The sequence below is a fragment of the Chiloscyllium punctatum genome, chromosome 18 (assembly GCF_047496795.1).
Source record: "Chiloscyllium punctatum isolate Juve2018m chromosome 18, sChiPun1.3, whole genome shotgun sequence".
NCBI classification, from domain to species: domain Eukaryota; kingdom Metazoa; phylum Chordata; class Chondrichthyes; order Orectolobiformes; family Hemiscylliidae; genus Chiloscyllium; species Chiloscyllium punctatum.
Genome location: NC_092756.1, coordinates 42,131,995 through 42,276,173, shown reverse-complemented (window position 1 = coordinate 42,276,173; position 144,179 = coordinate 42,131,995). Strand labels below are relative to the sequence as shown.

The 144,179-nt window shown below is 43.2% G+C and overlaps 24 non-coding genes across 24 annotated transcripts; all 24 read left to right on the top strand.

Annotated features, from left to right (window-relative positions):
- Positions 1-41,029: 41,029 nt before the first annotated feature.
- Positions 41,030-41,102, top strand: trnav-uac (transfer RNA valine (anticodon UAC)). Its single transcript has one exon. It is a non-coding gene; the product is annotated as a tRNA-Val (tRNA).
- A 2,832-nt stretch (positions 41,103-43,934) lies between these two features.
- Positions 43,935-44,007, top strand: trnav-uac (transfer RNA valine (anticodon UAC)). Its single transcript has one exon. It is a non-coding gene; the product is annotated as a tRNA-Val (tRNA).
- A 5,774-nt stretch (positions 44,008-49,781) lies between these two features.
- On the top strand, positions 49,782-49,854 carry trnav-cac (transfer RNA valine (anticodon CAC)). The gene has a single exon. It is a non-coding gene; the product is annotated as a tRNA-Val (tRNA).
- A 2,861-nt stretch (positions 49,855-52,715) lies between these two features.
- Positions 52,716-52,788, top strand: trnav-cac (transfer RNA valine (anticodon CAC)). Its single transcript has one exon. It is a non-coding gene; the product is annotated as a tRNA-Val (tRNA).
- Positions 52,789-55,649: 2,861 nt separating this feature from the next.
- On the top strand, positions 55,650-55,722 carry trnav-cac (transfer RNA valine (anticodon CAC)). Its single transcript has one exon. It is a non-coding gene; the product is annotated as a tRNA-Val (tRNA).
- A 2,861-nt stretch (positions 55,723-58,583) lies between these two features.
- trnav-uac (transfer RNA valine (anticodon UAC)) lies at positions 58,584-58,656 on the top strand. Its single transcript has one exon. It is a non-coding gene; the product is annotated as a tRNA-Val (tRNA).
- Positions 58,657-61,496: 2,840 nt separating this feature from the next.
- On the top strand, positions 61,497-61,569 carry trnav-cac (transfer RNA valine (anticodon CAC)). Its single transcript has one exon. It is a non-coding gene; the product is annotated as a tRNA-Val (tRNA).
- Positions 61,570-64,430: 2,861 nt separating this feature from the next.
- On the top strand, positions 64,431-64,503 carry trnav-cac (transfer RNA valine (anticodon CAC)). Its single transcript has one exon. It is a non-coding gene; the product is annotated as a tRNA-Val (tRNA).
- A 5,806-nt stretch (positions 64,504-70,309) lies between these two features.
- On the top strand, positions 70,310-70,382 carry trnav-uac (transfer RNA valine (anticodon UAC)). The gene has a single exon. It is a non-coding gene; the product is annotated as a tRNA-Val (tRNA).
- Positions 70,383-73,222: 2,840 nt separating this feature from the next.
- trnav-cac (transfer RNA valine (anticodon CAC)) lies at positions 73,223-73,295 on the top strand. The gene has a single exon. It is a non-coding gene; the product is annotated as a tRNA-Val (tRNA).
- Positions 73,296-76,156: 2,861 nt separating this feature from the next.
- Positions 76,157-76,229, top strand: trnav-cac (transfer RNA valine (anticodon CAC)). The gene has a single exon. It is a non-coding gene; the product is annotated as a tRNA-Val (tRNA).
- Positions 76,230-79,093: 2,864 nt separating this feature from the next.
- On the top strand, positions 79,094-79,166 carry trnav-cac (transfer RNA valine (anticodon CAC)). Its single transcript has one exon. It is a non-coding gene; the product is annotated as a tRNA-Val (tRNA).
- A 2,864-nt stretch (positions 79,167-82,030) lies between these two features.
- Positions 82,031-82,103, top strand: trnav-cac (transfer RNA valine (anticodon CAC)). The gene has a single exon. It is a non-coding gene; the product is annotated as a tRNA-Val (tRNA).
- Positions 82,104-84,963: 2,860 nt separating this feature from the next.
- Positions 84,964-85,036, top strand: trnav-cac (transfer RNA valine (anticodon CAC)). The gene has a single exon. It is a non-coding gene; the product is annotated as a tRNA-Val (tRNA).
- A 2,861-nt stretch (positions 85,037-87,897) lies between these two features.
- Positions 87,898-87,970, top strand: trnav-cac (transfer RNA valine (anticodon CAC)). Its single transcript has one exon. It is a non-coding gene; the product is annotated as a tRNA-Val (tRNA).
- A 2,864-nt stretch (positions 87,971-90,834) lies between these two features.
- trnav-cac (transfer RNA valine (anticodon CAC)) lies at positions 90,835-90,907 on the top strand. Its single transcript has one exon. It is a non-coding gene; the product is annotated as a tRNA-Val (tRNA).
- Positions 90,908-93,768: 2,861 nt separating this feature from the next.
- Positions 93,769-93,841, top strand: trnav-cac (transfer RNA valine (anticodon CAC)). The gene has a single exon. It is a non-coding gene; the product is annotated as a tRNA-Val (tRNA).
- Positions 93,842-96,705: 2,864 nt separating this feature from the next.
- On the top strand, positions 96,706-96,778 carry trnav-cac (transfer RNA valine (anticodon CAC)). The gene has a single exon. It is a non-coding gene; the product is annotated as a tRNA-Val (tRNA).
- Positions 96,779-99,639: 2,861 nt separating this feature from the next.
- trnav-cac (transfer RNA valine (anticodon CAC)) lies at positions 99,640-99,712 on the top strand. The gene has a single exon. It is a non-coding gene; the product is annotated as a tRNA-Val (tRNA).
- Positions 99,713-102,573: 2,861 nt separating this feature from the next.
- trnav-cac (transfer RNA valine (anticodon CAC)) lies at positions 102,574-102,646 on the top strand. The gene has a single exon. It is a non-coding gene; the product is annotated as a tRNA-Val (tRNA).
- Positions 102,647-105,503: 2,857 nt separating this feature from the next.
- Positions 105,504-105,576, top strand: trnav-cac (transfer RNA valine (anticodon CAC)). Its single transcript has one exon. It is a non-coding gene; the product is annotated as a tRNA-Val (tRNA).
- Positions 105,577-108,437: 2,861 nt separating this feature from the next.
- trnav-cac (transfer RNA valine (anticodon CAC)) lies at positions 108,438-108,510 on the top strand. Its single transcript has one exon. It is a non-coding gene; the product is annotated as a tRNA-Val (tRNA).
- An 11,594-nt stretch (positions 108,511-120,104) lies between these two features.
- trnav-cac (transfer RNA valine (anticodon CAC)) lies at positions 120,105-120,177 on the top strand. Its single transcript has one exon. It is a non-coding gene; the product is annotated as a tRNA-Val (tRNA).
- Positions 120,178-131,692: 11,515 nt separating this feature from the next.
- trnav-cac (transfer RNA valine (anticodon CAC)) lies at positions 131,693-131,765 on the top strand. The gene has a single exon. It is a non-coding gene; the product is annotated as a tRNA-Val (tRNA).
- Positions 131,766-144,179: the final 12,414 nt, after the last annotated feature.

Genomic DNA, 144,179 nt, shown 5'->3' with positions numbered 1-144,179 from the left:
CATCATCATCAGTGGCAACCTCCAAGTGAAGCGAATCTGTTGTCTCCTGCTTTCTATTTATATCTTTCTCCTCGATGGGGTTCCTGGGGTTTGTGGTGATGTCATTTCCTGTTCGTTTTCTGAGGGGTTGATAGATGGAATCGAGATCTATGTGTTTGTTTATGGCGTTGTGGTTGGAGTGCCAGGCCTCTATGAATTCTCGGGCGTGTCTTTGATTAGCCTGTCCCAGGATAGATGTGTTGTCCCAGTCGAAATGGTGGTATTTTTAATCCGTGTGTAGGGCTACGAGGGAGAGAAGGTCGTGTCTTTTTTTGGCTAGCATGGAATTTTGTAGATGACGTTGGTTTTGTCTGTGGATTGTTCTGGTTCTTTTAAGTTTGTTAGTTTTTGTTTGAGAGTGTTGGTGGGTTTGTGTGCTACTAGGATTCCGAGGGGTCGAAGTAGTCTGGCTGTCATGTCTGAAACTTCTTTGATGTATGGTAAGGTTCTTATGGTTTCTGGCTGTGTTTGGTCTGCTTGTCGTGGTTTGTTCTTGAGGAATGTGTGGACTGTATTTTTTTAGGTATCTGTTCCTCTCGAATACATTGTAAAGGTGGTTTTCCTCTGTTTTCCGAAGTTCGTCTGTGCTGCAGTGTGTGGTGGCTCGTTGGAATACTGTTCTGACGCAGCTTCGTTTGTGTATGATGGGATGGTTACTGGTGTAGTTAAGTATTTGGTCAGCGTTTGTCGCTTTTCTGTATGCAAAGGTTTGTAGTTCTCTGTTGTCCTTTCTTTCTACTGTGTCTTTCAGGAATGCGAGTTTGTTGTCGGTTTCTTCCTCCTTGTTGAACTTTATGCCTGTGAGAGTGTTGTTGATGATGTTAAATGTCTTTACTATCTTGTTTCGTTTTGTGATGACAAAGGTGTCATCTGCGTCGCGGACCCAGATTTTGGTTTGATTGTTGCTAGGGCTGTTTGTTCGAGTCTTTGCATTACTGCTTCTGCTATGAATCCTGATAGCAGAGATCCCATGGATGGGCCATTGGGGGTTTGTTTGTCGACTATGTTGTTGAAAGTGAAGTGGGTGGTGAGGCACAGGTCCACAAACTTCATGATGTTTTCGTTGGTAATGTGATTGATGGTGGTTGGTGTGTGTGATGGTCTCTTGTAAAAGTGTGTTTCCTTTGCCAGGTCGATGTTGATGAAGGTGAACAGTGCTATTATGTCGAATGAGACCATTGCTTCCCCTTCCTCTACTTTGGTGTTTTTGATGATTTTTAGGAATTCCTGGGTGGAGTGGATGGAGTGCTGTGACTCTTCTATGAGGTATTTCAGTCTTGCGTGTAGTTCTTTGTCCAGTCTGTAAGTTGGTGTTCCGGGTAATGAGACTATGGGTCTGAGGGGGATCCTGGTTTATGGATTTTTGGTAGTCCAGTTCGACTTGGCCAACACGTTGATACTGGGACAGTCTAAACAAAGACATGCTCGAGAATTCCCGAGGCCTGGCACTCCAACAACAATGCCATAAACAAACACATCTATCAACCCCGCAGAAAACAAACCGGAAATGACATCACCACAAACCCAGGAACCCCATCCAGGAGAAAGGTATAAATAGAAAGCAAGAGACAACAGCTTCGCTTCACTTGGAGATCGCCACTGATGATGTTACCGAGCCAGGTAATGAAACGTCTGGATATCAAACCTACAGCTCAGCGAGCAAACCTACACCTTAAACCTCAAACTGAGCTACAAACCTTCACAAACCTTGCGATTTAAAGTGTCTTTATACGCATATCATTAATAGACTTTTCATTATAATACCCGTCTGGTTGAAAGAAGAAGACATCACATTTCAAGATAGATGACAACGTTACCAATTTTGTTTTGAAATTGAGATTTATTTGATCATTTTACAGAGTGAACAAGTTCATTTTAAAAAATGCAAACCACAATCTCTCACCTGGAATAAAAGTGTGATTTCAATATAAACATTGTCCTTGCTAACTCGCAGTTACTCAACATGAAAAATAGGATGTAATGTTTATTAAGCATAGATCAATTCGCACCATTATCTTACTTCGGATTGACTGCAGTATGCACATTCTAAATAAGGTTTAAGAAAGAATGAATTTTGGAAATGATGATTCGGTGGTGACTAAAAATAATATTAGCTTCTCATGATGTGGATATTCCACCAATGGCTCCAGTGGTGGAAATGTTCAGTGGGCAGTATTTCTATGATGGTATGGACGTATGTGAGCTGCCAGGGATGGGAGCTCCCACTTCATCTGGAGCAGCGTCTTTTGACGTGGACCAGGGAGCATTGTAGCATCATTCTAGGAGTTCCAACCACACCTGGAACAGCTTCCATTGACATGGAGCAGCAGGGAGCATTGACACATCCGAATGCAAGATCTAACCTTATTTGGAGCAGCTTCAGTTGGCCTGGAGCAGGGAGCTTTGGGAGATCATTCTGGGAGCTCCACTCTCACCTGGAGCAGCTTTTAATGACATGTAGCAGCAGGTAGCATTGGGACATCAGAGTGATAGATCCAACCTCAACTGGACCACTTCTATTGACATGGAGGAGGGAACATTGGGACATCAGACTGGGAGCTCCAACCTCACAAGGATCAGCGATTAATGACATTTAGCAGCTGGGCGCATTGGGACATCAGAGTGGTAGGTCTAACCTGAACTGCTCCACTTCGACTGACATGGAGCAGGGAGCATTATGACATCAGACTGGGCGCTCCAACTTCAAGTAGAACCGCTTCTATTGACATGGAGCAGCAAGGAGCATTGGAACGTCAGGTTGGGAGCTCCAACATCACCTGGATCAGCTTGCATTTACATGGAAGAGGAGGGAGGATTGGGACGTTAGGCTGGGGGAAAGGATATTCAACTATTTTAATCTAAAGTAAAATATGTTTCAACACCTCAGATGTTAATTGATTTACGAAGAATCTTTCCCGGGAAAATAATTAATTCTTTAGATAGTAAAGACAAGTCCTGAAAATATTCAACTCAGGAAAACGCATTGGTACAGAGAGAAATGGGAGTGATGTTTCATGTCTTTGTCCTTTCATTTCTGGCAGTCTCTGCACTGGATTACTTCACCGGAAGGACGTTTTCACTCATTTCCAGCAAATACGGACAGATCATTAACGTAATCTAAAGCTGAAAATTAACGGGAATATGCGATGTTATGATTAGGCTGGAGTTTACTTCAAATTTTGGTGAAAACGTAGCAAAGTCAGTTGCAATTTCCAAGATCAGCAGTGACCTCATTGATTGGCTGATCAGATTGTGAATGGTCGTTTTTTTGAGGACAATTTGAAGTGAATCAATGATGTTGATTATCTTTGTTCTTTGTTCGCCTTGTGACTGTTACTGCTATTGCTCATGTCCTTGTTAACACCACAGCTCTGCAGCGTGTAAAACCTCAGCTGTGCATCTGGCCAGTGGCACAACCATTCGGAAAGCTGGCAACGCATCAGGCGGTTGTAAGTTCAACTTTTACTTTGCGCAAGCGCATTATGGAGATTCATCACACATCCAACCTACTCATTTTTGTTATGCTGAGGTGGGTAATATTGGAAATTTTCATCTCCACGAACGAAAATTCTTTCACTGTCTTCGATCAGTTAAACATTGCCAAGAGCTATCAGAGTAAAAATCACACAGCACCAGATTGTATTGAACAGACATATTTGGAAGCACCAGTGTTCCATGCACTGTTTCTTCATCATGTGTTTGTCACCTCTTGGAATCTAAAATTTCTTTGTGTGATTATTAAATGTATCCACCCCAGTCCAACACCAACACCTCCAAGTCATGGGGACCGTCGACACCACGAACGGTCGGTTAAAGTCCAGATGATCTTCCAAAAGATCGCGCATATTGACGTACACACCAAGTTTCTGCAGAAAAACACCCACCTGATGAAGGAGCGACTCTCCAAAAGCTAGTGCTTCCAAATAAACCTGCTGGGCTCTGCCCTGATATTGTGTAATTTTTAACTTTGTCTACTCAACTCAAACACTGGCACTTCCATATCATAGACAACGTCAGTCATGTCCCACCGTTGTCAGAGAAGGCAATCTTGGAATAGCCCAATACATTGCTCATGGGTACGTTTCGTTTTCAAAACCAACGCAATCAATCGCTGCAGCTTCTATGGATAAAAAGCACAGAAAAGAAATAGCTGAGACTCAGTTTTGACAATATTTTGAAACTCTTTGGGAAGTGGAATCAGAGGAGAATGAAGGATTAACTGTCCGACTGTGCAGAGAGAGGGAAGGCACTTTTCCCTTCTTTGAAGAGCTGGGGTATTGACTGATCAAAGGCATGAAACAGATTCCTGGTAAAGCTGCGCTCTCTGCATCAGGATCAAGAAGTCCTGATTTCCTGAACGGTAATGAAACCCAGGCCACTCAGTTAAAGCGCTGAATACTAACCACTAGACCGCCAGGGATGAGGGCAGAAGCATTTGCACCGTTTCTTCATAACACAGTTTTTGGAATTATGTCACTGCAGATATGTTTCCCCATAAAAATGATTGAATTATCGAGTGTTTACAGCACAGAAATGGGTCCCTTCATCTCACTTCCCAGCACTTGATCTGTAACCTTGTAAACCCTGACGTTTCACCTGAATGCTAATTTCTCTGTAACGTTTTAATCTCGTAAAACACGATAAATGGGATTAAAATTTGAGATGGGAACTGAAGCCCATTTTTACCCATAGACCGAAGCACGCAGACACATTTCCCCAAGTGTGACACAGGCCTCGGGAGAAAACAAGCAGAAAGTAAGATTTCACCAACTTGTCTGATGTTGTCCCATTTCAGAGTTCAACACCAATGTCTGGTTACAGCAAAGAAAGGAAGTGTTCAAACCCTCCCGTCCCAGTGTTCCTTGCCCATTTGAGTGGAAGCAGCGGCTGAGTAAAAACTAACCCGGAAGACTACAGCTAAGGTATGACAGTTTGTTTTAAAATTACTTACCTTCACAGAAAGAGCGGGAGCAGCAGATGAAATGATAGCTACCAGAGGGGCAGCCGGAAAGGAAAGCAGTGAGTATACAAATCAGGAAGGCGGCTAAACCTGAGATTCTACACCGGTATATCCCCCACCCACCCTCCTTTCTAACCTCCTTAACTACACTGTTCTTTTTTAAGGTAAGGATTTTCTATTTCTTTACCAGTGACTGGTTAAAAATTTACTTTGTTTGTATATATATATATATATATATATTAATTCGTTATTAGGGAAAGACTATAGCAGAGAGGTATCAGAAAGTATTCTATCTCAAACTTGTGCAAAGTAAATAAGTAATTAATTAACTCAGCAGAGATGGCTGGGCAGGTGATGTGCTGTAGCTGTATGATGTGGGAGCTGGCTGATCCCATTGTGAATGGCAGTGACCACATCTACAGCAAGTGTTGGTTGCTGGAAGAACTCCGGATCATAGTTGCTCATCTGGAATCTGAGTTTCCAACACTGTGGCACATCCGGAAGGGGGAGAGTTACCTGGACTCTTTGTTTCAGGAGGCAGTCACACCTGGGAGATTAAGTAATTCACATTCAGCTAGTGATCAGGCTCATCTGAGTGTGACTGTATGTGAGGCAGGTAGGGGGAACCTGAGTTCAGGAGTGGAGGAGCCACAGCCCTTGGCCTTTTCCAACAGGTAAGAGATTCTTGCTCCCTGTTTGGATGAGGAAAAGGGCTCTGGACAGGATGAACCAACTGACTAAGGCACCATGGTGCAGAAGGCCATTCAAGAGGGGGGAGTTAATAGACAAGTAGTTGTTATAGGGGATTCTATAATTAGGGGGAACAGATAGTATCCTTTGCAAGCCGGATCGGGAGTCTCGCAAGGTGTGTTGCCTGCCCGGTGCCAGGGTGCAGGACATCACCAATCGGCTTAAAAGGATATTGGAGCGGGAGGGGGAGGATCCAGTTGTTGTGGTCCACGTTGGTTCTAACAATATAGTCATGACTAGGGTGGAGGACCTGTTTGGGGATTACGAAGCACTGGGCAGGAAATTGAAGCACAGGTCCTCAAGGTTCATAATCTCCGGTTTTTTGCCCGAGCCATGTGCCAATTGGCATTGGGACAAGAACATTAGGCAAGTAAACGCGTGGCTAAGGGATTTGTGTTGGAAATAGGGATTCCACTTCATGGGGCATTGGGATCAGTTTTGGAACGGGGGGGGTTCTGTACCGTTGGGACGGTTTCCACCTGAACCGATCAGGTACCAATGTTCTAGCGAAGAGGATAAATAGGGTGGTCAGTAGGACTTTAAACTTCTGAGTTGGGGGGAAGGGAAAATGAAAGCGACAGGGAGTATGGCATTAAATGGAAAGATCAGCAGCAGGACAGCATGTGTCCAGGTGGATTTAAAATTGAGGCAGACTGGGAATGCAGAAAAGAGCAAGGATAACTTAGGACATCATATGACTTCCAATATCTCTAATGATAAGAAAGTTAGCATTCAGGCACTTTACCTGAATGCTCGTAGCATTCATAACAAAGCAGATGAACTAATGGCACAGATCATAGTGAATGATTATGATTTGGTAGCCATCAGACAGACTTGGTTACAGGGGGGTCAGGCCTGGCAGTTAAACCTCCAATAATTTTCAACTTATCGAAAAGAGAGGGAGGTCGGCAGAGGGGGTGGGGTTTCCTTGTTAGTTAAGAACAAAATTAAATCTATGGCACTGAATGACATAGCGTCAGATGATGTGTGGTCTGTGTGGGTGGAATTGAGGAACCACAAAGGCAAAAAGACAGAATTGGAGTTGTGTACAGACCTCCTAACAGTGGTCAGGACCAGGGACGCAACATGTACCGGGAAATAGAGAAGGCATGTCAGAAAGGCAAGGTCACGGTGATCATGGGAGACTTCAATATGCAGGTGGACTGGGTAAATAATGTCAGTGGATCCAAAAAAAGGGAATTCATGAAATGCTTACAGGATGGCATTTTGGAACAGCTTGTCATGGAGCCCACAAGGGAGCAGGCTATTCTGGACCTAGTGCTTTGCAATGAACCAGACTTTATAAAAGATCTGAAAGTAAGGGAACCCTAAGGAAGCAGCGATCATAATATGGTAGAGTTCAGTCTGCAGTTTGAAACAGAGAAGGCAAAATCGGATGTGATGGTGTTACAATTCAGTAAAGGCAATTATGAGGGCATGAGAGAGGAACTGACAAAAATAGACTGGAAGTAGAGGCTAGCGGGGAAGACAGTAGAGCAAAAATGACAGGAGTTTGTGGGTATAATTGAGGACTCTACAGACGTTCATCCCCAAGAAAAGAAAGATTATCCGTGGAGGGATTAGACAGCCATGGCTGACAAAGGAAGTCAGGAAATGTACTAAAGAAAAGGAGATCCTATAAAGTGGCCAAGAGCACTGGGAAATCAGAAGATTGGGAAGGCTACAAAAACAAACAGGATAACAAAGAGAGAAATAAGGAAGGAGAGGATCAAATATGAAGGTAGGCTAGCCAGTAATATTAGAAATGATAGTAAAAGTTTCTTTCAATACATAAGAAACAAACGACAGGCACAAGTAGACTTTGGGTCACTTCAAACTGATGCTGGAAGCCTAGTGATGGGAGAAAAGGAAATAGCAGGAGAACTTAACAAATACTTTGCGTCAGTTTTCACAGTGGAAGACATGAGTAATATCCCAACAATTAAAGGAGGTCAGGGGACTGAGTTGAGTATGGTTGCCATTACAAAAGAGAGAGTGCGAGAAAAGCTAAAAAGTCTTAGAATTGATAAATCTTCTGGCCCCAATGGGATACATCCGAGAGTTCTGAGAGTGGTGGCTGAGGAAATAGCGGAGGCATTGGCTGAGATCTTTCAAGAGTTACTGGAGTCAGGGAAAGTCCCGGATGATTGGAAGATCGCTGTTGTCACCCCTTGTTCAAGAAACGATCAAGACAAAAGATGGAAAATTATAGGCCAATTAGCCTAACCTTGGTTGTTGGTAAAATTCTAGAATACATCATTATTGATGAGGTTTCTAAATTCTGAGAGCAGAGTCTGATTAGAATAAGTCAACATTGGTTTAGTAAGGGGACGTCATGCCTGACAAACCTGTTGGAATTCTTTGAAGAGGTGACAAGTAGGTTAGATCCGGGAAAACCAGTGGATGTCGTCTATCTAGACTTCCAAAAGGCCTTTGATAAGGCGACAAACGGGAACCTGCTGAACAAGGTGAGGGCTCATGGTGTTGAGAGGAGCTACTGGGATAGATTGAGGATTGGCTGTCTGACAGAAGGCAGACAGTTGGGCTAAAAGGTTCTTTTTTGGAATGGCAGCTGGTGACGAGTGGTGTCCCGCAGGGTTCAGTGTTGGGGCCACAGCCGTTCGCATTATATATTAATGATCTCGATGAAGGGATTGGGGGCATTCTAGCGAAGTTTGCAGATGATGCGAAGTTAGGTGGACAGGCAGGTTTTACTGAGGAGAAGTGGGGAGGCTACAGAATACTCTAGACAGTTTGGGAGAGTGGTTCAGTAAATGGCTGATGGAATTCAACGTGAACAAATGCGAGGTCTTGCACTTTGGCAAAAAGAATAAAAACATAGATTACTTTCTAAACGGTGAGAAAATTCGTAAAGCCAATGTACAAAGGGATCTGGGAGCGCAAGTCGAGGATTCTCTGAAAGTCAACATGCAGGTTGAGTCCGTGATTAAGAAAGCGAATGCAATGTTGTCACTTATCTCAAGAGGTTTGGAATATAAAAGCACCGTTGTGCTACTGAGACTTTATAAAGCTCTGGTTAGGCCTCATTTGGAGTACTGTGTCCAGTTTTGGTCCCCACACCTCAGGAAGGACAGAATGGCACTGGAACGTGTCCAGCGGAGATTCACAGTGATGATCCCTGGAATGGTTGGTCGAAATGAGGAATGGCTGAGGATCCTGGGATTGTATTTATTGGAGTTTAGAAGATTAAGGGGAGACTTAATAGAGACGTACAAGATAATGCAGGGTTGGAAAGGGTGGACGCTTGAAAGTGTTTCCCTTAGGCGAGGAGACTAGGACCCGTGGACACAGCCTTAAAATTAGAAGGGGTAAATTCAGAACAGAAATGTGGAGACATTTCTTCAGCCAGAGATTGGTGGGCCTGGAATTCATTGCCGCAGAGTGCAGTGGAGGCCAGGACGCTAAATGTCTTCAAGGCAGAGATTGATAGATTCTTGATGTCTCGAGGAATTAAGGGTTACGGGGAGAATGCTAGTAAGTGGAGTTGAAATGCCCATCAGCCATCATTGAATGGCAGTTTGGAAGCGATGGGCCGAATGGCCTTACTTCCACTCCAATGTCTTATGGGCTTATGGTCTTATGGCCCATTGTTTCCCCATTGCTCTGTAGTTTATACTGCCTTCCCTCGTTCTTGCTGCCAAACTTGATCACTGCTCACGCCCGCTATTTCCTGTCCTGCCAAACGGTTTGTCTCAAGTTCTTGGAATGAAAAACAGGAATGGCCTATTTCAAGCACTTTTCTAGTTTACAAGGACAGTATTATCACCACTGAGCACGCACATTGCCAGCTCAGAGAGAAGGTCTCGTTCTTTAGAAACTGAAATGCAAAGATGATTGGATGGCCTCAGTATTGTAAACCAACCAACAAGACCGGAATCGGGCCGAGGGGATCACGCACAGAAGGATTGGAGAATAGAATGGCGAATCTCATGGTGTCCAGGGTGATGTTAACATAAATCTTCCCTGGTAGTATAGTGATGAGGATTCAGTGATTTTACTGTCATGTCTTCTTAAAGGTTAACGTTTACAGTAATCAATATGAAATACTGCCTGATATTTCGAAGCAGAATGATGTGCAGCAGACAGAATAGTTTCCCTGCATGACCTAATAAGAGAGCTCAGAAGAGCCAGAAGGAGACATTAGAAGTTGTTGGCGGATCGGATCAGGGTTAACCCCAAGACTTTCCACAGGTATGTCAGGAATAAAAGAATGACGAGATTTAAATTAGGGCCAATCAAGAATAATAGTAGAAAGTTGTGTGTGGAGTCAGCGGAGACATGGGAAACACTAAATAAATATTTTTTGACTGTGCACTATAGAAAATGCAATTGTTGGCGACGAAGATACAGAGATACTTGCATCTAGACTCGAAGAGATTGAGGTACACAAGGAAGAGGTATTAGAAATACTGCAGAGTGTGAAAATAGACAAGTCCTCTGGGCCGGATGGGATCTATCCTAGGATCCTCTGAGAAGCAAAGGAATAGATCGCCGAGCCTGTGCCATTGATCTAGAAATCATCATTGTCTACAGGAATAGTGCCTGAGGACTGGAGGATAGCAAATGTGGTTCCCTTGTTCAAGAAGGGTAGTAGAGATAACCCTGGTAATTACTGACCAGTGAGTCTCACTTCAGTTGTTGGTTAAGTGTTGGAAAAGGTTCGAAGAGATAGGATTTATAATCATCTAGAAAAGAATAATCTGATCAGGGACAGTCAGCACGGTTTTGTAAAGGGTAGGTCGTGCCTCACGTATCTTATGAGGTTTTTGACAAAGTGACCAAACAGGTGGATGAGAGTAATCCGGTTGATGTGCTGTATATGGATTTCAGCAAGGTGTTCGATAAGGTTCCCCCAGTAGGCTATTATACAAAATGCAGAGGAATGGGATTGTGGGAGACATAGCAGTTTGAATCAGTAATTGGCTCGCTGAAAAAAAAAGTGTTGCAGTTGATGCAATATGTTCATCTTGGTGTCCAGTTACTAGCAGCATTCCGCAAGGGTCGATGTTGGGTGCACTGCTATTCCTCATTTTAACAAATAACCTGGATGAGGGCTTAGAAGGGTGGGTTAGTAAATTTGCGGACAACACTACGGTCGGTGGAGTTGTGGATAGTGACGAAGGATGTAGCCGGTTGCAGAGAGACATAGATAAGCTGCAGTTCTGGGCTGAGAGGTGGCAAATGGAGTTTAATGTGGACAAGTGTGAGGTGATTCATTTTGGCCGGAGTAATCGGAATGCAGAGTTCTGGACTGATGGTAAGATTCTTGGGAGTGCAGATGAGCAGAGAGATCTCGGTATCCATATACACAGATCCCTGAAAGTTGCCACCCAGATTGACAGGGTTGTTAAGAAGGAAAACAGTGTTTTGGCCTTTATTAATAGAGGGATTGAGTTCTCGAATCAGAAGGTTATGCTGCAGCTGTAAGGCCACATTTGGAGTATTGCGAACAGTTCTGGTCACCGCATTATAAGAAGGATGTTGACGCTTTGGAAAGGGTGCAGAGGGGATTTTCCAGCATGTTGCCTGGTATGGAAGGAATGAATTACGAGGAAAGACTGAGGGCCTTGAGGCTGTACTCGTTGGAGAGAAGACTGAGAGGTGACTTAATAGAGACATACAAGATAATCAGAGGTTTAGATAGGATGGACAAGGAGAGTCTTTTTCCAAGTATGGGGACGGTAAACACGAGGGTCACAACTTTAAAGTGAGGGGAGATAGGTATAAGACAGATGTCAGAGGTAGCTTCTTTACTCAGAGAGTAGTTAGGTATTGGAATGCTTTGCCTGTCACGGTGGTAGATTCACCAAGTTTAAGTGCATTTAAGTCGTCATTGGAGAGGCATATGGACGTACATGGAATAGTGGAGATGGGATGGGCTTCTGATTAGTATGACACGGCGGCGCAACATTGAGGGCCGAAGGGCCTGTACTGCGCTGTAATGTTCTATGTTCTATATGCTACAGTTCCACATCAGCAATGTCATCTGCAATTGCCTGACGATCAATTTGTTTAAAACAAGAACGGAGGGGGCGTCAGGAAAACGGAAGGGGAATAGTGGTTTGTGAGAGTTAACTACATGCCTCGTGGAGCCAGGTTCAATGTAGATAATGAATATCGGTTTTCCTGTTTATCTTGGTATACTGATCACTGCAGATCAGTTACCCAATATCGTCTGCCCTTTGTGTATTGTTCTTTTTACATTTCACATCGGTCAGTGCTCTGGGGGACCACGCTTTTTTAAATTTGGCACATTTTACTGAGATCGGTTTTGCAGCTTCATATTGAGGCCAACAGGTTTAGGAACAGATAGACACCATTCAGACCATCAAGTCTACTCCGCTATTGAATGATTTCATATCTGATCTGATAAACTTGAACTGCACTTTCTTGCCTTTCGCCATAACGCTTGATATCTTTGCAGTTTGAAGATCTGCGGATCTCAGCCTCATTACACCTAATGACACTTCCTCAAAAGCCTTCTGCGACAAGAAAGTCCACTGATCCAGAACTGTCTGAGAGAATAAATGCTTTTTCGTCTCTATTTTAATTGTGAGATCGGCATTCTAATACGAAGTTAAAAATCGCACAACACCATGTCATAGTCCAACAGGTTTAATAGAAGCAATAGCGTTTGGAGAGCTGCTCCTTCATCAGGTGGCTGTGGAGATACAGAATATATAGCGAAAGGTTACAGTGTAATGTCACTGAAATTATACATTGGAAAAATACCTTGATTGCTTGTTAAGTCTTCCATCTGTTAGAATGACTATGTTAAGTTCATTTCTTTCTTATGTAAATCGGAAAACTTTATTTTAACAGTTACGTTCTCAGGTGGACTTTACCAATTAGTGTCATCACAGATAATATGTTGAAGGTGTTAGTCCCTGTATGCTGCGTACATGCCATAATATTTAGACTGATGCTAATCTAAAAAAAAAACAACATCGCAGGCAAGAATGCCCTTAAGACATGGTACATTGGCAAAGCTGAGCACAGGCGATAACAACGGAATGGGCGCTGCACATCAATCAACAGACAGGTGTGCCCCTTCCCAGTTGGAGAGCACTTCAGTGATCCAGGACTTTCGATCTCGGATCTTCAGGTGACAATCCTCCAAGGCGGTCTTCGGAACAGGCAGCAGCTAAAAGTGCCCCCACAGAGACTGATAGCTAAATTCGGTACCCATGGTCATTGGGTTCATGTCACAGTACAGGTGATCCCATTGCCCTATCTACAAACAGAGACCCTCCTCCACACACACACACACACATATTTACGTCTGTGGGGTGAATTTGTACTTGCAGATTTCCATTGTACTTTGCTGAAAAACTGCATGAATCCATGTAAGACTCTGTTAACTCATTTTTATAAATTAGAATCATTCTAAACATTATGGAACAGAGAGCAGCACAGGGGGGTCAGACACCAGTTGTTAAAATTCACCTGAGAATGAAACTTTAAAATAAAAAAGTTTTGCACTTTACATATGAAGGAAGTGAAGCTAACATGGATATTCTAACAGATCGGCCACTTAGCAAACAATCACGGTATTTTTCAATGTACAATTTCAGTTACATCACACTGGTAAACAGATGCTATAAATTCTGTGACTTACAACTGTGGACTCCACAATCACCTGATGAATGAGCAGTGGTCCGAAAGCTAGTACTTCCAATTAAACCTGTTGAAATATAACCTGGGGTTGTATGATATTCAAATTTGCATACCCCAGTCGACAACCGGCATCTCCAAGTCATTCGATACGAAGTGCTCTGGCAACAGAACCAAACTTTCTGCATCCAACTTATTAAATCCTTGAAAATACCTTTATGTTTCAATAAGGATCATTTTGTAGTACTGAGTCTGAGCAGGCAAAGGCAACTGATTTCAGCGTTTCTTCCCATTTGATTTCATCTCCGATATGAAATTCTCACTGACTCTGACAGAACTGTTACCTTTGCTGTTTTGTAATGTCAGGAACTCATGTTCAATTTAAGATTTCCATAAGGAACAACAATTTTTTTTCCCTGACTGGAAATCAACATTGGGAAATAGCAGTGAGACAGCTGCATTTCAGCACGTTCGCACCAAGGACGACATGTGCAATGCTTGGAACTTTTCTTGATGACTTTGTTTTTGCCTATTTTGTTCAGGTGAAAAATGACAGTTTTTGAGTTTTTAAAAACATGGCCAATGGTACTTCAGCCTATTGCATCATGATCAGTTATCAAACATCTGGCTTGGAAACACAGTTTCCAGACGTGAATCGTCGCCTGGTGTGTTCTAACATTGCAAGTCTTAGTTAAATTGTTATTCAATTTCTTAAGGGCTTGAGTGGAACAAAAAACATCTCTGTGAACTAACAGTTCTGAGGAGCAATTTGTCAGTTTTCCTCATGATGCTGCGGAAAATGTTTCTGCGCAGACATCTAAATTGATTTACCCTGTTTCTTCCTCAGCTTCCTGGTAATGTTAAAGTTCGATGAATAAAACCTGGAATGAACGCCTGATCTCAGGAATAGTGGACATGTCTTTATTTTCCGGCAATCCCATTCATGAATGTCGCTGAAACAGGAGATGCTACCGTCTTTACCCAATCCTGCCTACTTGTGTCTCCAGGACCTGAACAAAACAGCTGACCCTTAATCCGAGAATGACGACCGTGTGGGAAAGCAGGCCATTCGGCCGTTCCAGTCGGCACCATCTCTCTGAAGAACATCCTAGCAGACCCACACTCCATAACTATTCCGTTCCCCTTCATTTCCCATGGCTGACCCCAGTAACCTTCACACCTTCAGACTGTGGGAGGAAACTCACTCAAGCAAAGAGAGAATGTGCAAACTGCACACAGTCACACGAGACTGGGATCGAATCCATGTCTTCTGTGCAGCGAGGCAGCAGCGAATCAGGAAGAACAACAAATGCTGTCCTGACCAGCGACATCCACACCCTGTAGGTTTATCAGAAAGAATAAAAACATATTCACAACATGGACAACGGGACTTGCGTCTGCATGGACATGATTTGAACCAATCGTTCATCCTGGGTATATACAAGGCACCGATATCACAGAGAAACCAGGGCAATACGGGATTCAATTACCTGCTGAAGTGGAAAATCATCTACTCAGTCAAACTGGGGACATACTATTCAACAATCCCGCGTGTGGGAAGGGCTCAATGAGCAGAAGAACCTCCAGAGTAACCAGCAAGATTACATATCCCAGAAGGAGATCAACTAAACTGTCAACGCTGCTGTTAATTCGAACCAGCTGCCAGTTTCATAGCGTCAAAGTCATAGACTCAAACAGCATGAAAACAGGCCTTTTACTCCTACCAGTTCATACTGAACATAATGCCAAACTAAACGAGTCGCATCTGACGGCTCTTGTAACTGCTGAGGATTAATAATGCTCTTGATATTATTGCTGCATTGTTAATATGAATGTCCAGATATAACTCTGAACACGGGTTCAAACCCTGGCATGGCAGATGCTGGAATTTTATTTAAATAAATACCTAGAGTCTAATGATGATGTTGAATCAGTAGATCTGATTCATTAATGCCTGATAGGGAAGGAAACTGCCATACCTATCTGGTCTGGCTGGGATGTGACTCCAGATCCATAATATCGTGGTTGATTCTGAACTTCGCTCTGGGCAATAAATTATGTACTAGGCATGAATGAATAGATTTTGTTAATTCCACTGATACTTCCCAATTCATTTATCGATCCAAATATCCTGTAAATATTGTAAATGTACTTTCATTCATCACTGCCTCAGGAAGTGAATTGCACACATAAACCATCCTCTGTTTAAAAAAAGCCTCTCATGTCTTATTTTAAATCCCTCCTTTCACTTTAAACATTTGTCCTCTCGTCTTAAAGTCCTCCTCCTTGGAGAAAAGACAGTTACAGTTAACTCGAGCCGAACTCTCAACAATGTATAAATTTCTATCAGGTCGCCTTTCAAACTCCAGTGCTCGAGTGAAAATATTCTCAGCTGATCCAGCCTTTCGTTATAACACAAACCTTCCCCACTAGCCATACGCTGGTATACCTGTTCTAAACCTACTCCAGCGGAATAATTTCCTTGCTATTACTGGGCGACAAGAACTGGACACAGTATTCCAGAAGACGCATCACCCAATGTCCTATTCAACTTCAACATAACGGATCAACTCCTACACTCAAAGGACTGAACCACGAAGGCAAGATGACATTTTTTAAAACCATTCTGTCTATATATGAAGCAAACTAAAATGAATTATGTACTTGCATTCCTGGCTTCCGTGTTCCACAACACGATGCAACGCCCGATCATTAATTGTATAAGCCCTTCTAATATTTGATGTAGCAAAATGCTGTGCCTTCCATTTATCCAGATTGAACTTCATGTGACATTTTCAGCCCAAAGACGCAATGGATTAAGATCCTTCTGGAATCTTAGATCACCTTCTTTGCAGTCTCCAATTCTGCTGTCCTCTGCAAGCTTATGAACCATGGCTTCTATGAGTTCTATTGTTTACTCATATAGGTCAACGATTTTTAATTATTTGTCGTGGCCATCATTTAGCTGTTTGCAAATAAGGCAACAATTAGTCATGTCGTTAACCATGAGGAAGAAAGCCGTAGACTGCAGGGAGATTGGAAACAATTGGCAAGAAAATGTGCTGAAAGGAATTCAATCCAGTGAAGTGGGTGATAATGAATTTGAGGACGCACAATGAGAAAAGTGTGAATATCGAGTGGTTTAAGGTAATAAAAGAGATATTGGAGTAGACATTCACGAATGTTTGAAAGTGATTGGACAAGGGATAAAGTGGTCTCGATGGGTTGGAGATACTTTCTGGTCTTGACCGCAGGTGGGAATGAAAGAGCAGGGAAATGATGCTGGAACTTCAGCAACTGCCTATTCAAGATCAATAGACAGGGGAATCAGATGGACGGAAGTGCGTACTGCAGGTGCTGGAAATCAGAATCAAGATTAGAGTGGTGCTGAGGAAGCACAGCAGGTCAGGCAGCATCCGAGCAGCAGAAAAAAAATAACGTTTCGCGCAAACGCCCTTCATCAGGAATAAAGCTGTGAGCCTCGAGGGTGGAGAGATAAACCGGAGTACTGGGTCTGGGAAGAATTTAGCTGAGAGTGCAAGAGGTGCACAGAGATGGGGTTAAAGGTGATAGGTCGGAGAAGAGGGTGGAGCGGATAGGTGGAAAGGGAGATAGACAGGTGGGGCAGGTCAGTAGGATGGTGCCAAGTTAGAAAGTTGGAACTCGGATAAGGTGGCCGTGGGGAGATGAGGAAACTGGTGAAGACCACGTTGATGCCCTGGGGTTGAGGGTCCCAAGGTGGAAGATCTGGCGTCTGGTGGTGAGGGAATGGCGGTGGAGAAAACCAAGGAACTGCATGTCCTTGGGAGAGTCGGAGGGGGAGGGTGTGGTAATTGATGTTTTTGGTCATGGGGGTTTGGAGTTGAATGTTGCGGGTGCCCTGGAAATGTTCTCTGAAGCGCTTTCCGAGAATGTGTCTGTTGGCCCCAATGTAGAGGAGACCGCATCGCCGGCAACAGATGCAATAAATGACATGTGTGGAAATGCACATGCACATTTGATGGATGTGGAAGGCTCATTGGAGCCTTGGAAGGATGTGAGAGGGAAGATGTGGGTGCAGGTTTTGCAATTCCTGTGTAGTGGCAGGGGAAGGTGCCGCGAGGGGAGGTTGGGTCATTGGAGGGCGAGGAATTGACGAGGTAGTCATGGAGGAAACAGTCTTTGTGAAAAGTGGATAGGGGTGGGGAGGGAAATATAAATTTCCCTGTCACTGCTGGAATTGCAAAACCTGCACCCACATCTACCTCCTCACCTCTGTCCAAGGCTCTAATGGAGGCTTCCACATCCATCAAAGTTTCTCCTGCACTTCCACACATGTAATTTCTTGCATACGTTCCTCCCGATGCGGTCTCCTCTGAGTTGGAGAGAGGAGATGTGTTCTCACACAACACTTCAGAGGATATCTGCAGGATACCCACAAGAATCGACCCAGTGCCCCTTGGCGAAACATTTCATCTACCCCTCCCACTCTCCCGAGGACATGCAGGTCCTGGGCCTCCTGTATCGCCACTGCCTCACGACGCGATGCCTGGAGGAAGAAAACCTCATCATTCGCCTCGGGACTCTTCAACCCCAAGGCATCAATTTGGACTTCACCTGTTGCCTTATTTCCCCTCCCCCGACCTTACACCAGTTCCCACCTTCCAGCTCAACACCGTCCGCCTGACTTGTCCCATCTGTGCATCTTCATTCCCACCTATCCACTCCGCCTACTTCTCTGACATTTCATGTTCACCCCCCGCCTGCATCCACTTACAGCAGTCTCAGCTACCTTCTCCCCAGCCCCACACCCTTCCCATTTATCTCACCATCCCATGTACTCCCAGTCTCATTCCTGATGAAGGGCTTTTGCCTGAAACGTCCATTTTTCCTGCTCCTCAGATGCTGCCAGACCTGCTGTGCTTCTCCAACACCACTCTAATCTGGAGGGGAGTCAGTTGATTGAGAGGGTTTTCGGGTATTTTCTATTGTTGACCACAGGCTGTGGATGATAGCAGAACTTTAGCAACCACCAGTTTAGGGAACAACTAAAGGACTGAGCACAAGTCTGGTCACCGCATAAATCAACATTTTTCTTAAATTTCTCCGATAAAAGATGGAAGGCTGAAGTATGCAACTTTGCCCATCAAGACCGTTTCACCAATGAGTTTCTCACTGATTCCTTTCCAAGTCAGGGTGCTATGGGCCTTGGAGGGTAACTTGAAAATGGTGGCGTTTCGTTGCATCTTCTAATCTTGTCCTTATAGTCAGTACAACTGTTGAGCTTTGAAGGTTGTCAAAAATGCCCGAATGACTTACTCCAGTGCATCTTATAGTTGGTGCACTCTGCTGCAATTGCGCCTTGGTGGTGGGGGGAATGAATATTGCAGGTGTTGAAGAGGATACACTCAAGTGACTGCATTGTCGTGGACGGTGTCCAGTTCCTTAAGTGTTATTGAAGTTATACCCATCTAGGCAAATGGAGAGAGTTATATTCCACGTCTCATTTGTAGGATTCACGGAACAATGAGTTGAGTTTATAATCAAAAAATGTCTCAAGAACAAGTTGTTGTTGTCAAAGTGTTTATGTAGCCAGTTTCGATAAGATTTTCCCCCGAAATTATAGCTCTATGGACGATTACACGGGGTAATTTGTTTACAGTAAAGTTATTGAATGTCAATGAGATATGATTAGATTCTCATTTGTCAGAGTGATACTTACTCTATTTCGTCCTTTTGTGGACAAATCTGATTCCAGTGGCTGTCTAATTTCAAGATACAATTCCCGTCTGTGCTTGAAATTTCAACCGTTTCTTCACATAAATGTCTCCACCTGCCTAAACAATATGTAGGGTCGCTGCAGGGGACAGCAGAGATTAAAGAACATGTTGTCAACACTGGAGAAAATGGAGCTTCGTGGAATGATTGGTCAGGATGGGTTTATTCTCCTTGAAACAAAGGAGACGGAGGAGAGCTCTATAATGACATAGTAACATTTATAAACGTTCAATATTCATGGGATCTTGACAGGGTAGATACGGGCAGGTGGTTCACCCTCTGATATGAGGAGCACCAGAGGACATGAACTCAGAATTAGATGTTGCCTATTTAATTCAGAAATGAGGAGTAATTTCTTTGGTCAGGGGCCAGTGGATCCGTTGAACTCCTTGCCGAAATTGTTGTTGAGGCTGAGTTGTTGTGTACTTTCAAACTGTGCCAGACAGATGTTTAACCAGAAAGATGATGAAGCTTTGTCGAGGCAATGCTGGAGAATGGAGTTGACGATTATCAGATCAGCCATGAGTTCGTTGAATGGTGGAGCAGACTTGATGGGCTGAATGGCCGATTTCCAATCCTACATCATTTGGTCTAACGCCCTATTTTATTGATATCTTTAGAATTCTGAGGGATGGGATGAAGTGATAGAAAAGGTTTCTCAAACAGATCAGACAGATCAGGAACTTAGCTCATAAGTTCATGATCAAGAAATGTGCTGTGGCCTGGATACAACAAATGGCACTGGGCACACCGCAGATGGGTATGTGCAAATGTTGTGATTGCTGAAGAAAATTGGTGGATCTAATATTGTTGCCAACTTGGTGATCACGCTGGATGATGGATCGCGGTATGATTCACACTGCAAAAGGTTGTGAAAGAATGAAACATTCGTTTCATTGGAAAGATTTTCTGCGGTTTCAATTCAATTGACTGTTTAAAATACTGATCAGAACTTTGTGTGGAGTATTACATTAAAATTCACAATCCCACTGGATAAACTATTGCACCCGATCTCTCCTTATTTGGTCCCCTATCATTCGATGTAAATTCATAGAAAGTCAAGCTGGAATGAAAGGAGGAAAGAAGCGTTGCCCTCCTTTTCATTATCCCAATGTAACATACAACAGAAACAAATTGCTTTACTTCGACTTTGATGAGGTCCCGATTTATCACAAATCTCCGGTGCAATGAAGGACAAAAGCAAGATTCTCCCTCCAAAGTATCCTAAAGATGCGAGGCACAAAGGGAAACCACAGCTGCGTTTCATAGAAGTAACAGCCAGAGAAGGGTTCAAATCCACACATGCGCAATGGAAGAGAACCCATCGCCTGAACCCCTGGGAGACTTCAGCCCACTGTAAAGGGGCTCAAATGTGACCCCGTCAAGATTACATATGGTGCTCCTAGGCGGTAAGAAATTACCTGAGCGGAATCGAATCCACACCATTATCTTTCTGCTTTCGACGGAATAATAATACCTGCAAAATCCAAGAGATTCACCATGTCCTTGGAAGGAATACCTTGTCCTTGATTTATTCCGAGTCGGAACTGTCTCAGAACGAACCAGCAAACATGAAATTCCAGTCACATTCACACGCACATTTAGTCTTGACGCATAATTTCTTCTGACAGTTTCTCTCTCACGTGAGGAAGTATGCAAGGAGAGAGAAGTGAAGGTGATGTTTTAGCTTGATGGGCTTTCTCATATGGCTGAACCTGAACTGGGTAAAATTCCCAGAATGCAGTTTTGTTCGTTTCGTTTTATTAATGTTGCTGCAACTTCACTCTGTTCATTCCAATGATCAGAAGTGAATTGGATTTATATGATTGGAACGCTCAATGTTGTGTTCAATTTTGTTCGGAATTTATTTCAGCTTAAAGAAAATACTGATGAGAAAAACAGAAGGTTAAACTACAAAACAAGATGCCAGTTTTGATGCTCAGTTACTTTGGTAGATTTCAGTGGGTATCAAATGAACCCAACATCATGGCGATCGTCCTCCCACCTTTAAGGCATGGGGTTAAAGCAGGAAATCGATCTCAAAGAGACTGGTCACTTCCTATTCATTATGAAATAGCTTGCCTTGACAATATGCCAAATCTGCTCAGTTCCATTTATAAAGCTTCATATCGAATTTAAATAGAAATCTTTCTCAACTCTGAGGTTTTTTGCTGAATCTTACTCAGCTGCAGACGTTTCTGATATTTCTTTGCATCTGAAGTCGTCCAAATTAGATACTGTTTCCTCGCACCTTCTACCCCCCACACCCCACTTTTACACTTTTACCTGGCTGCAGGCTGTCTCTCTCCTGGTGAAACTCATTGTTTGTGTGTCTCTAAATGTGCCTTTCCAAATATTTTGGAAACGGATTCTCAGAGTGACAGAAATTCTGCTCCCATCATTTATTTGTCCTACATCGATGGTTTTGAAAGCCTGACATTCAGAAATATATGAACTTGAAAGAGTGAATTTTCCATATGTTGACTCTGTCCAAACCTCAATTACGCTGGAAAAATTCCATTCGGTTTTCCTTGGTTCAGGGTCAAATTTTCCAAAACACAAATAAATAAAACTCCATCCCCAATAAACGCCGTCAGCATCGTCTCTAATGTCTTAGCGACCCAGTAAACGCTGGCAGTGTCCTCGCTGATAGAATCACAGATTTCCGACAATGCAGAAAGTGCAGTTCAGTAATCAGATCGGTAGGGAAACTCTGAACAGCATCTCAATAAGACCTAGCTCCCATCTCTATCCCCGCAGGCCTCTGGCTTGTGATTTCAAATATACCTGCTGGAATAAAACCTGGCATCGTGTGACTGCTGAACTTATCACTGCGTTACCCATGGCTAACTCACTTAACTTACTGAATTCACTCCCTGGACACATCAGCGCAATTTAACAGGCCAACCCACCTAACCTACAGACTTAAGAGCAGTGCGAACCACTGAATAAATGTACCATCACATTGAACACTATCTGTATCATGTGTAATGGCTTTTCACATTGGCAGCTCTGCCGAGTGAAAGCAAGCTGCGCCCACAAACCCGAATTCAATGCATCCAAACGCGGTTCTACGCTTTACAACCTCAGTAGTTCTGCTGGAAATGTTTCTGCACTCAGATCTGAATGGGTTTATTCTGTTTTCTACCTCAGATTCCTGCTTCAAATAAACATATCAGTTAGGAGCAACTCTATTTCATGGTTTTCATTGCAACACAAACACAATGTGCAGTTGGCTGAAGTTACGTGTTTGCACTTTCACTGACACTCTCTCTCCCCAGGAGCTGCAGTCCTTCCCCACGCTGATTCAGACAGCACTGTCCTTCCTGTGACATGTCCCATCGAGAATGGAAAGCCAGGCATGAATAACCTTCACTGGGGAACAGAGCGACAGGCTTAAAACATTCACGATGCCCCCAGCGGAGAATTGAGCCCTGTGACAGGAGGGGACACTAACCACGATACTGTAGAGGATTTCAACATCGAAGTAGACTTTTCAGCCTGTTGTGGCCGCACTTGTCCAACACAACTGCTTGAAGACCTGAATCAAGTTCCATCGTTTAGCCCATAATCTTATATGTTTTGGCATCACAAATTAACATCTCAATTCTTTTAAAGGTTAGAATGATTTCCGCCTCTCTGACCCTTTCCACAAATCTACTCAAACCTTTCTGCCTTTTCCCAACATCTCTTGGCCCCGGTGTTCGATCCCTCCATCAATAACAAAGGCTTCTTTCGGTCAATCCTCTCCATATTCCTCAGTATTTATTACATCTCAGTCATGTCTTCTCCAATCTCCTCTGCTCGGCGACAAACAACCCCAATCTGTCCAATCTCTCCTACAACTGAAACTCTTCAGCCCAGACAATATCCCAGTGAATCTCTCCTGCAACTTTCCCAGTGCGATCACATCGATGCAGTACTCTGAATTGCAGAACTGCACACTGTAATCTCGCTCGGGCCGAATGAACTTTTTTTTCTATTCTGTTACAGTATGAGGGCGTCGCTGGCTCGGCAGTATTGATTGCTATCCCTAATTGCACAGCGGGTAGTTGAGACTCAACCATCTTGTAGTGAGTCTTGAGTTACATGGAGGCCCGAGCAGGTCAGAATGGCAGTTTCATTCCTTAAATGACATCAGATTGTTTTGTTTTATTTTCAACAATTGAACATGGATATATAGGGGTTATTAGATTCATAATTCCCGATATTTATTGAATCCCAATTCTACCACCTAGCATGGTCAGAGTCAAATCCAGGTCCGTGGTGTCTGAATTAACAGTTCAGTGTTCAGTGGTAATAGCGCTTGGCCATTGCAGAAAAGTAGTGAAACTGATCTTATCCAATTAAGTCGCTTTTCCCCGAAACTGTTCTGTGCCATTTTCCTGAGCTGGACTCCCCACCCCCCCCCACCCCCCAATAATATCTGGTCTCTATCAGTAAAAGCTGCTACATAACACGGAGATGTGAGCGATCAGAGCTTGAAGGAAAAAAAAATCACCTTGGAGAAAATCAAAACTTTCAAACAACTGATTCCTTTGTGATTCACAAAAGCCTGGGACACATAGAGCAATTACTGCCTTGACTCGGATCCGAGCCGAGGTTGCTGTGGCCACAACGCAGCAGACGAACCACTATACGATCACGGCAAACCACAGATGAACACGCAAAACGCTCATAATAAGCAAAGTATCATAAGAAATATTAGGCAGAGCAACAAATACACAATATCAGTGCTGAGCGAACAGTGGCAGATATGTGGGAACTCAGAATGGGCTGACCGTTTAACATCGGTTCCCCCAGTGGCTGTGGTGATTCCATCATTAATGTGTTGAAGGCTGAGACAAATAGATTTCTCCAAAACATCAAATACTCCGGGGACAGTGCAGCTTTTGTTACCTGCACATCCACCAATATCATTTATTGAATCAGTTGCTCCCGGTGCAGTCTCCTGTACATTGGGGAGACTGGGCGCCTCCTACCAGAGCGCTTTATGGAACATTTCTGGGAGAACCGCACCAATCAACCATACCACCCCGTGGCCCAACATTTCAACTCTCCCTCCAACTCTGCCCAAGACATGGAGGTCCTGGGTCTCCTTCACAGCCGCTCCTTCACCACCAGACACCTGGAAGAAGAACGCCTCATCTTCCGCCTCGGAACACTTCAACCCCAGGGCATCAATGTGGACTTCAACAGTTTCCTCCTTTCCCCTTCCCTCACCTCACCCCATTTCCAAACTTCCAGCTCAGCACTGTCCCCATGACTTGTCCTGACTTGTTCTACCTGCTTATCTTCTATTCCACCTATCCATTCCACCCTCCCTCCCGACCTATCACCTTCATCCCCTCCCCCACTTAACTATTGTACTCTATGCTACTTTTTCCCCACCCCCACCCTCCTCTCACTTATCTATCCACTCTTCAGGCTCTCTGCCTGTATTCTTGTGGAAGAGCTTTTGCCCGAAACGGTGATTTTACTACTCCTCGGATGCTGCCTGAACTGCTGTGCTCTTCCAGCACCACTAATCCAGAATCTGGTTTCCAGCATCTGCAGTCATTGATTTGACCAAGCTTTTGTTGAAATGTATACTTCAATAACAATGCAGTTTAACATCGGCTACTTCTCGAGTTTCCCGACACAAGGCAGTAACCAGTGCTGCCACATAGTCCCAGTTCCTAGCCCCAGAATCAGAGGGACTGAGTGGCGCAGTCGCGAATAACCAACTTGAAATCGAGATGGGAATGAGGTCGCAGAGATACTCGATGGCTCAAGTGACGCAACCGGAGAATGTACGGTATTTCTATGATGGTTTAGAGGTGCAAGCAATTCCGAGGTTGGGAGTCCTTCTGGTCAAAGGCGGGGTAGAAGGGAACATTTGTTCCCGTTTATAATAACAGCAATCTACAGTGCATCTTGCTGAGACAGCTGAGTGCCACAGCTGGAGCGTGGGCAGCTGGTTTGAAGTTTAATTTTGCCTCATTATCACCCAATTCCCTGGAATGAATTGCTTTCACCATTTTTATTTCAAATTGTTTGATATCTCCCTGCAGTCTGCGGCTTTCTTCCTCATGGTTAATGGTATGGCTAACTGTTGTATGATTTGCACACTGCAAAATCACGGCCACTCCAAGTAAATATGAATCATTGATCTATATGAGAAAACAGTGGAACTCAGAGCAGGCATGCAGCGTAGGTTTGCAGTCGACGCCAGAATTGTAGACAGTGAGGAAGATTATCTAAGTTTCAAAAGGATCTTAATCCAATGAGTCGTTGGACTGAAAAATGTAACATTGAGTTCAATCTGGATAAATGGAAGGTATTGCATTTTGGTACAACAAAAAGAGTATGGCTTTGCCTATGTTGGAGAACAGGAAAGCTCGGTGTGCAGGTACATAATTCCTTGTAATTTGCATTACCAACAGACAAGATGGCTCAAAGGCATTTAACATACTTCCCTTCATTGCTCAGTCCTTTGTGTATAGGAGTTGGGACGTTATGTTGAAGTTTTGCAGGACATTGATGAGGCCTCTTCTGGAATATTATGTCCAGTTCTGGTCGCCCAGTTGTAGGAATGATATTATTCAGCTGGTGTAGGTTCACAAAAGGTATACATGCTTGTTGCCTGTGGAAGGTTTGAGTTCTAATGAAAGGCTGGATAGGCTGAGACTATTTTCAGATTCGAGATCGGGGTGCTGGAAAACCACATCAGGTAAGGCAGTATCCCAGGAGCAGGAGAATCATTTTTTTTCGCGCAAGTGTCCTTCACCAGGCTCTTCCCCGAAACGTCAATTCTCCTGCTCCTCAAATGCTGCCTGATCGGCTGTGCTTTCTCAGCACAACACTCTTGACTCTGATCTCTCATCTGCAGTTCTCACTTTCTCCTAGTTGACAGTGTTTTCACTCTAGGTTAGGGTTTTGAGCGGCGACCTGACAGAAGTTTATGAATTATTGAGAGGGAAGTTTAGCGTTAACGATAGCTGCCTTTTCCCAGGAGGGGGATTTCAAGACGAGAGGGCATATGTTTAAATTGAAAAGAGAGATTGAAAAGAGAGGAAGTGATGGATGAGGGTATGTTTGCAACATTTAATGGACAATTAATTCCAAATATGAATGGGAAAGTGGGATTTTTAAAATAAATTTCTTCATGCCTTGTGCAGTTGTTATTTCCCAGAGGGCATTTAAGAGTCAACCACGGTATTATCCATCTGGAGTCTCCTGTGGGACAGAGCAGATGAATATGGCAGGATGCTTCCCGAACTGGCATGAGTGAATCAGATGGGATTTTCCACACAACTGATTCAGGTCACCACGAGACTCTTCATCTCCAGGTGCTTATTGAATTCAAACTCCATTATCTGTCATGCCAGGACCTGAACCCCTTGTCCCCAAAATATTGCCTGGGTTTTGGATTAACAACACAGTAATAAAACTACAAGGGTATTATCACCACTCCGCGGGTACAGGAGAAGGCAGACGGGAATGGGTTCGTTTGGCAATATGCTCAGCATGGATCGGTTAGACTGACAGGCCTGTTTTTATGCGGTATGACTCTGACTGACACTATGGACCAGGCAGCTGGTTGGGATTAACAGCAGCATTGACAGCATAACCGAACACCTGATGGGATATGTCATCCTGCTGAAGTCTCCGGAGGTTGTTTTGCTCAGTCATCCCTTCCCACACGCGGGACGGGTGAACGGTCTCACCCCAGTGTTCCTGATTTAATGAGTTTCCATTTCTGCGGTTAATTGATTCCCTTCCAACAGATCCCACATTGCCCTGCTTTCTCTGTGGTATCAGTGTCCTTTGTTCCACACAGGGTGAATGATCGTTTCAAATTGTGTCCACACAGATACAAACATTTCATGTTGTGAATGTCTTTTCATTCTTCCTCATTCACCTACCGGGTGTGAGTATGACTGGCCTGAACAATATTTATTCTTCGCCCCTCGTTCGTTGCTGTCTGGCTTCAACACAAACCCGGGTTGTGATCCCAGCCTCGGGTGTCTGTCTGTGGGCACTCTACACATTCTCTATATGTTTGCGCTTTTATTTCTCCCTCAGACCAAAGATGTACCAGTTACAGGGATCAACAATGCGAAATGCAGGCTTATGGGACAGAGAATACCCTGGGGTCTGGTGGGATGCGCTTCTGATGTACCGTGTGGACTGGAGGACCGATTAGACTGCTTCCCCACACTGTGGAGATTCTTGAATTAAGGGTCAGCTCATGTTTTTCTGGTCCTGGAGTCTCTCGTGGGCATGACTGGGTGAAGATGGTTAAATCCCCTGCATAAGGGTCATGAATGAATGGGATTGCAGTAAATTAAAGTCATGATCTCTGCTCCTGAGGTCAGGCTTGTATTTCATGATTTATTCGTCGAACGTAAACATCACCGTTTCCATGTCCCAACCCCCAAGGATGACTAGTTTAAAATATCACCCCAACACCACCTTCTCCAGGTTGAAGTCTTGACTGTGTGGAAGAAGCTGATACTGAGCTGATGCGAGCAAATGTAGCTGCCACCGCCAGTGTCGGAAACACAGATCTAAACAGCAAAATCATCTTTTAAACCCACCACTGCAAAGTTCAGGGCTCAACACTCTCCACTTGTGCCATTCAGCTGTCTTAGAAAGATGAACCGGAAATCGCTATGATAGTATAAACGGAGCAGGAGCACACTCAACCGAGGAATTTCTTGCGCCCCTATACCATCACAGAAGGACAGGGCGCTCACCTATTTCATCACAGGAGTCAGAGAATAACTCCGTGCATACATTCCCATCCCCATTTCTGGTTCGGTCTGGGCGGCTGTGCCGATGTTAAGCTAAAATGCTATTGAAGCATACATTTCAACAATATCCTGTACTGTCCCCCGAGTCCTTGATGTTTTGTCGAAATCGATCAATCTCATCTTTCAACATTCTCATTCAAGGGATCTCCACAGCCTCTGAGGACATCAAACTGAAAGATTCCGCTGATTCTCAGTTCCCACATGTCTGTCACTGTTCCCTGGGTACTGATATTGAACATGTGCTGTTCTTCCGAACATTTCCTCTGCTAGTATACTTATTGCTGCTTGCAAGCATCCTGTTCTGTGGTTACTGTGATCGTGGTTGTCGGTATTTTGAATTGTGACCACAGCAACCTCGATTTGAAACCAAATCACGGCACTTAGTATTCTCTCCGTTGTCCTTTTTTTGACAAATGCTAAGAAATTAATCGTTTTACCTTCAAATTCCGCTCTCTTACATCTCTGCCTTGCATTTATCAGGATTCAAACACACCCGTTGTCGGAGACTCCTCTCCTTCCCACGATCATTAAACCTCATTTCCATCCCTCCCCCCATTTCTCTGAGGCAATGCACAATCTATCACTCTCTTTCACATTCATACTGTTCTGTCTGTGCTGCTGCTGCGGTCACTGTTGTTGGGTGAACGTGCCCCAATCCCACCATCGGGACCTTCAAACAAGTCGATCCATTTGGATACCGCGGTTGTGAAATCAATCCCCATGTAGCAACATTTACTGACATAGGCCAGAGACAATTGGAGCGTCAGGCTCAAGGAAAATACGCAGGGCAGTTTGGGTGCAAAGACATTTTATTGGAAAAGATCAGCTTTTGTGGCTTTCTGCGTTGGTCTTGTGGTAATTTCATAGGACTGATAATCCAGAGACTGAGGTAATAGTCTGGGTACTCGGGCTTGAATCCCACCATGCCATGATTGTCAAATTTGGATTCAAAAAATATCTGCAAGTAAGAATCTCATGATACTATAGATCCATTGACAATTGTTCAAAAAAAATCTGTTCCACTGATGTCATTTCGGGATGGAATTTGCTATCCTTACTTGGTTTGGGCTGCATGTGACTTCAGACACATAGCAATATGGTTGAGTCTCAACTGCCCTCTGGGCAATTCGGAATGGCTAATAAATTCTGCTTCGCCAGAATCGGCATCATTCGAATCCAGAAATTTTAAAACAAATGCTTATTAGACTCTAGCAAGAGTGTTGTGTGCAGTTTTGCAAGTCACATTACAGCAGGGATGTGATCACACTGAGAAAATTGCAGGAGATATTTCCCGGGATACTGTTTGGGCTGAAGAGTTTCAGTTGTGAAGAAAGACAGGACAGAGTGGAGTGTTTGTCGCAGCGTAAAGGAGATGTAGTGGAGACATAATTGAGTTAGGGTATGGACAGGGTTGACTGAACGAGTTTCCCATTGATGGAGGGATCGATTAGCAGGGGCCAGAGACTTAAGGAGAAAGGCAGAATTGTTTGAGAAGATGTGCGAAAAAGCTTTATTAGCCAGTGGGTGGTTGGAATTTGGAATACACTGTCTGCATTTTTCAGAGCGGCAGAAACCCTTAGAACCTGAATAAATATTCAGATTTGAACTTGTGATACCAAGACATATAAGGCTGTGGGATAAACATTGTGAAATGGGATTAAGTTCGTTAGGCAGTTGTTTTTGACAAGTGTCACCACAATTGGTTGAAGGCCCTCCTTTGACACTCTTGTTCTCGGTAGTATGGTTCGTGTCCACGCCTGTCACAGGGCTCAATTCTCCACTGGGGACAGTGTAAATGTTTAAAAACTGTCACTCCATTTCCAAGTGCGGGTATTGATATTTGTCCTTCCATTCTCGATGGGACATGTCACAGGAAGGACAGTGCTGCCTGAATCAAGTGAGGAATAACAGCAGCTCTCAGGGAGGCAGATTGTCAGTGAAAGCGCAAACACGTGACTTCTGAAAACTGCACCTTGTTACGGTGTTGGAATGAAAAACATTCGGCAGACTTGCTCCGAATTGAAGTGTTTATTGAAAGCAGAAAAGTGAGGAAGAAATAGCGTAAAAGCATTCAAATATGACTGCATAAACATTTCGCGCAGCAAAAATCAGATTGTAAAGCACGGAGTAGCGTTTCGATACATTGAATTTGGGTTGATTTGCTTTGATGAGGCTGAGTTACCAGGGTATAAAGCGATTAAAAATGATTCAGGTTTTGCTCACTATGATGGAACATTGGCTCAGTAATTCGCATTGCTGTTCGTTCTGAGGGTTATGTTCATTGACCAAGTTAAATTGCCCTCTCGTGTGCAGGGATGGAATTAAGTAAATTAAGTGAATTAGCTTGGGTAATGCGGGGACAATGTCAGAAGTCACAGGACGCCAGGTTATAGCCCAACAGCTTTATTTGACATCATAATGGGGAGAGTTGCCCCTCTTCTGGTGAATTGTAAGGGAATGGGGAGGAGAGATAGGTCTTGCAGAGATGCTCTTCAGAGAGTCGACACCGGCTCGATTGACTGAAATGCTCTTTCTGAGGTGGAGGATTCTGTGATTTTCTCGGAGAGGGTAATGACGGTATTTACTGGGGTGTAAATCCATTAGAAACGATGCTGACGGGGTGTACTGAGGATGAGATTTTATTCACGTATTGTCTTCGAAAATTTAGAACAGTTCTCCCTGAACCAAGAAAGACTTAGTTGGGTTTTTTTTCAGGTTATGAAATGTTTATACAGAGTCAGTCGGTGAAAAATTCCCTCTTTGAAGTAAGTAAACATCGAGACGCTAGACATTCAAAACCTTTGATAAAACCTTTGAAGGACAAAGAAATGAGGAGAACAGAATCGCTGTCGCTCCGAGAATCTGTTTTTCAAAATATTTGGAAAGGCACATTTGGTGACATACAAGGAATAAATTTCACAAGGAGGGAGACAGCGTGTGGCTTGGTAAAGGTGTAGGGGTGCGATGTTGTCGGTCGGAAGTTTCGGGGGAACAATGTCTAAGTGGGTTGACTTTAAATGTAAAGAAATTTCGTGAACGTGTGCAGCTGAATAAAATTCGGTTTCAAAAACTCTGGATGTTTTAAGATTTGGCATAATATTCTACCTGAAGCATTGTAAATAGATCTGAGTGGATTTTTCTCGTTGTGAAGGAATGATATTACATAATAATAAGAAGTGACCAGTTGCTTGGAGATCGAATTCCAGCTTTAATCATATGCGTTAAAGATGTGAGGAGAAGCACCCTGATATTTGGTCCATTTTATACTCGGTGAAATCTTCCAAAGCAACGAGCAACAAAACTGGTGGGTTTTCTTTTGCATTTTAACACTCTGATTTTCTAAGCAATATTTTCCTTAAGCTGAAATATAGTCGGAGCAAATTTGAATACAATATTAATCGTTACAATGAGATTTATCTAATTCACTTCTGATTATTACAATGAACATTGTGAGGTTGCAGCAAAATTAAAATGAAACGAACAAAACAGCGTTTCTTGCAATTTAATCCAATTCAGGCTCAGCCATGTCAGAAAGGCCATTGAGCAACAACATCGCCTTTATTTCCCTCTCCATGGCGCCTTCTTCACGTGAGGGAGAAAGTGACTGAAGAAATTATGAGTCAAATATAGGTATGAATATGACGGAAAATTCTTGTTCTCTGTTTCATTCTGACACAGTTCTGACTCAGAATGTATCAATGACAGCTATTCATTCTGTCGTGCATGGCTATTTATTGGAATTTGCTATTATTATAATTCTGGTGCATACAGAAACACAATGGCGTGGATACGATTCCGCTCAGCAAATTTCTCATCCTTTACTTTCACCACATGTGTCCTGATGAGGTGACATGTCACCGCTCTACAAAATGTGCTGCGAAGACTGAACGATTATGGTGTTGGGTTATTACACCGCTGTGCTCCACATTCACGAGTTCGAGTTACACTCTGGTCCCTAACATCACAAACCACTCCCGCAGTTTTTATTGGCACCTCACACGTCTGGTATACACTGGATAGAGAATCTTGTTCTTGCCCTTCACTGCACGGGAGATTCACAATAATCGACACCACATTAAAGTCGAAATGCAGAGTGAGAGAAGTCATTCTATTCAATTGTAGATTAACTTGGTGTCATGAGAAAGAACGCATTTTTCTTTCCGCCCCATATTCCATCTTGTCTTTCTATTAATTTGCATCGAAATAATGAGGAGCACAAGTTTATCCAGTGGGGTTGCACATGAGTATCTTAACCTAACACTTCACACAATGATCTGATCAGTAAGTCAAACAGTGACTCGGAATTGGAACCGCAGAAAAATTCTCCAATGAAACGAACCTTTCATTCTTTCACAAATTTCTGCTGTGTGTGAATCATACAACGAACCATCATCCAGCGTTATCACTGACTTGCCAATTGTATAAGGTCAATCAACGTTCTTCAGCATTCACTGCTTCTGTACACAGCCACCTGTGCGGTGCCCAGTGTCATTTGTTATACCCAGGTCACAGTACATTTCGTCTTCCTGAGTTTATGAACTTTTTCCTGATCTGTCTGATCTCTTTAATAAACGTTTTCTATCACTTCATCCCATCCCCCCACAATTCTGAACTTATGAATAAAATAATGAGTTAGACAAAATGTTAAAAAAGTGGGAGTTTGCCACTCAGCCCATGGAGTCTGCCCCAACATTCAACGAACTCATGGTTGATCTGATAATCTTAAACTCCTTTCTGCTCACTTTCCAAGAAAAAATTTCATTATATTTCTGATTAACTATCTGGCACAGTTTAAAAACACCCAACAACACTGATGGCACAGAATTTTTGGCCACTGAGCAAAGAGATGACTTCTCATTTCTGAATTAGATGGACACTATCTAATTCTGAGATTATGTCCTCTGGTGCTCTCCTCACAGCATGGGGCAAACCACCTGCCTGAATCTACCCTGTCAAGATTCCACGAATATTGAACGTTTATGATTGGTGTTACATAATGAGAGAGTACCCCTCCACCTCCATTGTGTCGAGGAGAATAGACCCAGCCTAACCAATCATTCCATGAAGGTCCATTTTATACAGAGTTGGCAACATCCTCGTAAATCACTGCTGTCCCCTGCAGCGTCCTTACTTATTATAAAGACAGGTGGAGAAATTTCGGTGATGAAATGGGCTGAAATTTCAGGCGCAGACGGGAATTGGAACTCAAAATCAGAAAGTGATTGGAATCGGATTGATCCACAGAAGGACCAAATACAGCGATGATAACTCTGACAAATGAGAATCTAATCATATTCGATTGACATTCAAAGGCTTCATTGTAACTGAAGTTCTCCGTGTAATCCGCCTGGGAGCGAGTATTTAGGAGAAATGGAACCTGATCACGCATATAAGAAGTTGACGACAAAAACATGTCCGTCGGTCAACTTTGTTTGATTATTAACTCAACTCTTATCTCCGTGAAGCCTACATCGTCCGCAACGCACAAATTAGATGTTGAACAGAACTCTCTCCATTTGCCTAGGTGAGTGCAGCTTCAATATCACTGAAGGAACTGGACACCCTCCACGACAATGCAGTCACTTAACTGTACATTGCTCAACGTCTGAATATTTATTCCCTTAACTGCTCAGGCACAATTTCAGCAGAGTGCACCACATAGAAGATTCACTGGAGTAAGTCAACCAGGCTTTGTTGACAGAATCTTCAAAGCTCAAAGACTGTACCGACCATAAGGACAAAGTTGAAGATGCACTGAAACGTCACCATTTATGAATTACCCTCCAAGGCACATACCAGCATGACTTGGAGAGGAAGCAGTGATAAATTCATTGAGTGGTGAAGCGGTCTTGATGGCAAAAGAGTTATACTCGAGCCCTTCACATTTTATTTTAAAATGTTGAAAAATGTTGATTATCGCATTGACCAGACTTGTGCTCATTCCTTTAGTTGTTTCCGAAACTGGCGTTTGCTAAAAATCGAATATCATTTTCAGACTGAGGTCAACAAAGAGTCTCTCGTACTACTGATCTCCCTGTTCAACAATCTTCAGAGATCTGTGAATATCTACTCCAAAATCTCTTTGTTCCTGTACACCGCTCAGAATCCTCACTGTTATTGTTTCAATTCTCCAAATTCCTTACCACGTATTGGTCTGGATTCAAATCCATTCGTCGTTTTTCCATTCCACCTGATTGATACATCACTGCAATCCCTGATATTATTCATCACAGTCACCGACACGACCAATTGTTGCATCGTCTGTAAACATCTAAAAGTGACTCCGACAACTAAGTTTGAATTATTGATCTACATCAGGAAACAGTGGTACTCCACTGGAAACAGGCATCCAAGCATGGTTCATTGCTGGATGGGATGAACACCTGCAATAACAACAGAATCGGGCCTTTGCTATCATTCGTAAACCTGAAGGCAACTCTGCAGGATGGTTTCCTGACTGATTCCTTCTCACATAGGGGAGTGGTGAATGACCTGTCCACATTCTGACTGAGGAAGTGAGTTTACATTTCAGCGGGTAATTGAATCCCTTCCTGCAGACCCAGCCCCCATGGACCTGACTTCATGGAGGCGTCGGTATCCTTGTGTCTATATAGTTTGGATAATCAGCTGAATTTGAGACCACGCTGAGACGATTCCCAATTTTCCCCATCATCCATGCATCTTTTATATCCTTCCTTATTCTCCCACGGAGTGTGGCCATCATAGTCTGAACAACAGTTGTTTTTCATCCTTAAATCTCCTTGAACTGATCCAGAAGGAATTTATGGGTAAATCGTACTATTGTTGATCTGAAGTTATATGTTGGCAAGTCTCGTTAAGGACAGCAGATTCCCCTTTTGAAGGGTCATGACTGCAAAGTCTTTCAGCAAAGTAAAACTTTTTTGTCACTCGTCCTCTGAGCGGGTTTATATTCCAGATTTTATTCATCGAATCTAATTACCAGTAGCTGCCATGCTCCAGTCTCCAAGTGTTGCTGGCCCAAATATTGCCATTACCTTTGCAGATGAAACGAAGATTGGTGGAGTAGCAGAAAGCATAGGGGACTGTCAAAGAATGAAGGAGAATATAGATAGGGCAATTGAGCGGAGAAGTGGCAGATGGAGTTGTATCCAGACAAATGTGAGTTGATGCATTTTGGGAAGTCTTATTCTAGAGCCAAGTATACAGTAAACAGAAGAGTCTTGGGTAAAATTGCTGAGAAGGTTAATGTGGGAGTTCAGGTTCTTTGTACCTGAAGGTGGCTGCACAGGTGCATCGAGTGGACAAGAAGGCATATGGCATGCTTGCTTTCATCGGTCCAGGCATTGAGTGTAAGAGCTGGAAGGTCATGCTAAAATTGTACAAGATTTTGGTTCAACCACACTTAGAATGCTGTGTACAGTTCTGGTTGCCAAATTACCAAAAACGACGTGGACGTTTAGGAGAGGGTGCAGAGAAGAATAATGAGGATGTTGCCTGGTATGGAAGATGCTAGCTCTGAAGAAAGGTTGAGTAGGTTACGTTTGTTTTCATTAGAAAAAACGAGATTGAGGGGGACCTGATTGACGTCTTCAAAATCATGAAGGGTATAGACAGTGTGGATAGAGATAAGCTTTTTCCCAAGGTGAGGGATTCAATAATGAGAGGTCACACGTTCAAGGTGAAAGTTGAAAAATTTAAGACAGATAGTCATTGGAAGTATTTTACACCGAGGGTGATAGGTGCCTAGAACGTGTTGCCAGCAGATGTAGTAGAGGCAAGCACTGTAGATTCATTTCAGGTGCGCCTGGACAGATGCATAAGTAGGAAGTGTGCAGAGGTATACAGATGCTTTGGAATTGGGTGATAGGTTTAGACAATGGATTTGGATCAGCTCAGGCTTCGACATCCAAAGGGCGTGTTCCTGGGCTGTAAATTTTCTCTGTTATTTTTTCTTCTTTGTTCACAACTCTGTCAACTTCATGCTACATTACTGCATTTCAGAGAATGATATTCTCAATTCTAATTATTACAGAGGGAATGAGAATATGACATGTGGCTGTGTCGGAATGAAAGTGATTTACGCTGGTCTGGAGTTTTTACTGGGAGCAAGACGCTGATGCGGAGACGATGTGATCAAAAACAGCTTACTGTCAACGTAACAAAACAGCGCATTGTTCAGGAAAATTTCAGAGAATGCTTTCAATTAACCGACCTCTCGCTGAAGGCTCCAGCACGCTTCAGCTGAGCCAATCTGTCGTGCGGGTTAATGCTGGTGTTGTATCCTAATACAACAATTATGCTCTTCGTCCCCGCCTTTGAACAGGAGCACTCCCAACTTTGGCATTTCTTGCGCCTCTGTGCCGTCATAGAAGAACCATGTGATCACCTTCAAGCCAATCAATCCATTTCGATACTATGGTTGTGAGATCAATTCTCATGTAACAGCTTTTACCACATGGACCAGAGATTATTAGAAAACCAGGCTCTGGAAAAGGACACAGGGCAGCACTGAGGAAAAGAAAATTTATTCGAAAATACTTCTGTCTGTGGAATTCTACATCATTTATTTCACTTGCTCATTCAGCTCTGTCTTGTCTATTGTGTGCAGTTCTGCAATTCGCATTATAGAACGGATATGATAGCACTGGAAATGATGCAGGAGAGATTTACCAGGATATTGTCTGGGTAGAAGAGTTTCAGTTGTGAAGAGAAATTGGACAGGCTGGAATTGTTTTTCTTAGACTCGAAGAGATTGAGAGGAAACATCATTGAAATGCATAAAATAATCAGGAATATGGATGGCATAGACTGAACTCAATGTTTCTCTTTGATGGTGAGATCGATCACGGGAGGTGGGGAAGGGTGGCATAGATTTAAGGATAGAAGAGGAAAGATTTGAGTGAATGTGCAGACAAATGTCTTGAAACAGCCGTGGGTTGAAATCTGGAACTCAGTGCATGCAAAGGTTGCAGAGGCAGAAATCCGCATAACTTTCAGAAGTTTTCAGATGTGAATTTGTGATGCCAACACGTACAAGGCAATAGGCCAAGTAATTTTAAAAAGTGTTCCGATAGTTAAGCGAATGTTAATTTCCAGTATTAGCAAATAGGCTTATTTTTGCATAGAAATCCTGGGTAGTACCACGCCTGTCACTGCGTGAGGTCGGGTTCAATTTGCTTCCAGGACAGGCGCTTTCATATTGGGAGGGCTAAGTGGGTAGAACTGCGCCATTCAGCGTCAGAACCCCGCCTTCGATTCAAGTCTTGTGTGACTGACTGTGTGGAATTTACACACTCCTGCTCTCTCTCTCTCCCGTGTGAGATTCCTCTGGCTGCTCCGATTGCTTCCCACAATGCAAATGTGTGCAATTCAGGCGAATGGCAAATGGCAAACAAAATCTGAATGGACTGTAAGTGCTGTAAATAAGAGACAAAATCAGAATTGCGGCTCGGGGAAAACAGATTGCTGAAATTCACTTTTTATGGCCCATTCTTATTATGTTCTTTCTTTGTCTCTTTGCAGCATTGTCTGGGAAGTGGTGGTGCACTCAGGCTCCAGTCTGTTTGAAAGAGTAGTTTGGAATTGCCCTGTTGTTAGTTGTGTGATTACTTTATGGTTCATGCCCCCCGACACTCTCACATTTAGCATTCATGCTCGCTGTCTCTGAAAATGCATTTGGTTTTCCAGTTTTGTTTGTGTTCCGTGTTAAATGCTTTCTGTTTTGCGATTCGCTCAATACATTACGAATTAACAGGGTTTCTGAGGTAACTTCCAGCTGCAAAAATCCTCAACTGAGAATCTGGGAAACTTTCACGGAGTATGGTCAGTCGGAGCAAAAGTAAGGAAGTCGTTCGTTTCTGCAGTGTTTCACAATGCTACGTTTCCCGTGAGCAGTCGAACAGACTAAATGATTTTGCCAGACTGCGACGGTAAGCTCCGCAAAAACGTAATTCTTTAAAGCAGGTGTAAGCAACACAACGTTATTGGGGTACACCGTGTGGAAACAGATACTTCGGTGTATCTCGTCCATGCTCACCACATAGTCAAAATTAAACAAGTCCCATTAAACAACGAGCTAACGGAAACAGAAAGGTGAAAGGTTGAATTGCTTCAACTTTCAGTGCTGGATGCCACTGAGCTGCAGCGCGGGTGACTGCGGCTTGTTTCTGTAGTGTAGTGGTCATCACGTTCGCCTTACCCGCGAAAGGTCCCCAGTTCAAAACTGGGCAAAGACTGTCTTGCTCTTCAACTGCAGCCTTTGACATCGACAAAAACGGAGCTTTCTTGCTTGCTTTCCCACGTGCAAACCTGCCTTCGAGTTTGTTTGAATAAATCTTCTCTCGTAGTGCAATGCAATTCCATTTAATTACTGTGCAAAGCATTGTAAAGTTTTTCTCCAACCTGGTTCTGATCATATGCCATTCTGTTTGAGAGTGTAGTTACCCCCTTCTGATCCTTCCACGAAAAGCATTACCGCATTCGCATTCCTTGCGCAGGCGGCCCGGTTCAAAGACAGAGAAGAAGCTGATGTGCTGGTGTCACAGTGCACCACGGATTCCTCAACTAGTCTGTCTGTCAAATGTATCCCAAAGTCGTCTCTGAAAGACCTCATTTGGAAGGTGTCTGTCGTTATTCAACGTGCGAGAATTGGTACCAGAGGTCCTGAATCATGTTTTGGAGCAGTTCGCACGTCAGTGGCTCATTCAATCAGCAACAGCAATGAAAGAAATTACACTCTCAGAGGAACCTCTGGACCTGTGCTTTCATAGCGTCGCTAGTATAAAGGTGCGCCCCGAGATCTAAGCCGCGTTGGAACTGAAACGGAGGAATCGACAGAGAGGCTACAGAATGACATCGCATCCATTTGGTTTTCTTTAAATCACTGACGAGCAGGAAAATGTAAACGGGGAGGGCGAGTGGGGAAGTGAGGCAGTTGCAGCTCTGGAGAACGTCCGTCTTTGTGATTCACTCAGCAACCAGAGACGTGACGGTGACTCAGGCGTGAGAGCTCTTCACATCGTGAACAAAAAGCAATCAAGGGCAGTTAGCACCTCTTCCGGAGTGGGGGTGGGGTGAGGTAATTACCTTTTGACTTCTGTTACGATGTTCAGAAACTGCCTTTTGGATTGAGGTGAACAGAAACTGCATTTCTAAAAAGCACCACGGAACTTGTTAAACTTTATTGAGTCGCTTTTTCTCATCGATCCCCACACAGGTTTCCAACTCAGTTGGTATCGATGAGGCTCATGTCCAGGTGTGAAAATCTCTGCAGCAAATTGCACGGTTAAGGTAAAAGGCAAGGAAAGTGACATCTCGAACCGGCCCCGAGGTCAGACCTTCCTCACAATGTAATCTGTCGTTCTCGGATTGTAATGCTACCTCCGGTTTTAGGGTGGAACATTCTTTGGGAACCTTATTCTGCAAAATAGACACAGTGACTGAAACTATGCTGCACGGTATGATTTGGGACACGGCCTGCTCAGCTTTGTGCATTTTCCCTGTAGTCCGGTGTGTATCATGTTCCGTGTAACCGTGAAAGTTGTCCTGTTTCGAACAATGGGTGAAATCATTGAGCAAAGCAAGAATCGAAACTGCAGTAATGTCAAGTAGCTCATGGTAATTTGACCCAATCATAACCGATCATATATTCTCACGCACTCACAGATACATTTGTTTCTGAATCCAGTCTGAGAAGATAGACTCAGCTTACCAGTGATTTTTGTCTGGATTGATGGGCTATCGTTAACTGCTGAGAAATTGATATTGTAGACGCGCACATCCCAGCAGCTGTGCGAGTCGGAGAGGGATCATGGAACCTTTTTCACTTGAGTTTACATCTGTTGTTATGCAGGAAAACAATTGGAAGTGCAAGAAAATGGACTCGCGGGCGTGTTGCTAGTGTGGCCGAGCGGTCTAAAGCGCTGAATTAAGGCTCCAGTCTCGACAGAAGCGTGGGTTCGAATCCCACCGCTGCCAGTTCTGCTGAACAGCTCCAACGGAGCTGCTGGTTTAAATGCTGTTTCAATCCCTGCCTCATCTCTGTTTAAATGAGTTTGCTTCCCGAGAAATTGACTGCGGTGTGGTAAAGTGCCGAATTTTCGACAGTCTCTGTGCTGTCATGATCGTGTTCGCTTCCCGCGCGGAAAATCGCCAGCAGCTCTACTGTTGCTTTCTGTTCCAGGCAAGTTGAGCTTTTCCTGGAACCGAATGGAGACAGTTATTTCATCGTTGTTGCGAAACAGACTCCTCCGGTGACTCGACTCTTCGTTATTTGGTTTTCTGGCCAATGAGAAAATCGTTCCAATGTATTTCGATGTCATATGTTATTGAATTTCTCCCACTTCCTTCATTTCCGTCCTGCAGTCATCGGAAGGGAAAGGTAATCTAATCGAGACTGTGATTGGTGAAATTCACTTTTTATGGCCCATTCTTATTATGTTCTTTCTTTGTCTCTTTGCAGCATTGTCTGGGAAGTGGTGGTGCACTCAGGCTCCAGTCTGTTTGAAAGAGTAGTTTGGAATTGCCCTGTTGTTAGTTGTGTGATTACTTTATGGTTCATGCCCCCCGACACTCTCACATTTAGCATTCATGCTCGCTGTGTCTGAAAATGCATTTGGTTTTCCAGTTTTGTTTGTGTTCCGTGTTAAATGCTTTCTGTTTTGCGATTCTCTCAATACATTACGAATTAACAGGGTTTCTGAGATAACTTCCAGCTGCAAAAATCCTCAACTGAGAATCTGGGAAACTTTCACGGAGTATGGTCAGTCGGAGCAAAAGTAAGGAAGTCGTTCGTTTCTGCAGTGTTTCACAATGCTACCTTTCCCGTGAGCCGTCGAACAGACTAAATGATTTTGCCACAGACTGCGACGGTAAGCTCCGGAAAAACGTAATTCTTTAAAGCAGGTGTAAGCAACACAACGTTACCGGGTTACACCGCGTGGAAACAGATACTTCGGTGTATCTCGTCCATGCTCACCACATAGCCAAATTTAAACAAGTCCCATGAAACAACGAGTTAACGGAAACAGAAAGGTGAAAGGTACAATGGCTTCAACTTTCAGTGTTGGATGCCACTGAGCTGCAGCGGCTGCGGCTGCGACCGCGGCTTGTTTCTGTAGTGTAGTGGTCATCACGTTCGCCTTACACGCGAAAGGTCCCCAGTTCGAAACTGGGCAGAAACTGCTTTGCTCTTCAACTGCAGCCTTTGACATCGACAAGAACGGAGCTTTCTTGCTTGCTTTCCCATGTGCAAACCTGCCTTCGAGTTTGCTTGAATAAATCTTCTCTCGTCGGGCAATGCAATGCAATTCCATTTAATTACTGTGCAAAGCATTGTAAAGTTTTTCTCCAACATGGTTCTGATCATATGCCATTCTGTTTGAGAGTGTAGTTACCCCCTTCTGATCCTTCCACGAAAAGCATTACCGCATTCGCATTCCTTGCGCAGGCGGCCCGGTTCAAAGACAGAGAAGAAGCTGATGTGCTGGTGTCAACTAGTCTGTCTGTCAAATGTATCCCAAAGTCGTCTCTGAAAGACCTCATTTGGAAGGTGTCTGTCGTTATTCAACGTGCGAGAATTGGCACCAGAGGTCCTGAATCATGTTTTGGAGCAGTTCACACGTTGGTGGCTCATTCAATCAGCAACAGCAATGAAAGAAATTACACTCTCAGAGGAACATCTGGACCTGTGCTTTCATAGCGTCGCTAGTATTAAGGTGCGCCCCGAGATCTAAGCCACGTTGGAACTGAAACGGAGGAATCGACAGAGAGGCTTCAGAATGACATCGCATCCATTTGGTTTTCTTTAAATCACTGACGAGCAGGAAAATGTAAACGGGGAAGGCGAGTGGGGAAGTGAGGCAGTTGCAGCTCTGGAGAAAGTCCTTCTTTGTGATTCACTCAGCAACCAGAGACGTGACGGTGACTCAGGCGTGAGAGCTCTTCACATCATGAACAAACAGCAATCAAGGGCAGTTAGCACCTCTTCCGGACTGGGGGTGGGGTGAGGTAATTACCTTTTGACTTCTGTTACTATGTTCAGAAACTGCCTTTTGGATTGAGGTGAACAGAAACTGCATTTCTAAAAAGCACCATGGAACTTGTTAAAATTTATTGAGTCGCTTTTTTCTCATCGATTCCCACACAGGTTTCCAACTCAGTTGGTATCCATGAGGCTCATGTCCAGGTGTGATAATCTCTGCAGCAAATTGCACGGTTAAGGTAAAAGGCAAGGAAAGTGGCATCTCGAACCGGCCCCGAGGTCAGACCTTCCTTACAATGTAATCTGTCGTTCTCGGATTGTAATACTACCTCCGGTTTTAGGATGGAACATTCTTTGGGAACCTTATTCTGCAAAACAGACACAGTGCCTGAAACTATGCTGCACGGTATGATTTGGGAAACGGCCTGCTCAGCTTTGTGCATTTTCCCTGTAGTCCGGTGTGTTTCATGTTCCGTGTAAACGTGTAAGTTGTCCTGTTTCGAGCAATGGGTGAAATCATTTAGCAAAGCAAGAATCGAAATTGCAGTAATGTCAAGTAGCTCATGGTAATTTGACCCAATCATAACCGATCATATATTCTCACGCACTCACAGATACATTTGTTTCTGAATCCAGTCTGAGAAGATAGACTCAGCTTACCAGTGATTTTTGTCTGGATTGATGGGCTATCGTTAACTGCTGAGAAATTGATATTGTAGACGGGCACATCCCAGCAGCTGTGCGAGTCGGAGAGGGATCATGGAACCTTTTTCACTTGAGTTTACATCTGTTGTTATGCAGGAAAACAATTGGAAGTGCAAGAAAATGGACACGCGCGCGTGTTGCTAGTGTGGCCGAGCGGTCTAAGGCACTGGATTAAGGCTCCCGTCACGCCCGAGGGGTGAGTTCGAATCCCATCGCTGCCGTTTCTGCGGAGCTGCTGGTTTAAATGCTGTTTCATTCCCCTGCTGCATTTCTGTTTGAAACAGAAGCAAAATGAGTTTGCTTCCCGGGGAATTTCCTGCGGTGTGGGAAAGTGCCGAATTTTCCAAAGTGTCTGTGCTGTCATGATCGTGTTCGCCTCCCGCGCGGAAAATCGCCAGCGGCTCCACTGTTGCTTTCTGTTCCAGGCAAGTTGAGCTTTTACTGGAACCGAATGGAGACTGTTGTTGCGAAACAGAGTCCTACGGTGACTCGACTCGTCGTTTTCTGGCCAATGAGAAAATCGTTCCAATGTATTTCGATGTCATATGTTATTGAATTTCTCCCACTTCCTCCTTTTCCGTCCTGGAGTCATCGGAAGGGAAAGGTAATCTAATCGAGACTGTGATTGGTGAAATTCACTTTTTATGGCCCATTCTTATTATGTTCTTTCTTTGTCTCTTTGCAGCATTGTCTGGGAAGTGGTGGTGCACTCAGGCTCCAGTCTGTTTGAAAGAGTAGTTTGGAATTGCCCTGTTGTTAGTTGTGTGATTACTTTATGGTTCATGCCCCCCGACACTCTCACATTTGGCATTCATGCTCGCTGTGTCTGAAAATGCATTTGGTTTTCCAGTTTTGTTTGTGTTCCGTGTTAAATGCTTTCTGTTTTGCGATTCTCTCAATACATTACGAATTAACAGGGTTTCTGAGATAACTTCCAGCTGCAAAAATCCTCAACTGAGAATCTGGGAAACTTTCACGGAGTATGGTCAGTCGGAGCAAAAGTAAGGAAGTCGTTCGTTTCTGCAGTGTTTCACAATGCTACCTTTCCCGGGAGCCGTCGAACAGACTAAATGATTTTGCCACAGACTGCGACGGTAAGCTCCGGAAAAACGTAATTCTTTAAAGCAGGTGTAAGCAACACAACGTTACCGGGTTACACCGCGTGGAAACAGATACTTCGGTGTATCTCGTCCATGCTCACCACATAGCCAAATTTAAACAAGTCCCATGAAACAACGAGTTAACGGAAACAGAAAGGTGAAAGGTACAATGGCTTCAACTTTCTGTGTTGGATGCCACTGAGCTGCAGCGGCTGCGACCGCGGCTTGTTTCTGTAGTGTAGTGGTCATCACGTTCGCCTTACACGCGAAAGGTCCCCAGTTCGAAACTGGGCAGAAACTGCTTTGCTCTTCAACTGCAGCCTTTGACATCGACAAGAACGGAGCTTTCTTGCTTGCTTTCCCATGTGCAAACCTGCCTTCGAGTTTGCTTGAATAAATCTTCTCTCGTCGGGCAATGCAATGCAATTCCATTTAATTACTGTGCAAAGCATTGTAAAGTTTTTCTCCAACATGGTTCTGATCATATGCCATTCTGTTTGAGAGTGTAGTTACCCCCTTCTGATCCTTCCACGAAAAGCATTACCGCATTCGCATTCCTTGCGCAGGCGGCCCGGTTCAAAGACAGAGAAGAAGCTGATGTGCTGGTGTCAACTAGTCTGTCTGTCAAATGTATCCCAAAGTCGTCTCTGAAAGACCTCATTTGGAAGGTGTCTGTCGTTATTCAACGTGCGAGAATTGGCACCAGAGGTCCTGAATCATGTTTTGGAGCAGTTCACACGTTGGTGGCTCATTCAATCAACAACAGCAATGAAAGAAATTACACTCTCAGAGGAACATCTGGACCTGTGCTTTCATAGCGTCGCTAGTATTAAGGTGCGCCCCGAGATCTAAGCCACGTTGGAACTGAAACGGAGGAATCGACAGAGAGGCTACAGAATGACATCGCATCCATTTGGTTTTCTTTAAATCACTGACGAGCAGGAAAATGTAAACGGGGAAGGCGAGTGGGGAAGTGAGGCAGTTGCAGCTCTGGAGAAAGTCCTTCTTTGTGATTCACTCAGCAACCAGAGACGTGACGGTGACTCAGGCGTGAGAGCTCTTCACATCATGAACAAACAGCAATCAAGGGCAGTTAGCACCTCTTCCGGAGTGGGGGTGGGGTGAGGTAATTACCTTTTGACTTCTGTTACTATGTTCAGAAACTGCCTTTTGGATTGAGGTGAACAGAAACTGCATTTCTAAAAAGCACCATGGAACTTGTTAAAATTTATTGAGTCGCTTTTTTCTCATCGATTCCCACACAGGTTTCCAACTCAGTTGGTATCCATGAGGCTCATGTCCAGGTGTGATAATCTCTGCAGCAAATTGCACGGTTAAGGTAAAAGGCAAGGAAAGTGGCATCTCGAACCGGCCCCGAGGTCAGACCTTCCTTACAATGTAATCTGTCGTTCTCGGATTGTAATACTACCTCCGGTTTTAGGATGGAACATTCTTTGGGAACCTTATTCTGCAAAACAGACACAGTGCCTGAAACTATGCTGCACGGTATGATTTGGGAAACGGCCTGCTCAGCTTTGTGCATTTTCCCTGTAGTCCGGTGTGTTTCATGTTCCGTGTAAACGTGTAAGTTGTCCTGTTTCGAGCAATGGGTGAAATCATTTAGCAAAGCAAGAATCGAAATTGCAGTAATGTCAAGTAGCTCATGGTAATTTGACCCAATCATAACCGATCATATATTCTCACGCACTCACAGATACATTTGTTTCTGAATCCAGTCTGAGAAGATAGACTCAGCTTACCAGTGATTTTTGTCTGGATTGATGGGCTATCGTTAACTGCTGAGAAATTGATATTGTAGACGGGCACATCCCAGCAGCTGTGCGAGTCGGAGAGGGATCATGGAACCTTTTTCACTTGAGTTTACATCTGTTGTTATGCAGGAAAACAATTGGAAGTGCAAGAAAATGGACTCGCGCGCGTGTTGCTAGTGTGGCCGAGCGGTCTAAGGCACTGGATTAAGGCTCCCGTCACGCCCGAGGGGTGGGTTCGAATCCCACCGCTGCCGTTTCTGCGGAGCTGCTGGTTTAAATGCTGTTTCATTCCCCTGCTGCATTTCTGTTTGAAACAGAAGCAAAATGAGTTTGCTTCCCGGGGAATTTCCTGCGGTGTGGGAAAGTGCCGAATTTTCCAAAGTGTCTGTGCTGTCATGATCGTGTTCGCCTCCCGCGCGGAAAATCGCCAGCGGCTCCACTGTTGCTTTCTGTTCCAGGCAAGTTGAGCTTTTACTGGAACCGAATGGAGACTGTTGTTGCGAAACAGAGTCCTACGGTGACTCGACTCGTCGTTATTTGGTTTTCTGGCCAATGAGAAAATCGTTCCAATGTATTTCGATGTCATATGTTATTGAATTTCTCCCACTTCCTCCTTTTCCGTCCTGGAGTCATCGGAAGGGAAAGGTAATCTAATCGAGACTGTGATTGGTGAAATTCACTTTTTATGGCCCATTCTTATTATGTTCTTTCTTTGTCTCTTTGCAGCATTGTCTGGGCAGTGGTGGTGCACTCAGGCTCCAGTATGTTTGAAAGAGTAGTTTGGAATTGCCCTGTTGTTATTTGTGTGATAACTTTATGGCTCATGCCCCCGGACTGTCTCACATTTAGCATTCATGCTCGCTGTGTCTGAAAATGCATTTGGTTTTCCAGTTTTGTTTGTGTTCCGTGTTAAATGCTTTCTGTTTTGCGATTCGCTCAATACATTACGAATTAACAGGGTTTCTGAGGTAACTTCCAGCTGCAAAAATCCTCAACTGAGAATCTGGGAAACTTTCACGGAGTATGGTCATTCGGAGCAAAAGTAAGGAAGTCGTTCGTTTCTGCAGTGTTTCACAATGCTACCTTTCCCGTGAGCCGTCGAACAGACTAAATGATTTTGCCACAGACTGCGACGGTAAGCTCCGCAAAAACGTAATTCTTTAAAGCAGGTGTAAGCAACACAACGTTACCGGGTTACACCGCGTGGAAACAGATACTTCGGTGTATCTCGTCCATGCTCACCACATAGCCAAAATTAAACAAGTCCCATGAAACAACGAGTTAACGGAAACAGAAAGGCGAAAGGTAGAATGGCTTCAACTTTCTGTGTTGGATGCCACTGAGCTGCAGCGGCTGCGACCGCGGCTTGTTTCTGTAGTGTAGTGGTCATCACGTCCGCCTCACACGTGAAAGGTCCCCAGTTCGAAACCGGGCAGAAACTGCTTTGCTCTTCAACTGCAGCCTTTGACATCGACAAGAACGGAGCTTTCTTGCTTGCTTTCCCATGTGCAAACCTGCCTTCGAATTTGCTTGAATAAATCTTCTCTCGTCGTGCAATGCAATGCGATTCCATTTAATTACCGTGCAAAGCATTGTAAAGTTTTTCTCCAACATCGTTCTGATCATATGCCATTCTGTTTGAGCGTGTAGTTACCCCCTTCTGATCCTTCCACGAAAAGCATTACCGCATTCGCATTCCTTGCGCAGGCGGCCCGGTTCAAAGACAGGGAAGAAGCTGATGTGCTGGTGTCACAGTGCACCACGGATTCTTCAACTAGTCTGTCTGTCAAATGTATCCCAAAGTCGTCTCTGAAAGACCTCATTTGGAAGGTGTCTGTCGTTATTCAACGTGCGAGAATTGGCACCAGAGGTCCTGAATCATGTTTTGGAGCAGTTCACACGTTAGTGGCTCATTCAATCAGCAACAGCAATGAAAGAAATTACACTCTAAGAGGAACATCTGGACCTGTGCTTTCATAGCGTCGCTAGTATTAAGGTGCGCCCCGAGATCTAAGCCACGTTGGAACTGAAACGGAGGAATCGACAGAGAGGCTACAGAATGACATCGCATCCATTTGGTTTTCTTTAAATCACTGACGAGCAGGAAAATGTAAACGGGGAAGGCGAGTGGGGAAGTGAGGCAGTTGCAGCTCTGGAGAAAGTCCTTCTTTGTGATTCACTCAGCAACCAGAGACGTGACGGTGACTCAGGCGTGAGAGCTCTTCACATCATGAACAAACAGCAATCAAGGGCAGTTAGCACCTCTTCCGGACTGGGGGTGGGGTGAGGTAATTACCTTTTGACTTCTGTTACTATGTTCAGAAACTGCCTTTTGGATTGAGGTGAACAGAAACTGCATTTCTAAAAAGCACCATGGAACTTGTTAAAATTTATTGAGTCGCTTTTTTCTCATCGATTCCCACACAGGTTTCCAACTCAGTTGGTATCCATGAGGCTCATGTCCAGGTGTGATAATCTCTGCAGCAAATTGCACGGTTAAGGTAAAAGGCAAGGAAAGTGGCATCTCGAACCGGCCCCGAGGTCAGACCTTCCTTACAATGTAATCTGTCGTTCTCGGATTGTAATACTACCTCCGGTTTTAGGATGGAACATTCTTTGGGAACCTTATTCTGCAAAACAGACACAGTGCCTGAAACTATGCTGCACGGTATGATTTGGGAAACGGCCTGCTCAGCTTTGTGCATTTTCCCTGTAGTCCGGTGTGTTTCATGTTCCGTGTAAACGTGTAAGTTGTCCTGTTTCGAGCAATGGGTGAAATCATTTAGCAAAGCAAGAATCGAAATTGCAGTAATGTCAAGTAGCTCATGGTAATTTGACCCAATCATAACCGATCATATATTCTCACGCACTCACAGATACATTTGTTTCTGAATCCAGTCTGAGAAGATAGACTCAGCTTACCAGTGATTTTTGTCTGGATTGATGGGCTATCGTTAACTGCTGAGAAATTGATATTGTAGACGGGCACATCCCAGCAGCTGTGCGAGTCGGAGAGGGATCATGGAACCTTTTTCACTTGAGTTTACATCTGTTGTTATGCAGGAAAACAATTGGAAGTGCAAGAAAATGGACTCGCGCGCGTGTTGCTAGTGTGGCCGAGCGGTCTAAGGCACTGGATTAAGGCTCCCGTCACGCCCGAGGGGTGGGTTCGAATCCCACCGCTGCCGTTTCTGCGGAGCTGCTGGTTTAAATGCTGTTTCATTCCCCTGCTGCATTTCTGTTTGAAACAGAAGCAAAATGAGTTTGCTTCCCGGGGAATTTCCTGCGGTGTGGGAAAGTGCCGAATTTTCCAAAGTGTCTGTGCTGTCATGATCGTGTTCGCCTCCCGCGCGGAAAATCGCCAGCGGCTCCACTGTTGCTTTCTGTTCCAGGCAAGTTGAGCTTTTACTGGAACCGAATGGAGACTGTTGTTGCGAAACAGAGTCCTACGGTGACTCGACTCGTCGTTATTTGGTTTTCTGGCCAATGAGAAAATCGTTCCAATGTATTTCGATGTCATATGTTATTGAATTTCTCCCACTTCCTCCTTTTCCGTCCTGGAGTCATCGGAAGGGAAAGGTAATCTAATCGAGACTGTGATTGGTGAAATTCACTTTTTATGGCCCATTCTTATTATGTTCTTTCTTTGTCTCTTTGCAGCATTGTCTGGGCAGTGGTGGTGCACTCAGGCTCCAGTATGTTTGAAAGAGTAGTTTGGAATTGCCCTGTTGTTATTTGTGTGATAACTTTATGGCTCATGCCCCCGGACTGTCTCACATTTAGCATTCATGCTCGCTGTGTCTGAAAATGCATTTGGTTTTCCAGTTTTGTTTGTGTTCCGTGTTAAATGCTTTCTGTTTTGCGATTCGCTCAATACATTACGAATTAACAGGGTTTCTGAGGTAACTTCCAGCTGCAAAAATCCTCAACTGAGAATCTGGGAAACTTTCACGGAGTATGGTCAGTCGGAGCAAAAGTAAGGAAGTCGTTCGTTTCTGCAGTGTTTCACAATGCTACCTTTCCCGTGAGCCGTCGAACAGACTAAATGATTTTGCCACAGACTGCGACGGTAAGCTCCGCAAAAACGTAATTCTTTAAAGCAGGTGTAAGCAACACAACGTTACCGGGTTACACCGCGTGGAAACAGATACTTCGGTGTATCTCGTCCATGCTCACCACATAGCCAAAATTAAACAAGTCCCATGAAACAACGAGTTTACGGAAACAGAAAGGCGAAAGGTAGAATGGCTTCAACTTTCTGTGTTGGATGCCACTGAGCTGCAGCGGCTGCGACCGCGGCTTGTTTCTGTAGTGTAGTGGTTATCACGTTCGCCTCACGCGTGAAAGGTCCCCAGTTCGAAACTGGGCAGAAACTGCTTTGCTCTTCAACTGCAGCCTTTGACATCGACAAGAACGGAGCTTTCTTGCTTGCTTTCCCATGTGCAAACCTGCCTTCGAATTTGCTTGAATAAATCTTCTCTCGTCGTGCAATGCAATGCGATTCCATTTAATTACCGTGCAAAGCATTGTAAAGTTTTTCTCCAACATCGTTCTGATCATATGCCATTCTGTTTGAGCGTGTAGTTACCCCCTTCTGATCCTTCCACGAAAAGCATTACCGCATTCGCATTCCTTGCGCAGGCGGCCCGGTTCAAAGACAGGGAAGAAGCTGATGTGCTGGTGTCACAGTGCACCACGGATTCTTCAACTAGTCTGTCTGTCAAATGTATCCCAAAGTCGTCTCTGAAAGACCTCATTTGGAAGGTGTCTGTCGTTATTCAACGTGCGAGAATTGGCACCAGAGGTCCTGAATCATGTTTTGGAGCAGTTCACACGTTGGTGGCTCATTCAATCAGCAACAGCAATGAAAGAAATTACACTCTCAGAGGAACATCTGGACCTGTGCTTTCATAGCGTCGCTAGTATTAAGGTGCGCCCCGAGATCTAAGCCACGTTGGAACTGAAACGGAGGAATCGACAGAGAGGCTACAGAATGACATCGCATCCATTTGGTTTTCTTTAAATCACTGACGAGCAGGAAAATGTAAACGGGGAAGGCGAGTGGGGAAGTGAGGCAGTTGCAGCTCTGGAGAAAGTCCTTCTTTGTGATTCACTCAGCAACCAGAGACGTGACGGTGACTCAGGCGTGAGAGCTCTTCACATCATGAACAAACAGCAATCAAGGGCAGTTAGCACCTCTTCCGGACTGGGGGTGGGGTGAGGTAATTACCTTTTGACTTCTGTTACTATGTTCAGAAACTGCCTTTTGGATTGAGGTGAACAGAAACTGCATTTCTAAAAAGCACCATGGAACTTGTTAAAATTTATTGAGTCGCTTTTTTCTCATCGATTCCCACACAGGTTTCCAACTCAGTTGGTATCCATGAGGCTCATGTCCAGGTGTGATAATCTCTGCAGCAAATTGCACGGTTAAGGTAAAAGGCAAGGAAAGTGGCATCTCGAACCGGCCCCGAGGTCAGACCTTCCTTACAATGTAATCTGTCGTTCTCGGATTGTAATACTACCTCCGGTTTTAGGATGGAACATTCTTTGGGAACCTTATTCTGCAAAACAGACACAGTGCCTGAAACTATGCTGCACGGTATGATTTGGGAAACGGCCTGCTCAGCTTTGTGCATTTTCCCTGTAGTCCGGTGTGTTTCATGTTCCGTGTAAACGTGTAAGTTGTCCTGTTTCGAGCAATGGGTGAAATCATTTAGCAAAGCAAGAATCGAAATTGCAGTAATGTCAAGTAGCTCATGGTAATTTGACCCAATCATAACCGATCATATATTCTCACGCACTCACAGATACATTTGTTTCTGAATCCAGTCTGAGAAGATAGACTCAGCTTACCAGTGATTTTTGTCTGGATTGATGGGCTATCGTTAACTGCTGAGAAATTGATATTGTAGACGGGCACATCCCAGCAGCTGTGCGAGTCGGAGAGGGATCATGGAACCTTTTTCACTTGAGTTTACATCTGTTGTTATGCAGGAAAACAATTGGAAGTGCAAGAAAATGGACTCGCGCGCGTGTTGCTAGTGTGGCCGAGCGGTCTAAGGCACTGGATTAAGGCTCCCGTCACGCCCGAGGGGTGGGTTCGAATCCCACCGCTGCCGTTTCTGCGGAGCTGCTGGTTTAAATGCTGTTTCATTCCCCTGCTGCATTTCTGTTTGAAACAGAAGCAAAATGAGTTTGCTTCCCGGGGAATTTCCTGCGGTGTGGGAAAGTGCCGAATTTTCCAAAGTGTCTGTGCTGTCATGATCGTGTTCGCCTCCCGCGCGGAAAATCGCCAGCGGCTCCACTGTTGCTTTCTGTTCCAGGCAAGTTGAGCTTTTACTGGAACCGAATGGAGACTGTTGTTGCGAAACAGAGTCCTACGGTGACTCGACTCGTCGTTATTTGGTTTTCTGGCCAATGAGAAAATCGTTCCAATGTATTTCGATGTCATATGTTATTGAATTTCTCCCACTTCCTCCTTTTCCGTCCTGGAGTCATCGGAAGGGAAAGGTAATCTAATCGAGACTGTGATTGGTGAAATTCACTTTTTATGGCCCATTCTTATTATGTTCTTTCTTTGTCTCTTTGCAGCATTGTCTGGGCAGTGGTGGTGCACTCAGGCTCCAGTATGTTTGAAAGAGTAGTTTGGAATTGCCCTGTTGTTATTTGTGTGATAACATTATGGCTCATGCCCCCGGACTGTCTCACATTTAGCATTCATGCTCGCTGTGTCTGAAAATGCATTTGGTTTTCCAGTTTTGTTTGTGTTCCGTGTTAAATGCTTTCTGTTTTGCGATTCGCTCAATACATTACGAATTAACAGGGTTTCTGAGGTAACTTCCAGCTGCAAAAATCCTCAACTGAGAATCTGGGAAACTTTCACGGAGTATGGTCAGTCGGAGCAAAAGTAAGGAAGTCGTTCGTTTCTGCAGTGTTTCACAATGCTACCTTTCCCGTGAGCCGTCGAACAGACTAAATGATTTTGCCACAGACTGCGACGGTAAGCTCCGCAAAAACGTAATTCTTTAAAGCAGGTGTAAGCAACACAACGTTACCGGGTTACACCGCGTGGAAACAGATACTTCGGTGTATCTCGTCCATGCTCACCACATAGCCAAAATTAAACAAGTCCCATGAAACAACGAGTTTACGGAAACAGAAAGGCGAAAGGTAGAATGGCTTCAACTTTCTGTGTTGGATGCCACTGAGCTGCAGCGGCTGCGACCGCGGCTTGTTTCTGTAGTGTAGTGGTTATCACGTTCGCCTCACACGCGAAAGGTCCCCAGTTCGAAACTGGACAGAAACTGCTTTGCTCTTCAACTGCAGCCTTTGACATCGACAAGAACGGAGCTTTCTTGCTTGCATTCCCATGTGCAAACCTGCCTTCGAATTTGCTTGAATAAATCTTCTCTCGTCGTGCAATGCAATGCGATTCCATTTAATTACCGTGCAAAGCATTGTAAAGTTTTTCTCCAACATCGTTCTGATCATATGCCATTCTGTTTGAGCGTGTAGTTACCCCCTTCTGATCCTTCCACGAAAAGCATTACCGCATTCGCATTCCTTGCGCAGGCGGCCCGGTTCAAAGACAGGGAAGAAGCTGATGTGCTGGTGTCACAGTGCACCACGGATTCTTCAACTAGTCTGTCTGTCAAATGTATCCCAAAGTCGTCTCTGAAAGACCTCATTTGGAAGGTGTCTGTCGTTATTCAACGTGCGAGAATTGGCACCAGAGGTCCTGAATCATGTTTTGGAGCAGTTCACACGTTAGTGGCTCATTCAATCAGCAACAGCAATGAAAGAAATTACACTCTAAGAGGAACATCTGGACCTGTGCTTTCATAGCGTCGCTAGTATTAAGGTGCGCCCCGAGATCTAAGCCACGTTGGAACTGAAACGGAGGAATCGACAGAGAGGCTACAGAATGACATCGCATCCATTTGGTTTTCTTTAAATCACTGACGAGCAGGAAAATGTAAACGGGGAAGGCGAGTGGGGAAGTGAGGCAGTTGCAGCTCTGGAGAAAGTCCTTCTTTGTGATTCACTCAGCAACCAGAGACGTGACGGTGACTCAGGCGTGAGAGCTCTTCACATCATGAACAAACAGCAATCAAGGGCAGTTAGCACCTCTTCCGGACTGGGGGTGGGGTGAGGTAATTACCTTTTGACTTCTGTTACTATGTTCAGAAACTGCCTTTTGGATTGAGGTGAACAGAAACTGCATTTCTAAAAAGCACCATGGAACTTGTTAAAATTTATTGAGTCGCTTTTTTCTCATCGATTCCCACACAGGTTTCCAACTCAGTTGGTATCCATGAGGCTCATGTCCAGGTGTGATAATCTCTGCAGCAAATTGCACGGTTAAGGTAAAAGGCAAGGAAAGTGGCATCTCGAACCGGCCCCGAGGTCAGACCTTCCTTACAATGTAATCTGTCGTTCTCGGATTGTAATACTACCTCCGGTTTTAGGATGGAACATTCTTTGGGAACCTTATTCTGCAAAACAGACACAGTGCCTGAAACTATGCTGCACGGTATGATTTGGGAAACGGCCTGCTCAGCTTTGTGCATTTTCCCTGTAGTCCGGTGTGTTTCATGTTCCGTGTAAACGTGTAAGTTGTCCTGTTTCGAGCAATGGGTGAAATCATTTAGCAAAGCAAGAATCGAAATTGCAGTAATGTCAAGTAGCTCATGGTAATTTGACCCAATCATAACCGATCATATATTCTCACGCACTCACAGATACATTTGTTTCTGAATCCAGTCTGAGAAGATAGACTCAGCTTACCAGTGATTTTTGTCTGGATTGATGGGCTATCGTTAACTGCTGAGAAATTGATATTGTAGACGGGCACATCCCAGCAGCTGTGCGAGTCGGAGAGGGATCATGGAACCTTTTTCACTTGAGTTTACATCTGTTGTTATGCAGGAAAACAATTGGAAGTGCAAGAAAATGGACTCGCGCGCGTGTTGCTAGTGTGGCCGAGCGGTCTAAGGCACTGGATTAAGGCTCCCGTCACGCCCGAGGGGTGGGTTCGAATCCCACCGCTGCCGTTTCTGCGGAGCTGCTGGTTTAAATGCTGTTTCATTCCCCTGCTGCATTTCTGTTTGAAACAGAAGCAAAATGAGTTTGCTTCCCGGGGAATTTCCTGCGGTGTGGGAAAGTGCCGAATTTTCCAAAGTGTCTGTGCTGTCATGATCGTGTTCGCCTCCCGCGCGGAAAATCGCCAGCGGCTCCACTGTTGCTTTCTGTTCCAGGCAAGTTGAGCTTTTACTGGAACCGAATGGAGACTGTTGTTGCGAAACAGAGTCCTACGGTGACTCGACTCGTCGTTATTTGGTTTTCTGGCCAATGAGAAAATCGTTCCAATGTATTTCGATGTCATATGTTATTGAATTTCTCCCACTTCCTCCTTTTCCGTCCTGGAGTCATCGGAAGGGAAAGGTAATCTAATCGAGACTGTGATTGGTGAAATTCACTTTTTATGGCCCATTCTTATTATGTTCTTTCTTTGTCTCTTTGCAGCATTGTCTGGGCAGTGGTGGTGCACTCAGGCTCCAGTATGTTTGAAAGAGTAGTTTGGAATTGCCCTGTTGTTATTTGTGTGATAACATTATGGCTCATGCCCCCGGACTGTCTCACATTTAGCATTCATGCTCGCTGTGTCTGAAAATGCATTTGGTTTTCCAGTTTTGTTTGTGTTCCGTGTTAAATGCTTTCTGTTTTGCGATTCGCTCAATACATTACGAATTAACAGGGTTTCTGAGGTAACTTCCAGCTGCAAAAATCCTCAACTGAGAATCTGGGAAACTTTCACGGAGTATGGTCAGTCGGAGCAAAAGTAAGGAAGTCGTTCGTTTCTGCAGTGTTTCACAATGCTACCTTTCCCGTGAGCCGTCGAACAGACTAAATGATTTTGCCACAGACTGCGACGGTAAGCTCCGCAAAAACGTAATTCTTTAAAGCAGGTGTAAGCAACACAACGTTACCGGGTTACACCGCGTGGAAACAGATACTTCGGTGTATCTCGTCCATGCTCACCACATAGCCAAAATTAAACAAGTCCCATGAAACAACGAGTTTACGGAAACAGAAAGGCGAAAGGTAGAATGGCTTCAACTTTCTGTGTTGGATGCCACTGAGCTGCAGCGGCTGCGACCGCGGCTTGTTTCTGTAGTGTAGTGGTTATCACGTTCGCCTCACACGCGAAAGGTCCCCAGTTCGAAACTGGACAGAAACTGCTTTGCTCTTCAACTGCAGCCTTTGACATCGACAAGAACGGAGCTTTCTTGCTTGCATTCCCATGTGCAAACCTGCCTTCGAATTTGCTTGAATAAATCTTCTCTCGTCGTGCAATGCAATGCGATTCCATTTAATTACCGTGCAAAGCATTGTAAAGTTTTTCTCCAACATCGTTCTGATCATATGCCATTCTGTTTGAGCGTGTAGTTACCCCCTTCTGATCCTTCCACGAAAAGCATTACCGCATTCGCATTCCTTGCGCAGGCGGCCCGGTTCAAAGACAGGGAAGAAGCTGATGTGCTGGTGTCACAGTGCACCACGGATTCTTCAACTAGTCTGTCTGTCAAATGTATCCCAAAGTCGTCTCTGAAAGACCTCATTTGGAAGGTGTCTGTCGTTATTCAACGTGCGAGAATTGGCACCAGAGGTCCTGAATCATGTTTTGGAGCAGTTCACACGTTGGTGGCTCATTCAATCAGCAACAGCAATGAAAGAAATTACACTCTCAGAGGAACATCTGGACCTGTGCTTTCATAGCGTCGCTAGTATTAAGGTGCGCCCCGAGATCTAAGCCACGTTGGAACTGAAACGGAGGAATCGACAGAGAGGCTACAGAATGACATCGCATCCATTTGGTTTTCTTTAAATCACTGACGAGCAGGAAAATGTAAACGGGGAAGGCGAGTGGGGAAGTGAGGCAGTTGCAGCTCTGGAGAAAGTCCTTCTTTGTGATTCACTCAGCAACCAGAGACGTGACGGTGACTCAGGCGTGAGAGCTCTTCACATCATGAACAAACAGCAATCAAGGGCAGTTAGCACCTCTTCCGGACTGGGGGTCGGGTGAGGTAATTACCTTTTGACTTCTGTTACTATGTTCAGAAACTGCCTTTTGGATTGAGGTGAACAGAAACTGCATTTCTAAAAAGCACCATGGAACTTGTTAAAATTTATTGAGTCGCTTTTTTCTCATCGATTCCCACACAGGTTTCCAACTCAGTTGGTATCCATGAGGCTCATGTCCAGGTGTGATAATCTCTGCAGCAAATTGCACGGTTAAGGTAAAAGGCAAGGAAAGTGGCATCTCGAACCGGCCCCGAGGTCAGACCTTCCTTACAATGTAATCTGTCGTTCTCGGATTGTAATACTACCTCCGGTTTTAGGATGGAACATTCTTTGGGAACCTTATTCTGCAAAACAGACACAGTGCCTGAAACTATGCTGCACGGTATGATTTGGGAAACGGCCTGCTCAGCTTTGTGCATTTTCCCTGTAGTCCGGTGTGTTTCATGTTCCGTGTAAACGTGTAAGTTGTCCTGTTTCGAGCAATGGGTGAAATCATTTAGCAAAGCAAGAATCGAAATTGCAGTAATGTCAAGTAGCTCATGGTAATTTGACCCAATCATAACCGATCATATATTCTCACGCACTCACAGATACATTTGTTTCTGAATCCAGTCTGAGAAGATAGACTCAGCTTACCAGTGATTTTTGTCTGGATTGATGGGCTATCGTTAACTGCTGAGAAATTGATATTGTAGACGGGCACATCCCAGCAGCTGTGCGAGTCGGAGAGGGATCATGGAACCTTTTTCACTTGAGTTTACATCTGTTGTTATGCAGGAAAACAATTGGAAGTGCAAGAAAATGGACTCGCGCGCGTGTTGCTAGTGTGGCCGAGCGGTCTAAGGCACTGGATTAAGGCTCCCGTCACGCCCGAGGGGTGGGTTCGAATCCCACCGCTGCCGTTTCTGCGGAGCTGCTGGTTTAAATGCTGTTTCATTCCCCTGCTGCATTTCTGTTTGAAACAGAAGCAAAATGAGTTTGCTTCCCGGGGAATTTCCTGCGGTGTGGGAAAGTGCCGAATTTTCCAAAGTGTCTGTGCTGTCATGATCGTGTTCGCCTCCCGCGCGGAAAATCGCCAGCGGCTCCACTGTTGCTTTCTGTTCCAGGCAAGTTGAGCTTTTACTGGAACCGAATGGAGACTGTTGTTGCGAAACAGAGTCCTACGGTGACTCGACTCGTCGTTATTTGGTTTTCTGGCCAATGAGAAAATCGTTCCAATGTATTTCGATGTCATATGTTATTGAATTTCTCCCACTTCCTCCTTTTCCGTCCTGGAGTCATCGGAAGGGAAAGGTAATCTAATCGAGACTGTGATTGGTGAAATTCACTTTTTATGGCCCATTCTTATTATGTTCTTTCTTTGTCTCTTTGCAGCATTGTCTGGGAAGTGGTGGTGCACTCAGGCTCCAGTCTGTTTGAAAGAGTAGTTTGGAATTGCCCTGTTGTTAGTTGTGTGATTACTTTATGGTTCATGCCCCCCGACACTCTCACATTTGGCATTCATGCTCGCTGTGTCTGAAAATGCATTTGGTTTTCCAGTTTTGTTTGTGTTCCGTGTTAAATGCTTTCTGTTTTGCGATTCTCTCAATACATTACGAATTAACAGGGTTTCTGAGATAACTTCCAGCTGCAATAATCCTCAACTGAGAATCTGGGAAACTTTCACGGAGTATGGTCAGTCGGAGCAAAAGTAAGGAAGTCGTTCGTTTCTGCAGTGTTTCACAATGCTACCTTTCCCGGGAGCCGTCGAACAGACTAAATGATTTTGCCACAGACTGCGACGGTAAGCTCCGCAAAAACGTAATTCTTTAAAGCAGGTGTAAGCAACACAACGTTACCGGGTTACACCGCGTGGAAACAGATACTTCGGTGTATCTCGTCCATGCTCACCACATAGCCAAATTTAAACAAGTCCCATGAAACAACGAGTTAACGGAAACAGAAAGGTGAAAGGTACAATGGCTTCAACTTTCAGTGTTGGATGCCACTGAGCTGCAGCGGCTGCGACCGCGGCTTGTTTCTGTAGTGTAGTGGTCATCACGTTCGCCTTACACGCGAAAGGTCCCCAGTTCGAAACTGGGCAGAAACTGCTTTGCTCTTCAACTGCAGCCTTTGACATCGACAAGAACGGAGCTTTCTTGCTTGCTTTCCCATGTGCAAACCTGCCTTCGAGTTTACTTGAATAAATCTTCTCTCGTCGGGCAATGCAATGCAATTCCATTTAATTACTGTGCAAAGCATTGTAAAGTTTTTCTCCAACATGGTTCTGATCATATGCCATACTGTTTGAGAGTGTAGTTACCCCCTTCTGATCCTTCCACGAAAAGCATTACCGCATTCGCATTCCTTGCGCAGGCGGCCCGGTTCAAAGACAGAGAAGAAGCTGATGTGCTGGTGTCAACTAGTCTGTCTGTCAAATGTATCCCAAAGTCGTCTCTGAAAGACCTCATTTGGAAGGTGTCTGTCGTTATTCAACGTGCGAGAATTGGCACCAGAGGTCCTGAATCATGTTTTGGAGCAGTTCACACGTTGGTGGCTCATTCAATCAGCAACAGCAATGAAAGAAATTACACTCTCAGAGGAACATCTGGACCTGTGCTTTCATAGCGTCGCTAGTATTAAGGTGCGCCCCGAGATCTAAGCCACGTTGGAACTGAAACGGAGGAATCGACAGAGAGGCTACAGAATGACATCGCATCCATTTGGTTTTCTTTAAATCACTGACGAGCAGGAAAATGTAAACGGGGAAGGCGAGTGGGGAAGTGAGGCAGTTGCAGCTCTGGAGAAAGTCCTTCTTTGTGATTCACTCAGCAACCAGAGACGTGACGGTGACTCAGGCGTGAGAGCTCTTCACATCATGAACAAACAGCAATCAAGGGCAGTTAGCACCTCTTCCGGACTGGGGGTGGGGTGAGGTAATTACCTTTTGACTTCTGTTACTATGTTCAGAAACTGCCTTTTGGATTGAGGTGAACAGAAACTGCATTTCTAAAAAGCACCATGGAACTTGTTAAAATTTATTGAGTCGCTTTTTTCTCATCGATTCCCACACAGGTTTCCAACTCAGTTGGTATCCATGAGGCTCATGTCCAGGTGTGATAATCTCTGCAGCAAATTGCACGGTTAAGGTAAAAGGCAAGGAAAGTGGCATCTCGAACCGGCCCCGAGGTCAGACCTTCCTTACAATGTAATCTGTCGTTCTCGGATTGTAATACTACCTCCGGTTTTAGGATGGAACATTCTTTGGGAACCTTATTCTGCAAAACAGACACAGTGCCTGAAACTATGCTGCACGGTATGATTTGGGAAACGGCCTGCTCAGCTTTGTGCATTTTCCCTGTAGTCCGGTGTGTTTCATGTTCCGTGTAAACGTGTAAGTTGTCCTGTTTCGAGCAATGGGTGAAATCATTTAGCAAAGCAAGAATCGAAATTGCAGTAATGTCAAGTAGCTCATGGTAATTTGACCCAATCATAACCGATCATATATTCTCACGCACTCACAGATACATTTGTTTCTGAATCCAGTCTGAGAAGATAGACTCAGCTTACCAGTGATTTTTGTCTGGATTGATGGGCTATCGTTAACTGCTGAGAAATTGATATTGTAGACGGGCACATCCCAGCAGCTGTGCGAGTCGGAGAGGGATCATGGAACCTTTTTCACTTGAGTTTACATCTGTTGTTATGCAGGAAAACAATTGGAAGTGCAAGAAAATGGACTCGCGCGCGTGTTGCTAGTGTGGCCGAGCGGTCTAAGGCACTGGATTAAGGCTCCCGTCACGCCCGAGGGGTGGGTTCGAATCCCACCGCTGCCGTTTCTGCGGAGCTGCTGGTTTAAATGCTGTTTCATTCCCCTGCTGCATTTCTGTTTGAAACAGAAGCAAAATGAGTTTGCTTCCCGGGGAATTTCCTGCGGTGTGGGAAAGTGCCGAATTTTCCAAAGTGTCTGTGCTGTCATGATCGTGTTCGCCTCCCGCGCGGAAAATCGCCAGCGGCTCCACTGTTGCTTTCTGTTCCAGGCAAGTTGAGCTTTTACTGGAACCGAATGGAGACTGTTGTTGCGAAACAGAGTCCTACGGTGACTCGACTCGTCGTTATTTGGTTTTCTGGCCAATGAGAAAATCGTTCCAATGTATTTCGATGTCATATGTTATTGAATTTCTCCCACTTCCTCCTTTTCCGTCCTGGAGTCATCGGAAGGGAAAGGTAATCTAATCGAGACTGTGATTGGTGAAATTCACTTTTTATGGCCCATTCTTATTATGTTCTTTCTTTGTCTCTTTGCAGCATTGTCTGGGCAGTGGTGGTGCACTCAGGCTCCAGTATGTTTGAAAGAGTAGTTTGGAATTGCCCTGTTGTTATTTGTGTGATAACTTTATGGCTCATGCCCCCGGACTGTCTCACATTTAGCATTCATGCTCGCTGTGTCTGAAAATGCATTTGGTTTTCCAGTTTTGTTTGTGTTCCGTGTTAAATGCTTTCTGTTTTGCGATTCGCTCAATACATTACGAATTAACAGGGTTTCTGAGGTAACTTCCAGCTGCAAAAATCCTCAACTGAGAATCTGGGAAACTTTCACGGAGTATGGTCAGTCGGAGCAAAAGTAAGGAAGTCGTTCGTTTCTGCAGTGTTTCACAATGCTACCTTTCCCGTGAGCCGTCGAACAGACTAAATGATTTTGCCACAGACTGCGACGGTAAGCTCCGCAAAAACGTAATTCTTTAAAGCAGGTGTAAGCAACACAACGTTACCGGGTTACACCGCGTGGAAACAGATACTTCGGTGTATCTCGTCCATGCTCACCACATAGCCAAAATTAAACAAGTCCCATGAAACAACGAGTTAACGGAAACAGAAAGGCGAAAGGTAGAATGGCTTCAACTTTCTGTGTTGGATGCCACTGAGCTGCAGCGGCTGCGACCGCGGCTTGTTTCTGTAGTGTAGTGGTTATCACGTTCGCCTCACACGTGAAAGGTCCCCAGTTCGAAACTGGGCAGAAACTGCTTTGCTCTTCAACTGCAGCCTTTGACATCGACAAGAACGGAGCTTTCTTGCTTGCTTTCCCATGTGCAAACCTGCCTTCGAATTTGCTTGAATAAATCTTCTCTCGTCGTGCAATGCAATGCGATTCCATTTAATTACCGTGCAAAGCATTGTAAAGTTTTTCTCCAACATCGTTCTGATCATATGCCATTCTGTTTGAGCGTGTAGTTACCCCCTTCTGATCCTTCCACGAAAAGCATTACCGCATTCGCATTCCTTGCGCAGGCGGCCCGGTTCAAAGACAGGGAAGAAGCTGATGTGCTGGTGTCACAGTGCACCACGGATTCTTCAACTAGTCTGTCTGTCAAATGTATCCCAAAGTCGTCTCTGAAAGACCTCATTTGGAAGGTGTCTGTCGTTATTCAACGTGCGAGAATTGGCACCAGAGGTCCTGAATCATGTTTTGGAGCAGTTCACACGTTGGTGGCTCATTCAATCAGCAACAGCAATGAAAGAAATTACACTCTCAGAGGAACATCTGGACCTGTGCTTTCATAGCGTCGCTAGTATTAAGGTGCGCCCCGAGATCTAAGCCACGTTGGAACTGAAACGGAGGAATCGACAGAGAGGCTACAGAATGACATCGCATCCATTTGGTTTTCTTTAAATCACTGACGAGCAGGAAAATGTAAACGGGGAAGGCGAGTGGGGAAGTGAGGCAGTTGCAGCTCTGGAGAAAGTCCTTCTTTGTGATTCACTCAGCAACCAGAGACGTGACGGTGACTCAGGCGTGAGAGCTCTTCACATCATGAACAAACAGCAATCAAGGGCAGTTAGCACCTCTTCCGGAGTGGGGGTGGGGTGAGGTAATTACCTTTTGACTTCTGTTACTATGTTCAGAAACTGCCTTTTGGATTGAGGTGAACAGAAACTGCATTTCTAAAAAGCACCATGGAACTTGTTAAAATTTATTGAGTCGCTTTTTTCTCATCGATTCCCACACAGGTTTCCAACTCAGTTGGTATCCATGAGGCTCATGTCCAGGTGTGATAATCTCTGCAGCAAATTGCACGGTTAAGGTAAAAGGCAAGGAAAGTGGCATCTCGAACCGGCCCCGAGGTCAGACCTTCCTTACAATGTAATCTGTCGTTCTCGGATTGTAATACTACCTCCGGTTTTAGGATGGAACATTCTTTGGGAACCTTATTCTGCAAAACAGACACAGTGCCTGAAACTATGCTGCACGGTATGATTTGGGAAACGGCCTGCTCAGCTTTGTGCATTTTCCCTGTAGTCCGGTGTGTTTCATGTTCCGTGTAAACGTGTAAGTTGTCCTGTTTCGAGCAATGGGTGAAATCATTTAGCAAAGCAAGAATCGAAATTGCAGTAATGTCAAGTAGCTCATGGTAATTTGACCCAATCATAACCGATCATATATTCTCACGCACTCACAGATACATTTGTTTCTGAATCCAGTCTGAGAAGATAGACTCAGCTTACCAGTGATTTTTGTCTGGATTGATGGGCTATCGTTAACTGCTGAGAAATTGATATTGTAGACGGGCACATCCCAGCAGCTGTGCGAGTCGGAGAGGGATCATGGAACCTTTTTCACTTGAGTTTACATCTGTTGTTATGCAGGAAAACAATTGGAAGTGCAAGAAAATGGACTCGCGCGCGTGTTGCTAGTGTGGCCGAGCGGTCTAAGGCACTGGATTAAGGCTCCCATCACGCCCGAGGGGTGGGTTCGAATCCCACCGCTGCCGTTTCTGCGGAGCTGCTGGTTTAAATGCTGTTTCATTCCCCTGCTGCATTTCTGTTTGAAACAGAAGCAAAATGAGTTTGCTTCCCGGGGAATTTCCTGCGGTGTGGGAAAGTGCCGAATTTTCCAAAGTGTCTGTGCTGTCATGATCGTGTTCGCCTCCCGCGCGGAAAATCGCCAGCGGCTCCACTGTTGCTTTCTGTTCCAGGCAAGTTGAGCTTTTACTGGAACCGAATGGAGACTGTTGTTGCGAAACAGAGTCCTACGGTGACTCGACTCGTCGTTATTTGGTTTTCTGGCCAATGAGAAAATCGTTCCAATGTATTTCGATGTCATATGTTATTGAATTTCTCCCACTTCCTCCTTTTCCGTCCTGGAGTCATCGGAAGGGAAAGGTAATCTAATCGAGACTGTGATTGGTGAAATTCACTTTTTATGGCCCATTCTTATTATGTTCTTTCTTTGTCTCTTTGCAGCATTGTCTGGGCAGTGGTGGTGCACTCAGGCTCCAGTATGTTTGAAAGAGTAGTTTGGAATTGCCCTGTTGTTATTTGTGTGATAACTTTATGGCTCATGCCCCCGGACTGTCTCACATTTAGCATTCATGCTCGCTGTGTCTGAAAATGCATTTGGTTTTCCAGTTTTGTTTGTGTTCCGTGTTAAATGCTTTCTGTTTTGCGATTCGCTCAATACATTACGAATTAACAGGGTTTCTGAGGTAACTTCCAGCTGCAAAAATCCTCAACTGAGAATCTGGGAAACTTTCACGGAGTATGGTCAGTCGGAGCAAAAGTAAGGAAGTCGTTCGTTTCTGCAGTGTTTCACAATGCTACCTTTCCCGTGAGCCGTCGAACAGACTAAATGATTTTGCCACAGACTGCGACGGTAAGCTCCGCAAAAACGTAATTCTTTAAAGCAGGTGTAAGCAACACAACGTTACCGGGTTACACCGCGTGGAAACAGATACTTCGGTGTATCTCGTCCATGCTCACCACATAGCCAAAATTAAACAAGTCCCATGAAACAACGAGTTTACGGAAACAGAAAGGCGAAAGGTAGAATGGCTTCAACTTTCTGTGTTGGATGCCACTGAGCTGCAGCAGCTGCGACCGCGGCTTGTTTCTGTAGTGTAGTGGTTATCACGTTCGCCTCACACGTGAAAGGTCCCCAGTTCGAAACTGGGCAGAAACTGCTTTGCTCTTCAACTGCAGCCTTTGACATCGACAAGAACGGAGCTTTCTTGCTTGCTTTCCCATGTGCAAACCTGCCTTCGAATTTGCTTGAATAAATCTTCTCTCGTCGTGCAATGCAATGCGATTCCATTTAATTACCGTGCAAAGCATTGTAAAGTTTTTCTCCAACATCGTTCTGATCATATGCCATTCTGTTTGAGCGTGTAGTTACCCCCTTCTGATCCTTCCACGAAAAGCATTACCGCATTCGCATTCCTTGCGCAGGCGGCCCGGTTCAAAGACAGGGAAGAAGCTGATGTGCTGGTGTCACAGTGCACCACGGATTCTTCAACTAGTCTGTCTGTCAAATGTATCCCAAAGTCGTCTCTGAAAGACCTCATTTGGAAGGTGTCTGTCGTTATTCAACGTGCGAGAATTGGCACCAGAGGTCCTGAATCATGTTTTGGAGCAGTTCACACGTTGGTGGCTCATTCAATCAGCAACAGCAATGAAAGAAATTACACTCTCAGAGGAACATCTGGACCTGTGCTTTCATAGCGTCGCTAGTATTAAGGTGCGCCCCGAGATCTAAGCCACGTTGGAACTGAAACGGAGGAATCGACAGAGAGGCTACAGAATGACATCGCATCCATTTGGTTTTCTTTAAATCACTGACGAGCAGGAAAATGTAAACGGGGAAGGCGAGTGGGGAAGTGAGGCAGTTGCAGCTCTGGAGAAAGTCCTTCTTTGTGATTCACTCAGCAACCAGAGACGTGACGGTGACTCAGGCGTGAGAGCTCTTCACATCATGAACAAACAGCAATCAAGGGCAGTTAGCACCTCTTCCGGACTGGGGGTCGGGTGAGGTAATTACCTTTTGACTTCTGTTACTATGTTCAGAAACTGCCTTTTGGATTGAGGTGAACAGAAACTGCATTTCTAAAAAGCACCATGGAACTTGTTAAAATTTATTGAGTCGCTTTTTTCTCATCGATTCCCACACAGGTTTCCAACTCAGTTGGTATCCATGAGGCTCATGTCCAGGTGTGATAATCTCTGCAGCAAATTGCACGGTTAAGGTAAAAGGCAAGGAAAGTGGCATCTCGAACCGGCCCCGAGGTCAGACCTTCCTTACAATGTAATCTGTCGTTCTCGGATTGTAATACTACCTCCGGTTTTAGGATGGAACATTCTTTGGGAACCTTATTCTGCAAAACAGACACAGTGCCTGAAACTATGCTGCACGGTATGATTTGGGAAACGGCCTGCTCAGCTTTGTGCATTTTCCCTGTAGTCCGGTGTGTTTCATGTTCCGTGTAAACGTGTAAGTTGTCCTGTTTCGAGCAATGGGTGAAATCATTTAGCAAAGCAAGAATCGAAATTGCAGTAATGTCAAGTAGCTCATGGTAATTTGACCCAATCATAACCGATCATATATTCTCACGCACTCACAGATACATTTGTTTCTGAATCCAGTCTGAGAAGATAGACTCAGCTTACCAGTGATTTTTGTCTGGATTGATGGGCTATCGTTAACTGCTGAGAAATTGATATTGTAGACGGGCACATCCCAGCAGCTGTGCGAGTCGGAGAGGGATCATGGAACCTTTTTCACTTGAGTTTACATCTGTTGTTATGCAGGAAAACAATTGGAAGTGCAAGAAAATGGACTCGCGCGCGTGTTGCTAGTGTGGCCGAGCGGTCTAAGGCGCTGGATTAAGGCTCCCGTCTCGCCCGAGGGGTGGGTTCGAATCCCACCGCTGCCGTTTCTGCGGAGCTGCTGGTTTAAATGCTGTTTCATTCCCCTGCTGCGTTTCTGTTTGAAACAGAAGCAAAATGAGTTTGCTTCCCGGGGAATTTCCTGCGGTGTGGGAAAGTGCCGAATTTTCCAAAGTGTCTGTGCTGTCATGATCGTGTTCGCCTCCCGCGCGGAAAATCGCCAGCGGCTCCACTGTTGCTTTCTGTTCCAGGCAAGTTGAGCTTTTACTGGAACCGAATGGAGACTGTTGTTGCGAAACAGAGTCCTACGGTGACTCGACTCGTCGTTATTTGGTTTTCTGGCCAATGAGAAAATCGTTCCAATGTATTTCGATGTCATATGTTATTGAATTTCTCCCACTTCCTCCCTTTCCGTCCTGGAGTCATCGGAAGGGAAAGGTAATCTAATCGAGACTGTGATTGGTGAAATTCACTTTTTATGGCCCATTCTTATTATGTTCTTTCTTTGTCTCTTTGCAGCATTGTCTGGGCAGTGGTGGTGCACTCAGGCTCCAGTATGTTTGAAAGAGTAGTTTGGAATTGCCCTGTTGTTATTTGTGTGATTACTTTATGGCTCATGCCCCCGGACTGTCTCACATTTAGCATTCATGCTCGCTGTGTCTGAAAATGCATTTGGTTTTCCAGTTTTGTTTGTGTTCCGTGTTAAATGCTTTCTGTTTTGCGATTCGCTCAATACATTACGAATTAACAGGGTTTCTGAGGTAACTTCCAGCTGCAAAAATCCTCAACTGAGAATCTGGGAAACTTTCACGGAGTATGGTCAGTCGGAGCAAAAGTAAGGAAGTCGTTCGTTTCTGCAGTGTTTCACAATGCTACCTTTCCCGTGAGCCGTCGAACAGACTAAATGATTTTGCCACAGACTGCGACGGTAAGCTCCGCAAAAACGTAATTCTTTAAAGCAGGTGTAAGCAACACAACGTTACCGGGTTACACCGCGTGGAAACAGATACTTCGGTGTATCTCGTCCATGCTCACCACATAGCCAAAATTAAACAAGTCCCATGAAACAACGAGTTAACGGAAACAGAAAGGCGAAAGGTAGAATGGCTTCAACTTTCTGTGTTGGATGCCACTGAGCTGCAGCGGCTGCGACCGCGGCTTGTTTCTGTAGTGTAGTGGTCATCACGTCCGCCTCACACGTGAAAGGTCCCCAGTTTGAAACCGGGCAGAAACTGCTTTGCTCTTCAACTGCAGCCTTTGACATCGACAAGAACGGAGCTTTCTTGCTTGCTTTCCCATGTGCAAACCTGCCTTCGAATTTGCTTCAATAAATCTTCTCTCGTCGTGCAATGCAATGCGATTCCATTTAATTACCGTGCAAAGCATTGTAAAGTTTTTCTCCAACATCGTTCTGATCATATGCCATTCTGTTTGAGCGTGTAGTTACCCCCTTCTGATCCTTCCACGAAAAGCATTACCGCATTCGCATTCCTTGCGCAGGCGGCCCGGTTCAAAGACAGGGAAGAAGCTGATGTGCTGGTGTCACAGTGCACCACGGATTCTTCAACTAGTCTGTCTGTCAAATGTATCCCAAAGTCGTCTCTGAAAGACCTCATTTGGAAGGTGTCTGTCGTTATTCAACGTGCGAGAATTGGCACCAGAGGTCCTGAATCATGTTTTGGAGCAGTTCACACGTTAGTGGCTCATTCAATCAGCAACAGCAATGAAAGAAATTACACTCTAAGAGGAACATCTGGACCTGTGCTTTCATAGCGTCGCTAGTATTAAGGTGCGCCCCGAGATCTAAGCCACGTTGGAACTGAAACGGAGGAATCGACAGAGAGGCTACAGAATGACATCGCATCCATTTGGTTTTCTTTAAATCACTGACGAGCAGGAAAATGTAAACGGGGAGGGCGAGTGGGGAAGTGAGGCAGTTGCAGCTCTGGAGAACGTCCGTCTTTGTGATTCACTCAGCAACCAGAGACGTGACGGTGACTCAGGCGTGAGAGCTCTTCACATCGTGAACAAAAAGCAATCAAGGGCAGTTAGCACCTCTTCCGGAGTGGGGGTGGGGTGAGGTAATTACCTTTTGACTTCTGTTACTATGTTCAGAAACTGCCTTTTGGATTGAGGTGAACAGAAACTGCATTTCTAAAAAGCACCACGGAACTTGTTAAACTTTATTGAGTCGCTTTTTCTCATCGATCCCCACACAGGTTTCCAACTCAGTTGGTATCGATGAGGCTCATGTCCAGGTGTGAAAATCTCTGCAGCAAATTGCACGGTTAAGGTAAAAGGCAAGGAAAGTGACATCTCGAACCGGCCCCGAGGTCAGACCTTCCTCACAATGTAATCTGTCGTTCTCGGATTGTAATGCTACCTCCGGTTTTAGGGTGGAACATTCTTTGGGAACCTTATTCTGCAAAATAGACACAGTGACTGAAACTATGCTGCACGGTATGATTTGGGACACGGCCTGCTCAGCTTTGTGCATTTTCCCTGTAGTCCGGTGTGTATCATGTTCCGTGTAACCGTGAAAGTTGTCCTGTTTCGAACAATGGGTGAAATCATTGAGCAAAGCAAGAATCGAAACTGCAGTAATGTCAAGTAGCTCATGGTAATTTGACCCAATCATAACCGATCATATATTCTCACGCACTCACAGATACATTTGTTTCTGAATCCAGTCTGAGAAGATAGACTCAGCTTACCAGTGATTTTTGTCTGGATTGATGGGCTATCGTTAACTGCTGAGAAATTGATATTGTAGACGCGCACATCCCAGCAGCTGTGCGAGTCGGAGAGGGATCATGGAACCTTTTTCACTTGAGTTTACATCTGTTGTTATGCAGGAAAACAATTGGAAGTGCAAGAAAATGGACTCGCGGGCGTGTTGCTAGTGTGGCCGAGCGGTCTAAAGCGCTGAATTAAGGCTCCAGTCTCGACAGAAGTTTGGGTTCGAATCCCACCGCTGCCAGTTCTGCTGAACAGCTCCAACGGAGCAGCTGGTTTAAATGCTGTTTCAATCCCTGCCTCATCTCTTTTTAAATGAGTTTGCTTCCCGAGAAATTGACTGCGGTGTGGGAAAGTGCCGAATTTTCGAAAGTCTCTGTGCTGTCATGATCGTGTTCGCTTCCCGCGCGGAAAATCGCCAGCAGCTCTACTGTTGCTTTCTGTTCCAGGCAAGTTGAGCTTCTCCTGGAACCGAATGGAGACAGTTATTTCATCGTTGTTGCGAAACAGACTCCTCCGGTGACTCGACTCTTCGTTATTTGGTTTTCTGGCCAATGAGAAAATCGTTCCAATGTATTTCGATGTCATATGTTATTGAATTTCTCCCACTTCCTTCATTTCCGTCCTGCAGTCATCGGAAGGGAAAGGTAATCTAATCGAGACTGTGATTGGTGAAATTCACTTTTTATGGCCCATTCTTATTATGTTCTTTCTTTGTCTCTTTGCAGCATTGTCTGGGAAGTGGTGGTGCACTCAGGCTCCAGTCTGTTTGAAAGAGTAGTTTGGAATTGCCCTGTTGTTAGTTGTGTGATTACTTTATGGTTCATGCCCCCCGACACTCTCACATTTAGCATTCATGCTCGCTGTGTCTGAAAATGCATTTGGTTTTCCAGTTTTGTTTGTGTTCCGTGTTAAATGCTTTCTGTTTTGCGATTCTCTCAATACATTACGAATTAACAGGGTTTCTGAGATAACTTCCAGCTGCAAAAATCCTCAACTGAGAATCTGGGAAACTTTCACGGAGTATGGTCAGTCGGAGCAAAAGTAAGGAAGTCGTTCGTTTCTGCAGTGTTTCACAATGCTACCTTTCCCGGGAGCCGTCGAACAGACTAAATGATTTTGCCACAGACTGCGACGGTAAGCTCCGGAAAAACGTAATTCTTTAAAGCAGGTGTAAGCAACACAACGTTACCGGGTTACACCGCGTGGAAACAGATACTTCGGTGTATCTCGTCCATGCTCACCACATAGCCAAATTTAAACAAGTCCCATGAAACAACGAGTTAACGGAAACAGAAAGGTGAAAGGTACAATGGCTTCAACTTTCAGTGTTGGATGCCACTGAGCTGCAGCGGCTGCGACCGCGGCTTGTTTCTGTAGTGTAGTGGTCATCACGTTCGCCTTACACGCGAAAGGTCCCCAGTTCGAAACTGGGCAGAAACTGCTTTGCTCTTCAACTGCAGCCTTTGACATCGACAAGAACGGAGCTTTCTTGCTTGCTTTCCCATGTGCAAACCTGCCTTCGAGTTTGCTTGAATAAATCTTCTCTCGTCGGGCAATGCAATGCAATTCCATTTAATTACTGTGCAAAGCATTGTAAAGTTTTTCTCCAACATGGTTCTGATCATATGCCATTCTGTTTGAGAGTGTAGTTACCCCCTTCTGATCCTTCCACGAAAAGCATTACCGCATTCGCATTCCTTGCGCAGGCGGCCCGGTTCAAAGACAGAGAAGAAGCTGATGTGCTGGTGTCAACTAGTCTGTCTGTCAAATGTATCCCAAAGTCGTCTCTGAAAGACCTCATTTGGAAGGTGTCTGTCGTTATTCAACGTGCGAGAATTGGCACCAGAGGTCCTGAATCATGTTTTGGAGCAGTTCACACGTTGGTGGCTCATTCAATCAGCAACAGCAATGAAAGAAATTACACTCTCAGAGGAACATCTGGACCTGTGCTTTCATAGCGTCGCTAGTATTAAGGTGCGCCCCGAGATCTAAGCCACGTTGGAACTGAAACGGAGGAATCGACAGAGAGGCTACAGAATGACATCGCATCCATTTGGTTTTCTTTAAATCACTGACGAGCAGGAAAATGTAAACGGGGAAGGCGAGTGGGGAAGTGAGGCAGTTGCAGCTCTGGAGAAAGTCCTTCTTTGTGATTCACTCAGCAACCAGAGACGTGACGGTGACTCAGGCGTGAGAGCTCTTCACATCATGAACAAACAGCAATCAAGGGCAGTTAGCACCTCTTCCGGACTGGGGGTGGGGTGAGGTAATTACCTTTTGACTTCTGTTACTATGTTCAGAAACTGCCTTTTGGATTGAGGTGAACAGAAACTGCATTTCTAAAAAGCACCATGGAACTTGTTAAAATTTATTGAGTCGCTTTTTTCTCATCGATTCCCACACAGGTTTCCAACTCAGTTGGTATCCATGAGGCTCATGTCCAGGTGTGATAATCTCTGCAGCAAATTGCACGGTTAAGGTAAAAGGCAAGGAAAGTGGCATCTCGAACCGGCCCCGAGGTCAGACCTTCCTTACAATGTAATCTGTCGTTCTCGGATTGTAATACTACCTCCGGTTTTAGGATGGAACATTCTTTGGGAACCTTATTCTGCAAAACAGACACAGTGCCTGAAACTATGCTGCACGGTATGATTTGGGAAACGGCCTGCTCAGCTTTGTGCATTTTCCCTGTAGTCCGGTGTGTTTCATGTTCCGTGTAAACGTGTAAGTTGTCCTGTTTCGAGCAATGGGTGAAATCATTTAGCAAAGCAAGAATCGAAATTGCAGTAATGTCAAGTAGCTCATGGTAATTTGACCCAATCATAACCGATCATATATTCTCACGCACTCACAGATACATTTGTTTCTGAATCCAGTCTGAGAAGATAGACTCAGCTTACCAGTGATTTTTGTCTGGATTGATGGGCTATCGTTAACTGCTGAGAAATTGATATTGTAGACGGGCACATCCCAGCAGCTGTGCGAGTCGGAGAGGGATCATGGAACCTTTTTCACTTGAGTTTACATCTGTTGTTATGCAGGAAAACAATTGGAAGTGCAAGAAAATGGACTCGCGCGCGTGTTGCTAGTGTGGCCGAGCGGTCTAAGGCGCTGGATTAAGGCTCCCGTCACGCCCGAGGGGTGGGTTCGAATCCCACCGCTGCCGTTTCTGCGGAGCTGCTGGTTTAAATGCTGTTTCATTCCCCTGCTGCATTTCTGTTTGAAACAGAAGCAAAATGAGTTTGCTTCCCGGGGAATTTCCTGCGGTGTGGGAAAGTGCCGAATTTTCCAAAGTGTCTGTGCTGTCATGATCGTGTTCGCCTCCCGCGCGGAAAATCGCCAGCGGCTCCACTGTTGCTTTCTGTTCCAGGCAAGTTGAGCTTTTACTGGAACCGAATGGAGACTGTTGTTGCGAAACAGAGTCCTACGGTGACTCGACTCGTCGTTATTTGGTTTTCTGGCCAATGAGAAAATCGTTCCAATGTATTTCGATGTCATATGTTATTGAATTTCTCCCACTTCCTCCTTTTCCGTCCTGGAGTCATCGGAAGGGAAAGGTAATCTAATCGAGACTGTGATTGGTGAAATTCACTTTTTATGGCCCATTCTTATTATGTTCTTTCTTTGTCTCTTTGCAGCATTGTCTGGGCAGTGGTGGTGCACTCAGGCTCCAGTATGTTTGAAAGAGTAGTTTGGAATTGCCCTGTTGTTATTTGTGTGATAACTTTATGGCTCATGCCCCCGGACTGTCTCACATTTAGCATTCATGCTCGCTGTGTCTGAAAATGCATTTGGTTTTCCAGTTTTGTTTGTGTTCCGTGTTAAATGCTTTCTGTTTTGCGATTCGCTCAATACATTACGAATTAACAGGGTTTCTGAGGTAACTTCCAGCTGCAAAAATCCTCAACTGAGAATCTGGGAAACTTTCACGGAGTATGGTCAGTCGGAGCAAAAGTAAGGAAGTCGTTCGTTTCTGCAGTGTTTCACAATGCTACCTTTCCCGTGAGCCGTCGAACAGACTAAATGATTTTGCCACAGACTGCGACGGTAAGCTCCGCAAAAACGTAATTCTTTAAAGCAGGTGTAAGCAACACAACGTTACCGGGTTACACCGCGTGGAAACAGATACTTCGGTGTATCTCGTCCATGCTCACCACATAGCCAAAATTAAACAAGTCCCATGAAACAACGAGTTAACGGAAACAGAAAGGCGAAAGGTAGAATGGCTTCAACTTTCTGTGTTGGATGCCACTGAGCTGCAGCGGCTGCGACCGCGGCTTGTTTCTGTAGTGTAGTGGTCATCACGTTCGCCTCACACGCGAAAGGTCCCCAGTTCGAAACTGGGCAGAAACTGCTTTGCTCTTCAACTGCAGCCTTTGACATCGACAAGAACGGAACTTTCTTGCTTGCTTTCCCATGTGCAAACCTGCCTTCGAATTTGCTTCAATAAATCTTCTCTCGTCGTGCAATGCAATGCGATTCCATTTAATTACCGTGCAAAGCATTGTAAAGTTTTTCTCCAACATCGTTCTGATCATATGCCATTCTGTTTGAGCGTGTAGTTACCCCCTTCTGATCCTTCCACGAAAAGCATTACCGCATTCGCATTCCTTGCGCAGGCGGCCCGGTTCAAAGACAGGGAAGAAGCTGATGTGCTGGTGTCACAGTGCACCACGGATTCTTCAACTAGTCTGTCTGTCAAATGTATCCCAAAGTCGTCTCTGAAAGACCTCATTTGGAAGGTGTCTGTCGTTATTCAACGTGCGAGAATTGGCACCAGAGGTCCTGAATCATGTTTTGGAGCAGTTCACACGTTAGTGGCTCATTCAATCAGCAACAGCAATGAAAGAAATTACACTCTCAGAGGAACATCTGGACCTGTGCTTTCATAGCGTCGCTAGTATTAAGGTGCGCCCCGAGATCTAAGCCACGTTGGAACTGAAACGGAGGAATCGACAGAGAGGCTACAGAATGACATCGCATCCATTTGGTTTTCTTTAAATCACTGACGAGCAGGAAAATGTAAACGGGGAAGGCGAGTGGGGAAGTGAGGCAGTTGCAGCTCTGGAGAAAGTCCTTCTTTGTGATTCACTCAGCAACCAGAGACGTGACGGTGACTCAGGCGTGAGAGCTCTTCACATCATGAACAAACAGCAATCAAGGGCAGTTAGCACCTCTTCCGGACTGGGGGTGGGGTGAGGTAATTACCTTTTGACTTCTGTTACTATGTTCAGAAACTGCCTTTTGGATTGAGGTGAACAGAAACTGCATTTCTAAAAAGCACCATGGAACTTGTTAAAATTTATTGAGTCGCTTTTTTCTCATCGATTCCCACACAGGTTTCCAACTCAGTTGGTATCCATGAGGCTCATGTCCAGGTGTGATAATCTCTGCAGCAAATTGCACGGTTAAGGTAAAAGGCAAGGAAAGTGGCATCTCGAACCTGCCCCGAGGTCAGACCTTCCTTACAATGTAATCTGTCGTTCTCGGATTGTAATACTACCTCCGGTTTTAGGATGGAACATTCTTTGGGAACCTTATTCTGCAAAACAGACACAGTGCCTGAAACTATGCTGCACGGTATGATTTGGGAAACGGCCTGCTCAGCTTTGTGCATTTTCCCTGTAGTCCGGTGTGTTTCATGTTCCGTGTAAACGTGTAAGTTGTCCTGTTTCGAGCAATGGGTGAAATCATTTAGCAAAGCAAGAATCGAAATTGCAGTAATGTCAAGTAGCTCATGGTAATTTGACCCAATCATAACCGATCATATATTCTCACGCACTCACAGATACATTTGTTTCTGAATCCAGTCTGAGAAGATAGACTCAGCTTACCAGTGATTTTTGTCTGGATTGATGGGCTATCGTTAACTGCTGAGAAATTGATATTGTAGACGGGCACATCCCAGCAGCTGTGCGAGTCGGAGAGGGATCATGGAACCTTTTTCACTTGAGTTTACATCTGTTGTTATGCAGGAAAACAATTGGAAGTGCAAGAAAATGGACGCGCGCGCGTGTTGCTAGTGTGGCCGAGCGGTCTAAGGCGCTGGATTAAGGCTCCCGTCTCGCCCGAGGGGTGGGTTCGAATCCCACCGCTGCCGTTTCTGCGGAGCTGCTGGTTTAAATGCTGTTTCATTCCCCTGCTCCGTTTCTGTTTGAAACAGAAGCAAAATGATTATGCTTCCCGGGGAATTTCCTGCGGTGTGGGAAAGTGCCGAATTTTCCAAAGTGTCTGTGCTGTCATGATCGTGTTCGCCTCCCGCGCGGAAAATCGCCAGCGGCTCCACTGTTGCTTTCTGTTCCAGGCAAGTTGAGCTTTTACTGGAACCGAATGGAGACTGTTGTTGCGAAACAGAGTCCTACGGTGACTCGACTCGTCGTTATTTGGTTTTCTGGCCAATGAGAAAATCGTTCCAATGTATTTCGATGTCATATGTTATTGAATTTCTCCCACTTCCTCCTTTTCCGTCCTGGAGTCATCGGAAGGGAAAGGTAATCTAATCGAGACTGTGATTGGTGAAATTCACTTTTTATGGCCCATTCTTATTATGTTCTTTCTTTGTCTCTTTGCAGCATTGTCTGGGCAGTGGTGGTGCACTCAGGCTCCAGTATGTTTGAAAGAGTAGTTTGGAATTGCCCTGTTGTTATTTGTGTGATAACTTTATGGCTCATGCCCCCGGACTGTCTCACATTTAGCATTCATGCTCGCTGTGTCTGAAAATGCATTTGGTTTTCCAGTTTTGTTTGTGTTCCGTGTTAAATGCTTTCTGTTTTGCGATTCGCTCAATACATTACGAATTAACAGGGTTTCTGAGGTAACTTCCAGCTGCAAAAATCCTCAACTGAGAATCTGGGAAACTTTCACGGAGTATGGTCAGTCGGAGCAAAAGTAAGGAAGTCGTTCGTTTCTGCAGTGTTTCACAATGCTACCTTTCCCGTGAGCCGTCGAACAGACTAAATGATTTTGCCACAGACTGCGACGGTAAGCTCCGCAAAAACGTAATTCTTTAAAGCAGGTGTAAGCAACACAACGTTACCGGGTTACACCGCGTGGAAACAGATACTTCGGTGTATCTCGTCCATGCTCACCACATAGCCAAAATTAAACAAGTCCCATGAAACAACGAGTTAACGGAAACAGAAAGGCGAAAGGTAGAATGGCTTCAACTTTCTGTGTTGGATGCCACTGAGCTGCAGCGGCTGCGACCGCGGCTTGTTTCTGTAGTGTAGTGGTCATCACGTTCGCCTCACACGCGAAAGGTCCCCAGTTCGAAACTGGGCAGAAACTGCTTTGCTCTTCAACTGCAGCCTTTGACATCGACAAGAACGGAGCTTTCTTGCTTGCTTTCCCATGTGCAAACCTGCCTTCGAATTTGCTTCAATAAATCTTCTCTCGTCGTGCAATGCAATGCGATTCCATTTAATTACCGTGCAAAGCATTGTAAAGTTTTTCTCCAACATCGTTCTGATCATATGCCATTCTGTTTGAGCGTGTAGTTACCCCCTTCTGATCCTTCCACGAAAAGCATTACCGCATTCGCATTCCTTGCGCAGGCGGCCCGGTTCAAAGACAGGGAAGAAGCTGATGTGCTGGTGTCACAGTGCACCACGGATTCTTCAACTAGTCTGTCTGTCAAATGTATCCCAAAGTCGTCTCTGAAAGAGCTCATTTGGAAGGTGTCTGTCGTTATTCAACGTGCGAGAATTGGCACCAGAGGTCCTGAATCATGTTTTGGAGCAGTTCACACGTTAGTGGCTCATTCAATCAGCAACAGCAATGAAAGAAATTACACTCTCAGAGGAACATCTGGACCTGTGCTTTCATAGCGTCGCTAGTATTAAGGTGCGCCCCGAGATCTAAGCCACGTTGGAACTGAAACGGAGGAATCGACAGAGAGGCTACAGAATGACATCGCATCCATTTGGTTTTCTTTAAATCACTGACGAGCAGGAAAATGTAAACGGGGAAGGCGAGTGGGGAAGTGAGGCAGTTGCAGCTCTGGAGAAAGTCCTTCTTTGTGATTCACTCAGCAACCAGAGACGTGACGGTGACTCAGGCGTGAGAGCTCTTCACATCATGAACAAACAGCAATCAAGGGCAGTTAGCACCTCTTCCGGACTGGGGGTGGGGTGAGGTAATTACCTTTTGACTTCTGTTACTATGTTCAGAAACTGCCTTTTGGATTGAGGTGAACAGAAACTGCATTTCTAAAAAGCACCGTGGAACTTGTTAAAATTTATTGAGTCGCTTTTTTCTCATCGATTCCCACACAGGTTTCCAACTCAGTTGGTATCCATGAGGCTCATGTCCAGGTGTGATAATCTCTGCAGCAAATTGCACGGTTAAGGTAAAAGGCAAGGAAAGTGACATCTCGAACCGGCCCCGAGGTCAGACCTTCCTTACAATGTAATCTGTCGTTCTCGGATTGTAATACTACCTCCGGTTTTAGGATGGAACATTCTTTGGGAACCTTATTCTGCAAAACAGACACAGTGCCTGAAACTATGCTGCACGGTATGATTTGGGAAACGGCCTGCTCAGCTTTGTGCATTTTCCCTGTAGTCCGGTGTGTTTCATGTTCCGTGTAAACGTGTAAGTTGTCCTGTTTCGAGCAATGGGTGAAATCATTTAGCAAAGCAAGAATCGAAATTGCAGTAATGTCAAGTAGCTCATGGTAATTTGACCCAATCATAACCGATCATATATTCTCACGCACTCACAGATACATTTGTTTCTGAATCCAGTCTGAGAAGATAGACTCAGCTTACCAGTGATTTTTGTCTGGATTGATGGGCTATCGTTAACTGCTGAGAAATTGATATTGTAGACGGGCACATCCCAGCAGCTGTGCGAGTCGGAGAGGGATCATGATGGAACCTTTTTCACTTGAGTTTACATCTGTTGTTATGCAGGAAAACAATTGGAAGTGCAAGAAAATGGACGCGCGCGCGTTTTGCTAGTGTGGCCGAGCGGTCTAAGGCGCTGGATTAAGGCTCCCGTCTCGCCCGAGGGGTGGGTTCGAATCCCACCGCTGCCGTTTCTGCGGAGCTGCTGGTTTAAATGCTGTTTCATTCCCCTGCTGCATTTCTGTTTGAAACAGAAGCAAAATGAGTTTGCTTCCCGGGGAATTTCCTGCGGTGTGGGAAAGTGCCGAATTTTCCAAAGTGTCTGTGCTGTCATGATCGTGTTCGCCTCCCGCGCGGAAAATCGCCAGCGGCTCCACTGTTGCTTTCTGTTCCAGGCAAGTTGAGCTTTTACTGGAACCGAATGGAGACTGTTGTTGCGAAACAGAGTCCTACGGTGACTCGACTCGTCGTTATTTGGTTTTCTGGCCAATGAGAAAATCGTTCCAATGTATTTCGATGTCATATGTTATTGAATTTCTCCCACTTCCTCCTTTTCCGTCCTGGAGTCATCGGAAGGGAAAGGTAATCTAATCGAGACTGTGATTGGTGAAATTCACTTTTTATGGCCCATTCTTATTATGTTCTTTCTTTGTCTCTTTGCAGCATTGTCTGGGCAGTGGTGGTGCACTCAGGCTCCAGTATGTTTGAAAGAGTAGTTTGGAATTGCCCTGTTGTTATTTGTGTGATAACTTTATGGCTCATGCCCCCGGACTGTCTCACATTTAGCATTCATGCTCGCTGTGTCTGAAAATGCATTTGGTTTTCCAGTTTTGTTTGTGTTCCGTGTTAAATGCTTTCTGTTTTGCGATTCGCTCAATACATTACGAATTAACAGGGTTTCTGAGGTAACTTCCAGCTGCAAAAATCCTCAACTGAGAATCTGGGAAACTTTCACGGAGTATGGTCAGTCGGAGCAAAAGTAAGGAAGTCGTTCGTTTCTGCAGTGTTTCACAATGCTACCTTTCCCGTGAGCCGTCGAACAGACTAAATGATTTTGCCACAGACTGCGACGGTAAGCTCCGCAAAAACGTAATTCTTTAAAGCAGGTGTAAGCAACACAACGTTACCGGGTTACACCGCGTGGAAACAGATACTTCGGTGTATCTCATCCATGCTCACCACATAGCCAAAATTAAACAAGTCCCATGAAACAACGAGTTAACGGAAACAGAAAGGTGAAAGGTAGAATGGCTTCAACTTTCTGTGTTGGATGCCACTGAGCTGCAGCGGCTGCGACCGCGGCTTGTTTCTGTAGTGTAGTGGTCATCGCGTTCGCCTCACACGCGAAAGGTCCCCAGTTCGAAACTGGGCAGAAACTGCTTTGCTCTTCAACTGCAGCCTTTGACATCGACAAGAACGGAGCTTTCTTGCTTGCTTTCCCATGTGCAAACCTGCCTTCGAATTTGCTTCAATAAATCTTCTCTCGTCGTGCAATGCAATGCGATTCCATTTAATTACCGTGCAAAGCATTGTAAAGTTTTTCTCCAACATCGTTCTGATCATATGCCATTCTGTTTGAGCGTGTAGTTACCCCCTTCTGATCCTTCCACGAAAAGCATTACCGCATTCGCATTCCTTGCGCAGGCGGCCCGGTTCAAAGACAGGGAAGAAGCTGATGTGCTGGTGTCACAGTGCACCACGGATTCCTCAACTAGTCTGTCTGTCAAATGTATCCCAAAGTCGTCTCTGAAAGACCTCATTTGGAAGGTGTCTGTCGTTATTCAACGTGCGAGAATTGGCACCAGAGGTCCTGAATCATGTTTTGGAGCAGTTCACACGTTAGTGGCTCATTCAATCAGCAACAGCAATGAAAGAAATTACACTCTCAGAGGAACATCTGGACCTGTGCTTTCATAGCGTCGCTAGTATTAAGGTGCGCCCCGAGATCTAAGCCACGTTGGAACTGAAACGGAGGAATCGACAGAGAGGCTACAGAATGACATCGCATCCATTTGGTTTTCTTTAAATCACTGACGAGCAGGAAAATGTAAACGGGGAAGGCGAGTGGGGAAGTGAGGCAGTTGCAGCTCTGGAGAAAGTCCTTCTTTGTGATTCACTCAGCAACCAGAGACGTGACGGTGACTCGGGCGTGAGAGCTCTTCACATCATGAACAAACAGCAATCAAGGGCAGTTAGCACCTCTTCCGGACTGGGGGTGGGGTGAGGTAATTACCTTTTGACTTCTGTTACTATGTTCAGAAACTGCCTTTTGGATTGAGGTGAACAGAAACTGCATTTCTAAAAAGCACCATGGAACTTGTTAAAATTTATTGAGTCGCTTTTTTCTCATCGATTCCCACACAGGTTTCCAACTCAGTTGGTATCCATGAGGCTCATGTCCAGGTGTGATAATCTCTGCAGCAAATTGCACGGTTAAGGTAAAAGGCAAGGAAAGTGACATCTCGAACCGGCCCCGAGGTCAGACCTTCCTTACAATGTAATCTGTCGTTCTCGGATTGTAATACTACCTCCGGTTTTAGGCTGGAACATTCTTTGGGAACCTTATTCTGCAAAACAGACACAGTGCCTGAAACTATGCTGCACGGTATGATTTGGGAAACGGCCTGCTCAGCTTTGTGCATTTTCCCTGTAGTCCGGTGTGTTTCATGTTCCGTGTAAACGTGTAAGTTGTCCTGTTTCGAGCAATGGGTGAAATCATTTAGCAAAGCAAGAATCGAAATTGCAGTAATGTCAAGTAGCTCATGGTAATTTGACCCAATCATAACCGATCATATATTCTCACGCACTCACAGATACATTTGTTTCTGAATCCAGTCTGAGAAGATAGACTCAGCTTACCAGTGATTTTTGTCTGGATTGATGGGCTATCGTTAACTGCTGAGAAATTGATATTGTAGACGGGCACATCCCAGCAGCTGTGCGAGTCGGAGAGGGATCATGATGGAACCTTTTTCACTTGAGTTTACATCTGTTGTTATGCAGGAAAACAATTGGAAGTGCAAGAAAATGGACGCGCGCGCGTTTTGCTAGTGTGGCCGAGCGGTCTAAGGCGCTGGATTAAGGCTCCCGTCTCGCCCGAGGGGTGGGTTCGAATCCCACCGCTGCCGTTTCTGCGGAGCTGCTGGTTTAAATGCTGTTTCATTCCCCTGCTGCATTTCTGTTTGAAACAGAAGCAAAATGAGTTTGCTTCCCGGGGAATTTCCTGCGGTGTGGGAAAGTGCCGAATTTTCCAAAGTGTCTGTGCTGTCATGATCGTGTTCGCCTCCCGCGCGGAAAATCGCCAGCGGCTCCACTGTTGCTTTCTGTTCCAGGCAAGTTGAGCTTTTACTGGAACCGAATGGAGACTGTTGTTGCGAAACAGAGTCCTACGGTGACTCGACTCGTCGTTATTTGATTTTCTGGCCAATGAGAAAATCGTTCCAATGTATTTCGATGTCATATGTTATTGAATTTCTCCCACTTCCTCCTTTTCCGTCCTGGAGTCATCGGAAGGGAAAGGTAATCTAATCGAGACTGTGATTGGTGAAATTCACTTTTTATGGCCCATTCTAATTATGTTCTTTCTTTGTCTCTTTGCAGCATTGTCTGGGCAGTGGTGGTGCACTCAGGCTCCAGTATGTTTGAAAGAGTAGTTTGGAATTGCCCTGTTGTTATTTGTGTGATAACTTTATGGCTCATGCCCCCGGACTGTCTCACATTTAGCATTCATGCTCGCTGTGTCTGAAAATGCATTTGGTTTTCCAGTTTTGTTTGTGTTCCGTGTTAAATGCTTTCTGTTTTGCGATTCGCTCAATACATTACGAATTAACAGGGTTTCTGAGGTAACTTCCAGCTGCAAAAATCCTCAACTGAGAATCTGGGAAACTTTCACGGAGTATGGTCAGTCGGAGCAAAAGTAAGGAAGTCGTTCGTTTCTGCAGTGTTTCACAATGCTACCTTTCCCGTGAGCCGTCGAACAGACTAAATGATTTTGCCACAGACTGCGACGGTAAGCTCCGCAAAAACGTAATTCTTTAAAGCAGGTGTAAGCAACACAACGTTACCGGGTTACACCGCGTGGAAACAGATACTTCGGTGTATCTCGTCCATGCTCACCACATAGCCAAAATTAAACAAGTCCCATGAAACAACGAGTTAACGGAAACAGAAAGGCGAAAGGTAGAATGGCTTCAACTTTCTGTGTAGGATGCCACTGAGCTGCAGCGGCTGCGACCGCGGCTTGTTTCTGTAGTGTAGTGGTCATCACGTTCGCCTCACACGCGAAAGGTCCCCAGTTCGAAACTGGGCAGAAACTGCTTTGCTCTTCAACTGCAGCCTTTGACATCGACAAGAACGGAGCTTTCTTGCTTGCTTTCCCATGTGCAAACCTGCCTTCGAATTTGCTTGAATAAATCTTCTGTCGTCGTGCAATGCAATGCGATTCCATTTAATTACTGTGCAAAGCATTGTAAAGTTTTTCTCCAACATCGTTCTGATCATATGCCATTCTGTTTGAGAGTGTAGTTACCCCCTTCTGATCCTTCCACGAAAAGCATTACCGCATTCGCATTCCTTGCGCAGGCGGCCCGGTTCAAAGACAGGGAAGAAGCTGATGTGCTGGTGTCACAGTGCACCACGGATTCTTCAACTAGTCTGTCTGTCAAATGTATCCCAAAGTCGTCTCTGAAAGAGCTCATTTGGAAGGTGTCTGTCGTTATTCAACGTGCGAGAATTGGCACCAGAGGTCCTGAATCATGTTTTGGAGCAGTTCACACGTTAGTGTCTCATTCAATCAGCAACAGCAATGAAAGAAATTACACTCTCAGAGGAACATCTGGACCTGTGCTTTCATAGCGTCGCTAGTATGAAGGTGCGCCCCGAGATCTAAGCCACGTTGGAACTGAAACGGAGGAATCGACAGAGAGGCTACAGAATGACATCGCATCCATTTGGTTTTCTTTAAATCACTGACGAGCAGGAAAATGTAAACGGGAAAGGCGAGTGGGGAAGTGAGGCAGTTGCAGCTCTGGAGAAAGTCCTTCTTTGTGATTCACTCAGCAACCAGAGACGTGACGGTGACTCAGGCGTGAGAGCTCTTCACATCATGAACAAACAGCAATCAAGGGCAGTTAGCACCTCTTCCGGACTGGGGGTGGGGTGAGGTAATTACCTTTTGACTTCTGTTACTATGTTCAGAAACTGCCTTTTGGATTGAGGTGAACAGAAACTGCATTTCTAAAAAGCACCATGGAACTTGTTAAAATTTATTGAGTCGCTTTTTTCTCATCGATTCCCACACAGGTTTCCAACTCAGTTGGTATCCATGAGGCTCATGTCCAGGTGTGATAATCTCTGCAGCAAATTGCACGGTTAAGGTAAAAGGCAAGGAAAGTGGCATCTCGAACCGGCCCCGAGGTCAGACCTTCCTTACAATGTAATCTGTCGTTCTCGGATTGTAATACTACCTCCGGTTTTAGGATGGAACATTCTTTGGGAACCTTATTCTGCAAAACAGACACAGTGCCTGAAACTATGCTGCACGGTATGATTTGGGAAACGGCCTGCTCAGCTTTGTGCATTTTCCCTGTAGTCCGGTGTGTTTCATGTTCCGTGTAAACGTGTAAGTTGTCCTGTTTCGAGCAATGGGTGAAATCATTTAGCAAAGCAAGAATCGAAATTGCAGTAATGTCAAGTAGCTCATGGTAATTTGACCCAATCATAACCGATCATATATTCTCACGCACTCACAGATACATTTGTTTCTGAATCCAGTCTGAGAAGATAGACTCAGCTTACCAGTGATTTTTGTCTGGATTGATGGGCTATCGTTAACTGCTGAGAAATTGATATTGTAGACGGGCACATCCCAGCAGCTGTGCGAGTCGGAGAGGGATCATGGAACCTTTTTCACTTGAGTTTACATCTGTTGTTATGCAGGAAAACAATTGGAAGTGCAAGAAAATGGACTCGCGCGCGTGTTGCTAGTGTGGCCGAGCGGTCTAAGGCGCTGGATTAAGGCTCCCGTCTCGCCCGAGGGGTGGGTTCGAATCCCACCGCTGCCGTTTCTGCGGAGCTGCTGGTTTAAATGCTGTTTCATTCCCCTGCTGCATTTCTGTTTGAAACAGAAGCAAAATGAGTTTGCTTCCCGGGGTATTTCCTGCGGTGTGGGAAAGTGCCGAATTTTCCAAAGTGTCTGTGCTTTCATGATCGTGTTCGCCTCCCGCGCGGAAAATCGCCAGCGGCTCCACTGTTGCTTTCTGTTCCAGGCAAGTTGAGCTTTTTTGGAACCGAATGGAGACTGTTGTTGCGAAACAGAGTCCTACGGTGACTCGACTCGTCGTTATTTGGTTTTCTGGCCAATGAGAAAATCGTTCCAATGTATTTCGATGTCATATGTTATTGAATTTCTCCCACTTCCTCCTTTTCCGTCCTGGAGTCATCGGAAGGGAAAGGTAATCTAATCGAGACTGTGATTGGTGAAATTCACTTTTTATGGCCCATTCTTATTATGTTCTTTCTTTGTCTCTTTGCAGCATTGTCTGGGCAGTGGTGGTGCACTCAGGCTCCAGTATGTTTGAAAGAGTAGTTTGGAATTGCCCTGTTGTTATTTGTGTGATAACTTTATGGCTCATGCCCCCGGACTGTCTCACATTTAGCATTCATGCTCGCTGTGTCTGAAAATGCATTTGGTTTTCCAGTTTTGTTTGTGTTCCGTGTTAAATGCTTTCTGTTTTGCGATTCGCTCAATACATTACGAATTAACAGGGTTTCTGAGGTAACTTCCAGCTGCAAAAATCCTCAACTGAGAATCTGGGAAACTTTCACGGAGTATGGTCAGTCGGAGCAAAAGTAAGGAAGTCGTTCGTTTCTGCAGTGTTTCACAATGCTACCTTTCCCGTGAGCCGTCGAACAGACTAAATGATTTTGCCACAGACTGCGACGGTAAGCTCCGCAAAAACGTAATTCTTTAAAGCAGGTGTAAGCAACACAACGTTACCGGGTTACACCGCGTGGAAACAGATACTTCGGTGTATCTCGTCCATGCTCACCACATAGCCAAAATTAAACAAGTCCCATGAAACAACGAGTTAACGGAAACAGAAAGGCGAAAGGTAGAATGGCTTCAACTTTCTGTGTTGGATGCCACTGAGCTGCAGCGGCTGCGACCGCGGCTTGTTTCTGTAGTGTAGTGGTCATCACGTTCGCCTCACACGCGAAAGGTCCCCAGTTCGAAACTGGGCAGAAACTGCTTTGCTCTTCAACTGCAGCCTTTGACATCGACAAGAACGGAGCTTTCTTGCTTGCTTTCCCATGTGCAAACCTGCCTTCGAATTTGCTTCAATAAATCTTCTCTCGTCGTGCAATGCAATGCGATTCCATTTAATTACCGTGCAAAGCATTGTAAAGTTTTTCTCCAACATCGTTCTGATCATATGCCATTCTGTTTGAGCGTGTAGTTACCCCCTTCTGATCCTTCCACGAAAAGCATTACCGCATTCGCATTCCTTGCGCAGGCGGCCCGGTTCAAAGACAGGGAAGAAGCTGATGTGCTGGTGTCACAGTGCACCACGGATTCTTCAACTAGTCTGTCTGTCAAATGTATCCCAAAGTCGTCTCTGAAAGACCTCATTTGGAAGGTGTCTGTCGTTATTCAACGTGCGAGAATTGGCACCAGAGGTCCTGAATCATGTTTTGGAGCAGTTCACACGTTAGTGGCTCATTCAATCAGCAACAGCAATGAAAGAAATTACACTCTCAGCGGAACATCTGGACCTGTGCTTTCATAGCGTCGCTAGTATTAAGGTGCGCCCCGAGATCTAAGCCACGTTGGAACTGAAACGGAGGAATCGACAGAGAGGCTACAGAATGACATCGCATCCATTTGGTTTTCTTTAAATCACTGACGAGCAGGAAAATGTAAACGGGGAAGGCGAGTGGGGAAGTGAGGCAGTTGCAGCTCTGGAGAAAGTCCTTCTTTGTGATTCACTCAGCAACCAGAGACGTGACGGTGACTCAGGCGTGAGAGCTCTTCACATCATGAACAAACAGCAATCAAGGGCAGTTAGCACCTCTTCCGGACTGGGGGTGGGGTGAGGTAATTACCTTTTGACTTCTGTTACTATGTTCAGAAACTGCCTTTTGGATTGAGGTGAACAGAAACTGCATTTCTAAAAAGCACCATGGAACTTGTTAAAATTTATTGAGTCGCTTTTTTCTCATCGATTCCCACACAGGTTTCCAACTCAGTTGGTATCCATGAGGCTCATGTCCAGGTGTGATAATCTCTGCAGCAAATTGCACGGTTAAGGTAAAAGGCAAGGAAAGTGGCATCTCGAACCGGCCCCGAGGTCAGACCTTCCTTACAATGTAATCTGTCGTTCTCGGATTGTAATACTACCTCCGGTTTTAGGATGGAACATTCTTTGGGAACCTTATTCTGCAAAACAGACACAGTGCCTGAAACTATGCTGCACGGTATGATTTGGGAAACGGCCTGCTCAGCTTTGTGCATTTTCCCTGTAGTCCGGTGTGTTTCATGTTCCGTGTAAACGTGTAAGTTGTCCTGTTTCGAGCAATGGGTGAAATCATTTAGCAAAGCAAGAATCGAAATTGCAGTAATGTCAAGTAGCTCATGGTAATTTGACCCAATCATAACCGATCATATATTCTCACGCACTCACAGATACATTTGTTTCTGAATCCAGTCTGAGAAGATAGACTCAGCTTACCAGTGATTTTTGTCTGGATTGATGGGCTATCGTTAACTGCTGAGAAATTGATATTGTAGACGGGCACATCCCAGCAGCTGTGCGAGTCGGAGAGGGATCATGGAACCTTTTTCACTTGAGTTTACATCTGTTGTTATGCAGGAAAACAATTGGAAGTGCAAGAAAATGGACTCGCGCGCGTGTTGCTAGTGTGGCCGAGCGGTCTAAGGCGCTGGATTAAGGCTCCCGTCTCGCCCGAGGGGTGGGTTCGAATCCCACCGCTGCCGTTTCTGCGGAGCTGCTGGTTTAAATGCTGTTTCATTCCCCTGCTGCATTTCTGTTTGAAACAGAAGCAAAATGAGTTTGCTTCCCGGGGTATTTCCTGCGGTGTGGGAAAGTGCCGAATTTTCCAAAGTGTCTGTGCTGTCATGATCGTGTTCGCCTCCCGCGCGGAAAATCGCCAGCGGCTCCACTGTTGCTTTCTGTTCCAGGCAAGTTGAGCTTTTACTGGAACCGAATGGAGACTGTTGTTGCGAAACAGAGTCCTACGGTGACTCGACTCGTCGTTATTTGGTTTTCTGGCCAATGAGAAAATCGTTCCAATGTATTTCGATGTCATATGTTATTGAATTTCTCCCACTTCCTCCTTTTCCGTCCTGGAGTCATCGGAAGGGAAAGGTAATCTAATCGAGACTGTGATTGGTGAAATTCACTTTTTATGGCCCATTCTTATTATGTTCTTTCTTTGTCTCTTTGCAGCATTGTCTGGGCAGTGGTGGTGCACTCAGGCTCCAGTATGTTTGAAAGAGTAGTTTGGAATTGCCCTGTTGTTATTTGTGTGATAACTTTATGGCTCATGCCCCCGGACTGTCTCACATTTAGCATTCATGCTCGCTGTGTCTGAAAATGCATTTGGTTTTCCAGTTTTGTTTGTGTTCCGTGTTAAATGCTTTCTGTTTTGCGATTCGCTCAATACATTACGAATTAACAGGGTTTCTGAGGTAACTTCCAGCTGCAAAAATCCTCAACTGAGAATCTGGGAAACTTTCACGGAGTATGGTCAGTCGGAGCAAAAGTAAGGAAGTCGTTCGTTTCTGCAGTGTTTCACAATGCTACCTTTCCCGTGAGCCGTCGAACAGACTAAATGATTTTGCCACAGACTGCGACGGTAAGCTCCGCAAAAACGTAATTCTTTAAAGCAGGTGTAAGCAACACAACGTTACCGGGTTACACCGCGTGGAAACAGATACTTCGGTGTATCTCGTCCATGCTCACCACATAGCCAAAATTAAACAAGTCCCATGAAACAACGAGTTAACGGAAACAGAAAGGCGAAAGGTAGAATGGCTTCAACTTTCTGTGTTGGATGCCACTGAGCTGCAGCGGCTGCGACCGCGGCTTGTTTCTGTAGTGTAGTGGTCATCACGTTCGCCTCACACGCGAAAGGTCCCCAGTTCGAAACTGGGCAGAAACTGCTTTGCTCTTCAACTGCAGCCTTTGACATCGACAAGAACGGAGCTTTCTTGCTTGCTTTCCCATGTGCAAACCTGCCTTCGATTTTGCTTCAATAAATCTTCTCTCGTCGTGCAATGCAATGCGATTCCATTTAATTACCGTGCAAAGCATTGTAAAGTTTTTCTCCAACATCGTTCTGATCATATGCCATTCTGTTTGAGCGTGTAGTTACCCCCTTCTGATCCTTCCACGAAAAGCATTACCGCATTCGCATTCCTTGCGCAGGCGGCCCGGTTCAAAGACAGGGAAGAAGCTGATGTGCTGGTGTCACAGTGCACCACGGATTCTTCAACTAGTCTGTCTGTCAAATGTATCCCAAAGTCGTCTCTGAAAGACCTCATTTGGAAGGTGTCTGTCGTTATTCAACGTGCGAGAATTGGCACCAGAGGTCCTGAATCATGTTTTGGAGCAGTTCACACGTTAGTGGCTCATTCAATCAGCAACAGCAATGAAAGAAATTACACTCTCAGAGGAACATCTGGACCTGTGCTTTCATAGCGTCGCTAGTATTAAGGTGCGCCCCGAGATCTAAGCCACGTTGGAACTGAAACGGAGGAATCGACAGAGAGGCTACAGAATGACATCGCATCCATTTGGTTTTCTTTAAATCACTGACGAGCAGGAAAATGTAAACGGGGAAGGCGAGTGGGGAAGTGAGGCAGTTGCAGCTCTGGAGAAAGTCCTTCTTTGTGATTCACTCAGCAACCAGAGACGTGACGGTGACTCAGGCGTGAGAGCTCTTCACATCATGAACAAACAGCAATCAAGGGCAGTTAGCACCTCTTCCGGACTGGGGGTGGGGTGAGGTAATTACCTTTTGACTTCTGTTACTATGTTCAGAAACTGCCTTTTGGATTGAGGTGAACAGAAACTGCATTTCTAAAAAGCACCATGGAACTTGTTAAAATTTATTGAGTCGCTTTTTTCTCATCGATTCCCACACAGGTTTCCAACTCAGTTGGTATCCATGAGGCTCATGTCCAGGTGTGATAATCTCTGCAGCAAATTGCACGGTTAAGGTAAAAGGCAAGGAAAGTGGCATCTCGAACCGGCCCCGAGGTCAGACCTTCCTTACAATGTAATCTGTCGTTCTCGGATTGTAATACTACCTCCGGTTTTAGGATGGAACATTCTTTGGGAACCTTATTCTGCAAAACAGACACAGTGCCTGAAACTATGCTGCACGGTATGATTTGGGAAACGGCCTGCTCAGCTTTGTGCATTTTCCCTGTAGTCCGGTGTGTTTCATGTTCCGTGTAAACGTGTAAGTTGTCCTGTTTCGAGCAATGGGTGAAATCATTTAGCAAAGCAAGAATCGAAATTGCAGTAATGTCAAGTAGCTCATGGTAATTTGACCCAATCATAACCGATCATATATTCTCACGCACTCACAGTTACATTTGTTTCTGAATCCAGTCTGAGAAGATAGACTCAGCTTACCAGTGATTTTTGTCTGGATTGATGGGCTATCGTTAACTGCTGAGAAATTGATATTGTAGACGGGCACATCCCAGCAGCTGTGCGAGTCGGAGAGGGATCATGATGGAACCTTTTTCACTTGAGTTTACATCTGTTGTTATGCAGGAAAACAATTGGAAGTGCAAGAAAATGGACGCGCGCGCGTTTTGCTAGTGTGGCCGAGCGGTCTAAGGCGCTGGATTAAGGCTCCCGTCTCGCCCGAGGGGTGGGTTCGAATCCCACCGCTGCCGTTTCTGCGGAGCTGCTGGTTTAAATGCTGTTTCATTCCCCTGCTGCATTTCTGTTTGAAACAGAAGCAAAATGAGTTTGCTTCCCGGGGAATTTCCTGCGGTGTGGGAAAGTGCCGAATTTTCCTAAGTGTCTGTGCTGTCATGATCGTGTTCGCCTCCCGCGCGGAAAATCGCCAGCGGCTCCACTGTTGCTTTCTGTTCCAGGCAAGTTGAGCTTTTACTGGAACCGAATGGAGACTGTTGTTGCGAAACAGAGTCCTACGGTGACTCGACTCGTCGTTATTTGGTTTTCTGGCCAATGAGAAAATCGTTCCAATGTATTTCGATGTCATATGTTATTGAATTTCTCCCACTTCCTCCTTTTCCGTCCTGGAGTCATCGGAAGGGAAAGGTAATCTAATCGAGACTGTGATTGGTGAAATTCACTTTTTATGGCCCATTCTTATTATGTTCTTTCTTTGTCTCTTTGCAGCATTGTCTGGGCAGTGGTGGTGCACTCAGGCTCCAGTATGTTTGAAAGAGTAGTTTGGAATTGCCCTGTTGTTATTTGTGTGATAACTTTATGGCTCATGCCCCCGGACTGTCTCACATTTAGCATTCATGCTCGCTGTGTCTGAAAATGCATTTGGTTTTCCAGTTTTGTTTGTGTTCCGTGTTAAATGCTTTCTGTTTTGCGATTCGCTCAATACATTACGAATTAACAGGGTTTCTGAGGTAACTTCCAGCTGCAAAAATCCTCAACTGAGAATCTGGGAAACTTTCACGGAGTATGGTCAGTCGGAGCAAAAGTAAGGAAGTCGTTCGTTTCTGCAGTGTTTCACAATGCTACCTTTCCCGTGAGCCGTCGAACAGACTAAATGATTTTGCCACAGACTGCGACGGTAAGCTCCGCAAAAACGTAATTCTTTAAAGCAGGTGTAAGCAACACAACGTTACCGGGTTACACCGCGTGGAAACAGATACTTCGGTGTATCTCGTCCATGCTCACCACATAGCCAAAATTAAACAAGTCCCATGAAACAACGAGTTAACGGAAACAGAAAGGCGAAAGGTAGAATGGCTTCAACTTTCTGTGTTGGATGCCACTGAGCTGCAGCGGCTGCGACCGCGGCTTGTTTCTGTAGTGTAGTGGTCATCACGTTCGCCTCACACGCGAAAGGTCCCCAGTTCGAAACTGGGCAGAAACTGCTTTGCTCTTCAACTGCAGCCTTTGACCTCGACAAGAACGGAGCTTTCTTGCTTGCTTTCCCATGTGCAAACCTGCCTTCGAATTTGCTTCAATAAATCTTCTCTCGTCGTGCAATGCAATGCGATTCCATTTAATTACCGTGCAAAGCATTGTAAAGTTTTTCTCCAACATCGTTCTGATCATATGCCATTCTGTTTGAGCGTGTAGTTACCCCCTTCTGATCCTTCCACGAAAAGCATTACCGCATTCGCATTCCTTGCGCAGGCGGCCCGGTTCAAAGACAGGGAAGAAGCTGATGTGCTGGTGTCACAGTGCACCACGGATTCTTCAACTAGTCTGTCTGTCAAATGTATCCCAAAGTCGTCTCTGAAAGACCTCATTTGGAAGGTGTCTGTCGTTATTCAACGTGCGAGAATTGGCACCAGAGGTCCTGAATCATGTTTTGGAGCAGTTCACACGTTAGTGGCTCATTCAATCAGCAACAGCAATGAAAGAAATTACACTCTCAGAGGAACATCTGGACCTGTGCTTTCATAGCGTCGCTAGTATTAAGGTGCGCCCCGAGATCTAAGCCACGTTGGAACTGAAACGGAGGAATCGACAGAGAGGCTACAGAATGACATCGCATCCATTTGGTTTTCTTTAAATCACTGACGAGCAGGAAAATGTAAACGGGGAAGGCGAGTGGGGAAGTGAGGCAGTTGCAGCTCTGGAGAAAGTCCTTCTTTGTGATTCACTCAGCAACCAGAGACGTGACGGTGACTCAGGCGTGAGAGCTCTTCACATCATGAACAAACAGCAATCAAGGGCAGTTAGCACCTCTTCCGGACTGGGGGTGGGGTGAGGTAATTACCTTTTGACTTCTGTTACTATGTTCAGAAACTGCCTTTTGGATTGAGGTGAACAGAAACTGCATTTCTAAAAAGCACCATGGAACTTGTTAAAATTTATTGAGTCGCTTTTTTCTCATCGATTCCCACACAGGTTTCCAACTCAGTTGGTATCCATGAGGCTCATGTCCAGGTGTGATAATCTCTGCAGCAAATTGCACGGTTAAGGTAAAAGGCAAGGAAAGTGACATCTCGAACCGGCCCCGAGGTCAGACCTTCCTTACAATGTAATCTGTCGTTCTCGGATTGTAATACTACCTCCGGTTTTAGGATGGAACATTCTTTGGGAACCTTATTCTGCAAAACAGACACAGTGCCTGAAACTATGCTGCACGGTATGATTTGGGAAACGGCCTGCTCAGCTTTGTGCATTTTCCCTGTAGTCCGGTGTGTTTCATGTTCCGTGTAAACGTGTAAGTTGTCCTGTTTCGAGCAATGGGTGAAATCATTTAGCAAAGCAAGAATCGAAATTGCAGTAATGTCAAGTAGCTCATGGTAATTTGACCCAATCATAACCGATCATATATTCTCACGCACTCACAGATACATTTGTTTCTGAATCCAGTCTGAGAAGATAGACTCAGCTTACCAGTGATTTTTGTCTGGATTGATGGGCTATCGTTAACTGCTGAGAAATTGATATTGTAGACGGGCACATCCCAGCAGCTGTGCGAGTCGGAGAGCGATCATGGAACCTTTTTCACTTGAGTTTACATCTGTTGTTATGCAGGAAAACAATTGGAAGTGCAAGAAAATGGACACGCGCGCGTGTTGCTAGTGTGGCCGAGCGGTCTATGGCGCTGGATTAAGGCTCCCGTCTCGCCCGAGGGGTGGGTTCGAATCCCACCGCTGCCGTTTCTGCGGAGCTGCTGGTTTAAATGCTGTTTCATTCCCCTGCTGCATTTCTGTTTGAAACAGAAGCAAAATGAGTTTGCTTCCCGGGGAATTTCCTGCGGTGTGGGAAAGTGCCGAATTTTCCAAAGTGTCTGTGCTGTCATGATCGTGTTCGCCTCCCGCGCGGAAAATCGCCAGCGGCTCCACTGTTGCTTTCTGTTCCAGGCAAGTTGAGCTTTTACTGGAACCGAATGGAGACTGTTGTTGCGAAACAGAGTCCTACGGTGACTCGACTCGTCGTTATTTGGTTTTCTGGCCAATGAGAAAATCGTTCCAATGTATTTCGATGTCATATGTTATTGAATTTCTCCCACTTCCTCCTTTTCCGTCCTGGAGTCATCGGAAGGGAAAGGTAATCTAATCGAGACTGTGATTGGTGAAATTCACTTTTTATGGCCCATTCTTATTATGTTCTTTCTTTGTCTCTTTGCAGCATTGTCTGGGCAGTGGTGGTGCACTCAGGCTCCAGTATGTTTGAAAGAGTAGTTTGGAATTGCCCTGTTGTTATTTGTGTGATAACTTTATGGCTCATGCCCCCGGACTGTCTCACATTTAGCATTCATGCTCGCTGTGTCTGAAAATGCATTTGGTTTTCCAGTTTTGTTTGTGTTCCGTGTTAAATGCTTTCTGTTTTGCGATTCGCTCAATACATTACGAATTAACAGGGTTTCTGAGGTAACTTCCAGCTGCAAAAATCCTCAACTGAGAATCTGGGAAACTTTCACGGAGTATGGTCAGTCGGAGCAAAAGTAAGGAAGTCGTTCGTTTCTGCAGTGTTTCACAATGCTACCTTTCCCGTGAGCCGTCGAACAGACTAAATGATTTTGCCACAGACTGCGACGGTAAGCTCCGCAAAAACGTAATTCTTTAAAGCAGGTGTAAGCAACACAACGTTACCGGGTTACACCGCGTGGAAACAGATACTTCGGTGTATCTCATCCATGCTCACCACATAGCCAAAATTAAACAAGTCCCATGAAACAACGAGTTAACGGAAACAGAAAGGTGAAAGGTAGAATGGCTTCAACTTTCTGTGTTGGATGCCACTGAGCTGCAGCGGCTGCGACCGCGGCTTGTTTCTGTAGTGTAGTGGTCATCACGTTCGCCTCACACGCGAAAGGTCCCCAGTTCGAAACTGGGCAGAAACTGCTTTGCTCTTCAACTGCAGCCTTTGACATCGACAAGAACGGAGCTTTCTTGCTTGCTTTCCCATGTGCAAACCTGCCTTCGAATTTGCTTCAATAAATCTTCTCTCGTCGTGCAATGCAATGCGATTCCATTTAATTACCGTGCAAAGCATTGTAAAGTTTTTCTCCAACATCGTTCTGATCATATGCCATTCTGTTTGAGCGTGTAGTTACCCCCTTCTGATCCTTCCACGAAAAGCATTACCGCATTCGCATTCCTTGCGCAGGCGGCCCGGTTCAAAGACAGGGAAGAAGCTGATGTGCTGGTGTCACAGTGCACCACGGATTCTTCAACTAGTCTGTCTGTCAAATGTATCCCAAAGTCGTCTCTGAAAGACCTCATTTGGAAGGTGTCTGTCGTTATTCAACGTGCGAGAATTGGCACCAGAGGTCCTGAATCATGTTTTGGAGCAGTTCACACGTTAGTGGCTCATTCAATCAGCAACAGCAATGAAAGAAATTACACTCTCAGAGGAACATCTGGACCTGTGCTTTCATAGCGTCGCTAGTATTAAGGTGCGCCCCGAGATCTAAGCCACGTTGGAACTGAAACGGAGGAATCGACAGAGAGGCTACAGAATGACATCGCATCCATTTGGTTTTCTTTAAATCACTGACGAGCAGGAAAATGTAAACGGGGAAGGCGAGTGGGGAAGTGAGGCAGTTGCAGCTCTGGAGAAAGTCCTTCTTTGTGATTCACTCAGCAACCAGAGACGTGACGGTGACTCAGGCGTGAGAGCTCTTCACATCATGAACAAACAGCAATCAAGGGCAGTTAGCACCTCTTCCGGACTGGGGGTGGGGTGAGGTAATTACCTTTTGACTTCTGTTACTATGTTCAGAAACTGCCTTTTGGATTGAGGTGAACAGAAACTGCATTTCTAAAAAGCACCATGGAACTTGTTAAAATTTATTGAGTCGCTTTTTTCTCATCGATTCCCACACAGGTTTCCAACTCAGTTGGTATCCATGAGGCTCATGTCCAGGTGTGATAATCTCTGCAGCAAATTGCACGGTTAAGGTAAAAGGCAAGGAAAGTGACATCTCGAACCGGCCCCGAGGTCAGACCTTCCTTACAATGTAATCTGTCGTTCTCGGATTGTAATACTACCTCCGGTTTTAGGATGGAACATTCTTTGGGAACCTTATTCTGCAAAACAGACACAGTGCCTGAAACTATGCTGCACGGTATGATTTGGGAAACGGCCTGCTCAGCTTTGTGCATTTTCCCTGTAGTCCGGTGTGTTTCATGTTCCGTGTAAACGTGTAAGTTGTCCTGTTTCGAGCAATGGGTGAAATCATTTAGCAAAGCAAGAATCGAAATTGCAGTAATGTCAAGTAGCTCATGGTAATTTGACCCAATCATAACCGATCATATATTCTCACGCACTCACAGATACATTTGTTTCTGAATCCAGTCTGAGAAGATAGACTCAGCTTACCAGTGATTTTTGTCTGGATTGATGGGCTATCGTTAACTGCTGAGAAATTGATATTGTAGACGGGCACATCCCAGCAGCTGTGCGAGTCGGAGAGGGATCATGATGGAACCTTTTTCACTTGAGTTTACATCTGTTGTTATGCAGGAAAACAATTGGAAGTGCAAGAAAATGGACGCGCGCGCGTTTTGCTAGTGTGGCCGAGCGGTCTAAGGCGCTGGATTAAGGCTCCCGTCTCGCCCGAGGGGTGGGTTCGAATCCCACCGCTGCCGTTTCTGCGGAGCTGCTGGTTTAAATGCTGTTTCATTCCCCTGCTGCATTTCTGTTTGAAACAGAAGCAAAATGAGTTTGCTTCCCGGGGAATTTCCTGCGGTGTGGGAAAGTGCCGAATTTTCCTAAGTGTCTGTGCTGTCATGATCGTGTTCGCCTCCCGCGCGGAAAATCGCCAGCGGCTCCACTGTTGCTTTCTGTTCCAGGCAAGTTGAGCTTTTACTGGAACCGAATGGAGACTGTTGTTGCGAAACAGAGTCCTACGGTGACTCGACTCGTCGTTATTTGGTTTTCTGGCCAATGAGAAAATCGTTCCAATGTATTTCGATGTCATATGTTATTGAATTTCTCCCACTTCCTCCTTTTCCGTCCTGGAGTCATCGGAAGGGAAAGGTAATCTAATCGAGACTGTGATTGGTGAAATTCACTTTTTATGGCCCATTCTTATTATGTTCTTTCTTTGTCTCTTTGCAGCATTGTCTGGGCAGTGGTGGTGCACTCAGGCTCCAGTATGTTTGAAAGAGTAGTTTGGAATTGCCCTGTTGTTATTTGTGTGATAACTTTATGGCTCATGCCCCCGGACTGTCTCACATTTAGCATTCATGCTCGCTGTGTCTGAAAATGCATTTGGTTTTCCAGTTTTGTTTGTGTTCCGTGTTAAATGCTTTCTGTTTTGCGATTCGCTCAATACATTACGAATTAACAGGGTTTCTGAGGTAACTTCCAGCTGCAAAAATCCTCAACTGAGAATCTGGGAAACTTTCACGGAGTATGGTCAGTCGGAGCAAAAGTAAGGAAGTCGTTCGTTTCTGCAGTGTTTCACAATGCTACCTTTCCCGTGAGCCGTCGAACAGACTAAATGATTTTGCCACAGACTGCGACGGTAAGCTCCGCAAAAACGTAATTCTTTAAAGCAGGTGTAAGCAACACAACGTTACCGGGTTACACCGCGTGGAAACAGATACTTCGGTGTATCTCGTCCATGCTCACCACATAGCCAAAATTAAACAAGTCCCATGAAACAACGAGTTAACGGAAACAGAAAGGCGAAAGGTAGAATGGCTTCAACTTTCTGTGTTGGATGCCACTGAGCTGCAGCGGCTGCGACCGCGGCTTGTTTCTGTAGTGTAGTGGTCGTCACGTTCGCCTCACACGCGAAAGGTCCCCAGTTCGAAACTGGGCAGAAACTGCTTTGCTCTTCAACTGCAGCCTTTGACATCGACAAGAACGGAGCTTTCTTGCTTGCTTTCCCATGTGCAAACCTGCCTTCGAATTTGCTTCAATAAATCTTCTCTCGTCGTGCAATGCAATGCGATTCCATTTAATTACTGTGCAAAGCATTGTAAAGTTTTTCTCCAACATCGTTCTGATCATATGCCATTCTGTTTGAGAGTGTAGTTACCCCCTTCTGATCCTTCCACGAAAAGCATTACCGCATTCGCATTCCTTGCGCAGGCGGCCCGGTTCAAAGACAGGGAAGAAGCTGATGTGCTGGTGTCACAGTGCACCACGGATTCTTCAACTAGTCTGTCTGTCAAATGTATCCCAAAGTCGTCTCTGAAAGACCTCATTTGGAAGGTGTCTGTCGTTATTCAACGTGCGAGAATTGGCACCAGAGGTCCTGAATCATGTTTTGGAGCAGTTCACACGTTAGTGGCTCATTCAATCAGCAACAGCAATGAAAGAAATTACACTCTCAGAGGAACATCTGGACCTGTGCTTTCATAGCGTCGCTAGTATTAAGGTGCGCCCCGAGATCTAAGCCACGTTGGAACTGAAACGGAGGAATCGACAGAGAGGCTACAGAATGACATCGCATCCATTTGGTTTTCTTTAAATCACTGACGAGCAGGAAAATGTAAACGGGGAAGGCGAGTGGGGAAGTGAGGCAGTTGCAGCTCTGGAGAAAGTCCTTCTTTGTGATTCACTCAGCAACCAGAGACGTGACGGTGACTCAGGCGTGAGAGCTCTTCACATCATGAACAAACAGCAATCAAGGGCAGTTAGCACCTCTTCCGGACTGGGGGTGGGGTGAGGTAATTACCTTTTGACTTCTGTTACTATGTTCAGAAACTGCCTTTTGGATTGAGGTGAACAGAAACTGCATTTCTAAAAAGCACCATGGAACTTGTTAAAATTTATTGAGTCGCTTTTTTCTCATCGATTCCCACACAGGTTTCCAACTCAGTTGGTATCCATGAGGCTCATGTCCAGGTGTGATAATCTCTGCAGCAAATTGCACGGTTAAGGTAAAAGGCAAGGAAAGTGACATCTCGAACCGGCCCCGAGGTCAGACCTTCCTTACAATGTAATCTGTCGTTCTCGGATTGTAATACTACCTCCGGTTTTAGGATGGAACATTCTTTGGGAACCTTATTCTGCAAAACAGACACAGTGCCTGAAACTATGCTGCACGGTATGATTTGGGAAACGGCCTGCTCAGCTTTGTGCATTTTCCCTGTAGTCCGGTGTGTTTCATGTTCCGTGTAAACGTGTAAGTTGTCCTGTTTCGAGCAATGGGTGAAATCATTTAGCAAAGCAAGAATCGAAATTGCAGTAATGTCAAGTAGCTCATGGTAATTTGACCCAATCATAACCGATCATATATTCTCACGCACTCACAGATACATTTGTTTCTGAATCCAGTCTGAGAAGATAGACTCAGCTTACCAGTGATTTTTGTCTGGATTGATGGGCTATCGTTAACTGCTGAGAAATTGATATTGTAGACGGGCACATCCCAGCAGCTGTGCGAGTCGGAGAGGGATCATGGAACCTTTTTCACTTGAGTTTACATCTGTTGTTATGCAGGAAAACAATTGGAAGTGCAAGAAAATGGACACGCGCGCGTGTTGCTAGTGTGGCCGAGCGGTCTATGGCGCTGGATTAAGGCTCCCGTCTCGCCCGAGGGGTGGGTTCGAATCCCACCGCTGCCGTTTCTGCGGAGCTGCTGGTTTAAATGCTGTTTCATTCCCCTGCGGCATTTCTGTTTGAAACAGAAGCAAAATGAGTTTGCTTCCCGGGGAATTTCCTGCGGTGTGGGAAAGTGCCGAATTTTCCAAAGTGTCTGTGCTGTCATGATCGTGTTCGCCTCCCGCGCGGAAAATCGCCAGCGGCTCCACTGTTGCTTTCTGTTCCAGGCAAGTTGAGCTTTTACTGGAACCGAATGGAGACTGTTGTTGCGAAACAGAGTCCTACGGTGACTCGACTCGTCGTTATTTGGTTTTCTGGCCAATGAGAAAATCGTTCCAATGTATTTCGATGTCATATGTTATTGAATTTCTCCCACTTCCTCCTTTTCCGTCCTGGAGTCATCGGAAGGGAAAGGTAATCTAATCGAGACTGTGATTGGTGAAATTCACTTTTTATGGCCCATTCTTATTATGTTCTTTCTTTGTCTCTTTGCAGCATTGTCTGGGCAGTGGTGGTGCACTCAGGCTCCAGTATGTTTGAAAGAGTAGTTTGGAATTGCCCTGTTGTTATTTGTGTGATAACTTTATGGCTCATGCCCCCGGACTGTCTCACATTTAGCATTCATGCTCGCTGTGTCTGAAAATGCATTTGGTTTTCCAGTTTTGTTTGTGTTCCGTGTTAAATGCTTTCTGTTTTGCGATTCGCTCAATACATTACGAATTAACAGGGTTTCTGAGGTAACTTCCAGCTGCAAAAATCCTCAACTGAGAATCTGGGAAACTTTCACGGAGTATGGTCAGTCGGAGCAAAAGTAAGGAAGTCGTTCGTTTCTGCAGTGTTTCACAATGCTACCTTTCCCGTGAGCCGTCGAACAGACTAAATGATTTTGCCACAGACTGCGACGGTAAGCTCCGCAAAAACGTAATTCTTTAAAGCAGGTGTAAGCAACACAACGTTACCGGGTTACACCGCGTGGAAACAGATACTTCGGTGTATCTCGTCCATGCTCACCACATAGCCAAAATTAAACAAGTCCCATGAAACAACGAGTTAACGGAAACAGAAAGGCGAAAGGTAGAATGGCTTCAACTTTCTGTGTTGGATGCCACTGAGCTGCAGCGGCTGCGACCGCGGCTTGTTTCTGTAGTGTAGTGGTCGTCACGTTCGCCTCACACGCGAAAGGTCCCCAGTTCGAAACTGGGCAGAAACTGCTTTGCTCTTCAACTGCAGCCTTTGACATCGACAAGAACGGAGCTTTCTTGCTTGCTTTCCCATGTGCAAACCTGCCTTCGAATTTGCTTCAATAAATCTTCTCTCGTCGTGCAATGCAATGCGATTCCATTTAATTACTGTGCAAAGCATTGTAAAGTTTTTCTCCAACATCGTTCTGATCATATGCCATTCTGTTTGAGAGTGTAGTTACCCCCTTCTGATCCTTCCACGAAAAGCATTACCGCATTCGCATTCCTTGCGCAGGCGGCCCGGTTCAAAGACAGGGAAGAAGCTGATGTGCTGGTGTCACAGTGCACCACGGATTCTTCAACTAGTCTGTCTGTCAAATGTATCCCAAAGTCGTCTCTGAAAGACCTCATTTGGAAGGTGTCTGTCGTTATTCAACGTGCGAGAATTGGCACCAGAGGTCCTGAATCATGTTTTGGAGCAGTTCACACGTTAGTGGCTCATTCAATCAGCAACAGCAATGAAAGAAATTACACTCTCAGAGGAACATCTGGACCTGTGCTTTCATAGCGTCGCTAGTATGAAGGTGCGCCCCGAGATCTAAGCCACGTTGGAACTGAAACGGAGGAATCGACAGAGAGGCTACAGAATGACATCGCATCCATTTGGTTTTCTTTAAATCACTGACGAGCAGGAAAATGTAAACGGGAAAGGCGAGTGGGGAAGTGAGGCAGTTGCAGCTCTGGAGAAAGTCCTTCTTTGTGATTCACTCAGCAACCAGAGACGTGACGGTGACTCAGGCGTGAGAGCTCTTCACATCATGAACAAACAGCAATCAAGGGCAGTTAGCACCTCTTCCGGACTGGGGGTGGGGTGAGGTAATTACCTTTTGACTTCTGTTACTATGTTCAGAAACTGCCTTTTGGATTGAGGTGAACAGAAACTGCATTTCTAAAAAGCACCATGGAACTTGTTAAAATTTATTGAGTCGCTTTTTTCTCATCGATTCCCACACAGGTTTCCAACTCAGTTGGTATCCATGAGGCTCATGTCCAGGTGTGATAATCTCTGCAGCAAATTGCACGGTTAAGGTAAAAGGCAAGGAAAGTGGCATCTCGAACCGGCCCCGAGGTCAGACCTTCCTTACAATGTAATCTGTCGTTCTCGGATTGTAATACTACCTCCGGTTTTAGGATGGAACATTCTTTGGGAACCTTATTCTGCAAAACAGACACAGTGCCTGAAACTATGCTGCACGGTATGATTTGGGAAACGGCCTGCTCAGCTTTGTGCATTTTCCCTGTAGTCCGGTGTGTTTCATGTTCCGTGTAAACGTGTAAGTTGTCCTGTTTCGAGCAATGGGTGAAATCATTTAGCAAAGCAAGAATCGAAATTGCAGTAATGTCAAGTAGCTCATGGTAATTTGACCCAATCATAACCGATCATATATTCTCACGCACTCACAGATACATTTGTTTCTGAATCCAGTCTGAGAAGATAGACTCAGCTTACCAGTGATTTTTGGCTGGATTGATGGGCTATCGTTAACTGCTGAGAAATTGATATTGTAGACGGGCACATCCCAGCAGCTGTGCGAGTCGGAGAGGGATCATGGAACCTTTTTCACTTGAGTTTACATCTGTTGTTATGCAGGAAAACAATTGGAAGTGCAAGAAAATGGACTCGCGCGCGTGTTGCTAGTGTGGCCGAGCGGTCTAAGGCACTGGATTAAGGCTCCCGTCACGCCCGAGGGGTGGGTTCGAATCCCACCGCTGCCGTTTCTGCGGAGCTGCTGGTTTAAATGCTGTTTCATTCCCCTGCTGCATTTCTGTTTGAAACAGAAGCAAAATGAGTTTGCTTCCCGGGGAATTTCCTGCGGTGTGGGAAAGTGCCGAATTTTCCAAAGTGTCTGTGCTGTCATGATCGTGTTCGCCTCCCGCGCGGAAAATCGCCAGCGGCTCCACTGTTGCTTTCTGTTCCAGGCAAGTTGAGCTTTTACTGGAACCGAATGGAGACTGTTGTTGCGAAACAGAGTCCTACGGTGACTCGACTCGTCGTTATTTGGTTTTCTGGCCAATGAGAAAATCGTTCCAATGTATTTCGATGTCATATGTTATTGAATTTCTCCCACTTCCTCCTTTTCCGTCCTGGAGTCATCGGAAGGGAAAGGTAATCTAATCGAGACTGTGATTGGTGAAATTCACTTTTTATGGCCCATTCTTATTATGTTCTTTCTTTGTCTCTTTGCAGCATTGTCTGGGCAGTGGTGGTGCACTCAGGCTCCAGTATGTTTGAAAGAGTAGTTTGGAATTGCCCTGTTGTTATTTGTGTGATAACTTTATGGCTCATGCCCCCGGACTGTCTCACATTTAGCATTCATGCTCGCTGTGTCTGAAAATGCATTTGGTTTTCCAGTTTTGTTTGTGTTCCGTGTTAAATGCTTTCTGTTTTGCGATTCGCTCAATACATTACGAATTAACAGGGTTTCTGAGGTAACTTCCAGCTGCAAAAATCCTCAACTGAGAATCTGGGAAACTTTCACGGAGTATGGTCAGTCGGAGCAAAAGTAAGGAAGTCGTTCGTTTCTGCAGTGTTTCACAATGCTACCTTTCCCGTGAGCCGTCGAACAGACTAAATGATTTTGCCACAGACTGCGACGGTAAGCTCCGCAAAAACGTAATTCTTTAAAGCAGGTGTAAGCAACACAACGTTACCGGGTTACACCGCGTGGAAACAGATACTTCGGTGTATCTCGTCCATGCTCACCACATAGCCAAAATTAAACAAGTCCCATGAAACAACGAGTTAACGGAAACAGAAAGGCGAAAGGTAGAATGGCTTCAACTTTCTGTGTTGGATGCCACTGAGCTGCAGCGGCTGCGACCGCGGCTTGTTTCTGTAGTGTAGTGGTCATCACGTTCGCCTCACACGCGAAAGGTCCCCAGTTCGAAACTGGGCAGAAACTGCTTTGCTCTTCAACTGCAGCCTTTGACATCGACAAGAACGGAGCTTTCTTGCTTGCTTTCCCATGTGCAAACCTGCCTTCGAATTTGCTTCAATAAATCTTCTCTCGTCGTGCAATGCAATGCGATTCCATTTAATTACCGTGCAAAGCATTGTAAAGTTTTTCTCCAACATCGTTCTGATCATATGCCATTCTGTTTGAGCGTGTAGTTACCCCCTTCTGATCCTTCCACGAAAAGCATTACCGCATTCGCATTCCTTGCGCAGGCGGCCCGGTTCAAAGACAGGGAAGAAGCTGATGTGCTGGTGTCACAGTGCACCACGGATTCTTCAACTAGTCTGTCTGTCAAATGTATCCCAAAGTCGTCTCTGAAAGACCTCATTTGGAAGGTGTCTGTCGTTATTCAACGTGCGAGAATTGGCACCAGAGGTCCTGAATCATGTTTTGGAGCAGTTCACACGTTAGTGGCTCATTCAATCAGCAACAGCAATGAAAGAAATTACACTCTCAGAGGAACATCTGGACCTGTGCTTTCATAGCGTCGCTAGTATTAAGGTGCGCCCCGAGATCTAAGCCACGTTGGAACTGAAACGGAGGAATCGACAGAGAGGCTACAGAATGACATCGCATCCATTTGGTTTTCTTTAAATCACTGACGAGCAGGAAAATGTAAACGGGGAAGGCGAGTGGGGAAGTGAGGCAGTTGCAGCTCTGGAGAAAGTCCTTCTTTGTGATTCACTCAGCAACCAGAGACGTGACGGTGACTCAGGCGTGAGAGCTCTTCACATCATGAACAAACAGCAATCAAGGGCAGTTAGCACCTCTTCCGGACTGGGGGTGGGGCGAGGTAATTACCTTTTGACTTCTGTTACTATGTTCAGATACTGCCTTTTGGATTGAGGTGAACAGAAACTGCATTTCTAAAAAGCACCATGGAACTTGTTAAAATTTATTGAGTCGCTTTTTTCTCATCGATTCCCACACAGGTTTCCAACTCAGTTGGTATCCATGAGGCTCATGTCCAGGTGTGATAATCTCTGCAGCAAATTGCACGGTTAAGGTAAAAGGCAAGGAAAGTGGCATCTCGAACCGGCCCCGAGGTCAGACCTTCCTTACAATGTAGTCTGTCGTTCTCGGATTGTAATACTACCTCCGGTTTTAGGATGGAACATTCTTTGGGAACCTTATTCTGCAAAACAGACACAGTGCCTGAAACTATGCTGCACGGTATGATTTGGGAAACGGCCTGCTCAGCTTTGTGCATTTTCCCTGTAGTCCGGTGTGTTTCATGTTCCGTGTAAACGTGTAAGTTGTCCTGTTTCGAGCAATGGGTGAAATCATTTAGCAAAGCAAGAATCGAAATTGCGGTAATGTCAAGTAGCTCATGGTAATTTGACCCAATCATAACCGATCATATATTCTCACGCACTCACAGATACATTTGTTTCTGAATCCAGTCTGAGAAGATAGACTCAGCTTACCAGTGATTTTTGTCTGGATTGATGAGCTATCGTTAACTGCTGAGAAATTGATATTGTAGACGGGCACATCCCAGCAGCTGTGCGAGTCAGGGATCATGGAACCTTTTTCACTTGAGTTTACATCTGTTGTTATGCAGGAAAACAATTGGAAGTGCAAGAAAATGGACTCGCGCGCGTGTTGCTAGTGTGGCCGAGCGGTCTAAGGCGCTGGATTAAGGCTCCCGTCTCGCCCGAGGGGTGGGTTCGAATCCCACCGCTGCCGTTTCTGCGGAGCTGCTGGTTTAAATGCTGTTTCATTCCCCTGCGGCATTTCTGTTTGAAACAGAAGCAAAATGAGTTTGCTTCCCGGGGAATTTCCTGCGGTGTGGGAAAGTGCCGAATTTTCCAAAGTGTCTGTGCTGTCATGATCGTGTTCGCCTCCCGCGCGGAAAATCGCCAGCGGCTCCACTGTTGCTTTCTGTTTCAGGCAAGTTGAGCTTTTACTGGAACCGAATGGAGACTGTTGTTGCGAAACAGAGTCCTACGGTGACTCGACTCGTCGTTATTTGGTTTTCTGGCCAATGAGAAAATCGTTCCAATGTATTTCGATGTCATATGTTATTGAATTTCTCCCACTTCCTCCTTTTCCGTCCTGGAGTCATCGGAAGGGAAAGGTAATCTAATCGAGACTGTGATTGGTGAAATTCACTTTTTATGGCCCATTCTTATTATGTTCTTTCTTTGTCTCTTTGCAGCATTGTCTGGGCAGTGGTGGTGCACTCAGGCTCCAGTATGTTTGAAAGAGTAGTTTGGAATTGCCCTGTTGTTATTTGTGTGATAACTTTATGGCTCATGCCCCCGGACTGTCTCACATTTAGCATTCATGCTCGCTGTGTCTGAAAATGCATTTGGTTTTCCAGTTTTGTTTGTGTTCCGTGTTAAATGCTTTCTGTTTTGCGATTCGCTCAATACATTACGAATTAACAGGGTTTCTGAGGTAACTTCCAGCTGCAAAAATCCTCAACTGAGAATCTGGGAAACTTTCACGGAGTATGGTCAGTCGGAGCAAAAGTAAGGAAGTCGTTCGTTTCTGCAGTGTTTCACAATGCTACCTTTCCCGTGAGCCGTCGAACAGACTAAATGATTTTGCCACAGACTGCGACGGTAAGCTCCGCAAAAACGTAATTCTTTAAAGCAGGTGTAAGCAACACAACGTTACCGGGTTACACCGCGTGGAAACAGATACTTCGGTGTATCTCGTCCATGCTCACCACATAGCCAAAATTAAACAAGTCCCATGAAACAACGAGTTAACGGAAACAGAAAGGCGAAAGGTAGAATGGCTTCAACTTTCTGTGTTGGATGCCACTGAGCTGCAGCGGCTGCGACCGCGGCTTGTTTCTGTAGTGTAGTGGTCATCACGTTCGCCTCACACGCGAAAGGTCCCCAGTTCGAAACTGGGCAGAAACTGCTTTGCTCTTCAACTGCAGCCTTTGACATCGACAAGAACGGAGCTTTCTTGCTTGCTTTCCCATGTGCAAACCTGCCTTCGAATTTGCTTCAATAAATCTTCTCTCGTCGTGCAATGCAATGCGATTCCATTTAATTACCGTGCAAAGCATTGTAAAGTTTTTCTCCAACATCGTTCTGATCATATGCCATTCTGTTTGAGCGTGTAGTTACCCCCTTCTGATCCTTCCACGAAAAGCATTACCGCATTCGCATTCCTTGCGCAGGCGGCCCGGTTCAAAGACAGGGAAGAAGCTGATGTGCTGGTGTCACAGTGCACCACGGATTCTTCAACTAGTCTGTCTGTCAAATGTATCCCAAAGTCGTCTCTGAAAGACCTCATTTGGAAGGTGTCTGTCGTTATTCAACGTGCGAGAATTGGCACCAGAGGTCCTGAATCATGTTTTGGAGCAGTTCACACGTTAGTGGCTCATTCAATCAGCAACAGCAATGAAAGAAATTACACTCTCAGAGGAACATCTGGACCTGTGCTTTCATAGCGTCGCTAGTATTAAGGTGCGCCCCGAGATCTAAGCCACGTTGGAACTGAAACGGAGGAATCGACAGAGAGGCTACAGAATGACATCGCATCCATTTGGTTTTCTTTAAATCACTGACGAGCAGGAAAATGTAAACGGGGAAGGCGAGTGGGGAAGTGAGGCAGTTGCAGCTCTGGAGAAAGTCCTTCTTTGTGATTCACTCAGCAACCAGAGACGTGACGGTGACTCAGGCGTGAGAGCTCTTCACATCATGAACAAACAGCAATCAAGGGCAGTTAGCACCTCTTCCGGACTGGGGGTGGGGTGAGGTAATTACCTTTTGACTTCTGTTACTATGTTCAGATACTGCCTTTTGGATTGAGGTGAACAGAAACTGCATTTCTAAAAAGCACCATGGAACTTGTTAAAATTTATTGAGTCGCTTTTTTCTCATCGATTCCCACACAGGTTTCCAACTCAGTTGGTATCCATGAGGCTCATGTCCAGGTGTGATAATCTCTGCAGCAAATTGCACGGTTAAGGTAAAAGGCAAGGAAAGTGGCATCTCGAACCGGCCCCGAGGTCAGACCTTCCTTACAATGTAGTCTGTCGTTCTCGGATTGTAATACTACCTCCGGTTTTAGGATGGAACATTCTTTGGGAACCTTATTCTGCAAAACAGACACAGTGCCTGAAACTATGCTGCACGGTATGATTTGGGAAACGGCCTGCTCAGCTTTGTGCATTTTCCCTGTAGTCCGGTGTGTTTCATGTTCCGTGTAAACGTGTAAGTTGTCCTGTTTCGAGCAATGGGTGAAATCATTTAGCAAAGCAAGAATCGAAATTGCGGTAATGTCAAGTAGCTCATGGTAATTTGACCCAATCATAACCGATCATATATTCTCACGCACTCACAGATACATTTGTTTCTGAATCCAGTCTGAGAAGATAGACTCAGCTTACCAGTGATTTTTGTCTGGATTGATGGGCTATCGTTAACTGCTGAGAAATTGATATTGTAGACGGGCACATCCCAGCAGCTGTGCGAGTCGGAGAGGGATCATGGAACCTTTTTCACTTGAGTTTCCATCTGTTGTTATGCAGGAAAACAATTGGAAGTGCAAGAAAATGGACTCGCGCGCGTGTTGCTAGTGTGGCCGAGCGGTCTAAGGCGCTGGATTAAGGCTCCCGTCTCGCCCGAGGGGTGGGTTCGAATCCCACCGCTGCCGTTTCTGCGGAGCTGCTGGTTTAAATGCTGTTTCATTCCCCTGCTGCATTTCTGTTTGAAACAGAAGCAAAATGAGTTTGCTTCCCAGGGAATTTCCTGCGGTGTGGGAAAGTGCCGAATTTTCCAAAGTGTCTGTGCTGTCATGATCGTGTTCGCCTCCCGCGCGGAAAATCGCCAGCGGCTCCACTGTTGCTTTCTGTTCCAGGCAAGTTGAGCTTTTACTGGAACCGAATGGAGACTGTTGTTGCGAAACAGAGTCCTACGGTGACTCGACTCGTCGTTATTTGGTTTTCTGGCCAATGAGAAAATCGTTCCAATGTATTTCGATGTCATATGTTATTGAATTTCTCCCACTTCCTCCTTTTCCGTCCTGGAGTCATCGGAAGGGAAAGGTAATCTAATCGAGACTGTGATTGGTGAAATTCACTTTTTATGGCCCATTCTTATTATGTTCTTTCTTTGTCTCTTTGCAGCATTGTCTGGGCAGTGGTGGTGCACTCAGGCTCCAGTATGTTTGAAAGAGTAGTTTGGAATTGCCCTGTTGTTATTTGTGTGATAACTTTATGGCTCATGCCCCCGGACTGTCTCACATTTAGCATTCATGCTCGCTGTGTCTGAAAATGCATTTGGTTTTCCAGTTTTGTTTGTGTTCCGTGTTAAATGCTTTCTGTTTTGCGATTCGCTCAATACATTACGAATTAACAGGGTTTCTGAGGTAACTTCCAGCTGCAAAAATCCTCAACTGAGAATCTGGGAAACTTTCACGGAGTATGGTCAGTCGGAGCAAAAGTAAGGAAGTCGTTCGTTTCTGCAGTGCTTCACAATGCAACCTTTCCCGTGAGCCGTCGAACAGACTAAATGATTTTGCCACAGACTGCGACGGTAAGCTCCGCAAAAACGTAATTCTTTAAAGCAGGTGTAAGCAACACAACACAACGCGGTTACACCGCGTGGAAACAGATACTTCGGTGTATCTCGTCCATGCTCACCACATAGCCAAAATTAAACAAGTCCCATGAAACAACGAGTTAACGGAAACAGAAAGGCGAAAGGTAGAATGGCTTCAACTTTCTGTGTTGGATGTCACTGAGCTGCAGCGGCTGCGACCGCGGCTTGTTTCTGTAGTGTAGTGGTCATCACGTTCGCCTCACACGCGAAAGGTCCCCAGTTCGAAACTGGGCAGAAACTGCTTTGCTCTTCAACTGCAGCCTTTGACATCGACAAGAACGGAGCTTTCTTGCTTGCTTTCCCATGTGCAAACCTGCCTTCGAATTTGCTTGAATAAATCTTCTCTCGTCGTGCAATGCAATGCGATTCCATTTAATTACTGTGCAAAGCATTGTAAAGTTTTTCTCCAACATCGTTCTGATCATATGCCATTCTGTTTGAGAGCGTAGTTACCCCCTTCTGATCCTTCCACGAAAAGCATTACCGCATTCGCATTCCTTGCGCAGGCGGCCCGGTTCAAAGACAGGGAAGAAGCTGATGTGCTGGTGTCACAGTGCACCACGGATTCTTCAACTAGTCTGTCTGTCAAATGTATCCCAAAGTCGTCTCTGAAAGACCTCATTTGGAAGGTGTCTGTCGTTATTCAACGTGCGAGAATTGGCACCAGAGGTCCTGAATCATGTTTTGGAGCAGTTCACACGTTAGTGGCTCATTCAATCAGCAACAGCAATGAAAGAAATTACACTCTCAGAGGAACATCTGGACCTGTGCTTTCATAGCGTCGCTAGTATGAAGGTGCGCCCCGAGATCTAAGCCACGTTGGAACTGAAACGGAGGAATCGACAGAGAGGCTACAGAATGACATCGCATCCATTTGCTTTTCTTTAAATCACTGACGAGCAGGAAAATGTAAACGGGGAAGGCGAGTGGGGAAGTGAGGCAGTTGCAGCTCTGGAGAAAGTCCTTCTTTGTGATTCACTCAGCAACCAGAGACGTGACGGTGACTCAGGCGTGAGAGCTCTTCACATCATGAACAAACAGCAATCAAGGGCAGTTAGCACCTCTTCCGGACTGGGGGTGGGGTGAGGTAATTACCTTTTGACTTCTGTTACTATGTTCAGAAACTGCCTTTTGGATTGAGGTGAACAGAAACTGCATTTCTAAAAAGCACCATGGAACTTGTTAAAATTTATTGAGTCGCTTTTTTCTCATCGATTCCCACACAGGTTTCCAACTCAGTTGGTATCCATGAGGCTCATGTCCAGGTGTGATAATCTCTGCAGCAAATTGCACGGTTAAGGTAAAAGGCAAGGAAAGTGGCATCTCGAACCGGCCCCGAGGTCAGACCTTCCTTACAATGTAGTCTGTCGTTCTCGGATTGTAATACTACCTCCGGTTTTAGGATGGAACATTCTTTGGGAACCTTATTCTGCAAAACAGACACAGTGCCTGAAACTATGCTGCACGGTATGATTTGGGAAACGGCCTGCTCAGCTTTGTGCATTTTCCCTGTAGTCCGGTGTGTTTCATGTTCCGTGTAAACGTGTAAGTTGTCCTGTTTCGAGCAATGGGTGAAATCATTTAGCAAAGCAAGAATCGAAATTGCGGTAATGTCAAGTAGCTCATGGTAATTTGACCCAATCATAACCGATCATATATTCTCACGCACTCACAGATACATTTGTTTCTGAATCCAGTCTGAGAAGATAGACTCAGCTTACCAGTGATTTTTGTCTGGATTGATGGGCTATCGTTAACTGCTGAGAAATTGATATTGTAGACGGGCACATCCCAGCAGCTGTGCGAGTCGGAGAGGGATCATGGAACCTTTTTCACTTGAGTTTCCATCTGTTGTTATGCAGGAAAACAATTGGAAGTGCAAGAAAATGGACTCGCGCGCGTGTTGCTAGTGTGGCCGAGCGGTCTTAGGCGCTGGATTAAGGCTACCGTCTCGCCCGAGGGGTGGGTTCGAATCTCAGCGCTGCCGTTTCTGCGGAGCTGCTGGTTTAAATGCTGTTTCATTCCCCTGCTGCATTTCTGTTTAAAACAGAAGCAAAATGAGTTTGCTTCGCGGGGAATTGACTGCGGTGTGGGAAAGTGCCGAATTTTCCAAAGTGTCTGTGCTGTCGTGATCGTGTTCGCTTCCCGCACGGAAAATCGCCAGCGGCTCCACTGTTGCTTTCTGTTCCAGGCAAGTTGAGCTTTTACTGGAACCGAATGGAGACTGTTGTTGCGAAACAGAGTCCTACGGTGACTCGACTCGTCGTTATTTGGTTTTCTGGCCAATGAGAAAATCGTTCCAATGTATTTCGATGTCATATGTTATTGAATTTCTCCCACTTCCTCCTTTTCCGTCCTGGAGTCATCGGAAGGGAAAGGTAATCTAATCGAGACTGTGATTGGTGAAATTCACTTTTTATGGCCCATTCTTATTATGTTCTTTCTTTGTCTCTTTGCAGCATTGTCTGGGCAGTGGTGGTGCACTCAGGCTCCAGTATGTTTGAAAGAGTAGTTTGGAATTGCCCTGTTGTTATTTGTGTGATGACTTTATGGCTCATGCCCCCGGACTGTCTCACATTTAGCATTCAAGAAGCTGATGTGCTGGTGTCACAGTGCACCACGGATTCCTCAACTAGTCTGCCTGTCAAATGTATCCCAAAGTCGTCTCTGAAAGACCTCATTTGGAAGGTGTCTGTCGTTATTCAACGTGCGAGAATTGGCACCAGAGGTCCTGAATCATGTTTTGGTGCAGTTCGCACGTCAGTGGCTCATTCAATCAACAACAGCAATGAAAGAAATTACACTCTCAGAGGGACCTTTGGGCTTTCACCAGAGCTGCAACTGCTTCACTTCCCCACTCGCCCTCCCCGATTACATTTTCCTGCTCGTCAGTGATTTAAAGAAAACCAAATGGATGCGATGTCGTTGTGTAGCCTCTCTGTCGATTCCTCGGTTTCAGTTCCAACATGGCTTAGATCTCGGGGCCCACCCTAACTCTAGCGACGCCACGAAAGCAACCGTGTTTCCCTCAGTGTAATAACAGGTCAATTGTTTGAAAAAAATGACCCTCCGAAGAGTAACCCACCCAAACACATTTCCCGATCATATTTCTTCAAATTTATTGCTGACTGATGCACATATCCCTGAACACAATGTGCGATTTAGCATGGCCAGCTCACCTAACCTGCACATGTGGGATTGTGGGAGGACACCACAGCAATGTCACATAGACATGGGGAGAACGTGCAAAGTCCCCACAGTCACCCGAGGACAGAATCAAACCAATGTCCCTGGCGCTGTGAGGCAGCATTGCTACCCACTGAGGTACCATGTAATCTTATGCAATAAGTAAAATCAGTGAAATATACGAGAAAAACAAGTTTCAAATGGACACTCTCCGACATTGTCAAAGCATGTCAATCTTACATTCAATACGAATCGGTGTATTGAAAACAAAAAAAGTCCCTGAAATTCATGAATTAACAATAATTAAAAATTTAATTTAATCAAAGGTCATAACAATATTTAGACGAATTGCAATTTTTAATGACAAATGTAAGTAATTAGCTGACTAATGAATAATTGGAAGTGGCATATATTTACATAATGCCTAAGAAAGCGACTTGTTTTTCCCCTTGTTACACAGCAGAATAACAGTGTGTGTGTGTGTGTGTTCGAAATGTTTGAATCAAGCTCTTTCTAACAAAATAAATGATGACTTACGATCACTTCGCCTTGTCACTTTTAAAACCACAACATTCTCAAATATTTTCCAGGAATTTACAACCAGAAGAACTAGTTAATTTCTTTTCATTGGAACCCAAAGAGAATAAGTAGCGGACACTGTGAATTAGTGAGTCAATGCAAGAATTCAACTGAAGACAACATCCCTTCTTTCCAAAATGTTCAAAACTTAAAAAATCAAAATTTATTGCCATTGTTGAATGAAAGAATAGAGATGCTAATTCTACATTTGATTTTGTTGCATGAAACATCCGTAAGTCGAATTATGATTACAAACACAATAAATGTGAGCATTGAAGTCAAATATAATTAATTGAATTCAACTATGTTTCAACAGGTAAAATAAAAATTGATATTTACAATGATTGAGAGATTGTGCACTGCAATATATTTACAGTGGTTAATATACTGTTCCGTAAATCCACATTTGCGCAATCTACTGGATTGAATAACTATTATTTTTATTCTAAATCAGCAACAATTGTATTATCAAAGTCTGTCAATGCATTCAAGAATAATGAAAAATCTCTTTTTGCAAGTGATTGGGCAATGTCTGGAAATGAACTGGAATTAATTCAGTGAAAAGTAATTACATTTTCCTGAATTTTAAGGCTGACATTACCGTGATCATTCAAATGAGCAAACATCAGATATTTGCAATGACTGGATGGGAATTCATTGGTTCCTTTGTGGGGTAGGTGACCTGAAAAATAAAGGCATTTTCATACTGTACTATTAGTACTCAGAAATAATGGATTAAATGAAAATGTGAATCTCACTATACTTGTTCAGAAGACTTTTTTTTATAAATAATTGTGCCATTATTATAATGGCAATGACTTGATAATGAATGCGCTTTTGAAGAATTAAAATGATTCAATATTTCAAAAGCACTTGTTGTGAGGGGGATATGCCAGACCAGGCGGTTGTGCGGGAGAACAAGTAGATTAGATTACATACAGTGTGGAAACAGGCCCTTCGGCCCAACAAGTCCACACCGCCCCACCGAAGCATAACCCACCCATACCCCTACATCTACATTTACATTTACATTTACCCCTTACCTAACACTATGGGCAATGTAGCATGGCCAATTCACCTGGCCTGCACATCTTTGTGACTGTGGGAGGAAACCAGAGCACCCAGAGGGGACCCACGCAGACACGGGGAGAACATGCAAACTCCACACAGTCAGTCGCCTGAGGCGGGAATTGAACCCGGGTATCAGGCGCTGTGAGGCAGCAGTTCTAACCACTGTGCCACCGTGCCGCCCACGTGCCACCGTGCCGCCCACGTTGATTGGATATTTATTAAGATCAATAAACTGAGGAATAAAACATTGTACCTCGCTTTATGGATTGAAGAAAAATGAGCCATTCGGTGATAATTGAGCGAAATTCTTCTTTTTTAAAGTAAAAAAAATATACGTAATACAAGAATTGTGAATTTCCATACACCGGATTCCTTGTAGAGATATGTTACATCAATTTATATGATCAATATTATGATCAATGTTTAAAGATTTGTGTCAGAATTAGGAAGAGAATTCGTAAGTCATGAAAGTGAGCTTGAAACTGAACAATGTAGTCAATGACATGTGGCGTATATGCGATTTTAATAATATTGTCATTTTTGGACAATGATGAAAAATGTTGGAATAGAAATGCCAAAAAAATCAACATGGTCAAAGCAGTTCTTTTCTTACAATGAAATGAAAACAATAATCATTTTGTAGCACGCATGATTTGAAATAGAAGTTTTTTTAATGTGACATATACAGTGAAGACTAACCCTTTTGTAAAAATGTAGGAACTTCACAAATTTAAAATGCAGTATTTGTTCAATTTGTAATAAAAATGGTTATAATTTCAATTGTCTCTTGTATACACACACAACAAAAAAGGAGTTTAAAGCTTGTTAGATTGACAAAAATTTTCCTTCCCAACGTTATTGTAGTACAGTCAATATCCGTGATAAAGTAGAATTATTGGTTTAAACAATATAAATCAACATTAACGACTGAACTGAAATATAACACATCAATTGCATTAACTGCATAGAATAGTAAATAAATGCTTACTGTTGTCATTTTCCCAGGAACAATAAGATACTTACTCAGGGTATTCCACTGAATAGTAATCAGCCGAATATCTTTGTGTCGCTTTATGTGCACTGTTTTGTGTGACCATTGATTTCAATATACTTAGATATTTATATGAATTAGATACTGACTGATAACTGGGTGTGAAAGTTCTTATTTAAGATTAGACAATTTTTAGGATTCACTAGGTTTGCTGAACAAAACACAGTTAAGTCCTCATGCAATAAACTGGATCAGAGAGAAATATGCAAATTCAATTTCAAATGGATGCACCCGGATATTTTCACAACATTTCAATCTTACATTCAATATAAATAGATGAATGGAAAGCTAAAAACAAATTTCAGACAACCTCATAAACAGATCAATAACTAAAAATTGATATATAGTAGGAAGTGGCATTTGTTTATTTAACTGAAGAAGAACTTGATTTTTTTTCTCATGTTTATACCTTTGAAGCATCAAGTTCAATGTGCAGTCTGAACTCAGCTCTTCAGAAAAAAAGAAAATCAAGGAATATCTGTACTTTTCTTATTTCATCTTTGTGAGTGCAACATTATCAAATATTTTGCAAAGAATATTGATTGAGTGGAATTAGATACATTCTGTTCTTTGCGGACTGAAGAAAATATATAGCAGGTACTGTGATTATTGGAATGAGCAACAAATGAAAACATATCCAATGTTGAATTGAAAGGCAATTCATTCGATTCTTAGATATTTTCTTTTCAACTATCAGAGCTGCTCTGGCACAGCTCTGTGCAAGGTGGGAATTGAAATTGTACCCTCTGGTCTGGTAACAGACACACGACCAGAGTTGCACAATATTCCTTCATAACATTCCCAACCAGGCTGGGCAGGGCTGAAAACTAATCATATGTTTATTGTGACAATTGGATTGGAATTAAATGGTTGGATACTGAAAATTCAGTTGTAATTTACAATAATGATGGGAGTTAACAAATGTCTTAATTAAACATGATTTTTATGATCACTTGTGGAACGACAACTTGACAGAATTGTGTGATTACTGTGCATTATAAATAAAAATGAATACAATTATTCTATATGTTCATAAGTTTCTCATTTTCTGAAATGCAAATTAAAATCTTTTTGTTCTACACATAAATTGGAACAAAATGATGAATTGGTCAGTCAATGTGCCTATTCAGCTGAAGAATACTTTCATTCTTTCTGAAAATGTACGATTTCTAAGAAGTCACCATTTCCTGTGATTGTTTAATGAAATAAGATAGATGCCAACCCTTTTTGTGTGCTTCAAAAAAATTAATGGGGAGTTAAATGATTTTGCACATGAAAAATATTCAATTGTTATTGTGATTAAAAACACAATAAATGTTAACATTAAAATGATTTCCAATCAAATCAATTCAAAAGAGTTTCCAAGTTTAAAATGAAAAGCAATATTCAGAATGATTGAGTGATTGTACAGTGCAATGTCCTTGCATTAGTTATTATATGAAAACATAGTTCCCCATGTACACCCCTTACCGAATTGAACAATTATTAGGTATTGGCAACAAATCGATTCGAAAACTTTTATTAATAAATTTAAGAATAATGAGGTATCTCCTCTTCCTATTCCACTGAGTAATGTTCAGAAATGAATAGAAATATTGCAGTGCAAAGTAACTGGTGTTCTCTGAATTTCAATGGCGGAGAAGACTGTGATCTTTCAAATGAGCAAAAATCAGATATTTACAAATGATGTTGCAATGGCAATTATTGGTCTTTTGTGGGTGTATTGGCCTGATCAAACAGATTTTAATATTGTAGCACTCACACTCAGAAATAATCAAGATATTAAAGGCACATTGTAGTTGTTATAAAGCCTAGGTTAAAGTATTGCGTAATTATTGCAATTGATCATTGTTTCTAAAATCCTGATAGATAAATTGACTTAATATTTTGAATGCACTTTGCTCTGATGTCGATTTTATATTCATTAAGATTAATAAACTGAAAATAAAAATATAAAACGTGGCTTTAATAATTAAAAAATCTCAGCAACAATTGAACATAGTTCAACTTTATTTTGGTCAGTTCATGTCTATTTTATAAATGTAACTTTAATCATGATAAATGTTTAGATAAATGTCAGAACTAGGAAGAAAATAATTAGGCCGGGAAAGTGAGTATTATTATGAACAAAACATCGAGTTAATGACATTTGGTCCAGGAAGTCATTTTGTCGCAAATGAGTAATAATTTTGTGATTATTGTTCATTGACAACTAATGTTGGAAGAAAATAAAACTACCTCAAAATGAAAGTAAAATAAATATCATTTTGGAGGTCACATGTTTTGAAAAACGGAAATTGCCAGTTAATGTGACATTTGAGCTGAAGAATCGTCCTTCATCCACCTCCCCCCCCCACGTGTAGTCTTTTCAATAAATTTAAATTTAGTATAAGTTGAACTAAATAACAAATGGATGTACCTACATTGTTTTCTTGCACACACAAAAAGTTCAAAAAATAACATGAAAATGATATCGCTCTGCAAGTAATAATTTCACAGATAATAAGCGTTTGTATTGAATTTAAATGTCACCATCGCTGTAGGAGTGATTTCCCCTGACAGAGAATGAAGACTGAGGAGATAGGCAGAACTCAGGCAAGTGGAAGATGTTTACTCATGCTGCAATCAGTTAGTGCAGAGATCATCTCCCGAGGCCAATCTAGGAAGGGAGGTCCATGACACACTGTAACGTGTACAGTAAAAAGCAGTACTTTTACAAACTTGCTGTGTTACAATATCCACATGCAATGTAGTTACAGCCCTTCCCTCCTTATACAGACACCCGATCCTGTAGAACACCTAATCTCAGATGGGCATCGCTATGGATAGCCGCAGCTTTCTATTGCTTCATGGTGTTTTACAGGTGCTATAATCTCCAGGCCTTGGGATCTCTCTGTGCGTTTTATTTTAGATTACAAAATTAATTGCTGCAGTTCTTTGGGCCTCTCACTCTGCCTTATTTACGATTCTCAAGAATATGTAATTAGAAACTTTTTAAATGTTCTGAGCAACTTTAAAATAGTAAATATTTCTGACAATTAAACCCTGTCTGTTTCCATGATAGCAACTGTGGAAGTTAGCTGGGCTTTATTCTGCAGTTGGCGTTTATTCATTCACTGGGACAATTATTCTTTCATTAATGAAAGTCAGAATTGGTCATTTTTCTGTATGCTGGCATTCTCTTATCATTATCTGGAATATGACTGTCTGGAATGGCATACTTATGGACTTGGAGTACGATTGTACAAAATATTCTTTTTTTTACTTAAGACTGAAACAGACTGTTCGTCTTATTTATCTCCCCTCCACCATTTTGTGTTTTAATTTCAAGGCAGGCTAATCGGGGATCCCTACAGCAGCAAATCAACAAGAATTTCAGCATTAAAATAAAAATCAGCATTCGCTACCATTAGGAAACAGTACCATGCAATATGCTTACGTCACTGAAACTTAATTCCACACTTAAAGCCGACTATATTGGATTTGATCAATGATTAAATATTAGATATAATTAACAATTCGTGTTAAAACTGGTCACTGTAAACTTAAAATGATTAGAAATGTCATATTACTCTCCGTAACATGTAGAATTCAACATTAATTATTGGAGTCTAAAACAATCAGACGTATCTTCATTTGTAATATTAATATTAATATTAATCCAATGATTTCTGTGAACATTCAAAGAGAAGATATCAGATATTTCCTGTCAGTGTTGGATGAGCAATTATTGCTTGGTTTGTGGTTGTGTTGACGTGGAATAAAAGATCCATTTTTCTTTGTAAAATTGGCACTGCGAAATAATGATTTAAATTGAAATGTGAATCTCATGATATTTGTTACAAAACCTGAACTGAATTACTGTGTGATTGTTGGACTAACAATGAATTGGTAATCTATTTTAGAACGCTGACACATTAAGTGATTCAATATTTTCGAACGAAGTTTGCTGTGATTTTGATTACATAATAATTCGTATCAGTGAACTGAGAATTAGAATGCTGACATGATGTTTTGGAAAATACATTCGATATGCTGTCATTATTGATCATTCAACATTCTCAGAATGTCCTGCAATCTGTACTTGGTGTCTCAGCTTTTCTTCTGTAGAAATAAAATATATAACCCATGCAACTTTTCATGTCATCAATATTCAGACATTTATGTCAGCATTACAAAGAAAATAAATCGACAAGGAACATGGGTATCATCGCAAAAAACGGTCAACAGCATTTATAGAGGAAATTTTTAAACATTGCCTCTTAGTGAATACATGAAAAAGTTTAATGGGGATCTGTTACAATGTACTGAGACGCAATTGCATTGTTATCATGATGACTGGGGGGAACCTATCGGAAAACTCGCCTATATTTAAAAACATGTTACTATCAGCATCCTTAGTCGTAAATAATGAAGTCTGATTAATGGTGTGGGAAAGATGTGTGTAAATTATAAGAAGGTATCTGTTGCATATATTTGGGATGGTGTGAAAGTGTGATGTTTGCTGTGGTTATTCATCTTGAGAACAATACAATACTGACAAAAAGTTTTGCACTGAACAGTAATTAGATGGCCTTGAATCCCATCGTGTGGCTTTATGTGCAGTGATTAATATATTTCAAGAGCTTTGAGATATTTTCCATGATTTGTAAAATGATTAATAATTTTGTGACAAACATCCACATGTGGTTATGAGCTGGATTTAAAAAATCCAATGCGTTGGTGTGAAAACCCTTCATTATTGACATTTCCAAGATAAGTGTATAATGCTCAGGTAGTGGCTGGAAGTCAAGTTGTAAGAAAATCTGATTCATCCTGGAGATGATTGATTCTAGCTGCTGTTTGATTGAGTTTGATTGATTTTGTATTTGTCCCGATTTCTCTGCCTGTAGGTGAATTTAGAACATCCAATTTCTGTCCAAGGGTCACTTCACATTACTGGAGAGTTAAAATATAATTCATATATTGTGATAACAATGAGTTTTCAATTAAAGTTTGTGTTTTAATAAACAAAACGATTTCTTGTTTTCCGGGAATTTACACTGACATTGATTAGATATTTATTAAGACAGATAAACTGAGAATTATAATCGAGTTGCAGGATTGTTGAATTGTTAAACCACAGACTTAAGTGTTTTACTTTTTGAATGATTTGGAGGCGCCAGTGTTGGATTTGGCTGTACAAAGTTAAAAATCAAACACCAGCAGGTTATTAACCAACATGTTTATTTTGAAGAACTAGATTTCAGAGCGCTGCTCGTTCATCAGGTGGTTGAAGGAGCAGCGCTCCGAAAGCCAGTGCTTCCAAATAAACATATTGGACTATACCCTGGTGTTGTGTGATTTTTAACTTTGTTTTTTGGAAGGAATGTTTTCTTTATTCAAATATATAGGCTTTTCAAGAATTCTCGGACTGTCTCACATTTAGCATTCATGCTCGCTGTGTCTGAAAATGCATTTGGTTTTCCAGTTTTGTTTGTGTTCCGTGTTAAATGCTTTCTGTTTTGCGATTCGCTCAATACATTACGAATTAACAGGGTTTCTGAGGTAACTTCCAGCTGCAAAAATCCTCAACTGAGAATCTGGGAAACTTTCACGGAGTATGGTCAGTCGGAGCAAAAGTAAGGAAGTCGTTCGTTTCTGCAGTGTTTCACAATGCTACCTTTCCCGTGAGCCGTCGAACAGACTAAATGATTTTGCCACAGACTGCGACGGTAAGCTCCGCAAAAACGTAATTCTTTAAAGCAGGTGTAAGCAACACAACGTTACCGGGTTACACCGCGTGGAAACAGATACTTCGGTGTATCTCGTCCATGCTCACCACATAGCCAAAATTAAACAGGTCCCATGAAACAACGAGTTCACGGAAACAGAAAGGCGAAAGGTAGAATGGCTTCAACTTTCTGTGTTGGATGCCACTGAGCTGCAGCGGCTGCGACCGCGGCTTGTTTCTGTAGTGTAGTGGTCATCACGTTCGCCTCACACGCGAAAGGTCCCCAGTTCGAAACTGGGCAGAAACTGCTTTGCTCTTCAACTGCAGCCTTTGACATCGACAAGAACGGAGCTTTCTTGCTTGCTTTCCCATGTGCAAACCTGCCTTCGAATTTGCTTGAATAAATCTTCTCTCGTCGTGCAATGCAATGCGATTCCATTTAATTACTGTGCAAAGCATTGTAAAGTTTTTCTCCAACATCGTTCTGATCATATGCCATTCTGTTTGAGAGTGTAGTTACCCCCTTCTGATCCTTCCACGAAAAGCATTACCGCATTCGCATTCCTTGCGCAGGCGGCCCGGTTCAAAGACAGGGAAGAAGCTGATGTGCTGGTGTCACAGTGCACCACGGATTCTTCAACTAGTCTGTCTGTCAAATGTATCCCAAAGTCGTCTCTGAAAGACCTCATTTGGAAGGTGTCTGTCGTTATTCAACGTGCGAGAATTGGCACCAGAGGTCCTGAATCATGTTTTGGAGCAGTTCACACGTTAGTGGCTCATTCAATCAGCAACAGCAATGAAAGAAATTACACTCTCAGAGGAACATCTGGACCTGTGCTTTCATAGCGTCGCTAGTATTAAGGTGCGCCCCGAGATCTAAGCCACGTTGGAACTGAAACGGAGGAATCGACAGAGAGGCTACAGAATGACATCGCATCCATTTGGTTTTCTTTAAATCACTGACGAGCAGGAAAATGTAAACGGGGAAGGCGAGTGGGGAAGTGAGGCAGTTGCAGCTCTGGAGAAAGTCCTTCTTTGTGATTCACTCAGCAACCAGAGACGTGACGGTGACTCAGGCGTGAGAGCTCTTCACATCATGAACAAACAGCAATCAAGGGCAGTTAGCACCTCTTCCGGACTGGGGGTGGGGTGAGGTAATTACCTTTTGACTTCTGTTACTATGTTCAGAAACTGCCTTTTGGATTGAGGTGAACAGAAACTGCATTTCTAAAAAGCACCATGGAACTTGTTAAAATTTATTGAGTCGCTTTTTTCTCATCGATTCCCACACAGGTTTCCAACTCAGTTGGTATCCATGAGGCTCATGTCCAGGTGTGATAATCTCTGCAGCAAATTGCACGGTTAAGGTAAAAGGCAAGGAAAGTGGCATCTCGAACCGGCCCCGAGGTCAGACCTTCCGTACAATGTAATCTGTCGTTCTCGGATTGTAATACTACCTCCGGTTTTAGGATGGAACATTCTTTGGGAACCTTATTCTGCAAAACAGACACAGTGCCTGAAACTATGCTGCACGGTATGATTTGGGACACGGCCTGCTCAGCTTTGTGCATTTTCCCTGTAGTCCGGTGTGTTTCATGTTCCGTGTAAACGTGTAAGTTGTCCTGTTTCGAGCAATGGGTGAAATCATTTAGCAAAGCAAGAATCGAAATTGCAGTAATGTCAAGTAGCTCATGGTAATTTGACCCAATCATAACCGATCATATATTCTCACGCACTCACAGATACATTTGTTTCTGAATCCAGTCTGAGAAGATAGACTCAGCTTACCAGTGATTTTTGGCTGGATTGATGGGCTATCGTTAACTGCTGAGAAATTGATATTGTAGACGGGCACATCCCAGCAGCTGTGCGAGTCGGAGCTGGACTCGCGGGCGTGTTGCTAGTGTGGCCGAGCGGTCTTAGGCGCTGGATTAAGGCTACCGTCTCGCCCGAGGGGTGGGTTCGAATCCCACCGCTGCCGTTTCTGCGGAGCTGCTGGTTTAAACGCTGTTTCATTCCCCTGCTGCATTTCTGTTTAAAACAGAAGCAAAATGAGTTTGCTCCCCGGGGAATTGACTGCGGTGTGGGAAAGTGCCGAATTTTCCTAAGTGTCTGTGCTGTCGTGATCGTGTTCGCTTCCCGCACGGAAAATCGCCAGCGGCTCCACTGTTGCTTTCTGTTCCAGGCAAGTTGAGCTTTTACTGGAACCGAATGGAGACTATTGTTGCGAAACAGAGTCCTACGGTGACTCGACTCGTCGTTATTTGGTTTTCTGGCCAATGAGAAAATCGTTCCAATGTATTTCGATGTCATATGTTATTGAATTTCTCCCACTTCCTCCTTTTCCGTCCTGGAGTCATCGGAAGGGAAAGGTAATCTAATCGAGACTGTGATTGGTGAAATTCACTTTTTATGGCCCATTCTTATTATGTTCTTTCTTTGTCTCTTTGCAGCATTGTCTGGGCAGTGGTGGTGCACTCAGGCTCCAGTATGTTTGAAAGAGTAGTTTGGAATTGCCCTGTTGTTATTTGTGTGATGACTTTATGGCTCATGCCCCCGGACTGTCTCACATTTAGCATTCAAGAAGCTGATGTGCTGGTGTCACAGTGCACCACGGATTCCTCAACTAGTCTGCCTGTCAAATGTATCCCAAAGTCGTCTCTGAAAGACCTCATTTGGAAGGTGTCTGTCGTTATTCAACGTGCGAGAATTGGCACCAGAGGTCCTGAATCATGTTTTGGTGCAGTTCGCACGTCAGTGGCTCATTCAATCAACAACAGCAATGAAAGAAATTACACTCTCAGAGGGACCTTTGGGCTTTCACCAGAGCTGCAACTGCTTCACTTCCCCACTCGCCCTCCCCGATTACATTTTCCTGCTCGTCAGTGATTTAAAGAAAACCAAATGGATGCGATGTCGTTGTGTAGCCTCTCTGTCGATTCCTCGGTTTCAGTTCCAACATGGCTTAGATCTCGGGGCCCACCCTAACTCTAGCGACGCCACGAAAGCAACCGTGTTTCCCTCAGTGTAATAACAGGTCAATTGTTTGAAAAAAATGACCCTCCGAAGAGTAACCCACCCAAACACATTTCCCGATCATATTTCTTCAAATTTATTGCTGACTGATGCACATATCCCTGAACACAATGTGCGATTTAGCATGGCCAGCTCACCTAACCTGCACATGTGGGATTGTGGGAGGACACCACAGCAATGTCACATAGACATGGGGAGAACGTGCAAAGTCCCCACAGTCACCCGAGGACAGAATCAAACCAATGTCCCTGGCGCTGTGAGGCAGCATTGCTACCCACTGAGGTACCATGTAATCTTATGCAATAAGTAAAATCAGTGAAATATACGAGAAAAACAAGTTTCAAATGGACACTCTCCGACATTGTCAAAGCATGTCAATCTTACATTCAATACGAATCGGTGTATTGAAAACAAAAAAAGTCCCTGAAATTCATGAATTAACAATAATTAAAAATTTAATTTAATCAAAGGTCATAACAATATTTAGACGAATTGCAATTTTTAATGACAAATGTAAGTAATTAGCTGACTAATGAATAATTGGAAGTGGCATATATTTACATAATGCCTAAGAAAGCGACTTGTTTTTCCCCTTGTTACACAGCAGAATAACAGTGTGTGTGTGTGTGTTCGAAATGTTTGAATCAAGCTCTTTCTAACAAAATAAATGATGACTTACGATCACTTCGCCTTGTCACTTTTAAAACCACAACATTCTCAAATATTTTCCAGGAATTTACAACCAGAAGAACTAGTTAATTTCTTTTCATTGGAACCCAAAGAGAATAAGTAGCGGACACTGTGAATTAGTGAGTCAATGCAAGAATTCAACTGAAGACAACATCCCTTCTTTCCAAAATGTTCAAAATTTAAAAAATCAAAATTTATTGCCATTGTTGAATGAAAGAATAGAGATGCTAATTCTACATTTGATTTTGTTGCATGAAACATCCGTAAGTCGAATTATGATTACAAACACAATAAATGTGAGCATTGAAGTCAAATATAATTAATTGAATTCAACTATGTTTCAACAGGTAAAATAAAAATTGATATTTACAATGATTGAGAGATTGTGCACTGCAATATATTTACAGTGGTTAATATACTGTTCCGTAAATCCACATTTGCGCAATCTACTGGATTGAATAACTATTATTTTTATTCTAAATCAGCAACAATTGTATTATCAAAGTCTGTCAATGCATTCAAGAATAATGAAAAATCTCTTTTTGTAAGTGATTGGGCAATGTCTGGAAATGAACTGGAATTAATTCAGTGAAAAGTAATTACATTTTCCTGAATTTTAAGGCTGACATTACCGTGATCATTCAAATGAGCAAACATCAGATATTTGCAATGACTGGATGGGAATTCATTGGTTCCTTTGTGGGGTAGGTGACCTGAAAAATAAAGGCATTTTCATACTGTACTATTAGTACTCAGAAATAATGGATTAAATGAAAATGTGAATCTCACTATACTTGTTCAGAAGACTTTTTTTTATAAATAATTGTGCCATTATTATAATGGCAATGACTTGATAATGAATGCGCTTTTGAAGAATTAAAATGATTCAATATTTCAAAAGCACTTGTTGTGAGGGGGATATGCCAGACCAGGCGGTTGTGCGGGAGAACAATTAGATTAGATTACATACAGTGTGGAAACAGGCCCTTCGGCCCAACAAGTCCACACCGCCCCACCGAAGCATAACCCACCCATACCCCTACATCTACATTTACATTTACCCCTTACCTAACACTATGGGCAATGTAGCATGGCCAATTCACCTGGCCTGCACATCTTTGTGACTGTGGGAGGAAACCAGAGCACCCAGAGGGGACCCACGCAGACACGGGGAGAACATGCAAACTCCACACAGTCAGTCGCCTGAGGCGGGAATTGAACCCGGGTATCAGGCGCTGTGAGGCAGCAGTTCTAACCACTGTGCCACCGTGCCGCCCACGTGCCACCGTGCCGCCCACGTTGATTGGATATTTATTAAGATCAATAAACTGAGGAATAAAACATTGTACCTCGCTTTATGGATTGAAGAAAAATGAGCCATTCGGTGATAATTGAGCGAAATTCTTCTTTTTTAAAGTAAAAAAAATATACGTAATACAAGAATTGTGAATTTCCATACACCGGATTCCTTGTAGAGATATGTTACATCAATTTATATGATCAATATTATGATCAATGTTTAAAGATTTGTGTCAGAATTAGGAAGAGAATTCGTAAGTCATGAAAGTGAGCTTGAAACTGAACAATGTAGTCAATGACATGTGGCGTATATGCGATTTTAATAATATTGTCATTTTTGGACAATGATGAAAAATGTTGGAATAGAAATGCCAAAAAAATCAACATGGTCAAAGCAGTTCTTTTCTTACAATGAAATGAAAACAATAATCATTTTGTAGCACGCATGATTTGAAATAGAAGTTTTTTTAATGTGACATATACAGTGAAGACTAACCCTTTTGTAAAAATGTAGGAACTTCACAAATTTAAAATGCAGTATTTGTTCAATTTGTAATAAAAATGGTTATAATTTCAATTGTCTCTTGTATACACACACAACAAAAAAGGAGTTTAAAGCTTGTTAGATTGACAAAAATTTTCCTTCCCAACGTTATTGTAGTACAGTCAATATCCGTGATAAAGTAGAATTATTGGTTTAAACAATATAAATCAACATTAACGACTGAACTGAAATATAACACATCAATTGCATTAACTGCATAGAATAGTAAATAAATGCTTACTGTTGTCATTTTCCCAGGAACAATAAGATACTTACTCAGGGTATTCCACTGAATAGTAATCAGCCGAATATCTTTGTGTCGCTTTATGTGCACTGTTTTGTGTGAACATTGATTTCAATATACTTAGATATTTATATGAATTAGATACTGACTGATAACTGGGTGTGAAAGTTCTTATTTAAGATTAGACAATTTTTAGGATTCACTAGGTTTGCTGAACAAAACACAGTTAAGTCCTCATGCAATAAACTGGATCAGAGAGAAATATGCAAATTCAATTTCAAATGGATGCACCCGGATATTTTCACAACATTTCAATCTTACATTCAATATAAATAGATGAATGGAAAGCTAAAAACAAATTTCAGACAACCTCATAAACAGATCAATAACTAAAAATTGATATATAGTAGGAAGTGGCATTTGTTTATTTAACTGAAGAAGAACTTGATTTTTTTTCTCATGTTTATACCTTTGAAGCATCAAGTTCAATGTGCAGTCTGAACTCAGCTCTTCAGAAAAAAAGAAAATCAAGGAATATCTGTACTTTTCTTATTTCATCTTTGTGAGTGCAACATTATCAAATATTTTGCAAAGAATATTGATTGAGTGGAATTAGATACATTCTGTTCTTTGCGGACTGAAGAAAATATATAGCAGGTACTGTGATTATTGGAATGAGCAACAAATGAAAACATATCCAATGTTGAATTGAAAGGCAATTCATTCGATTCTTAGATATTTTCTTTTCAACTATCAGAGCTGCTCTGGCACAGCTCTGTGCAAGGTGGGAATTGAAATTGTACCCTCTGGTCTGGTAACAGACACACGACCAGAGTTGCACAATATTCCTTCATAACATTCCCAACCAGGCTGGGCAGGGCTGAAAACTAATCATATGTTTATTGTGACAATTGGATTGGAATTAAATGGTTGGATACTGAAAATTCAGTTGTAATTTACAATAATGATGGGAGTTAACAAATGTCTTAATTAAACATGATTTTTATGATCACTTGTGGAACGACAACTTGACAGAATTGTGTGATTACTGTGCATTATAAATAAAAATGAATACAATTATTCTATATGTTCATAAGTTTCTCATTTTCTGAAATGCAAATTAAAATCTTTTTGTTCTACACATAAATTGGAACAAAATGATGAATTGGTCAGTCAATGTGCCTATTCAGCTGAAGAATACTTTCATTCTTTCTGAAAATGTACGATTTCTAAGAAGTCACCATTTCCTGTGATTGTTTAATGAAATAAGATAGATGCCAACCCTTTTTGTGTGCTTCAAAAAATTAATGGGGAGTTAAATGATTTTGCACATGAAAAATATTCAATTGTTATTGTGATTAAAAACACAATAAATGTTAACATTAAAATGATTTCCAATCAAATCAATTCAAAAGAGTTTCCAAGTTTAAAATGAAAAGCAATATTCAGAATGATTGAGTGATTGTACAGTGCAATGTCCTTGCATTAGTTATTATATGAAAACATAGTTCCCCATGTACACCCCTTACCGAATTGAACAATTATTAGGTATTGGCAACAAATCGATTCGAAAACTTTTATTAATAAATTTAAGAATAATGAGGTATCTCCTCTTCCTATTCCACTGAGTAATGTTCAGAAATGAATAGAAATATTGCAGTGCAAAGTAACTGGTGTTCTCTGAATTTCAATGGCGGAGAAGACTGTGATCTTTCAAATGAGCAAAAATCAGATATTTACAAATGATGTTGCAATGGCAATTATTGGTCTTTTGTGGGTGTATTGGCCTGATCAAACAGATTTTAATATTGTAGCACTCACACTCAGAAATAATCAAGATATTAAAGGCACATTGTAGTTGTTATAAAGCCTAGGTTAAAGTATTGCGTAATTATTGCAATTGATCATTGTTTCTAAAATCCTGATAGATAAATTGACTTAATATTTTGAATGCACTTTGCTCTGATGTCGATTTTATATTCATTAAGATTAATAAACTGAAAATAAAAATATAAAACGTGGCTTTAATAATTAAAAAATCTCAGCAACAATTGAACATAGTTCAACTTTATTTTGGTCAGTTCATGTCTATTTTATAAATGTAACTTTAATCATGATAAATGTTTAGATAAATGTCAGAACTAGGAAGAAAATAATTAGGCCGGGAAAGTGAGTATTATTATGAACAAAACATCGAGTTAATGACATTTGGTCCAGGAAGTCATTTTGTCGCAAATGAGTAATAATTTTGTGATTATTGTTCATTGACAACTAATGTTGGAAGAAAATAAAACTACCTCAAAATGAAAGTAAAATAAATATCATTTTGGAGGTCACATGTTTTGAAAAACGGAAATTGCCAGTTAATGTGACATTTGAGCTGAAGAATCGTCCTTCATCCACCTCCCCCCCCCACGTGTAGTCTTTTCAATAAATTTAAATTTAGTATAAGTTGAACTAAATAACAAATGGATGTACCTACATTGTTTTCTTGCACACACAAAAAGTTCAAAAAATAACATGAAAATGATATCGCTCTGCAAGTAATAATTTCACAGATAATAAGCGTTTGTATTGAATTTAAATGTCACCATCGCTGTAGGAGTGATTTCCCCTGACAGAGAATGAAGACTGAGGAGATAGGCAGAACTCAGGCAAGTGGAAGATGTTTACTCATGCTGCAATCAGTTAGTGCAGAGATCATCTCCCGAGGCCAATCTAGGAAGGGAGGTCCATGACACACTGTAACGTGTACAGTAAAAAGCAGTACTTTTACAAACTTGCTGTGTTACAATATCCACATGCAATGTAGTTACAGCCCTTCCCTCCTTATACAGACACCCGATCCTGTAGAACACCTAATCTCAGATGGGCATCGCTATGGATAGCCGTAGCTTTCTATTGCTTCATGGTGTTTTACAGGTGCTATAATCTCCAGGCCTTGGGATCTCTCTGTGCGTTTTATTTCCTCAGATTACAAAATTAATTGCTGCAGTCCTTTGGGCCTCTCACTCTGCCTTATTTACGATTCTCAAGAATATGTAATTAGAAACTTTTTAAATGTTCTGAGCAACTTTAAAATAGTAAATATTTCTGACAATTAAACCCTGTCTGTTTCCATGATAGCAACTGTGGAAGTTAGCTGGGCTTTATTCTGCAGTTGGCGTTTATTCATTCACTGGGACAATTATTCTTTCATTAATGAAAGTCAGAATTGGTCATTTTTCTGTATGCTGGCATTCTCTTATCATTATCTGGAATATGACTGTCTGGAATGGCATACTTATGGACTTGGAGTACGATTGTACAAAATATTCTTTTTTTTACTTAAGACTGAAACAGACTGTTCGTCTTATTTATCTCCCCTCCACCATTTTGTGTTTTAATTTCAAGGCAGGCTAATCGGGGATCCCTACAGCAGCAAATCAACAAGAATTTCAGCATTAAAATAAAAATCAGCATTCGCTACCATTAGGAAACAGTACCATGCAATATGCTTACGTCACTGAAACTTAATTCCACACTTAAAGCCGACTATATTGGATTTGATCAATGATTAAATATTAGATATAATTAACAATTCGTGTTAAAACTGGTCACTGTAAACTTAAAATGATTAGAAATGTCATATTACTCTCCGTAACATGTAGAATTCAACATTAATTATTGGAGTCTAAAACAATCAGACGTATCTTCATTTGTAATATTAATATTAATATTAATCCAATGATTTCTGTGAACATTCAAAGAGAAGATATCAGATATTTCCTGTCAGTGTTGGATGAGCAATTATTGCTTGGTTTGTGGTTGTGTTGACGTGGAATAAAAGATCCATTTTTCTTTGTAAAATTGGCACTGCGAAATAATGATTTAAATTGAAATGTGAATCTCATGATATTTGTTACAAAACCTGAACTGAATTACTGTGTGATTGTTGGACTAACAATGAATTGGTAATCTATTTTAGAACGCTGACACATTAAGTGATTCAATATTTTCGAACGAAGTTTGCTGTGATTTTGATTACATAATAATTCGTATCAGTGAACTGAGAATTAGAATGCTGACATGATGTTTTGGAAAATACATTCGATATGCTGTCATTATTGATCATTCAACATTCTCAGAATGTCCTGCAATCTGTACTTGGTGTCTCAGCTTTTCTTCTGTAGAAATAAAATATATAACCCATGCAACTTTTCATGTCATCAATATTCAGACATTTATGTCAGCATTACAAAGAAAATAAATCGACAAGGAACATGGGTATCATCGCAAAAAACGGTCAACAGCATTTATAGAGGAAATTTTTAAACATTGCCTCTTAGTGAATACATGAAAAAGTTTAATGGGGATCTGTTACAATGTACTGAGACGCAATTGCATTGTTATCATGATGACTGGGGGGAACCTATCAGAAAACTCGCCTATATTTAAAAACATGTTACTATCAGCATCCTTAGTCGTAAATAATGAAGTCTGATTAATGGTGTGGGAAAGATGTGTGTAAATTATAAGAAGGTATCTGTTGCATATATTTGGGATGGTGTGAAAGTGTGATGTTTGCTGTGGTTATTCATCTTGAGAACAATACAATACTGACAAAAAGTTTTGCACTGAACAGTAATTAGATGGCCTTGAATCCCATCGTGTGGCTTTATGTGCAGTGATTAATATATTTCAAGAGCTTTGAGATATTTTCCATGATTTGTAAAATGATTAATAATTTTGTGACAAACATCCACATGTGGTTATGAGCTGGATTTAAAAAATCCAATGCGTTGGTGTGAAAACCCTTCATTATTGACATTTCCAAGATAAGTGTATAATGCTCAGGTAGTGGCTGGAAGTCAAGTTGTAAGAAAATCTGATTCATCCTGGAGATGATTGATTCTAGCTGCTGTTTGATTGAGTTTGATTGATTTTGTATTTGTCCCGATTTCTCTGCCTGTAGGTGAATTTAGAACATCCAATTTCTGTCCAAGGGTCACTTCACATTACTGGAGAGTTAAAATATAATTCATATATTGTGATAACAATGAGTTTTCAATTAAAGTTTGTGTTTTAATAAACAAAACGATTTCTTGTTTTCCGGGAATTTACACTGACATTGATTAGATATTTATTAAGACAGATAAACTGAGAATTATAATCGAGTTGCAGGATTGTTGAATTGTTAAACCACAGACTTAAGTGTTTTACTTTTTGAATGATTTGGAGGCGCCAGTGTTGGATTTGGCTGTACAAAGTTAAAAATCAAACACCAGCAGGTTATTAACCAACATGTTTATTTTGAAGAACTAGATTTCAGAGCGCTGCTCGTTCATCAGGTGGTTGAAGGAGCAGCGCTCCGAAAGCCAGTGCTTCCAAATAAACATATTGGACTATACCCTGGTGTTGTGTGATTTTTAACTTTGTTTTTTGGAAGGAATGTTTTCTTTATTCAAATATATAGGCTTTTCAAGAATTCTCGGACTGTCTCACATTTAGCATTCATGCTCGCTGTGTCTGAAAATGCATTTGGTTTTCCAGTTTTGTTTGTGTTCCGTGTTAAATGCTTTCTGTTTTGCGATTCGCTCAATACATTACGAATTAACAGGGTTTCTGAGGTAACTTCCAGCTGCAAAAATCCTCAACTGAGAATCTGGGAAACTTTCACGGAGTATGGTCAGTCGGAGCAAAAGTAAGGAAGTCGTTCGTTTCTGCAGTGTTTCACAATGCTACCTTTCCCGTGAGCCGTCGAACAGACTAAATGATTTTGCCACAGACTGCGACGGTAAGCTCCGCAAAAACGTAATTCTTTAAAGCAGGTGTAAGCAACACAACGTTACCGGGTTACACCGCGTGGAAACAGATACTTCGGTGTATCTCGTCCATGCTCACCACATAGCCAAAATTAAACAGGTCCCATGAAACAACGAGTTTACGGAAACAGAAAGGCGAAAGGTAGAATGGCTTCAACTTTCTGTGTTGGATGCCACTGAGCTGCAGCGGCTGCGACCGCGGCTTGTTTCTGTAGTGTAGTGGTCATCACGTTCGCCTCACACGCGAAAGGTCCCCAGTTCGAAACTGGGCAGAAACTGCTTTGCTCTTCAACTGCAGCCTTTGACATCGACAAGAACGGAGCTTTCTTGCTTGCTTTCCCATGTGCAAACCTGCCTTCGAATTTGCTTGAATAAATCTTCTCTCGTCGTGCAATGCAATGCGATTCCATTTAATTACTGTGCAAAGCATTGTAAAGTTTTTCTCCAACATCGTTCTGATCATATGCCATTCTGTTTGAGAGTGTAGTTACCCCCTTCTGATCCTTCCACGAAAAGCATTACCGCATTCGCATTCCTTGCGCAGGCGGCCCGGTTCAAAGACAGGGAAGAAGCTGATGTGCTGGTGTCACAGTGCACCACGGATTCTTCAACTAGTCTGTCTGTCAAATGTATCCCAAAGTCGTCTCTGAAAGACCTCATTTGGAAGGTGTCTGTCGTTATTCAACGTGCGAGAATTGGCACCAGAGGTCCTGAATCATGTTTTGGAGCAGTTCACACGTTAGTGGCTCATTCAATCAGCAACAGCAATGAAAGAAATTACACTCTCAGAGGAACATCTGGACCTGTGCTTTCATAGCGTCGCTAGTATTAAGGTGCGCCCCGAGATCTAAGCCACGTTGGAACTGAAACGGAGGAATCGACAGAGAGGCTACAGAATGACATCGCATCCATTTGGTTTTCTTTAAATCACTGACGAGCAGGAAAATGTAAACGGGGAAGGCGAGTGGGGAAGTGAGGCAGTTGCAGCTCTGGAGAAAGTCCTTCTTTGTGATTCACTCAGCAACCAGAGACGTGACGGTGACTCAGGCGTGAGAGCTCTTCACATCATGAACAAACAGCAATCAAGGGCAGTTAGCACCTCTTCCGGACTGGGGGTGGGGTGAGGTAATTACCTTTTGACTTCTGTTACTATGTTCAGAAACTGCCTTTTGGATTGAGGTGAACAGAAACTGCATTTCTAAAAAGCACCATGGAACTTGTTAAAATTTATTGAGTCGCTTTTTTCTCATCGATTCCCACACAGGTTTCCAACTCAGTTGGTATCCATGAGGCTCATGTCCAGGTGTGATAATCTCTGCAGCAAATTGCACGGTTAAGGTAAAAGGCAAGGAAAGTGGCATCTCGAACCGGCCCCGAGGTCAGACCTTCCGTACAATGTAATCTGTCGTTCTCGGATTGTAATACTACCTCCGGTTTTAGGATGGAACATTCTTTGGGAACCTTATTCTGCAAAACAGACACAGTGCCTGAAACTATGCTGCACGGTATGATTTGGGACACGGCCTGCTCAGCTTTGTGCATTTTCCCTGTAGTCCGGTGTGTTTCATGTTCCGTGTAAACGTGTAAGTTGTCCTGTTTCGAGCAATGGGTGAAATCATTTAGCAAAGCAAGAATCGAAATTGCAGTAATGTCAAGTAGCTCATGGTAATTTGACCCAATCATAACCGATCATATATTCTCACGCACTCACAGATACATTTGTTTCTGAATCCAGTCTGAGAAGATAGACTCAGCTTACCAGTGATTTTTGGCTGGATTGATGGGCTATCGTTAACTGCTGAGAAATTGATATTGTAGACGGGCACATCCCAGCAGCTGTGCGAGTCGGAGCTGGACTCGCGGGCGTGTTGCTAGTGTGGCCGAGCGGCCTTAGGAGCTGGATTAAGGCTACCGTCTCGCCCGAGGGGTGGGTTCGAATCCCACCGCTGCCGTTTCTGCGGAGCTGCTGGTTTAAACGCTGTTTCATTCCCCTGCTGCATTTCTGTTTAAAATAGAAGCAAAATGAGTTTGCTCCCCGTGGAATTGACTGCGGTGTGGGAAAGTGCCGAATTTTCCTAAGTGTCTGTGCTGTCGTGATCGTGTTCGCTTCCCGCACGGAAAATCGCCAGCGGCTCCACTGTTGCTTTCTGTTCCAGGCAAGTTGAGCTTTTACTGGAACCGAATGGAGACTATTGTTGCGAAACAGAGTCCTACGGTGACTCGACTCGTCGTTATTTGGTTTTCTGGCCAATGAGAAAATCGTTCCAATGTATTTCGATGTCATATGTTATTGAATTTCTCCCACTTCCTCCTTTTCCGTCCTGGAGTCATCGGAAGGGAAAGGTAATCTAATCGAGACTGTGATTGGTGAAATTCACTTTTTATGGCCCATTCTTATTATGTTCTTTCTTTGTCTCTTTGCAGCATTGTCTGGGCAGTGGTGGTGCACTCAGGCTCCAGTATGTTTGAAAGAGTAGTTTGGAATTGCCCTGTTGTTATTTGTGTGATGACTTTATGGCTCATGCCCCCGGACTGTCTCACATTTAGCATTCAAGAAGCTGATGTGCTGGTGTCACAGTGCACCACGGATTCCTCAACTAGTCTGCCTGTCAAATGTATCCCAAAGTCGTCTCTGAAAGACCTCATTTGGAAGGTGTCTGTCGTTATTCAACGTGCGAGAATTGGCACCAGAGGTCCTGAATCATGTTTTGGTGCAGTTCGCACGTCAGTGGCTCATTCAATCAACAACAGCAATGAAAGAAATTACACTCTCAGAGGGACCTTTGGGCTTTCACCAGAGCTGCAACTGCTTCACTTCCCCACTCGCCCTCCCCGATTACATTTTCCTGCTCGTCAGTGATTTAAAGAAAACCAAATGGATGCGATGTCGTTGTGTAGCCTCTCTGTCGATTCCTCGGTTTCAGTTCTAACATGGCTTAGATCTCGGGGCCCACCCTAACTCTAGCGACGCCACGAAAGCAACCGTGTTTCCCTCAGTGTAATAACAGGTCAATTGTTTGAAAAAAATGACCCTCCGAAGAGTAACCCACCCAAACACATTTCCCGATCATATTTCTTCAAATTTATTGCTGACTGATGCACATATCCCTGAACACAATGTGCGATTTAGCATGGCCAGCTCACCTAACCTGCACATGTGGGATTGTGGGAGGACACCACAGCAATGTCACATAGACATGGGGAGAACGTGCAAAGTCCCCACAGTCACCCGAGGACAGAATCAAACCAATGTCCCTGGCGCTGTGAGGCAGCATTGCTACCCACTGAGGTACCATGTAATCTTATGCAATAAGTAAAATCAGTGAAATATACGAGAAAAACAAGTTTCAAATGGACACTCTCCGACATTGTCAAAGCATGTCAATCTTACATTCAATACGAATCGGTGTATTGAAAACAAAAAAAGTCCCTGAAATTCATGAATTAACAATAATTAAAAATTTAATTTAATCAAAGGTCATAACAATATTTAGACGAATTGCAATTTTTAATGACAAATGTAAGTAATTAGCTGACTAATGAATAATTGGAAGTGGCATATATTTACATAATGCCTAAGAAAGCGACTTGTTTTTCCCCTTGTTACACAGCAGAATAACAGTGTGTGTGTGTGTGTGTTCGAAATGTTTGAATCAAGCTCTTTCTAACAAAATAAATGATGACTTACGATCACTTCGCCTTGTCACTTTTAAAACCACAACATTCTCAAATATTTTCCAGGAATTTACAACCAGAAGAACTAGTTAATTTCTTTTCATTGGAACCCAAAGAGAATAAGTAGCGGACACTGTGAATTAGTGAGTCAATGCAAGAATTCAACTGAAGACAACATCCCTTCTTTCCAAAATGTTCAAAATTTAAAAAATCAAAATTTATTGCCATTGTTGAATGAAAGAATAGAGATGCTAATTCTACATTTGATTTTGTTGCATGAAACATCCGTAAGTCGAATTATGATTACAAACACAATAAATGTGAGCATTGAAGTCAAATATAATTAATTGAATTCAACTATGTTTCAACAGGTAAAATAAAAATTGATATTTACAATGATTGAGAGATTGTGCACTGCAATATATTTACAGTGGTTAATATACTGTTCCGTAAATCCACATTTGCGCAATCTACTGGATTGAATAACTATTATTTTTATTCTAAATCAGCAACAATTGTATTATCAAAGTCTGTCAATGCATTCAAGAATAATGAAAAATCTCTTTTTGCAAGTGATTGGGCAATGTCTGGAAATGAACTGGAATTAATTCAGTGAAAAGTAATTACATTTTCCTGAATTTTAAGGCTGACATTACCGTGATCATTCAAATGAGCAAACATCAGATATTTGCAATGACTGGATGGGAATTCATTGGTTCCTTTGTGGGGTAGGTGACCTGAAAAATAAAGGCATTTTCATACTGTACTATTAGTACTCAGAAATAATGGATTAAATGAAAATGTGAATCTCACTATACTTGTTCAGAAGACTTTTTTTTATAAATAATTGTGCCATTATTATAATGGCAATGACTTGATAATGAATGCGCTTTTGAAGAATTAAAATGATTCAATATTTCAAAAGCACTTGTTGTGAGGGGGATATGCCAGACCAGGCGGTTGTGCGGGAGAACAATTAGATTAGATTACATACAGTGTGGAAACAGGCCCTTCGGCCCAACAAGTCCACACCGCCCCACCGAAGCATAACCCACCCATACCCCTACATCTACATTTACATTTACCCCTTACCTAACACTATGGGCAATGTAGCATGGCCAATTCACCTGGCCTGCACATCTTTGTGACTGTGGGAGGAAACCAGAGCACCCAGAGGGGACCCACGCAGACACGGGGAGAACATGCAAACTCCACACAGTCAGTCGCCTGAGGCGGGAATTGAACCCGGGTATCAGGCGCTGTGAAGCAGCAGTTCTAACCACTGTGCCACCGTGCCGCCCACGTGCCACCGTGCCGCCCACGTTGATTGGATATTTATTAAGATCAATAAACTGAGGAATAAAACATTGTACCTCGCTTTATGGATTGAAGAAAAATGAGCCATTCGGTGATAATTGAGCGAAATTCTTCTTTTTTAAAGTAAAAAAAATATACGTAATACAAGAATTGTGAATTTCCATACACCGGATTCCTTGTAGAGATATGTTACATCAATTTATATGATCAATATTATGATCAATGTTTAAAGATTTGTGTCAGAATTAGGAAGAGAATTCGTAAGTCATGAAAGTGAGCTTGAAACTGAACAATGTAGTCAATGACATGTGGCGTATATGCGATTTTAATAATATTGTCATTTTTGGACAATGATGAAAAATGTTGGAATAGAAATGCCAAAAAAATCAACATGGTCAAAGCAGTTCTTTTCTTACAATGAAATGAAAACAATAATCATTTTGTAGCACGCATGATTTGAAATAGAAGTTTTTTTAATGTGACATATACAGTGAAGACTAACCCTTTTGTAAAAATGTAGGAACTTCACAAATTTAAAATGCAGTATTTGTTCAATTTGTAATAAAAATGGTTATAATTTCAATTGTCTCTTGTATACACACACAACAAAAAAGGAGTTTAAAGCTTGTTAGATTGACAAAAATTTTCCTTCCCAACGTTATTGTAGTACAGTCAATATCCGTGATAAAGTAGAATTATTGGTTTAAACAATATAAATCAACATTAACGACTGAACTGAAATATAACACATCAATTGCATTAACTGCATAGAATAGTAAATAAATGCTTACTGTTGTCATTTTCCCAGGAACATTAAGATACTTACTCAGGGTATTCCACTGAATAGTAATCAGCCGAATATCTTTGTGTCGCTTTATGTGCACTGTTTTGTGTGAACATTGATTTCAATATACTTAGATATTTATATGAATTAGATACTGACTGATAACTGGGTGTGAAAGTTCTTATTTAAGATTAGACAATTTTTAGGATTCACTAGGTTTGCTGAACAAAACACAGTTAAGTCCTCATGCAATAAACTGGATCAGAGAGAAATATGCAAATTCAATTTCAAATGGATGCACCCGGATATTTTCACAACATTTCAATCTTACATTCAATATAAATAGATGAATGGAAAGCTAAAAACAAATTTCAGACAACCTCATAAACAGATCAATAACTAAAAATTGATATATAGTAGGAAGTGGCATTTGTTTATTTAACTGAAGAAGAACTTGATTTTTTTTCTCATGTTTATACCTTTGAAGCATCAAGTTCAATGTGCAGTCTGAACTCAGCTCTTCAGAAAAAAAGAAAATCAAGGAATATCTGTACTTTTCTTATTTCATCTTTGTGAGTGCAACATTATCAAATATTTTGCAAAGAATATTGATTGAGTGGAATTAGATACATTCTGTTCTTTGCGGACTGAAGAAAATATATAGCAGGTACTGTGATTATTGGAATGAGCAACAAATGAAAACATATCCAATGTTGAATTGAAAGGCAATTCATTCGATTCTTAGATATTTTCTTTTCAACTATCAGAGCTGCTCTGGCACAGCTCTGTGCAAGGTGGGAATTGAAATTGTACCCTCTGGTCTGGTAACAGACACACGACCAGAGTTGCACAATATTCCTTCATAACATTCCCAACCAGGCTGGGCAGGGCTGAAAACTAATCATATGTTTATTGTGACAATTGGATTGGAATTAAATGGTTGGATACTGAAAATTCAGTTGTAATTTACAATAATGATGGGAGTTAACAAATGTCTTAATTAAACATGATTTTTATGATCACTTGTGGAACGACAACTTGACAGAATTGTGTGATTACTGTGCATTATAAATAAAAATGAATACAATTATTCTATATGTTCATAAGTTTCTCATTTTCTGAAATGCAAATTAAAATCTTTTTGTTCTACACATAAATTGGAACAAAATGATGAATTGGTCAGTCAATGTGCCTATTCAGCTGAAGAATACTTTCATTCTTTCTGAAAATGTACGATTTCTAAGAAGTCACCATTTCCTGTGATTGTTTAATGAAATAAGATAGATGCCAACCCTTTTTGTGTGCTTCAAAAAATTAATGGGGAGTTAAATGATTTTGCACATGAAAAATATTCAATTGTTATTGTGATTAAAAACACAATAAATGTTAACATTAAAATGATTTCCAATCAAATCAATTCAAAAGAGTTTCCAAGTTTAAAATGAAAAGCAATATTCAGAATGATTGAGTGATTGTACAGTGCAATGTCCTTGCATTAGTTATTATATGAAAACATAGTTCCCCATGTACACCCCTTACCGAATTGAACAATTATTAGGTATTGGCAACAAATCGATTCGAAAACTTTTATTAATAAATTTAAGAATAATGAGGTATCTCCTCTTCCTATTCCACTGAGTAATGTTCAGAATTGAATAGAAATATTGCAGTGCAAAGTAACTGGTGTTCTCTGAATTTCAATGGCGGAGAAGACTGTGATCTTTCAAATGAGCAAAAATCAGATATTTACAAATGATGTTGCAATGGCAATTATTGGTCTTTTGTGGGTGTATTGGCCTGATCAAACAGATTTTAATATTGTAGCACTCACACTCAGAAATAATCAAGATATTAAAGGCACATTGTAGTTGTTATAAAGCCTAGGTTAAAGTATTGCGTAATTATTGCAATTGATCATTGTTTCTAAAATCCTGATAGATAAATTGACTTAATATTTTGAATGCACTTTGCTCTGATGTCGATTTTATATTCATTAAGATTAATAAACTGAAAATAAAAATATAAAACGTGGCTTTAATAATTAAAAAATCTCAGCAACAATTGAACATAGTTCAACTTTATTTTGGTCAGTTCATGTCTATTTTATAAATGTAACTTTAATCATGATAAATGTTTAGATAAATGTCAGAACTAGGAAGAAAATAATTAGGCCGGGAAAGTGAGTATTATTATGAACAAAACATCGAGTTAATGACATTTGGTCCAGGAAGTCATTTTGTCGCAAATGAGTAATAATTTTGTGATTATTGTTCATTGACAACTAATGTTGGAAGAAAATAAAACTACCTCAAAATGAAAGTAAAATAAATATCATTTTGGAGGTCACATGTTTTGAAAAACGGAAATTGCCAGTTAATGTGACATTTGAGCTGAAGAATCGTCCTTCATCCACCTCCCCCCCCCACGTGTAGTCTTTTCAATAAATTTAAATTTAGTATAAGTTGAACTAAATAACAAATGGATGTACCTACATTGTTTTCTTGCACACACAAAAAGTTCAAAAAATAACATGAAAATGATATCGCTCTGCAAGTAATAATTTCACAGATAATAAGCGTTTGTATTGAATTTAAATGTCACCATCGCTGTAGGAGTGATTTCCCCTGACAGAGAATGAAGACTGAGGAGATAGGCAGAACTCAGGCAAGTGGAAGATGTTTACTCATGCTGCAATCAGTTAGTGCAGAGATCATCTCCCGAGGCCAATCTAGGAAGGGAGGTCCATGACACACTGTAACGTGTACAGTAAAAAGCAGTACTTTTACAAACTTGCTGTGTTACAATATCCACATGCAATGTAGTTACAGCCCTTCCCTCCTTATACAGACACCCGATCCTGTAGAACACCTAATCTCAGATGGGCATCGCTATGGATAGCCGCAGCTTTCTATTGCTTCATGGTGTTTTACAGGTGCTATAATCTCCAGGCCTTGGGATCTCTCTGTGCGTTTTATTTCCTCAGATTACAAAATTAATTGCTGCAGTCCTTTGGGCCTCTCACTCTGCCTTATTTACGATTCTCAAGAATATGTAATTAGAAACTTTTTAAATGTTCTGAGCAACTTTAAAATAGTAAATATTTCTGACAATTAAACCCTGTCTGTTTCCATGATAGCAACTGTGGAAGTTAGCTGGGCTTTATTCTGCAGTTGGCGTTTATTCATTCACTGGGACAATTATTCTTTCATTAATGAAAGTCAGAATTGGTCATTTTTCTGTATGCTGGCATTCTCTTATCATTATCTGGAATATGACTGTCTGGAATGGCATACTTATGGACTTGGAGTACGATTGTACAAAATATTCTTTTTTTTACTTAAGACTGAAACAGACTGTTCGTCTTATTTATCTCCCCTCCACCATTTTGTGTTTTAATTTCAAGGCAGGCTAATCGGGGATCCCTACAGCAGCAAATCAACAAGAATTTCAGCATTAAAATAAAAATCAGCATTCGCTACCATTAGGAAACAGTACCATGCAATATGCTTACGTCACTGAAACTTAATTCCACACTTAAAGCCGACTATATTGGATTTGATCAATGATTAAATATTAGATATAATTAACAATTCGTGTTAAAACTGGTCACTGTAAACTTAAAATGATTAGAAATGTCATATTACTCTCCGTAACATGTAGAATTCAACATTAATTATTGGAGTCTAAAACAATCAGACGTATCTTCATTTGTAATATTAATATTAATATTAATCCAATGATTTCTGTGAACATTCAAAGAGAAGATATCAGATATTTCCTGTCAGTGTTGGATGAGCAATTATTGCTTGGTTTGTGGTTGTGTTGACGTGGAATAAAAGATCCATTTTTCTTTGTAAAATTGGCACTGCGAAATAATGATTTAAATTGAAATGTGAATCTCATGATATTTGTTACAAAACCTGAACTGAATTACTGTGTGATTGTTGGACTAACAATGAATTGGTAATCTATTTTAGAACGCTGACACATTAAGTGATTCAATATTTTCGAACGAAGTTTGCTGTGATTTTGATTACATAATAATTCGTATCAGTGAACTGAGAATTAGAATGCTGACATGATGTTTTGGAAAATACATTCGATATGCTGTCATTATTGATCATTCAACATTCTCAGAATGTCCTGCAATCTGTACTTGGTGTCTCAGCTTTTCTTCTGTAGAAATAAAATATATAACCCATGCAACTTTTCATGTCATCAATATTCAGACATTTATGTCAGCATTACAAAGAAAATAAATCGACAAGGAACATGGGTATCATCGCAAAAAACGGTCAACAGCATTTATAGAGGAAATTTTTAAACATTGCCTCTTAGTGAATGCATGAAAAAGTTTAATGGGGATCTGTTACAATGTACTGAGACGCAATTGCATTGTTATCATGATGACTGGGGGGAACCTATCAGAAAACTCGCCTATATTTAAAAACATGTTACTATCAGCATCCTTAGTCGTAAATAATGAAGTCTGATTAATGGTGTGGGAAAGATGTGTGTAAATTATAAGAAGGTATCTGTTGCATATATTTGGGATGGTGTGAAAGTGTGATGTTTGCTGTGGTTATTCATCTTGAGAACAATACAATACTGACAAAAAGTTTTGCACTGAACAGTAATTAGATGGCCTTGAATCCCATCGTGTGGCTTTATGTGCAGTGATTAATATATTTCAAGAGCTTTGAGATATTTTCCATGATTTGTAAAATGATTAATAATTTTGTGACAAACATCCACATGTGGTTATGAGCTGGATTTAAAAAATCCAATGTGTTGGTGTGAAAACCCTTCATTATTGACATTTCCAAGATAAGTGTATAATGCTCAGGTAGTGGCTGGAAGTCAAGTTGTAAGAAAATCTGATTCATCCTGGAGATGATTGATTCTAGCTGCTGTTTGATTGAGTTTGATTGATTTTGTATTTGTCCCGATTTCTCTGCCTGTAGGTGAATTTAGAACATCCAATTTCTGTCCAAGGGTCACTTCACATTACTGGAGAGTTAAAATATAATTCATATATTGTGATAACAATGAGTTTTCAATTAAAGTTTGTGTTTTAATAAACAAAACGATTTCTTGTTTTCCGGGAATTTACACTGACATTGATTAGATATTTATTAAGACAGATAAACTGAGAATTATAATCGAGTTGCAGGATTGTTGAATTGTTAAACCACAGACTTAAGTGTTTTACTTTTTGAATGATTTGGAGGCGCCAGTGTTGGATTGGGCTGTACAAAGTTAAAAATCAAACACCAGCAGGTTATTAACCAACATGTTTATTTTGAAGAACTAGATTTCAGAGCGCTGCTCGTTCATCAGGTGGTTGAAGGAGCAGCGCTCCGAAAGCCAGTGCTTTTAAATAAACATATTGGACTATACCCTGGTGTTGTGTGATTTTTAACTTTGTTTTTTGGAAGGAATGTTTTCTTTATTCAAATATACAGGCTTTTCAAGAATTCTATCTCGCCTTTCATGATTTTCTTTTAGAGACCACTCCACTCATGTATAATTCATACACTTTTCACTGTAATCAGTATTTCAAATTTCCATCAGATCTAAGATGAAAACGAGGACCAATTAATGAGTACTTCCATGAATGGAAAGCACAATAAATTCACTTTGCAGAGGCAAGATTCAAATTTGATCTGAATAAGCAAATAAACATTTTGAATGGAAAATATCTGAAAATGTTTACATTTAATTTAGAACGAAGTCAAATTACTTCTTTTTGAAATACATGGCCTGATAACCTGTTTGAAAACATGAACAAATCAGGACTATCAATATGTCTTGCTGTCAGTGTCCTCGGCCAATTGTTATAAAGAATAAATACCACTTTCAGCAACAAGTATCATGTGTAATTACTGAACTGAAAAGTAAGAGGATAGCTCTTGTATTTATTGGTAAGAATGAAAACCAGATGTTTACTGGGGTTATTGCACTCAGTAACAATAAGATCAAGACCACTGGCTGTGAGAATCATTGGCCACTCGTAATGAAGAATAAACACTGCTTTGAGCAACAAGTATCACGGATAATTACTGAACAGAAATTTCAGAGGACACCCATTGTATTTATTGGAGAGAATGATGATCAGATGCTTAAAGCGATGATTAATCTCAGGAACAATAAAACAATTACTCAGATGATTTCCTGACAGTAATTAAATGGTCATGAAGATCATTGTGTGGCATTATGTATCGTGCTTTGTGTGAGTATTGATTTCAATAACATTCTGATCGTATACAAGTGTGCAGCTGAGGTGAGTTGGCCATGCTAAATTGTTTATAATGTTCATGGATGTTTAGGTTACGTGCATTAGTTTTTGTTAGTGCGGTGCGAGAAAAGCACAGCAGTTCACGCAGCATCCGAGGAGCAGTAGTATCGACGTTTCGGGCAAAAGCCTTTCAATAGGAATACAGCCTGTATCCCTGATGAAGGGCTTTTGCCCAAATCGTCGATTTTACTGCTCCTCGGATGCTGCCTGAACTGCTGTGCTTTCCAGCACCACTCTAATCTAAACACTGGTTTCCAGTATCTGCAGTCATTGTTTTTACCGAGGTTAGGTGCATTAGTCAGAGGAAATTTCGAGTTATAGAACAAGGGAATGTCTGGGTGTGTTCCTCTTAGGAGGTTCAGTGTGGACTGTTGGGCGAAATGGCCTGTTTCAACACTGTAGGGATTCTATGACTCTATGATCCTATGATTTTAGAATAGATTGATAAGTGAGTGCTAAAGATACTACTTAAAGTCAACAAAATCTGTAAGTTTAGCAAAGTGCATTGAAGCCATCATGCATGAAGTGAGATAAGTGAGAGAGAGACAAATTAAATGTTGAAATAAAAAACATGCCAATAGTTTCACAGCATATCAATCTTACATTCAATATGAATAG